Source organism: Gambusia affinis, linkage group LG13 (genome assembly GCF_019740435.1).
Source record: "Gambusia affinis linkage group LG13, SWU_Gaff_1.0, whole genome shotgun sequence".
Classification (NCBI taxonomy): domain Eukaryota; kingdom Metazoa; phylum Chordata; class Actinopteri; order Cyprinodontiformes; family Poeciliidae; genus Gambusia; species Gambusia affinis.
This window is the reverse complement of record NC_057880.1, coordinates 4,723,989-4,825,683: the sequence shown is the minus strand read 5'-3', so window position 1 is coordinate 4,825,683 and position 101,695 is coordinate 4,723,989. Positions and strand designations below refer to the sequence as shown.

At 40.3% G+C, this 101,695-nt stretch overlaps 3 protein-coding genes across 5 annotated transcripts; 2 read left to right on the top strand and 1 right to left on the bottom strand.

Moving 5' to 3' along the window:
- The first annotated feature begins 6,933 nt into the window (after positions 1-6,933).
- On the top strand, positions 6,934-10,445 carry ciao2b (cytosolic iron-sulfur assembly component 2B). Of its 2 annotated transcripts, none has more exons than XM_044136689.1 (5): positions 6,934-7,185; positions 7,403-7,482; positions 9,573-9,698; positions 9,785-9,870; positions 10,087-10,445. In XM_044136689.1, exons 1-5 carry the CDS (start codon positions 7,059-7,061, stop codon positions 10,403-10,405), a joined length of 738 nt encoding a protein of 245 aa, XP_043992624.1. In that variant the 5' UTR covers positions 6,934-7,058; the 3' UTR covers positions 10,406-10,445. The 2 variants fall into 2 exon arrangements, with proteins under 2 accessions (XP_043992624.1, XP_043992625.1); XM_044136690.1 differs by having other exon boundaries at positions 6,938-7,185; positions 9,785-9,830.
- Positions 10,446-10,598: 153 nt separating this feature from the next.
- LOC122842635 (coiled-coil domain-containing protein 85A-like) lies at positions 10,599-27,894 on the bottom strand. Its single transcript, XM_044136688.1, has 4 exons — positions 26,707-27,894; positions 23,773-24,832; positions 17,418-17,475; positions 10,599-15,945 (listed from the first exon to the last, which is right to left on the bottom strand). The coding sequence occupies exons 1-4, from the start codon at positions 26,971-26,973 to the stop codon at positions 15,930-15,932; spliced, it is 1,401 nt and encodes a 466-aa protein (XP_043992623.1). The 5' UTR covers positions 26,974-27,894; the 3' UTR covers positions 10,599-15,929.
- A 7,083-nt stretch (positions 27,895-34,977) lies between these two features.
- On the top strand, positions 34,978-100,520 carry LOC122842485 (sodium/potassium/calcium exchanger 3-like). Of its 2 annotated transcripts, XM_044136413.1 has the most exons (18): positions 34,978-35,008; positions 39,594-39,948; positions 50,565-50,684; positions 83,841-83,917; positions 85,502-85,576; positions 85,699-85,783; positions 85,888-85,991; positions 86,283-86,357; positions 86,523-86,548; positions 86,654-86,707; positions 87,774-87,901; positions 88,727-88,887; positions 89,874-90,114; positions 90,342-90,508; positions 90,646-90,760; positions 92,330-92,442; positions 93,938-94,003; positions 94,097-100,520. In XM_044136413.1, the coding sequence occupies exons 2-18, from the start codon at positions 39,777-39,779 to the stop codon at positions 94,244-94,246; spliced, it is 1,929 nt and encodes a 642-aa protein (XP_043992348.1). In that variant the 5' UTR covers positions 34,978-35,008; positions 39,594-39,776; the 3' UTR covers positions 94,247-100,520. The 2 variants fall into 2 exon arrangements, with proteins under 2 accessions (XP_043992348.1, XP_043992349.1); XM_044136414.1 differs by lacking the exons at positions 34,978-35,008; positions 39,594-39,948; positions 50,565-50,684 and adding an exon at positions 78,893-79,381.
- Positions 100,521-101,695: the final 1,175 nt, after the last annotated feature.

The following is a 101,695-nucleotide window of genomic DNA, read 5'->3' as shown; positions in this document are numbered from 1 at the left end:
AGTTTACAAATTTGAAATGAACACACTGTTGCTTTGACCGACAGTCAGAAAAAAATGGGCTGCTTAGGTCTGTTTCTATGAAGAAAACTGAAAACCAAATACTGAGATAATTCCAGAAATAATTGTTGCAATGCAGCTTGCCTAACATTTAAGGAAGACGATTATGTGTCGTCAGATTATTTTATTTTACTCAATTTTTAAAATAATCCATCTCCCTTGCTAAGTTTTATCTGTTCAAATAAGAACAGGCTAACGAAGAACATGAACAGACTTAAAGTTCAAGAATAGGTCACAAGTTCTATTTAAGATTTAAGTCAGTCAGGTACGACCAAACACACCATGATTTGAGATTCCTTTTGTTTCGCTGCTCAGTGAAATGCCAAAAACGACTTCTGGAGTTCTGACCGCCTACTGTGTTCACATCCACTTACACATTTTATTTAAACGCATCTCAGATTAAAGATAAGATCACAAAGTGTTCTGTAGAGAACACAGAAAAGCTGCTTTGGTTTGTTTAGATTTATGTTGAAAACTGACAGCATTGCTAAAAAGAAAACATTTTGAAGAAAGTTAATTGACAGATTTTAGTGGCAATTTTTGAAAAATTACCACTAAATTACTTATTTCGTGATAAATCTTCCCTTGTCAACTGTTGGTGGTTTTATGTCAATATGGGAGGATGACACTGTCCTCGAGGACAAAAGGAAGTTCTGCTAATCCGCCTCATTTGCTTTTGTTGCTCCACTTCAAAGCCTCCTTTTGCAACTCCTCTGGGATTTGGGGTTGTAGTTTCTGTATTTTTTGAGCTTTTGAGATGCTCTGCTCCCAGCTGTAAAAACAATTCCTTGATACCATGGTTAAGTATCATAACAACTGCATTAAATTAAAAAAGGTAAGAGGAAAGATTTTTCTATCCAAAACCAGACAGAATAAAAGCCCAAATCTGCAAAATCTCAAAAAAGAAAAAAAAAAAAATTATGACCCAAAGTAAAGAACAAATCAGAACTAATGTAACAGAACTCCTCCAACATGTTGCCGCCACATAAAAGCAGAACAGCAAATGCTTTTGGAAACATCCACTCTGACCTGATGCTTCTTGGTAGAAAATAGGAACATTTTCAACAAGGCCAGAAGAAGAACATGTTTTCTCCTTACCTAACCTTCCAAAAGAGTGCAATCATTTTATTTTTATGCCACCATTTATATTTGAGACATTTTGCTATCAATACTAAGATCAGTTGTGCTACTAGATATGGGACGATTTCTGGGAGTGTTTCTGGTATTGACCAGATTTTGGACAGTCAGATCTTGGCAAAAATAGATCAATAACGTCCGTCTCTGTGGACACCTCTCGCTATGATTGCCTTTAAGCACCGTGTTGCGTTCAGGGATCGATGCACAGGTGTCGGGCATCAAGGTTGTGAAAAATGTGAGTTGGCAGCTTCTTCTATGGAGTGGAAAGCTTCTGGGTCTGACTGTTTGCGGTGAAGCCAATGGAGTAAAAACACTTTTTGTTCTCTCTGCTATTATGTTCAGACTTAAGACTGAGCTTGTTGATTAAGACCTCTTTGTCATGTAAATTAATGGAGAAAATTTGTTCATTTATGAGAATATTTGAATTTAAATTTCTTCAGTCATGTAATTTAAAAAATAAAATAAAATAAAAATAAAACAACAAGAAAACTAGTTTTCTCCACTAATAAATAGGTTAATAACAGTTTTGTGTGTTTCTCTGCACAGATGTTAGGAATAATTGACAAGTGAACGTTGATCTCAACCACAAACAGTACCTTTTATGCTGCTTCAGGGCGTCTGAACCCTCGGCTATTAAAAACAAAACAAAAACAAAAAAACAAGGTCACAAGATAAAAAATGTGAGAAAACAGGTCAAATGTTAACTTTAATAATGCACCAATATGAGAATTTGGGCCGATATTGACATCCGATATTAGTATCGCTTTTATGGATGAATACTGAAAGATTGTTCAACGTTTTCCACTTGTCACAGTTGGTCACGTCAGAAAAGCTGCTGTTGGGGTAAAATGTGGATGCAGAAGGAAAACCTAAACACATTTTTGCAGATTGCTATCAAGGAGTATTAAGGCCACACTAAAGAAAAAAAAAAATTATGAGAAGTTGTCCGCTAGGCTAAAGTTTTTATAGAGCAAACGGCGACGTGAAAATGCAGACCCCACAAACGGTGACCTTGTTAAATATGTTGAGCTGCAACTTTCTGTAGCCTTAAGTCCCATAAAAACAGCATTGATTATTTTTACTTGTCAAGCTTGTTTTGAACAGGAACACAGAAAACCATCCATTTTCAAAGCCAGATGGTTTCTGCCTCATATCTGAACTCAAGAATCAATCTGAGGAGATCACAGGGGAACAGAGAAAGTGTCAGCGCTCAGAACCTTTCTTCAACTTTTCAATTGTTTCAATAGGAAAAAGAAATAAAGTCATGTGGTCTTGTGGCTCTACTTTTGAATCTCCTTCCAGCAAATGTCTAAAAGTTACTGACGCTACGTTTTGTGAAGCACAACTTTTATTTTATTCATTTATTTATTTTTGCTGTCATACCATACAGGCATTTTCTTGTCATTTAATGCAAACACAGGGTTCCCACCTACCAGTTACACTAAAACTCCTTCTCCCACCTTCAGTAAAAAGTTAAAGCTCAGTAAATATCTACACTAAATAAAGTGGCCGGGGAGTGTGTATAATGCAGTCTGATTCCAGAATTTTATTAAATATCTCACATTTTTTTGTGGGCTACCATTCAAATGATGATGAGCATAAAACTTGTTTAGTTAAAACAGTGTTAAAAATGCACCTCTGCCTTTTCTCGGCGCTGTCAATGAAGTGTTGTAATCGCCCTCATTCCAGTGTTACTGCTGCTGTGAAAGAGAAGATATGAGTTCATCTCTAATGAGATCAACCACAAACATCCCAGCCCAATTTGATCCGCTGCACTTCATTATCTCTCTGTCATTCATCAAACACCTGTTTTCTTTTTCTCTTTCTTTCCTTCTTTCTCTCACTCACTCTCTTTCTTTCTTCACAAACTTTCTTTTCGTCAAGAACTTTGGAGGTTTTGAAGAGTCCCAAGCCCTTTGAAGGGCTAAGATGCTTTATGAGGGGGAAAAAAAAACAAAAAAATGTTGAGCTTTTCCAGGGTTTCTACTTTAAACCCAAAAGGAAAATTCTTTGAAAACATCATGATCCTGAGACTAGAAACAGAACTTTGATATGGTGAGAAGAACTCTTTGTGCTCTTTAAGCTTTTGAGGTTGTGCTCATTAAATCATAAAAGTAGCTACAGATAGAAGTTCAGTTATGAAATTATTGACAAATGGTGACAAAGGTGTGATATTCATTCAGGAAAACACATCATCGACTTCTTCGAGTCAGTAGGTCATTTGTCATCAGAGCGGACAGAAGTCACATTTGGGGTGACATTGAACCCAGGATGGACCCGAGGTCCCATCCTGGGTTCCTTCCTATTTAATATCTGTGTGCTCCCGCTAATTCAGGTTAGAACAAGAAATAAGATGAGCTACCACAGCTGAGCAGATGATGCACAGCTGTACGTTACAATGTCACCAGGTGATTCTCTTGGAGTTGAGACGCTTAGGACGAATCAATTTATGACAGGTCGATTTTCTTCATCTGAACAGAAGCAAAACTGAACTTATTGTCTTTGGACCTGAGAAGGAAGGATCTGGAGTCAGCTCAGACTATCTCAATCATCAGAGACACAGAGACAGTTACTATATGTCAGCCTTCTATAACCTGAAAACAATGTTTAGGATTAAAGGACTAATGTCTCATCAAGAAACAGAGAAACTCACATTCTCACTAAAACCAGAAAGACAGAAGACATCACCCTGGTTATGAAAGTCATTACACTGAGCCCCTGTAACTCAAAGAATAGACTTTAAAATAGTTTATAGATCACTACACGACTTGGCACCAAAATCCATTAAAGATCTGCTGTTGTATCAACCTTCCAGACCTCTCAGGTCTTGTGGTTTAAATCTACTCTGCTTCCCCAGAGTCTTAATCGAATACTTTCAGTTTTTATGCTTCACTAATCTTGAACAAACCTCAAGGCTAAGAGACCATTTCCTTTAGAGATGCTTTTGATAAATAACAACAGGAACATCACTAGTTTTATTTTGGCTGTCAACCTTTTATTACTTTTTCATTTTGTCATTTTAGACTGTAGAAGGACGAAATCTCAGCAAGTTCAGGAGATTTGAAAACTTTAGTGAGACACTTTAACAAAGAAATGTGTTTTTGTCACAGCACAAACTGGACAAAGATCTGCTACAAAGTGGCCAGCGAAGTTGTCTGTTTAAATTACCAAGTTTGTCAAACTTTACATCTCTCCAGGCCACGATCTTTTTGAGTAAATGCTAAAACGTCACAGGCGGTGAAACATTCTTCCCAGAAGGCTGTATATTTATGACCACTGTTGTTTTTTATATCTGAGGTGGTGCACCGGCTGTCACCAGCTTTGTGGTCTCATTAAAAGCACATCAGGTGTGTTGCTCTGGGCTCAACTCCAGAAACAGTGTCTGACTAACATTATATTATACAGGAACTGTGTTGATCTCTGTGCTCTCAGAAATAAAGAATAAACACAAAGTAATGGTCTAAGATAAGCAGTGAGCACACAGTCCCTCATGTTTGACAGCATTGCTGAGGCGGTACAGGAGGATACATTGGTGTACATGTGTTGGTTTTAGCCAAAACTTTGTCTTTAACAGTTCACAGTTTTCTCTCACTTATCATTCTGCATTACAGTATGCTGTTATGTTTTGTCTTTATAAGCTGTGCTCAAAGTGTAATGTTTCATGGTCCGAATAATCACGGATCAGCAGTACAGTCAAATTAAACATGGCTTCTGACGAGGCCGGGTTGTCAGATTAAAAGTATTTTTTAACAACCAGTGGGATCTGTCACAATAGAAAAGTTTGTCGGATGATAAATTGTCCCAGACGTTGTTGCGATAAATGATCAGATTGTTGCTTTCAGACCATTTTCAAGTAATACAATGGTAATGACAGAGGAATGCAAGAACACGTTCTCAAAAATCGATCGTTTAAATTTTAATAAATATTTTGACATAGAGAGACTGTAATAATATTTTTTTAATTATTAATAATAATAATAATAATAATAATAATAATAATAATAATAATAATAATAATAATAATAATAATAATAATAATAATAATAATAATAATAATAATAATAACTATTAATATAAATATGTACAATATAATATCTGTGACAGACTGGCTACCTGTCCAGGGTGACCGTGCCTCTCGCCCAAAACGTTCACTGGAGATTGACACCAGCACCTCACCTGACCCCACTAGGGACAAGGGTGTTAGAAAATGGATGGATGGACAATATCATATAAATATATATAATAAAATATTAAATAAATAGGAGTTTTGTAATCTTATGGCAGGAGGGATAACACTGGAACTGGAAGACTTTTTAAATATCCAAAATAAATATAAAAAACAACAGAAACAACAAATAGAATGAATTATGAAGTCTCTGTAAGCAAAATTGTCCTTCAAAAGAAAAGCACAATTTTGCACCAGACTGATGACTTTTATCATCCAGTTTTTGGTAGAAAAAGAGAGAGAGAGAGAGAGAGAGAGAGAGAGACAGAGAGAGAGAGAGAGAGAGAGAGAGAGAGAGAGAGAGAGAGAGAGAGAAAGCTCATATTTTTATATTTAGAATGTTTGTTTATAGGCCTATATGGTATTCTAATCTTAAATCATAATTAAGAGAAATAAAGGCTTGAAACCTAACCTCTGTGCATAAATAATCTATGGAATGTGTTTCACTTACTGAATTGAGTTAAGTGGACTTTTCAACAATATTCAAATTAATGGAATATAACTCTACAGAATTACACTGTCCATGTTTCCCCTTCCTGTTTCCCAGTCATTGCTGTTGACAGGAAACTGTACCCTAATGACACTGCACGGATAAGCAAGTATAGACAATGGGTTTATGTTTTACAAACATGCCATGGTGTGTCAGGCTAGAATAGAAAGACTCTGCCATCTACAGGACAAATGGAAAAATTACACCATGTCGTTCAGGCCAGAAATACACCGTCACCATTATGTTTAATCTAGAATAGAGATTAACATCTCTAAAACATTTATGAGTGTAGAACAGAGAGACAAGTTTACTTTTACAAAATCATTCATTTGCAAGATAAGTGCAGTTGCTTGACAGTAAAACAATAAAGGAAAAGCTGAGGCATGATCAAAATGCCTTGCGACTTTGATGTAGACTTGACGTAGACAGTTTTGGTTCTGATTTAATAAGAGTCACGCGTTTCTGCGAATTATTTTCTGAGCTCAGGAGCAGAGACTAAGCCTTCCAAGGTTTTTCTTTCTGGGACACCGTAGTTTTGTTTTTTTGTTTTTTTTCCCATACCGCCGGGCCTGGTACGTCTGTTGATAACTTATCTTTACAGGTAATATTGCCAAAAATGTTAGGTAAATGTGGTTCTATAATAATAATAATAATGATAATAATAATAATAATAATAATAATAATAATAATAATAATAATAATAATAATAATAATAATAATAATAATAATAATAATAATAATAATATAATAATAATAATAATAATAATAATAATAATAATAATAATAATAATAATAATAATAATAATAATAATAATAATAATGATGATAGTACATCAGATGTTTATAATGCTTATTGAGGCTTTTTATTTAATTAAATAAAAATGACTATTTTACATTATTTGTGTGTGGTTAATACTGTAAACATATGCTGTTTGTGGTCGAAATTAGCTAAAATCAGAAACAGCGGCAGTAACTTTGAAGCGCGTCTTCTTTCATTAAGCAACTGTTCCTTTAAGACGTTCACGTTGACGTGGTGTTTCCGTTCAACCCGGAAGTACTCGGTCAGATCGCTCTTTCCAGCGCAACGGCTTAGCTAGATATATATCTATATATATTTTCCGTTTCAAGGCGTATAAAATATAGGTGAAAATGTCCGGAGGGGTCCAACTGGAGAATGCGAACCCGGTGATCTTCCAGCGCTCCGGGGACAGGATGCTAACAGCGTCCGAAGAGGACGAAGACGTTCACGACCCCATCGACGACAGGGAAATATTTGATATCCTTTAAAAAAGTGATGAAAATGTTCTGCAATTCAGGTTGTATTTAATGTAATAAAACAAAATTGAGAACGTTCCTAAAGTAGATACAATTTATAGAAAACAATAAACCACTATACTTGTGCCTGTATTTATATTATCTGATGCATAAAAGTAAAAAAAAAAAAAGTTTCAGTCATGCAGAATAAAGGTTTTATGTTCTTTAACTTGTGCTACATCTGATCCGATCCATCAATGACCCGGAGCATCCGCTGTCTCTGGAGGAGCTCAACGTGGTCGAGCAGGTCCGAGTTAAGGTTCGTGTTTAAATTCTTATTAACCTTCACTACTAACGGGTTCTGAAAAGATTCACCCGCAAACTTCAATGTATTTTATGTGACAGACCAACGAAGAGTTCTGTCTAAGTGTGAAATGAAAGAAATATCATACTTGTTGTTTATTTTGCTTTTACAAACCAAAAATCTGAAAAGTGTGGCGTGCATTTGTGCTTAGCTCCTTTTACGCTAAAAGAGTAAATGAAGCCAAAACAACCAATTACTTTCAGAAGTAATTTTGTATTTATTCTAGGGTACTTTTGTTAATTGTTTCAGCAAGATTGTTGCAAAAAGCAATTATCAATCAATCGCATTATAAAATAAAATGAGCTCAATTTCCATTCTGATTGTTAATATTTTTTGAAGGGAACAATTGTGCAAATTGAAATTACTAAAAGAAATTTTCTTAATGGAAACATGGCAACTTAAAAAAAAACAACAACATGTCTCTCTACAAAATTTTCCGCGCTGGGATGTAGTGGTTTTTCTGTCATTTAGAAATGAGACATAAATCGCCAAACTCCATTGGAAACACACAAGTCACGTTATCAGCTGCCGCATGTTACGTCTGGTGAAAACGATGAAGAAGACGGCAGGAAGTGGTAGAAGGATGTTGTTGTTTTTTTTGGGGGGGGGTTTCAGACATTGTGCAGCTGCCTCCACCAGAGCTCTCAGAATTACACAGTCCAGAAAAAGTTGCCATTTGTACATGTTGTATCCGTAGCTCTTCTGTAAAGTTTGAGACAATTTCAATAAAACAATTATTCGTTCCAAGTATAAGGCCTGAATAAGACGCCGGTGTATCCTATGATGAGCGTTAGCCTCAAGGCTGAATTATAACTGTTTACATCCGTCACTGCCATGGTTTGTAGTGACTCATCGTGCTTCCACATTATTTATGTACAATTTTCATTTAGTTTCTTATTTAATCACACCAAATGTAAACATAAAATTATGTTTTTTCAGCATTATTGAAATACTGACGATGATTTACACACATGAAAACGCAGCTAATGATTGCATAGCGTAGCACTGCTACACCTTTTGCCTGATTCCGTTAAAATTCTCACCTTCGTCGATGATGCTTCCTTACCAGTGGATGTGTGAAGTAAAAATTGTTTATTATGTCTCTTAAGAATTTTATTTAATTCTTTCACTTATTTAACCATATTAGTTTTGTTCAACCTCTTAGAGTATAAAGGCTAGAGAGTCTCTGCAGAACCACTTAGATAAGGTTTCCTGTTGACCTCTCCCTGCAGCAATTGCAGCAGGCTGATAGCGACAATGCTTCACCATCCGTACTACAACAAGGGTCAGTATTTGTTAACAGAATAGAACAGATAGTTTAGATAGATGTAGTGTGATGGAATAAGCCTTGAGTCTTAAGAAGTTTCTCTATGGAAAATCACCAGCTCAGAGTTTCAAGAAATTGATGTACCTTCTGGATATTCTGGTTTGACAATGTTCTTGTTATGCAAAATTGTTCCATTAGTAAACCTGATTTTTGGAAACTCACATATTTGAACAAGAAGATGTTTATCATCCAAGGAGTTAACTGACCCTCCAGTGTGGTTACGTGGCTTGTTTATTGTCCAACTGAAACTGGAATGACCACATTGTGTAACATGACTTCTATATATTGTGAGGGCTTGCAGCTCCAAATCTGAACCCAGTGCAGCTCGCTGCTGTGTTTGTTCTCCGTCTGCAGGCGAAATAAAGATTTGCTCTTTGCCGTTTGCCAGAGTCCCAGCCTGATCTGTTATCATACAGATTTTTGTCCACAGATGTTTGATCTCCCAAAATGTGAAGAAACATATTTTTTGCCAGTGACAAAATCTAAACAAAATGACAGACTCCTTCCTTTGCCTTCTGATTGGCCAGGAAGTTGACAAGAGATCCTTAGGCTCCTTTAGTTTCCAGATTGGCATTTTGTCATCAGGGTTGGTTTGATCCACAAATTAAATTATGGAGGTAAGCTGGCAGAGGAATCTTCAACTTCAACAAAGTAGTTTCCTCTGCTGCTCTGAGTGAATTTACGGATACAAGTTGAATTTTGGTGTGTTTATTTTCAGGTCGATGATACGGAGAGTACTGTCGGTGTCGAGTTCACTCCCACAATCCCCCACTGCAGTATGGCGACACTCATTGGTCTGTCCATCAAGGTCAAGCTTTTGCGCTCCTTGCCGGACAGGTTCAAAGTAAGTTTGCTTGTATATAGAAGATGAATGTCCTGCCGTATTATCATTGTAATTGTTTTGACTAGACTTTTTCTTTTACTACTCAGATTGATGTTCACATCACTCCTGGAACTCATGCCTCGGAAGAAGCAGGTAGAAACATGCAAAGCACGTCAAATGTTTGGACGTGCAGGTGCATATCAAATTGTTGAGAGAGAAAACCCAAAATAAAATGTAAATTTTACCCAGGACAAATACAAATGATTTTTAATGCTTAAATGGGTGCCTATTGAAAGGATTGGCTTTGTTCTGTACAGTGTTTTCCACTCAAAACTTCATAAATGCTCCTTTTGTCACATTAAGCAGACCGAACAGTACAGAAATATTTTTTTATTTTTCCCATCTGCAGTGAACAAACAGCTGGCGGACAAAGAGAGAGTGGCAGCAGCTTTGGAGAACTCGTCTCTGTTGGAAGTCGTCAACCAGTGCTTGTCCAACAGGACCATCTAAACATCTTGGACTGTACGATACTTTTCCTTCGTTTCCCATCAGATCGTGTCTGTCTGTCTGTGGTTGCACATAAGCAACCAGAAAGGCTACCGATTAGAAGCTTGTCTCCAAGTTGGCAAACATTTACCTCTGATGTTTCTTCAGTAGCACATTTTAAGATTTACTTTCTTTTTAATCCAAAGTTTTTATGTACATCATTTGTTGTTGTCTGTATATAATGTGCATATAGTTTTAGTAAAATATATCACTCAGAAAACAGGTTGTACTTCCAGCATCTATTCGTTCAGTATGTCTCCGCCCCCACAACCACCGATACGCGTCTCAAAATGAAGTGCAGTCAGCGGCTGCAACATATCACCTCGCATCAAGTCTGAAATGACGTGTCTTTGTTAGCTGTAGATATATAATCATAACAGGAAAAAAAAATTGGTTGAAACCACTAATCCACTTGGAGAAAAAAAAAAATCTACCTATATAATGTCTTGAGTTTTGCAGTAACATTCTAATTTAATTCATGTTAATTATCTTTTAATTAATGTTAATTATCTAGTGTGAGTTGAATGTAAAGCAGCCTGATGAGCACCGCAGTAGAGAAATACCTCAGGGTGACCAACAGGCCACACTGCTTGACGTGAGGCATTTTCAGCATATTTCAGTGTCCATGGATGTGCTAATATTTTCCTAATAACACCCATACATCCACACCAACACACAAGAACTAGGAAATAACGAGTCATTTTCTACATAAAGATAGTTTATTAGCATGTATTATACATAGATCTCTGGATATATAATTGTGATTATATAATACCAACAAGTCAAAAATAATGGCTGTAAGTAAATATTTATAGAAAAGCAGATTTACTACTATTAAACTTTAAAAACATGTCTTTCAATATATATTGTAATTCCTGCTTGTTTCACCAAATCTACAAAAACAACATTTCACAGAGTCAGGAGGTTATACTGTGTTGCCTCAGGATTATATGTCTGTCTACGGGTCTCTGCACATACATTATTGTCAATGATTGTATATGGTCCAACAAAAACGTTGCATCCTTCTCAAAACTACGTATCGTTCTGGCACTGAAAGAATTAAGTCTTTTGGGGTAAAATGCCTCAAAACTTTCCGCTTAAAAACAAATGAAGGATCTGCCTTTTCTCCAGGAGATGGAAAACTAGGCGCTTTAGAAACTACTTCCTGTCATATAACACTTCCAAGACTTAAGGCCAATTATTCTTAGCTTTAATAACACGTAGCTGTGCTTTATCTGTCAAATAAATCACAAGCTCAGACTTTTGAAGCGTTTCTTTGTGGGACGCTTCATCCATTCGACATGGATCCCAGTGAGGAAAAAATGAAATGCGGTCCTGTTACAAAGTGAGATGAAGAATTTTATGGGAACAAAAGAGTATGGGAGAGACTGTAGATAAATATTTAAGATATTTCACAGAAGCCCGTTTGCAACAACGTCTTCCTGTAAATGACAGCCTGAAGTTGATTTAATAATAGGCATGCTACATTTTGAGTTACTGTTTCGACTTATTAAAGCGGGGTTCTGTTAAGAGTTTTTGACCAGTAAATCCCTCACCTAGCAGTCTATGGGCACTGGAGGCAAAGTGACAGAGACACCTACTTTTTGTTTTCTTCAAAACAGTAAAACTCCTCCTTTTCTGTTGCCAGAAAAAGCTTCACACACTCACATGTTGACACACATTTAAGAACAATGAAAAAGCGTTTTATCTATGGTAGAAAGGATCTTTCATTTCTACCAGTAAACACTTGGCTATACAGCATATATTTTTTATTTAAAAAATAAACTACATTCTCAGCCATCCAGGCGGTTTACTCTAAGTGTTAGGCCCATAACGATAATATCTCTATAGGTTCTGGAGAGTTCATAAAACAGGAACAGTTCTGTCCAGCGATATGAACTGAGAATGCCTCGGTATTTTTCAGCAGATCAATATACGTTCCAAGAATGTTGTTGTAAATAAAAACAGACATTTATGTAATCAGACATGATGCCTGTTTAAATGCTTTGGCAAACTTGATCACATCAGGGCTGAGTATGGATTCTTACTAGCTAAATTTGATGAAAAAGCTATTAGCTTATCTATTGCAGGTACCATATTTACTGTTCATGACCTCTTAGTAGAACCCCACTTTGCGAAAACATCTCTCCACAAGGTGGATTTCAAACCTTCATTAAAGAAATTTACTGAAGAAAAATCTGATTTTTTTTTTTTTTACTCTTACAGAGTTATAAATATATTGGCACAGTGTTCTTTTTTTGGAGCCAACATCTGGGCAAAGCTCTTGTGGCACAGAGAACTTTTGTACAATCTAGTTTTTTCGAAAGAAAGAGCTTCGCTCTTATGTCCAATAAGCAGGAGAGTTATGAGAAAAATAAATAAATGTAGAAGATAGTATAACTCAAAAGATGAACTGTAAACATGTTAAATTACATGTTGAATTAAACTACATGTAATTGCTGTCCAATTACATGTTGTCTTGCTTGCTATTTATAAAAATGTTGCTAACGGTACATTGTCACTGACCTAGGGTTGCACAAAATGGCGCGCACAAAAGCACAGCACCACACAATATGAGAGCTGACATAAAGTTTATAATACTGCAGCACTGTTGACATAGGAGCAGATCTTGACCAAAAAAAATATAAATATATATATATTTCCAAACAAATTTATAACCCTGTGGAAAACAGCAGAGTAAGGTGCTCCTAACTAAATGCTACATTTGTAGAAGTTGTACACACACCTTCCAATCTCACATCCATTGAGAACTGAAGGTAATGTGTTCTGGTAACATTTCTTATACTTTGCCATTTGGAGCAGTTCTGCGTTGGTAATTTCAGACTAACTGTGACTTTATCAGAAAGTCTAATTGGATAGTGTGATTTCGACCCTCATTTTTAATCCGCAAGAATAACTGTACATACCCTTTGCTACTTGTGCTATACAAAACTACATATAGTTTGAATTTGACATCCAGGAAGTATGAAGTTAGGCTTAGGGAATAAATAAAGCAGTAACAATTATGGATGATAGTTTTAAAAGAGTTGAAAAGAGATCAGATTATGCATGTCATAAACTGAGGAGGTATGTATTCCTTCCACACTACAATTCCCATAGTACGAACGGTCATTGCTCATGAGCTCCACAAAATTAATTAAAGCTGCACTATGTAACTTTAAAAAAAAAGATTTTTACATATTTGTAACTATCACCATGTCATGGCAGTATAATATGAGGCAGATACTCTGTGAAAAGATTGTGCTGCTATTTCTGTCTGAAGAGATGCTCCACTCCCAGTCAAAAACAACCAATCAAAGGCAGGAGGAGTGTCTTAGCACTGCCAATCATTCTCACGAAAGCACTGCTAAATGTGCTAATGGCGGAGAAATAATTTTCCTGTATAGGAAAACCGTTTTTCTGCGGTCACCAGTGGCCATGCTAAATGTCCTTAGCATTCACAACAGGCTCTGAAGCTGTAAGCTGTAAGGAGGGGAGGGATGATTGACAGCGCTAAGCTAAGACTCTCCTCCTGGCTCTGACTAGTTGTTTCTAGTTCACACTGGAAGCACTGAGAGAAGTGAGAGGAGCTCAATTTTTTTGGACCAATTATTTGTCCCAAATATGTTACAAATGTGTGAGAGTATAGTTTTTATATATATATATATATAATAGCTACATACTGCAGCTTTAATTCTCACGTTGTCCATAAACCTCCAAAAGTGTGAATGGAAAAAGTAATTAGTTACAGAAAAATGTTGTTGACATCTTTCTTCTCCTCTCTAGTCTGAAGAATGTCTAAAAACAATAAAGTTTTCTTACTAGCTATCCTCATGCCTGCTCCTCTCCCAGTAGCACACGCTGACTGGTCCTTCTCTAGATTTGTTTACCAAAAATGTTTTTGTTTTTATTGTAAGCAAATCTATAATCTGTCTATTTTCCTGTAAAGATGAGTGAGGCCGTGGCCACAGAACATCCTCGTACGCTCTACGGCATTTAGTAACTTTAAAAATAAGATCCTCTGAATATCCAATCAGATTCTTAGGCCAAAGTCAGGAACGACCAGGATGTTAAATAACCTGGGTCAGAAATAACAGCTGCCGGTCTCAGAGGGACCTTGTGGCCAACAACAGCAAGGCATGTGGCATATAAGTTCCTTAAGTGAAAGTAAACTACTCAACTTTGGACTACAGTCAGGAACTTAGATCTTTGTTCAATGGTGGTTCTGGTGGTGGAAGTTAATGGGTCCAAGTGATTGTAAGACTTTGAATTCCTTCCCTATTTCAGATTAAGAGGATTAGTCCCAAAATTGTAAACTTTTGAATTATATTTTGAACATTCGATTCCTTTATTATGACCTTCCATTTTATTTGTAGTTACACTATAGAATCGACATTACAATATGTGCTGCACAAATATTATATTGAAGTCATCATGTATGCAATACTGCAATTGAACAGGACAGCTCACATTCATTAATTGGTAGATTTGTATACATTAGATGCTTTATTCACTCACGCTCTGCATATTGATCATATATTTGGCCATACTGCCCGTCAATGACCAAACCTGAAAATGTGGGTACACTGTAATCAATACCTTCACCAAATACTGCCAACCTGTCCAGGTTGTACCCGCCTCTCGCCCATTAGCTGTTGGAGATTGGCTCTTGTAGCCCTGCAACATTAAGTGTTTTAAATAATGTGTGGATGGATCTTCAAATTTACATACATTTTTTGGGTTGTAATAAATGTCTAATAATGGCTAGGAAAATAATGACTTCTTAAAATTGATATTAACATTATTAGATTGGTTTATGAACAATAAAATAGTTAATAGAATATTGCATATTAATAAGACTTTATTAAAATGTTTATGGAGTATCGTGAGCTATGGGCTGTATCTAAGGATCTCCTTACAAGCTACAAATGGGTTGATTGATTACAGTAGCTAGATGGTCTTGCTGAATAATATGTTATGATTTTAAAATAAGAGCTTCGCACTAATCCACACTTCCACTTCCTCTGTCCTTACACAGCCAGTTTTTTCGGAACCTCCTGCACCAACATCTCCATTGCCTATTGTTAAGAGGACAAAACTGTTGAAACTGCCTGATGATGACGGCCAGTATAGCAAGAGAAAACATCCTTTGAATTAGAGTTTGTGCTTTAAAAGTGTGTTTTGTTCCAAAGCAGGAGCTATATTTATTACCTTGGTGTTTGCAGTGTTTCGAATGCCAGCTGTTGTTACTGTTGAGGGGGTTTTTAACCTTCAGTGTGAGTATCAGACGTTGCTTCTCGTATCGAGCATCTTCTATGAGGATCTGTCTTTCAAAAGAGGTAGAACCATATTGTTGGCAACAAGGATTCTGAGCAGCTTTAGTCATTTCTTTCTGTTTCTTTTGGCAAAGGAGGGATAAGTCCTCACCTATCCAACACGACGAACAACATCTAGTGTTACCTAGTAGAGATGCATAGTAGCATTAGCAGCAACAGGAGAAAGGGCAGAATGTGTGTTTCCAGAGTTTCACCTCTCAGTGCCAGTGTTTCATTCTTCAGCGTCTTTGTTTTACGCCGATTCCTTTTCAACCATTTATCCACCCAGTTAAACATTGGTCCATTCTCCCCTCCCTCGTTCCTCTCTCTGTCTCGGTGGTGTGTGTGGGCGTGTTGTCAGAGCAGCATCAGATCAAGAGGCGTGTCCTGGTCAGGAGGCGTCAAAGCTGAAAGACAAGAAGGTAACGAACAACTGTTTTCAACGCATTCGTGGACTCAACTGAAAGCAGGGATGTGTCTTTCTAGCATGCTGATATATTCTCCCCAAAAGATCTACTGCATATTAAATATTCATTTCTTCTCTTTTCCACTGCCAACTAAAGAAACTTCAAACTTGTGAAGTTTAAATAAATTTTCCTCAAACCTGAGACTCATCACTAAAACACAGTTTTAGTATAATGTTAGATGTCTGGCTGGCTCAAATTGTACATGGGGATTTGGCTCCATCATAAGGCTACTACACTAGGGAAGGAAAATGATTCTCACCTGTTCAAAAATGTCATTTCTTTTATTTGTAGATACAGTCAGGCAAGATTTAACTATACTGACAATAAAGCTTGTCAAAAGTTGTTCAACAAGAATCATATTAATAATGTCTTTTAATCCTAAAGAACTAAGAAACGTACTTGTATTGCTACTCAAAGGAATAGAAAGGAGTGGATGGCCTTTGATTTGGAGAAAAGCAACACAATTTGTTTCCCGTATTGGGAAAAAAAAAGACTTCCTGGTGGAGTTCTTCCTTTTTCTCGTTTCAACTGAAGAAACTGCAAAGCTGCACCCCCAACTGACCTGGAGGAGCAGGACTTGATTATTTTAAGATATCTTTTTTTTTTTTTTTTTTTTTTAAAAGGAGACTTAATTGTGAAGGTGTGGCAATGAGTCACAATCAAGATGAAACAATTTAAAGTTGATAAAAATTAGATTCAACACAGAGAAGTCACATTAAGCACAATTTGAGTGGCCAAGATAGATGGTGATTTGGCTCCACCATGTGGCCAGAGAGATTCACTACATGATCGAGTTGTAATAATCCTCACGGGAAGGGACCGGATGCGCACAAAGCATCTGGTTTTACAAAGCAGTAAGGGAAGAATGAAGGTGGTTAATATTTCGTAGGTGGAAGTAGACAGATCTGGTGATGTTATTAATGTAGGGTATAATGTGATATCAAGGACGACACCCAACCTGGGTGGAGGACGAGAAGGAGGAATTATCAAGAGTGAAAGAAAAGGGGGGGATTTGGTACCAATGAGGAGAACCTCAGTGCTGTGGCCTCCATGTACTCCATCAGACCTGCTGACTGGATCCCAGTGATGAAGCTTTGAAGTAAACATTGTTGCACTGTTCCAAATCTTCCTCGCCATCCATGCCACAGTGAAGATTGCTGAGAGAAACACATGGCTCCTCATGAGCCATTGCAGACTGTTCTCTGGAACGCCACCTGATAACAGTGGCGTCCCAATCCTGCATCCACTTAACTGAATCTCTTATTAGGGCAGAATACTCCCTTGAGGTCTCAGTCCATTAGATAAAGGGAAAGTCTATTCTTTATCAAACCATGAACCAGATGGTGTAAGCAGTTTTATATAACTTCTTTTGCATGGTATTTCTTCAGTGTTTCAGTGTGGAGAAGGCTTACCTGTCCCAAAGCTTTACAGTCCGACAGGAATTGGTGCAGCAGCCAGCAGATATCAGTGCTGTAAAAATCACCACAAGCAACAATGAGAATGTGTCATGGCTCTGACTTAGATGTTTGAAGACAGTAAATAATGTAGCCTCTCTGGATGAACCTGTGTTACTCCACCACCCAATCCATCTGTCACACACTCAGATGGACAGATGGATTGTCTGAGTGTCACACACTCAGCCTGCTCTTATTCATTTGGTGACCTGCTTACGCCTGTGGTTGTGTCCCAAAGGTCTAGCCTGTCAGAGAGACACACTCTACTATCTCTCTCTCTCTCTCTTATACAGGGCAGGACTCTGGTCTGGTTCACAGCTGTGTATTCTGTTTTGCTCCAGTGCACCTTACTGTTTTTGTCAAGCCCATTGATGGATGGAGAAACAGGGATGAACTTAGGAAGAGGACGCTTAGATGACGTTCGGTGAATGCTGTCTGAAAGTCGAATATCGAAAGTTGGGACCTGATGTCCAGCAAACATCTGAATGTTCAATCTAAACATTCACTCACTATAAAAAAAAATTGTTTTGCTGTATTTATTTTTTACTTAATCACTAAACATCTTTTCTACTAATATTCTGCAATCTCCAGGAATGCCTTTTGTTTTCGTTTTTTTTTAACTCAAAAGACAGACTATCGCCAATATCATCTTCCAGGTAAACAAAGGCAACACAGCAGACAGTATGCACGCATAAGAGGACTGAACGGTAAATTCATACAGCACTATACTAGTTTTACCGACCACTCAAAGAGCTTCACAGTAGACTCACCCAATCTTGCAGCTGTTAGGAATTATTGCAGGATGTATGAATCACATCACTGCATACAGGCCAGATAAAAGTGTTCAGCAGATCTCATCAAACAGCAGCAAGACAAAGAAGAAATGGTTTACGTCTTTAAAAAGGGATTAAGCACCCAGTCCACCATCAAAGGACACATTCACACTAGTAAGAGGTCGAAGAGTCCAATTCTTATTCTTCACAAACACACACTTTCATACAAAGTGCATATACAGTACGACATTAATTTGAATACATAACAGAGGAACATGCTTGGGGCTGACACCTGGACTCTATTGTTTCCCATCTGTTCGTTTTTAGATATTTTCATTAGGAGCATTTGCATGTGTGTATGACTGGAGTGTGTGCATGTGTGTGCGGGTGCGTGGGTGTGTGTGTGTGAGGTGGTCACCGCAGGTCTGGCGTTGGCATAATTGAAGATAAAAAGGGACTTCAAAGCTGACAGGAGATAAAATGGCAGGGAAGCAGCTGCTGGCCTAGTTAGCATGTCTGTCTTTAATACAGGACGTCCAATCATAAATTACACGGAAATAGAAACACACACACACACACACACACACACACACACACACGCAGTCACTCATATTACATAAGATACAACACTGTAATTTTTAGGCATATTATAAGCATTAGATGAGCCGGTTGACTTTCTTATTGAACTGTGTATTATTTTTGATTACTTAAAAAATAAGACGGATGAGCGGAAGTAACTATTTTATGAACAGCATATAGAATCACTGAAAAAAAGAAAGTGTGTGACTGCTAATAAAATCTCATGCACCATGACGCAACAGTTTGTCGACCCACTTTTACCACTGTATTCCTGATTGAGCATTTCTGACCGGGTTCTTTGAGGACCTGCTAAAGCATCTCAGTCATGTTTAGGTCTAGATTTATTTTATAGCTTTTGTGTCCACAAAAGAGACTGAATATTTGTCATCTTGTCACACACAGAAACAACATGCACATGCCATGGTGCACTCTGCCACCCATTTGCTGAGACCAGAAATGTATTTTCCGTTTTGTCCATAAACTAAACTTGCTCAGCTACAGAACTGGAGTGCAGCCTTCTATGTTCCTTGCATGTGTCTGTGCCTCACCAGTATGCATACACCCACTGCGCACTTTGCTGCCGTTTGAGCCAAACTTACCACTGGGCAGCACAAATTACTCCAATAGGAAATTAACGGAGAGGAACATGTCTAAATTAACATTTAAAACAAATTAAATTCCTTTAAATCATTAACAACTTATTTAACTTCCCTTTGGGATCAAAAATGTATTTTTGGTTTTGAAATAATCTAAACATACTGTGGAACAGTGTTTGTGTCTTGTGGAGCTGTGGAGTGGAGCATCATTCATTGTTCTGTTAGTCCAGAACTGACCTCGGTGTCTGAACTTCCTTTGTTGATTATTATGTGCAGTGGTTTCCAAGCAGCATAAAAACACATCTATCACAGCGCTTCATTCATGTCTTTTCTCCATCCGACAGACTATTGAGCCTGCAAGCCTCTAAAACCAGAGTGCATTGGCCACTGCAGGACAACGTTAGCCAGGTAGTGAGATGGGTGGGGGCTGGGTGGAAAGATATAGGTGGAGGTTGGGGTAGCTTAGCACCACCACTATTTCGATCTGACCTATGTGCTGCAGGCTAATAGTCTTGTCTTTCCTCATCTCAAGGTCAATTGTTTAGTAAAAACATGAACTGTTATAATCAGAAAAAGCAGAATGGAAAGTTACTTGGTGCCCATTGATTTATTTAGCATACCGACTGCAGTGGAGACAGACCTTCAAAGCTAAAGACCCTTCATTTGTAAAGGTACTGGTCTGTGATGGAGGCTCCCTGATTAGGATTTACACTGCTTTACACTACAATTACACTGATTTAGCTGCATGCAAGGCAGCACCAAGAGGAGGGGAGCTGCTCTCAAAGGTGGGGCTGCTAAGAAAGAGAGCCATGTGATGTTGGGAAAAAAAACGAAAGTAGGAAGGATAGATGAAGATCAGAAGACGGGTGTCTACTTGTGCTGGAGCAATAGACGTATTGAAAGGCAATAGAAAACCATAAACACCTATAGATTAAATGCAAGTTATGTTGTTCAACGATTGATTTTGTGAATACAATGATTCACATCTATGGTTTCACTCTTTGCTGATAGAAACTATTTCATAAGATATTTCTGCAGCATTTTATTTTGTTTTTACTTGTCCTGTCTGTCAGAATGGTTGTCTTGGTGACAAGTTGAGGCCCAACACATTTACTTCCACAAGCAGAGCTGGAGGAGCCATTTATCTTGTTTTCCTGTGTTTATGCCATGTATTTCATTTTGTGTACTAAGTATTGGAAGGGGATGTAAAGGTAAAGGTAAAGGTCATTTTATTTATGTAGCACATTTTCAGCAACAAGGCAATACAAAGTGCTTTTCAGCAGTGGTCTCCAGACCCCAGGGGGGCAAATGGTTTTCTGCTGCGCTTAGTTTAGAGTTATGGCGGATTTATTTGGTTCTAAATGGAAATGACAATGTAAAGGGACATTGTGAAGGAAATAAATGAGTATGATTATAAGTCAAAATGAATATTTGCATAGTTCATTTTTATTTGGGCATTTTTGATGGCAGGGAAAACTTATCGTCAACACACCAGTCCAAAAGTTACTTCACTGCATTTTTAATAAACTATTTTATTGCTCATTTTGCTGTGGCCTACCTGTTATGAACTACTCCTTGCTTAGAAGGCAAGGCCCGGTAATTTTACCTATCTTCACCGAGAAATGGCCCAGCACTTCTTGTTAAGAGATTTTGTAATAAAGCAGACCAACAACTCCTGCCCCCTGTTCCACAGGAGGGACCGCACGTTCCGAACTGTAATCTTCCTCTGAATGCTTCACATTGTGCTGCAAGAACTCTAATATGAACAACCGATGCTCAGACACACACGCACAGCACTCATACCCAATCTATGGCGGTGGTGATGGTGCTCTGAGACTGAGGGAGACGTGCGAGCATCGTTGGGAATTTACTTAGCAGCACGGCACAGAGCTCTGATGTAATTCTCAAGGGTCTATAGGTTATAAACCGATATCTGTCTGGCTCTGTGCTTCACGCTGTTCCAAACAGATTACTGTGAAACAAGAGGTGACAGCAGTGAGAAAGGGAGATACGAAAAGACAGAATGAAATGTAAATGTGAAGCATGCCAGAGCAACTGCGAGCTGTCTGGAAGCTGACTGAAGCCCAGCTGATTTTATTCTGAAGATGCACACGACTGACAGACTCATGCTGTGCCTTTAGACAGCACATCCAAAGGCACATTGTGCTCCTGTGTTTGCACTAACTGTTCCTCCCTGGATGCAATGTTCTCAGAACTCCTTCTGAGTGGAAGGACATTTCTAGAAGCTTAAGTAACCAGTTGTCAACAAACTTACAGTAACGATGCACCCAACAGAAACTCAGATTCAAACGTTTTGACTAACGCGTTTGGTGTGAACGCACCATCAGGGCAGCAGATCTATAGCCATTGTTGACTGCAGGGTGAGTTTTCTGCGGTATCTTTTAGTGACTACTTTCAGTTTTCCTTTATGTTATTTTCTTTTTATAGCTTTGAACTTTTAGTACTGATCCTGACCAAATCAACCTTCTCTTTTAGAATAAAATGATAAATTTAATAACGTTAAATGGTAAAAGGCATGCATTTATATGGTGATCTAACACGTCAGGGAACTCCAAAGTGCTTCACACTTCAATCAGTCATTCAGCCTTTCGCCCACCAATGATGGTAAGCAACATTGAAGCCACAGCTGCTCTGAGGCAGACCACCTAACCCTCTGACCACCAGCAGCAGGCAAAGTGGGTGAGAGGTCTTGTCCAAGGACAGGAAGGCTTGCAGCCCGAATGAACAGGAGATTTGTCTCAAAGGTTAGCAAATACTGTTAGCTTTAAACATTTTAAAGAAACTGACCAACTCTGAAGAAACTTAACTTTAACTTCATGATTTTTTTCCACTAAGTAACAACAGACACACAACAGATTGTGACTGTCAGTGCAAACTGGTAGCTCCAGTTTACCACATAGTAAGTTTATTGAGAGATTTTTTTATGTATTTGGTCAGTCAGATATAACATGTCTGATTCCAGTCAAAAACTAGTTCCAGAATGTATCTTTACTTGTAACTATAATAGCAAACATAACAGATTAGTATTCACTCCGGTTTTTATATAGACAAATTGATATTAAAGTCATAAGATGATCGATATCATTTCCACATATTTTAGTATTTTGTTTTAGATGTTTGGCTCAATCGACTGAAGTTAATAAGGAGATGAGTTCAAACGAGCAGGACGATCTAAATGCACCACAGCACCATGTTTTGCTCCCATTCTTTCACAATAACGAATTGCAAGGCAGCTATCGAGACATTTCTATGGCTCTGCTTTGATAAACTGCCATCAACTGCTGGCCTGTCAGACCAAATCATGATCAACATGATCTGTGCTTCAAAATTTAAAAAAGGACTCCTCAGAAGGCCGATATGTTTCTTGTTCTGTTTTTGTTTTTGTTTTTTGCACAGTCCAGAACGTATAAGATAACAAGGCACAAGGGCAATAATGTGCATGTGTAAGCAGCTCCTGGCTGCTGCTGCTGTTTCTCTCTGCTCCTGACTGAGCAAAGACAAAGCTGAGAAAAGTATTCCTGTAGGAGAGCAACTTGATCATCAGCATATACGTGAATACACACACACACCCGCATGCACATCCCCACACATACTTATATATATAAGTATGTTAGCATATTAAGATTGCTGCAATACGTGTATCTGTATTGAACTGTTCAATAAAGTGCTCTCTGTTCGATATGCACTATGTATCGAACAATTCATTTACAATTCATTTACTCCACCCAGGCTTCATTATCGACCCCAGATCCACTGAGTGCCTCCCACGTGCATTCAAGCTAGTGAGACAAGCTATGTGAAATTAGCTCATTGCAAAATGATTACTGCCTCAATTCTATCTGAAACAGCAGCTTCTCCACCATCATTCAGATCTGGCGTTTTAGAACTGCTTTGGTTTTCATGTTAACTATGACCCTGACGGCGAGCGCATATCACCGAACATGTTAGCGGTGCTATCTGCTATGACATCAGACCGATAAGAATTATGTCACCATTTCCTATTATCAAGCAGATAATTATGGGACAGACAATTATTGTGAACCCCTAGTTTTATGATTTCTCATCCGTTCCAAAGTCTTCTGTTTTATACATAGTTTTGTTGTATTTATCTTGTCATTCAGAATTAATGACCATCATGGCAGAAAAGACAAAAACTGTCTTCTCATATCTTCCTTTACATCTGGACCAAACAAAATTAGTATTGGCAGGTCAAAGCTTTGCAAAACCTGAGAAAACTGTATTTAAAATTCTGATTATTGCATCTCTTCTAATGATAAATATAGCAATCTGGGCTAATAATTTAGCGGTAATAGTAATATTTGAATTAAGAATGAATGTGCCTACCATTGTACAGACTCTGATGATGGGGGCTCATCTCTTCTCCAACAGCCCTCCTCTGAGCCCTCTCCCTGCCCGGGGACCCGCCGCTGTGCCTTCCCTTGCTGTTCTCCCCTCCAGGGCTGTGATGGTAATTATGGTGGTGCCGCATAGACTCTGGACTCCCAACAATCACCCGGCCTTTCCTCAGGTACTCCAGGGTCCCTGATGTGGGCTGCTTGGCTTCAGGACCTTTGCAGCCGGCCCCCAGATTGTCTCCCTGGAACCTCCTCTGACTCAGCTCCGGGCTGGACTTAGCCGACCCCTTCCTGCAGGCTGGTGACGCGTGCCCTGACATCAGAGACGGTTTTTGAGCTAGTAGCTCAGAGGTGGAGGGTTTGGAGTTGGAGTCACAAGGTAGCCTGGTGGGAGATTTGCTGTTTTTCTCAGGCCAAGGTCCTCCAAGCCCATATGGTGCTAGGTTTAAAAGGGACCCACCACGGGGGCGGCAAGACTGAGGGAAGGTTTGGTACTCAGGGGTTGACCTGTTTCTCCTATTTGGAGATTCACACATATCTCTATGTTTCTCCAAGGAGTGCCTTGGCCCTGATCCTGGGCTCGCACTGGAGCTCAGGGCAGGTGACTTGTGGTGGGGTTTATCGGGGCTATCCGTGCTTCCTGCGCTGGAGGTACTACTCCCATCGCCAACATCCCGCAGCAAGCCAGGTGTAGGCCCACCCCCTGCGAGCTGAGACAGGCTGTTCTGGCTGTCTATTGAGCTCCTGCAGCTGGGATCTCCCAGGGTGTGGACCCCTCCTCCATCTGTGGCAGCGGCTCGCTCCTCCTCCAGCAGTAAGCACACCTCCTTCAGCTCCAGATTCTCCTGGACAACCTCCATCTGCCGCTGCTCCAGTTCCTTTAACTTCTGCAGGTAGACGGCCACCTCCTTCCTCATCAGCCCCGCGCTGAAGCGGCCCAGGCGCTGCCACTCCCGCGACACCCGCTTCCCCTTCTGCCGGTCGTCGTCCAGGAAGCAGCACAGGTCCCGCAGCTCCTGGTTGTCCTCCTGCAGTTTCTGGTTCACGTCCTGGTTTACATAAATCCAGCATACACACACACACACACACACACACACACACAAATAGAGAGCAGATAAGCAGGGAATGACATGCACATTTCTGTTGTGACTGATCATTTGCTGACAGACAAGCCTCTCCGCTTAATATTTTTAGCTACTTTCTCAAACCCAAATGACAATTTTTATTTATTTTTTTTAAACCTTTTGAACTGTAAGGATAAAATGATCAAGGACAAACGTCGGTTTTTGCTGTTAACGTGAAACTGAAGCTGCAGCTAATATCTGATCCAACTATTAAATATCTGCGTTGACGTTTTTTTCAAGACAAGTCTGGATGGAGAATCAATAGCAACCCACAGAAAAACATCAGAAAGAAAGCAGCCAAAAGCAGACGTTTTGCCTCTTTGTCTTGACACTGGCCTATTCCAACTCCAGTTCCAAAGAAGTTGGAACACGGTGTAAAACATAAATAAAAATGCAATACAATGATATGCAAATTCTTGTCAACTTACATTCAATTGAATTCACTACAACGGCAAGATATTTAATGTTCAAATGAATCAACTTTATTGTGTTTTTGCAAATCTTCACTTATTTGGATTGACCTGTTGTTGTGTTGGTTTTGTATAAACAAGGTTTCCCCCATGAAACTTGGTAAGCCCAGATGTTGGGCGCTAGGACAGTCATTCATCCAGCAGCCTGTCATGTTTTTGAGTTCAATAGTGTTTAAAGTTGACAGGAAATTTGAAAATATCACTTGATAATTATGTGTTATTGAAAGATTGGAAGATTAACACCTGAACGCCAACTATAAAGTCTTAAAAAATGCGAACATAAAAAAAAAAGAATAAATAAGCAATTCTTAACCTGATGGAGCACAAGTAAAGCCTGGTGGCCCGCCATGCTTATAAAACACTGGAGGGAAACCCTGATTCACACGTCACAATACTGAAATCCATCGTTCCTTTATGAGTTCAAAGTTTATTTGGGCAAACAACAGGCATGATTGTGACATGCACAGGATTAAGCACAGGATGGATCACCTCTAGAAGGAAAACAGGAAGTTACTGGCAGCAGTGGCTCAGCCGATGCCCCTTCCAGGAAGTTGTGACCCATCGATACAACCCAATATATCTGAGATTTTATGTTACAGATTTACACAAAATAGTGCATATTTGTGAAGTGGACAGTAAGTGATGAGTTTACATTTCCTTTTTTTTTTTAAGTATAGAGAAAATCTTAAAACATGTCATCCATCTACAGTCCCCCAGAGCCAACACTTAGAACCAGCTCTGGCTACAGGTCCGGAAATATTGGTGGGGATTGTCCCCGTCAGGCCAAAGTTGGTGGGGACATGTCCACACCACTCCTTCGGGAAGTTACGCCTATGCTTTGATCCAAACAGGCTGGGTGTCCTGCTGGAAGGTGAACCTCCACCCTCGTCTCCAAGGGAGACGGAAGATGTTCCGTTATTGTTCTGCGTTGAGCTCCATCCACCTTCCAGTCAACTCTGAGCAACATCTCTCTGCTTCTGAAGTTTGCTTACACTGGCTTTTATTCAAATGGGGCTGAAACCAAATGCACGCCAACTCTTATTATTTCATTAGTTGAAGAATTTGAACAATCACGAAGTGCTACTTTCAGCCTGTCATATAAAATCGAGTTCAATTTGTGGTTGGAACTTGGAGGGGGGGGGGGATGTGACAAAAGTTGAAGAGGTGTGAATACTTCTGCGGGATACATTTGGAGTGTTTCATTTTGACATTCCACACAGATGTTCACCCTGGCAGCGTGCTCGCTCCTCCTGTAACTAAACGAGGTGAAATCCTGAGGGGGGTCATGCTGCTCCTCTGCGCCCGAGGCCCCTCCCCACTCCTTCTCACCTTCAGACTCCGGATCTCCGTGAGGTGCTGCTGAAGCCTCCGGTTCACCTCACGCATCAGATTGCCGTGCTCCACGATGACGGCCCTCTTCTCCGTCTCCGTCTGGCGCAGCCGCCGCACCAACTCCGGTTTGCTCCACTTCAGCAGCTCCTCGTCGGGGATTTTGGCGACGTCCTCCACCGGACGCTCCGCGCTCTTGGACGGAGGCTGATGCTGCTGATGCTGCTGCTGATGCTGCTGGCGCTGCAACGCGCCCTTCTCCATCATTCCGGCCAGGGACGGGGAAAGTGCTGCGTGTGGTGAATCCGAGCGAACCCGAGCTCAGATCACAACTCGGATCGTTTTGCACGGTCCTCCTTTTTGCCGTATTATGTCCGCGAAATCACATCCCGCTCGTTTCGACCCACGCCCATGTTGCAGCTCCAGCTTCAGCACCCGCCCCGTTATATTCATGCTGTTAGAGCATCATCCTGCAATCCGCCTGAAACTCCGAACAGAGTCTGGAACCGGCTTTACAGGGCGGGTTCCCCTCCAGGTGCATGCCGGCCCTTTTGCGCACTGCCGTTGCTCAGTGCGCACTACAGCTGTTCAGCAACTGAGGAGGAGGAGGAGGAAGAGGAGGAGGAAGGGGGGCTGCAAGGGGAGCAGGCTGCAGGTTCATATCCAGAGAGCCAGGATGAGAAGGTGTGTTCGTGATGACAATAACCCGCTTCTGTCCCCGGATGCTGCTTCAGTCCCGCCCTCTATGCTAATGCCGCTTGGTCTTTTGGCGCCATCTAGTGGACACCAACATTCAAAAGTGCGGGGCTTGAACTACAGCATGTAGCTCAGTCATCGTTTTTTTGTGTTTGTTTGTTTTTGCTTAAAAATATACATAATGATGTCAATTATTAATTATTGTCCAAGTTATTATTAATTATTGGCACTGTTTTTCTGCTCATTCTTTTTATTCTTTTTTTTTGTTTTAGTTGCAAAAATAAAACCCTTCTTTGGTTTACAAAAGATGGTAAATGTCCAGCACAACGCCAGATTGTCTTTCACCGAGATCATTTCGAACTCACACACAGCTGTGTGTGACTACCCATTTGTGATGAAAAAGCTCTGATTTGCTTTTCTTTTTATTCATTTACCACAACATGCGTGTACAATAAACATTACAAACATTACGAACTGACAATAACAATAAAACAAACAAACAAGCGAGGGGGTGTTCACTCTTCATCTCTGATTAATGCTCTTCGTGCCTCACTCCCAAATAGTACTTTTCTGTCGCTGGTCACCTGGATTGGCAGAAATAATTAAGTCTTCTCCTGTTAATATGATTTTCTCCATTCAGAGTGATTTTCTGGACTTCTATAAGCTTTTTAAATGTGGAAAAAAAACTTATTTATACACACTTTATTTTACAAACCATTTTAATGAATCTTTAGTTCAGCTGAATTTATTTGTACAGCACCAATGTCCTACATACGTCTCCTCAAGGCACTTTACAAACCAAACATTCAATGTAACAATACAGGTAGAATCAAAATCAATTACTTTACTCTGACCTGGAATGTCATCCATCCATCCATCCATCCATCCATCCATCCATCTTCTGTTCACTCTTGTCCCTAATGGGGTCAGCAGGGTAGCTGATGTCCACCTCCAGCTACGTTCCTGGCGAGAGGCGGGGTCACCCTGGACAGGTCGCCAGTCTGTCGTATTTTCGGTGAACAATAAGGTTAAAATTCATTAGTTGCTGACAACAACACGTAGGACGTCCGCCCTGGAGGTTTGGAACTCAGGTAAATTTTTGTGATTTGGGGCATAGAGAGCACAGAAGTGCGGCAGCCCCTACTGTATTAAATGAAGACAGCACGACTGGAAAATTGGCCATGCTGCAGCTTTAATAATGAGATAGGATGATGGGGAATTTTTTTTTTTTTTTACATTTGCAGAAATACTACCAGAAATATTACAATGCATTGGTTGCAAGATTTAATCCTACATGGAAAAGAATCCTATTAAAAAAAAAAATCCCAAAAAAACAAATAAATACTGACCAGTGGACATGGCCACCCTGGAAGTGGGCGAAAATATGAATTGCTCCAAGACAACTAGTATAAATTTAAGATTTTATTACGTTTATCTAAATTATCTCAAATAGACAACCACTTTCCTGACAACAAGAAGTCAAATTTCAAGAAAAGCTGATAAAATACATAACACACACAAAGAACATGTACTAACTTTTAACTTTAGCCCATAGTTTGCAGATTTATTTACATCTGCCACTACTAGACTGATTAGCTAATTCCTGGTGGCTGGTTTAAATCTCACTGAACCACTTTAACAGGCATTTGCATAATGCATATAGTCTTCCATCCATTGCTTTCAAAATAGATGCAAGCGATAGGAAAGTTAACTTTGAATTGTAAAGCATACCTAAGTGAACACCTGTCTTCCCGGCAGGGCCGCAGAAATATGTGGGAGGGGCTGTTTGACTAGATTATCTGGATTTTTTAAGAGGATGAGTTCCATACATAAGAACAGATGACAGCAGTCTGTCTGCAGAGTCTGCCAGGAGAAGATGGAGAAGCTGCTGCTCACACTCGTAACTCTTGTCTTGGTGTCGTCCTGCAGCGGTCAGTCTCCGTCCTGCACTAACTATCCATGTCCGAAGTACGAAGTCGTAGAGAAGAACAAGGTAGGAATGATGGCAGTTACCTCAAAAGCAAATGTTTCTCTATGTCAGTAGAAAAAGGATTTCTCTTTGCTTGCTGTGTACCAGGATTTTGAGGTGCGGCGCTATGTTGACACCGACTGGATAACCACGAAGCTGAACAGCAGAGACAGTTTTTCATTCATGGCTGCATCGAGGACACTGAGAGCTTTCTGCGACCAACAAAAGGCAGCGGGTAAATCAGGAGCTTAAACTCCATCTTTTTGCTTAAACAGTGATATGGTTTTGGTTTACTTTTGGGAAGTAATTTGGGAAGGAAGTAAAGACCAGAAGCACAAAGCAGAACAATAAAGTCAAAGTACCAAAGGTCAGTGTTACCCTCAGTGTATTACAAGCCTGGCGGGCCACCAGGCTTTACTTGTGCCGTCACCAAGCTAAGCATTGTTAATATACTTTTGTGTTTTTTTTTATGATTGCCTTTTTAAAAAAACAAAAAACTTTAAAGTTGGTGTTTAGGTATTAATCTTCCAGTCTTCCAATAACGCATAACTATCAAGTGATATTTTAAAATCACTGTTTAATGATGAGCATAGAGAGGCGACAGACATCAAAACAGCCCAAGTCGCTTCCTCGTTCCTTTGCCGCATGTCTTTCCATCCGTTCCTGCTAGATTACGGTGGCCACTAGTGCCAGAAAATTCTTAAAAAACAAAAAAGACTGGCGTTGGATGTGACAGGGACAGGGGGGAAAAGTACAGGCAAAATAAATGTCTTATGCAAAACCAACAAACTGGAAAGAAATGACACCTTACCCACTGATAACCACATCAACTCACACACTGAACTGCATATTTTGGGACTTGATTTTCTTTAGACAATGAAAATGTTCTCATATTTTATCGCCAATGTTCTGTCATGTGAGAGAAAGAGAAACCCCAATAATATCCACTGGAGCCAAACTGCAGTTGAGGTGACAACAGATGATATCAAACCTGCATTTCCACTTTAAGAGGCTTTATCTGCACATCGTTCTTCTCTTTGACGGTTTTGTCTTCTTTTCCAGGTAATGTGATCTTCGATGGCTGGCCCGTACTGATAACCTCAAGAGAGGGTCAGACTCCTTCTACTACCTTGTCATGGTTTCTTGCACCTGACTCGAATCCTGAGGTCACCAGTACATCGGTCACAGTGGAGCACAAACCTGCCACCACCATCTATGTCCGGTGAGCATTGTTGCCTTGTTGGAACTCAACCCAGTGAGAAAAGATTCTTGTAAAAAGATGTTTCAAGGTTTGCTATGTGTGATCAGGTGGAGAAGGCAATACAGAAACCAAGACAAATAGACATAAGTCAAAATTAAGGCTAATCACTTTAGGCTTTAAAGTATTTTAAATGCATAAAAGTCCAAAATACGTCATCCACCTTAGAGGGAGGTCTTCCTCTGCGAGGATTCGGCCATTACTGCACCTTTTCTCTCAAATCTGAAAGAAAATGCCCAGCAACTGGTTCGAGGACCCTGAAAGGGTCATCACACAACGGCCGTAGTAGTGTTCTGTGTGCATTGTCTTGAACCAAAACAAATTTACGGGGTTCAATGCTCTTTGGGACAAATGACTGGGGCAAGCAATTGTGTACAGGGCCAGGAATAGATTATTGCACAGGTGGACTAAACTGTGGTGAGGAGACTTCAGGTAAAAACTCCCCAGGGGCACCCAAAGGCTGACCAAAAACCAGCTTTTCTTATTTATTGGATTGCACTGCAAGCACCCAGTGGAAAGGAAGGTGGACCAAAGGTCGTCTAGAAAAAAACCTTAAAAATCCTTCTCAAAAAGAAAAGAATAGTATGCATTTTTGTTTGACTGCAACCTTAATGTTTCATTTGGTGGCTGTGCTCAGTCCATTGTCTGTAGTCAGTTTGTCCTGACTGGCTAAGTGGAACAGCCAATCAGACGTTTGGGTCTGTGGACGAGCCTAACAAGGCCCGCCCACTCAGTCTGAAGGTTTGACAGCTTAAATCAGGGGTCCCCAATCTGGGTCCTCGAGGGCCGGCCTCCTGCATGTTTTAGTTCTCTCCTTGGTTTAACGCACCTGAATCAGATGATGGCTCGTTAGAAGGCCTAAGAAGAACACTGACATGCTGAAAAGGTTGTTGGTGCCACCAGGGAGAAAACTAAAATGTGCTGGATGCCGGCCCTCGAGGACCGAGATTGGTGACCCCTGGCTTAAATTGTTTCATGACAACAGCTCATACACAGGAGCCACGAACATAAACGAAAGCACAGTGAAATAATTAAATATTTTTTCAAGTAGAAAGTTTCTTTAAGTTGTATTTTAGTATTTAATTTCAATATTTAAAAAGGTAGATTTAATTATTTCATGGAAATTTAGTTATTTGAATAATTCATCATTTCACAATTAATTATTTATTGATGTATTTAATAACTAAATGACATATTTAATTATTTAGAGCTAAATGTAAATATTTAATGAGGATTTTAATAATTTTAGCATGTGATTTATTAAAGCTGAATTATGTAACATTTATATATATATATATATATTTGTTAAAACTGTCAGCATGTCCTGAGAGTATAATATAAGACAGATAACCTGTGAAAAGATTGATGTCCTCCACCTCCTCCCTGAGCTGCTGTTGCCATCTGAAGAAATGCACAGCTCCCAACCAAAAACAGCCAATCAGAACCAGGAGGAGGATCTTAGTGCTGACTATCATCCTCCTATACTTGCTGCTCAATGTGCTAATGGCGCAAAAACAACTTAGAGGAAAACTGTTTATCCGCTGTCATCCGTGGCCATGCTAACTAGCCTGGGGATTCATAACAGGCTATACTAGCTGTAGCTTAACAGAGAGAAAATGAGGAGGGTAGAAGGGGTGACAAAAGGGGGATCAGCGGTGCTACACAAGGTTTGAACTTTCCTGTTCTCTCTCCTCAGGTCTTACGGTGGATTCCCAAGCCGCGGTAGTGCTGAGAATAACATAAAAATCCTCAGGGAAGCCTTGACTAAAGCAGGAAAAAAGTTCATTTCTGACATCTATATGGGGGCTCACTATAACGCATTCTTTTCTTTTACTCACCAAAATGAAGTCTGGATGTATAGCGACTGAAGAAGCTGACAGGATGTGATGGTCCCCGTGCGTCATGTCATCATTCTGGCTTAGTTATACTTACTCTCTTGTTTCTACCCTGTGTTAGTACTCTAGGTTAGTTAAGCAGTACTCCAATCACCCATGCAGGGTCATGTCAGGGTTTTTTAATGTACCCTCACCCCTGCTCCCCCATCCTTTTATGTACTGTTCAAGCTGTAAGACATGAAAATTGATGAGAAGAAGTAGAAAGAAATGTCTTTTTTTGTTGTTTCTATCTTTTTTGGTGACACAACAGGCAATTTGAAGTCTTCTTTATAGGAAGTTTTCCTGATTCAGGAAAATATGGTTTCAGTTAAACCAACTTGAAGGCAAGTTTTGACCTATTGTCTCTACAGTAATGAAACTCATTCTTTATATAGCTTCCTATGCTAATTGTGTCTGACTACACATTTTGACTTAAATAAAGAGCACGTACTATGTAATGAAAGTGTTGTGTTGATTTTAGGTTTCAGTCTAAACGTCCATGGCAGCACAAAAACAATGATAGGTGTGTCTGCTTTGCAATGAAATGTAACTAGCATACCATTGAAGAGACAATTAGCAAAGAAAACTGCCTAGCTTGAATAGTAATGTCGGGTGTAGGCTTATAAAAAAAAAAAAACCAAGAGTTTCAGGAAACAGCACTCACTATTGACCAATAGTCCAGGGTCTTTATGCAATCATTGAAACATTTTGCAATAAATAGTAATACTATATAAATCATTAACCCCTAAAATCCTGACGCACCTCTCTGTGTCTCTAACATAGACGTGCTCTACACTGTTTTAACCATGTTCTACTCAGAGATATACAGTTTTTCCTGCAGCCTCTTGGAGGCGCCGATGTTACGCGCTCTCTGCTCAAAGGAGGAGAAGCGACCATCTGTATGTAGAGTTTGTTTCTCTTGACTGTGACAGACCACCAGCCTTGGCTCACAGTTGCTGTGTGAGATCACTACGAGGTTAAAAGGCTGTCAGATGGAAGAAGGAGTGCAACTACATACTTTCTGAGGTGTATGCGAACACATCATCTCCCCCACCCCAACACCCCAGCCGCCCACCATCCCTTCTCCGGCTCGGGTTTAACATGTCCATACATCTCTCCCTTATTCATGTGCTTATGAAATACAGTAATTCTATTATGGACTTTTATTTAATGTTACATATTACAGCCGGTGATCATCTCAATTACAAACAAACAAAGAAGACGTTTCATAAGGTAAAAACATATAACAGTAGTGGCCCTCAGTGCTCAACAAATTTTCTGCAGTGGAAATATGAAATCTGAACAACAGCCAGGACTCTATGCCAGAGTGTTAACTCTAAATTGTTACATTTCATGCCTTTGCACTTGCCCACTTGCTCAAGAATGGCAACAAATTAAACAGACCGTGCTAATAGTCCGTACCCATGTTCTAGTAGATTAAGTTTTAGATATGCTGCACTAAATGATCCTCTTTTCCAAGCTTTCCTTATTTTATCTTATTATAAGGAGATAGTATCTCAAAATATAATGAGATGATTGTCTCATTGTAATGAGAAATAATAAGATTATGGAGTTTTTACTATTTTTTATGTCTTAGAAATTGGAATCGTTAACATACTATATGTAAGCAGTGATATCTGTCTGTAATCTGCGGATAATAACACAACCTTGAGCAGGAAGAGAAAAAGAGAAGGTGCATGACTTTAGATATCTGTCACATTAAAGGCAGAATTATTCTCAAAAATCTGGTATTTTAAGAAGTATGTGTTGATTTCTTACAACCATTCTGACCATGTTAAAACAACTCCAATCTCAAAAATATTATGCAGGTTCATAAAAGTGCCATTTTATACATCTTTAAACGGTTGCCATATTTTTATTAGGTGGACATTTTTTTCAGGTCACTTACAACTGAATTTTCAGATGCATAAAGTTTTTGTTCCAAAAGTACAGCAGCTATAAAGCGATGCTATTATAGAGCTTCAAAGAAACACTGGTTTATAAATATTTTCCACTGTCGTGTAAAAGACAGGTACAGTCCTTCTGGTATCAGCCCGCTAGATAAACAACTATTGGCATTGTAGTTGGTTTTCTTTATGTGGAAGATTACATTTTGCATCCACAACATACCTAAATCTTCTTTGAGTCCCACGCCAGAACTTATATCATTAACAGCATGACCTATTCTATTTTCACTGATTTCATCAAAGATTTTGTGAGGAATCATTATTTTTAAGACTCTCTGAGAAGGCCTTCTGTGGTCAATTTTAACCTAAATAACAAGGCTCTCTCTCTTCCAACGCACAAACACACTCACTATTGGAGTCTGATAAGAGGAGTCAGTGTCAGCCCTGAAGGGAGGTGCTTGCTAATAGAGTTTGCTTTGTGGAGGAGATGGCTCTGAGAACGCAGGACTGATGTATTCGCCTTTGTGTAGGGACGGAGAGAAGGCCTTTACTTGCAAACAGCTCACAATAGCCCATCAAACGGGCTACAAACTCTGAGGTTTGGTGAATTTTTTTTTATTTGAAAGTTGGTGAGAGATTTTTAATTATGGCACCACTCATAGTTGAGGAGATCCATTTTGGTGGCCTCAAGATCCGGTCTCTGCTTTTGCAGGTGATGTGATTCTATTGCCTTCATCAGACTGTGACTTACAGATTTTGCAGGAGCGGTTGACAGCTAAATGGAAGTCTGGACCTCTCTGTTGCCCCAATGACCCAATCCCAGATTAAGCAAAACATTAGGCATGGAAGTATCTTCCTTCTCTTTGACCTTAGTAGGGTAAAAAAAACATTTTGTAAGTAGAGAATTGTAGAAAAATGTAGTAAAGTGTGAATAATATTTATAGTGAGGAACAGGAATGGGCTAAAAGGCCAGAATAACAAAGTCATGGGTGATACAGCAGTTGACGGTGCATGGCTGCAAGGTCATTCGCTGATCACTGGAAGATGATCAGCACCCACATGATCTTGTCACCCACACATTCTTGTACTTTATAGAAAATGGCGACATCTGTCCAGTAGGTTCATGTTGGGGAATCAACTTTAATGATGGAAAAAAAAAAGGCAGAATTTTTCACCAGAAATTATTAGAACATTTTTAGATTTTCACAGGTAAGGGTATGGGAGCATCAAGGAATCCTCCGAGATGCCAGGAAATCTGAGATTATCAATGAGTCCCCTAATGGTAGGCACTTAGTTACGCTGGCCCCAATAGTCTAGTGGCTACTTAGGAAACTAAAACTGTGCCTGCTACACCTACAGTCCCTGCGATATTGAATTATGCTGGGCAACAGTATTTCATTCTTGAGTTCAACGACTTGGAAACGGAAAAGCGATGGGGAGACATTGGAGAGGACTGGCAAATTTGGAGTGTCCGGCTCTAAATTTTACCATCAAGAGGCAAAAAATTGCCAACTTTGAAAAATCCTGGGGGTCTAACCATAGGTCACAGGGTCATGATGCCTGGGTACTCTGAAAAAGCTATTCCTTGTTACCCATATGCCAAGGGTCCTCGATTTTTAACACCCACAGTGACGCCGTGACAAACCCCAAAAGAGGAGAAAGTTCAACTACAAATTACCTAAAATGATCCTTCGTGGCCCAGGTAAGGTGAAGTTCCATTTAGAAACACCAGGTGACATCGGGACATTTGGGAGGATTTAACATGGGAAATTTGTGTGGACGTACTATGGGGAATATGGGTGGACAAATCGTCACATTAATGTGGATTCAGTGCTACTCACTACTTGTGGTGCATACCGTGATGCCAAGCTCTCCGGCAGGCTGGTTTGCTTTAAATGGGCTGATTGGCTAATGCAAAGCTTTAAGGAACTTGTGCTAACGTAAGAATTATTGATCTCTTTAGCGGTACCAACAGCTCTGCCCATTGTACATCTTTGAAAAACAAACAGATAATTTGTTCCACTATTGTGCTGATGTACAGGACTAAAAAGACTGATTTATTTATTCAGGTAACTTCCCCAGTACGCAGACTATGCAAAGACAGCATTGTCTGGTGTGTGAGACCGTCTACTGGGTTTTGCACGTTGAATTTCAAACACGTCTGATCAATCTTTGCATAACAGAAAAACCCTTTTAACTGTTGCAACCAAATGCCTGATGATCAAAAGGGGAGGATCCACTTCAATGGTCGGTGCAGAAAGGAATAAACATGGAATCATTTACAGGACAATGCCTGAGCAAACACATCAAAGGAAGGTGTACCAACACTACGGCTGAGGTGTAGTGATGGAGGAGAAGGCATGGTTGAATGAAAACATTCAACGTGGTCACCGTTCTTTCCCCCGAACAGAGTTCTGTTTGAACTTTTCTGTCACGGTTAAATATTTCAGATGAAATCTTCTGCTTCTGATGTGTTATGTTTAATCAAGGACTCGTAAGCATCAACTGTCTCAGACACTGAGAAAAACTTTAACAAGTTTATTTCAAGAACATGCAAACAAGGCAGATTGTCACTTCTGGAAAATAAGGTAAGTTGTAAATGCGATGTTCTGGATGGACGACTGGATCGGGGGCCTTACTTTTCCTTACCAGTGATCCAAGGAGGAGGTAACTGTGATCAGAAGGAGTGGTTGCTGAGCTGAGCAGGAGGACTGAGGGGACGACAACAAGGAAAACACAGAATGAATGCAGAGGGACCTGCAAAGAAGTCAAACGAGCTTCAAAGACAAAGGGACAAAGTCCAATGTGAATATGAGTCAAAGCCAAAAAGAGTCAGGAAACGGAAAGCAAGAAACAATTATGAACCTATAAGGCAAAACCCCAGGAATGACCAGAGAGGGGGTGACACTAGGTATTAGTGGATGTCCTAACTTTTTTTTCAAAATCCACATTTATGCATTTTTCATATTGTCTTTGACCAAAGCAATGTGAATTTTCCACATTTACGTGGGATTTTGTTTTTCTCCAGAAACAAAAAGAAACAAGATTTGACCTCTGTATGGGAATATTTCTTTAAAAAAAAAAAAAAGAACATTTTGCGGGTTGTAATTTTTTTTTTTACTGCTGTACTCTTATCAGCCTTTTACTCTCTGCCATGAAAATGACACCAAAGAGTTTGACAAAAAGGCACAACTATGGACAAAATGTCCTTCCTAGTTGTGAAAACGACTGTGAATGTGCCAGGCCTGCTGAAGCAATCAGGTAAAGATGTAGGTGGTCCTGTGATTGTATCTAAGTGAAAATTTAAACACATTTACATGAACCATTTTGAAAATGAACAAAAGAAAGAGAAAGAGAAACATCATTCACTGTTTCCTAATCCATCCTAATGCTGTTGCTGTTGTGTCGAATCATGGCTGTCGGTATCTGTGGGTGAGGATTATACCAAAGCCATCACCAAAGTGTGTGTGTGTGAGCAGTGTGTGTGAGCATAGGTCAAGAGTCTGTAAGTGTGATCATGCAGCTTATTCACTAATGCTATGCAGTCTACTGTCTCTTTTGCATGGTGTTATGAATCTCCAGCTTCTTTCCACACTGTTGTGATGTCATTTGAATATCTAGATGTGGATTTCAGGAGTTGGACTGTATGTGTCAGTTTAAATTTTTACCCGCTAACATTTTCCTGTGATGTTTGATGCTATGACACTTCCTGGAAATTGCCTTTGCTGTAAACAGCCATCCTCCTCTGTGCAGTGGGAAGTGCTGATCCGAGCAAATTGTTAAATTGTTAATTTAATGTTTGGAAGCGTGACCGACATGGACTGAACGACTTCCTTTACTTCCTCTGCTAAAACTACAGGCAGACTGCTGTTCTAAGATAGAAAGTCAATGTTATTGTTCAACAAAAACACTGTATCTGCACAAAGTTTAGAGAATTTAAAGCTGCAATATGGAACTCTTATGAAAAATGCTTTTTTAAAATTTTTATTTACACATCTCTTAAAACTCTGACAGTATGAGATAGATGGTCTCTGAAAAGAAGGATCTATTCCACCTAGCAACTACTGGAGTCTGAAGAAATGCACCGCACCCGACCTAAAACAACCAATCAGAGCAAGGAGGAGGGCCTTAGTGGCTGTCAATCAACCTCGTATACTCGCTGCTCAATGTGTGGATGGCAGAGAAACAATTTACCCTTACAGAAAAACCGTTAATCCACCATCATGCTAACTAGCCCTGAGCATTCTCAACTGGATTAAGCTGCAGGTCTGCAGAGAGCAAAGGAGAGGGCTTGAGCAGCGCCACACGAGACTGTGATTAACAGCACTAAGACCTGGGTCTTGGTTCTGATTGGGGTTTTTTTCTAGTTAGAACTGGGAGCACTGGGAGAAAGCAGAGGAGCTCAATTTTTCCACAGATTATCTGCCTCATACAATACTGTCACGGCATAGTGACAGTTTAATCAAATATGTAAGAATATATTTCTAAAACCTACATACTGCAGCTGAGGTTCTACTAAAGACTCACTTTTACTATCACACTCACAGACCACAATGTCACTATTATTATTATTATTATTATTATTATTATTATTATTATTATTATTATTATTATTATTATTGATTGTTTTGCTGTTTTTCTTGCACCGCACTAAGGGTCTCTTCCTGGTATTACAAATGTATTGACATTGACAGTAACAGAACCCGTCTGGTGACATGGGAGAAAAAAAACACACTTTTGGTCAAAACTGAATTACTCCTGGCCACATGGGCATGAGTTATTAAGTCATGACAATGGCCATAATATTTTTTAACCAGAAAGGCTCCATACCATATAGTTTTCACATTGTGTCAGTTTTTCTTTTGCTGGGGTGGCAGATATATTTCCGGTGTTACACCTCTTTGCACATTTCCAAATGTTGAATTATTATTATTATTATTATTATTATTATTATTATTATTATTATTATTATTATTATTATTATTATTATTATTATTATTATTATTATTATTATTATTTACACTTTACATTCTAAGTACCTGGGTTCAGATTCTAGCCAACATCCATCTGTTATCTTTCGTGGGTCCGTTTTAGAAACATTCTTCGCGACGATTCTTTCTCATAACAAACCACAACAGCAGAAAACGTGATAGCAACTTTGATGTTTTATTTTGAAATTCCAGACCGGACACGTAACTTTCCCGTAGCCTCCTGAGCTTCACCAAACCAGCGACACCAAGTCAAATGTTCGCCTATTGAGAACTTACCTTCCCACGCAGCCCCAGCTCTCCGCCTCCGCCTCACGCTCTCCCACCTTTTGGACCGCCACCGGAACGCCGGAGCGCTCGCCGAAGGAAGTGGCCCGCATGGTGGTTGAAGGGATGCCCGAGACGGCCGAGGGAGGAGGAGTGATGCTGAGCCGGCGAAGGGGCAAAGCCAGGCGGAGAAAACGAAAGGAGTTGTTCGCCATCCAGATGTGCTTTGCGGCTGTGCTGCTGGGGCTGGTCGTGGGGCTGCAGACGGTGGCACAGAAAGCAGGTGAGGAGCAGTCTGGAGGTTTCCTTTCTCACTCTGTTCCTCAGAAGAACACAACGTTCAAGTTGTGTTTGCAGTCAGCTAGACCAACAGGCTGATGGCAGGCTGAGGAACAGCCTCTCATAGGGACATTTAGATGCATTTTTGGGGGTGTTTTATGAACGACGTTTATTGAAATGGCCATAAAGGAAGAACTATCTGTAGAAAACAGGCGATGCGTGTTGTATGTGCACAGGGTGAAAGAACTGTGGACGCACATGGTTTTTTATTTTTTATTTTTTTATATTAGTCAAAGTGTAGAGTGCATTTGTTCCCTGGTGTTGCTGCTTACATTAACAACCACTGCTGAGAGCAAAACAACAACATGATGCAACATCTGCAAGCAATCACCCTCTGGAAATGGTCGCAGTGACCGTGGTGCTGTGTTCACCCCAACTCATGCTTTCATTTCTCTGAGCTTGCTCAAGCAGCACCAGGCATCACATATGAACTGGACCTCCAGTACCAGGCAGTACTGGACCCCATCAGAAGCTCCAGAGCTTCACGATCACGCACACACACACACAACACACACACACATTCTGCTTGGCGTGCGTACCTAAAGGAGATTTGCTCTGGTTATATGGCTGCTTCTTCTGAGTTTATGGATTATATTTGCATGGAATTAGACTTTTAAACAAATATATATGTAGCCAGCACTCCCTATAAAAGAATAAGTTTTAGATCATCACATTTTATTTGCCTGCTTTCCAGACACGACTAAAGTATTTTATTGTGAATCATTTGTTTGTCAGGGTAAAGTAAGGGCTACTTTCTTTAGAAGGTGCAGGGTATGTGAAGAGAAAAAGTTAGGCATGGGTGATCTTCACTGTGGTACAACCTCTATGAAAATAGAACACCAAAGTTCAATTATTATTTAAGGCCGAGACTTAAATGCATTAATTCTGATCAATTAATTCAGGGGTGTCAAACTGATTTTCGTTTTGGGCCAGATCAAGATCATGAATGCTCTTAAAGGGCCGGTTGTGCAGAATGCATTGATAAAACCTGCTCAAAAACTGTTAAAACTATCAATGAATTCTTAAAATTAAATATTATTATTGAACATCTTAAGGCTGAGGCAGCTGTTTAGTACAAGTAAGAAAGTTTTTGACAATTTTTGAGAAAATTCTGCAATAAACTCCTAATTATATATTAGCTCAAAAAAGCGTGGGGATTTGTTGATTTTGCATGAATTTCCACAATAATTCTCAAGATGGAGGGACTGATTGATATAATTTGGCAGTAAACAGATAAAAGCGACATTGATTTGATTGATAACATGATATTTAAACACCTAGTGTTCAATCTAGAATCTAGAGGGCCACATAAAAAGCTACGGCGGGTCGGATGTGGCCCACGGGCCTTCAGTTGACACATGTAAATTAATTTCTAGATTTATAAATTAAAAATCTGTACACAATTAATTGCATTTTTATTTTTAACATAGAGAGCTGGAGCCTTTGTGTTGTGTTTCTGGTTCGCCTGTAAGTCGGACACACAACATCCAGAGGCAACAGCAACGGATGACACAGTGGATAATATTTGCTCCAAAAAACCCCCAATTTGATTGGACTCAAGAAAAGAACATTCTTGGGTGCAAGTCGTGCAAAAATTGTCACCGCTACTGAAACCTAAAATATCATCTGAAATTCTAAAAATGCAGCAGCAGCAGCACAGACATCCTTGACGAAATGTCAGCGTCCGCAGTCCACGTTTCTAAACACGTATTTCTTCAGAGAAGTTACATGAATGATCGGGGATGACTGAAACACTATAATAGCACTTTGCAACCATCTGATGGTTGAATAGCATAAATAATAAATTAAAACCAAGAAATATCTTTGTTGTTAAGGTCATGTCTATTTATAAATAAAAAAAAAAGAAGTAGCGGTAAAAGGAGTTTTTGAATTGAAAATGTTGCTTATTTTGTCGATGTATGGTTTGCTGTTGAAATGAGACTAATTGTAATTGATTCATTAGAGACCCTGCCAGCATTTCCCTGATTATTAACTGATCCCTCGAGATTCTACCTGCAAGGTTATATGCATCTTTAAATGTGCCGAATTTAATTTTGATGGCAGTACTTACTCTGCTCCTGGTACTTATGGCAAAGGCACAAGTAGCTTTAGCCCACGTGCTTAATGTCCTTCCCAGGACATGCAGCAGAAATCCAGTCATAACCAAATAAAAGGTGTTGACCTGGTTTGGCTGTAAGAGGGGAAATATTCCAGCCTGGCTGAATAACACTTGAGATTTGTAAGCTAATATATGCATGATACAGTTAGAGAGAGAGTGAGAGGGACACAGGTAGATGGAGTACATAAATCTAGATTTATTTAAGTGATATAAATGCATGGGTGGTGAATAGAGAACATTTTCCAGATATTTTTTCCTCTGCATGTTGTGTCGAATATCACAAGACATTTTCTGGTATTTCTTTAATACCTGTTAAGTAGGTGTTGTTTGCATTAATGGTCAATACTGAATTGTTCTACAGACTGATTGCTATCATTTACATAAAGTAGGGTGCACTGATTGCAGTTTTCTAGCTGATCGCTGATATTTAAAAAGCCTCATTGATTTTGGCCTAAATGTCGAGTTGTTTTTGCACTAAATATGGAAAAACGTTGCAAAGTTGGCAACAGTAGGCTGACTATTGTCGAATGCACCCCTATCTCAGATATACGGAAAAGATCTGTGGATAAGATCAGTTTCATATGCAACTAGTAGTTAAATGTCGATTGACCCAGAATTAAAGAAATTGGGACCAATCAATCTGCGTACAACTTAAAAATAATCCCCCTTTGTCTTATTGATGGATTTATTTGACAGGGACGATGCACACAAACATGGAACAGGACAATTGTAACTGATGCTTTGCACCAAGAGTATACCTACATCAAATTTTTAACTCCAGTCCCTGGTTGGGCATTTCTATGTATTAAAGTTAGGGGTGGACCGAGTGCAGTTTTCTGACTAACCACTGATCTTTAAAAAGCCTGACATGCTGATTCCAGTTTTGCCCAATACCAATTATTTGTCTGAATTGTCACAAAATAAAGCAAGACAGTTGCTGAGCTGGCAACAGTGGGGTGACTGTTGTTAACTTTAAACGTGCAGACATGATGTGGTAGTCCAGTCTATTGGTCAAATTTTTCTCATGGGACAACAGAAAAGGACAGTGGTTGATTTTTAGACCTTTACTGAGGTAGATAAGCTCATCTTCGATCACCGATCTCCCAAAATTAAGGAAAGCTAAGGGATGCACCCCTACTTACAGACGATTTATAATCAGAACACAGCAAGAACTCATACGTTCTCCCGCCTGCATTTTTATGTAAACTACTTTCCAAGGATGGCTTCAGGTTGCAGTGGTTGTAGGATTTGTCTTTTGCAAAAGACCATGAGGTGCTTCTTTTTCGAGCGCTAGACTTATGCAGTTGCTTTGGCTGTATTTAACCCTCGGCGTTGGGCCGCTTCCTGCTTTTGGACCGATCTTCAGTCTGCTTGCTGTCTGGAATTCCCTTCAACCGAACCAAGACCAAGGTTTGTAGGCGGATCGGAGTTCCCATTTTTGAGTTCGTTTGACTTGTCACACCTCCCTAAACAAACTGGACTTTCAAGGCAAACAAACTAGAGTTCAGTTCACAGGGCTTGTGTGAATGCACCCTAATACTGTCATCAGCATATTTACAGAGGTAATCGTAAATCCAGAAATATTACAGTCAAATATTTAGGACCCTCTGGTAATTTAACGGTGGCTTCATTGAGTTCATGACTACAGACCTCAATGTTCAGCACTCCTTACTTTGGAGTGTTGAACTAATCAGTCATTATAGGTTCATTGTGACCTTCACTGGAGGAGCTCTGAGTTAGGAGTAGGTGCTAATTGAAGGGAGTTTTCACACAAGAAACCAGGAGGTCATCACACGACCATGATAATAGAACTGTCAGCATTTCTGAAACTTGACTTTTGTGCCTGCATGCATCACATGCGACTGCATGAAGCCATGTTTTTATTCACATCCCTGTCCAAGCATTCAATCTTCTTCCATGTATGGTCACGGACACTTATGGTGCAAGGTACGAAGCAAATCTCCGGTTTGGTCAGGAATCGAACCAGTGATGTTGAGGAATGATAGGAGCAAACGCTGTTCTTCTACACCATATGTGGCCACAAATTCAGTTGCAACACGAGCGTCTGCTGTAATCTGTAGAGTAAATATGCTGCTCGTCAATCTCTCCGACCTTCCCTTCATCATCTGTCCACCAGAAACCTGCCAGACAAATGGTCATTCCATAACTAAGCCTCTTGTTATATCTGCTATACAGTAATGATCTCTACATAATCTCATTACATAACTTAAAGCTCTTGTCTGTTGGTCCTTCTTTGTTAGCGAGGGATTGGATGGGAGAGTGGAGGAGCACAGATGGAGCACTTTGCTCTGACAAAGCCTCGGGACTCGGAGCCGACTTAGACATAAAGGAAAAGAGACAAGAGAGAAGAGAACGAAGGAGAGACGGGGACTGTGTTTGTTTGCGTGAGTGTGTGTGTGCGCAGACGAAAGTGGGATGTGAAGAGGAAAAGTGGGAGCAAAAGAGGAGGAGGGAAGGGAGATGAACAGGTTTTGGTTGAAAAGAGTCGCAGTGGGGGAGGTAAAGGATGACTTAGAGACTGAAATATAGTTGCACTTTAAAATGAGAACACAGATCACTTGTATAAGAATACGCCGCATGTTGAATTCAAGTAATTTCCCTTCCCTGAGCCTTTAATGCTAGAGACCATGACCACTTTCACCAGGTTTTCTTGCAGGGCAATTCTGCAAGAAAACCAGGTAGAGGCTGACGGTGGAGATGATGAAGAGCCAAAATGCAAACCCTGGCTGGCATCATGATTTATTTCAGCTTAGGATATTTACCATAGGGTTCACCAAAAACACACAAGAATCCTGCACAAGACAAAAGAATGACAAGAACTGAAGTACTGTGTGAGACAGGTGAGGAGGACCACTGATCATTGAACTGGTGAAAAACAAGAGCTAAATTAGCAGGGATAAGGCTGGGCTGAGGACCTGAGCTCAGCAAACAAGAAATAAAACCTTGCATCTAAAGGATAACAGAACCTGCTCTCACCCCAAATGAAACTAAGCGAAACCCCAAAACATGGATACTGGAACATAACAGGACTGAAGCATAGCGACGATAATATCAAGGCTAGAAAAGAACCAAGACAAGGGAGAGACGACACCAGGCATGAGAAGTTGGGGGGAAAAAAAGTAATTTAGATGAAAACATAAAGGAAAATAACTTAGAAAAACAAAACTTGACACCAAACTGGAGTTGCTGTTTTGTGCCGAGAGTGTGAAACACTGGAACTCCATAATATTAGTTTGTGATGTGAATCTTATTTTTTCCTTGGATAAAAAAAAAAAAAAAAAATGTTTATGCATGGCTATTGGTTTACATCTTTTGGACATGTTACCTAAATCCAAAAGGTTGCATATTTAAAAAGAGAGAGAGAAAAAAGCATCCGAATATATTTGTATTTATATGCATAGCGAAATAAACAGCTGATCATCTCCGAGTCTTTATCATTGTGTTTGGGCCAGCAATGAATTTCTAGAAGACAAATTGACATATCTGGGTTCATTTGAGTCCATCAGAACCACAACCTTGAAGTTCTCTGTTGCTGAGTGTTGCTGCAGACATCAGTGGACCACAGCTGGTGGAGAAGCTCACAGGTGGAACCGAACCGCACTTTAAACGGTTAATGTGAGACTTAAGTCAGATCTGACACTGTTTATCTCTGCAAACTGTTTTCTGTTCTCTAAATAACTGGAGAGTCTTTCATGTGCATGACCTCTAACACCATACTTATTAAAGCTTTTTTTAAGTCTACAAATATATTTTTCAAACAACTTCTGGAAACTGAGAAAGGAATGTCATATGTCATATGTCGATTGGCTAATCAATTATTGATTTCAGTAATCTCATATCTAAATTATCAGTTTATCTTATATTTGTAAAGGCTTTAACAGTGTAAATTAATTATTTTTTCTTTCTATATGAAACGATTCTGCTAATATTTTTGGGACGCCAGCTCCAAGACTTTTACAAAGAATTGATTGAATTCTTCTTTAACAAAATAATTCAAACATGTTTATGTTTTATCATTTTTAATCACATTATTTACTATACGCCACTGAGCTTTCATGTTATTTCAATTTTTACTTAACAGCAGTGCGTACGTCTCTTTTTAAAAATGTTTTCTTGTTTTTATATTGCTCATATTTCTCTTCAGCCTCTTTTCTTCGTAATTTTAAAAAACATTTATGTGAATAACTTTTTTTTTTTCTCCAGGTGTTTCTTAATACTTTTGTCATTCTTGGTTTGTCGATAACCTTCTTTGGTGAAGAACAGCTCAGATTGTAATTTTTATCATAAAGTCTTTGCAGTGTCATATGCTTTGTTTACATCATGCACATTTACTCCATCTCCATTTTATTTTCTTAACGAGCTGCTCTTTCAACATTGAATCAATTTTCTGCTTCACAGAGGATTTGAGCTTTTAATCGACTGCAGCAATTTTTTTTTTATTATTTTATCAACATCTTTCATTGTTTTACCATCAATAATTCCTTGTTTTTATCTGTTGGTTTCATTTTTCTTGCCATTTAATTATTTTATTGTGTTGTTTCACATATCTATAAAGCACTGTATATTACACCTGACTGTATGAAAAGGGCCCTATAAAGAAAGTTTGATTATCTTAGTCAAGTGGCAGCTCTGTGAGAGATCTGAGCCAATATTCCTCCACCGGTAATCACAGAGGGAAAAGGATCATTACTGAGAGTTAATGTTGTTTCTGAAAGCTAATAATTCCTGGTATGGACTGTATATAGGCTTGACAACATCAGTATTTGACATGTTGCAAGGTTTCCCCGGTGATTGGGGCCGAGGTCAGTCATACATCCAGCGGACCGTTGTGGTTTTGAGTTAAAAAATGTTGAAAGATGACAGGAAATTTGAAAATATCACTTGATAATTACGTGTTATTGAAAGATTGGAAGACACCTGAACACCAACTATAAGGTATTTAAAAATGTAATAAATAAGCAATGTTTAGCCTGGTGGCGGGGCTGCACAGTGGCGCAGTTGGTAGAGCTGTTGCCTTGCAGCAAGAAGGTCCTGGGTTCGATTCCCGGCCGGGATCTTTCTGCATGGAGTTTGTATGTTCTCCCTGTGCATGCGTGGGTTCTCTCCGGGTTCTCCGGCTTCCTCCCACAGTCCAAAAACATGACTGTCAGGTTAATTGGGCTCTCTAAAATTCTCCCTAGGTGTGTGTGTGTGTGCGCATGGTTGTTTGTCTTGTATGTCTTTGTGTTGCCCTGCGACAGACTGGCGACCTGTCCAGGGTGAACCCCGCCTCTCGCCCAGAACGCAGCTGGAGATAGGCACCAGCAACCCTCCCGACCCCATTAGGGAAGAAGAGTGTAAGAAAATGGATGGATGGATGGATAGCCTGGTTGCCCTCCAGGCTTATAATCCACTGGGGGAAACATTGTGTCGTATTTAATCTCTGGTCTTATTTACATTATTTTAATGTCTGTGAAAGGAGTTGAATTTGTTTGACACTGAAGTAATTTGAAATTGTGAAAGAGAATATATTCCCTTATTCATTGTGACTACGTTTTGGAGAATCTACTAACAGGTAAAACTTTCTGTGATTGTTCTGTAGCATCTGCAGGGTCTTTCTTGCATAACTGTTCTCAGTGCTCCTCTGTGGATTTTCCCAGTTAAGTACAACTTTGGAACCTGAAGCAAGAAATTATTACAATAACATGAACCTTTAGTTATAGAGTAATGAAGCATCTACAGTTTCTTTCTTGCACAAATGCTTTTTGTTCCTATGGCTCACGGAGCCACTAAAAGCCATACTCAGAACATGATTCTCAGAGTGCTTTGTCAGGCACATGGACCACAAGGCACAGCTCTCTGGTTTACCTATATATACAAGTACAAATGCAGAACTTCAAAATGATGCCATGTACAACATCCGAATGAAAAAGTTTAAATCTTGAAGTTTGTCCTTCACTTAATGAGAGTTTTTAAAGTTCTAGGAACCAGCAGTAAAACGTGCCGTCTGAAAGCAAAGTGTTCCTTTAGGAACATATTGAACAATCATCTCAGATGTTTGATGGAGTTTGACTATGAAGTGCTTTATGTGTGAGGAGGAGAATCTTAAATATATAACATTACACCAAGTAGACGTCCCCAATAATTTTAGATTAAAATGTGATCGATCCCAATTAATTACAGACTCTGCAATTAATCTGACTAAAAATTTTGATCAGGTGACTCCCCTAGTTAACCCTTTAATCAACAAACTCATTAAACCTTTACTTAACTATTAAGTAAAAGATGAATAAAAGACTAAAAAGCAAAACATTAAAGATTTAATGTAATTGTTTATGTGTATGTCACAAGCAACTGTGCCTTTATTGCATAGTGATGTTTTTGGACTCCTGGTAGCCTGAGAACCTGGAGAGAACCCACCATGCACAGGGAGAACATGCAAACTCCATGCAGAAAGACCCCGGGCCGGGAATCGAACCCTTCTTGCTTCAAGGCAACAGTGCTAGCAACTGCACCACTGTGCAGCCCGAGCTGTTTTATACAGTTCTAAAATGGCAAATAATACAGAGTTGCTGTATTATCATTGATCAAATGATTTATTAGAATGAAGCTAGAGTGATAGTATCAGCTCTAAGACCTCCTCTGCATGGAACAGTTTTAAGCATTGCAATACATTGAAGTACTCTAAGTTACTTAATACCTGTACTTACTTTTCGGGGACTGATGGCGGCCACAGGGGCGTTGCTGTCGTCCTGTCCGTGGCCAAGACAATTCACTTCTGTCAAGGCAGCTGTGGCTACAATCCAGTAGCTCGCCATCGTCGGCGTGCGAATGTGAGCATGAATGGGAATGACTGATTTGGTTCAATGCTGGCATCACGATGCACAAAAAAAACCATGATGGCTATCGCTTAGCTTAGCAAAAATTGTAAGGAATAAAATTGGGTCCAATATTTTGAAACATCTGCCGGATCGCTAGATTTGAAGAAAGGAGTAATCTGAGCAGACCTCCAGGCAAATGAGCTGCATAAGATAAGCAAGTGATGGAATAATGGTACGTAAACTTCTAGTGTCACAGAGGAAAACATGAGTACAAGGTCTACAAAATACATCAAAGAGGACAAAACTAATGAAGGAGCTGAGTACAGTGTGTTCTTCAACGTAGTTTAATCAGCTATTGAGAACAAGAGTTTTACCAATGATCATACTCAATCATCAAGACAACAAACATGATGTTTCCTGGTCCTTTTGGCATCAGACGCCCTCTTCTAAATGTGAATGAATATCAGAATTCCTGTGTGACTGACGGCGGCACAGTGGGCTCCGAGGCCGAGTTTCTCTGAAGCCGTTAGTCTGCCGAGGTCCTTTGTACCCATGAACAGTGACAACACAATCACAACGTAATTCACCTGCACTTGGCGGAGCCAGAGGAACCCATTATGCTTTTAATTACCCTGATCAGATAAATGATGCTCTCAGACGTCTCCCAGTGAAACACGATTGTCTGAGTGTGTTTGTACGTTCTCGCAACTTCTGAATGTCTGACAGGCCTTCAGAAAGAAGCTTATTACGCTGAAGATGAGAAAAGCCGTCGCCTTTAAAAAGACAAACATGCCGTGGCTTATCTGCTAACTGGATAAGAATGAGGATAATGAGGGAAGTTGTCTCCTTATCTGCAGTCTGGTGTTCACAGAGAAAAACCAGTTTATACAACTCAGAGAGTCGATTCTTGTCATTTCTAGTGGCAAAGACATTGACATTCAATTACTGCTTGTCAAAAAAAAACAACTATATTTTTGACTCATTTCAGAAAGGGATAGTTATATATATATCCATTACAAATATTGGGAAATATTTAAATCCTTGTGATGTAGAGTGATGTAAACAATTAGTTTGGTAATCGAGCAATCTATCGATTTTTCTGATGATTAACTGAGTAATCGGGGAAAAAATAAAATAAAAAGTCAATAAATATAGTTCATACAAGATGAAAATGGCTGTATTTCCATTTGCTAATTTTCTTTATTATTCATGTTGTATGTTTAATTGGGTTTTGATAACTGCAAGCTTTCATTTGCAATTGTTTGTGTGTTGTTGGCAGTCTCGGCCAGGTCTCTGTTGAAAAAGAGATTTTTAATCTCAGTGAGGCATATCTGGCTAAACGAAGGTTACATACATGCATGATTGAGCTTTGTGGTCCACAGAATGATGCTGAACTGATGCTTCCACAAAAGAAAAAAGTCAGAACAAAAAACACGTCTCATGCTTTGTGTGGAAGTGGGATCTTGTGGAAGATGCAGACTATCATGAACTTATTTTTTGTAACAAAATACTTTAGTAACCTTGTAGTACTGGTGCTTATTTTGCAGTTGTCTTGTTTGACCTTAAATATTAGTGGAACCGTCCTAATATTTCTGTTTTACAACTTCTTCTGCCTCCCAGGATATCAGACTTCTATCTCTTTGGTTGTGGAGGAGGCAAAGTGGGAGAGTCGTCACCTTCTGCAAGAAGACAACAAGTCTAAGCTCTACCTAGAGCCGGACAAAAACTGCACTGAACCAGGTAAGTCTTAATATGGTACTGTGGGCCAGTTGCTGCTATATTTATTATGATACTGTGGGCTAATTGCTGTCATTTTTACCTAAATGTATATTGAGCATTCAACTCAATATGCTTTATGTATAGTGCAAATACATTTTTCATGTTGCTTTAATTCAAAAGGGTTTTTAAACTCTGAATTTGCCATTTCAAAAATACTGAATTAAATGTAAAATAATGATAAATGAAGTTTTGAGATCCATCTTTTCTGGGAGACATCAGTGGCTGTTGGATGCCCCCTGCTGCCCTGGAGGACCTACACAGCAGCTTAGTTTACTTATGGCCGAGGCGAACAGTTAAGAATGGAAATCACCCTTCCTGGTGTTGATACGGAGATGATCGCTAAGAAGAAAATTTAAAAAACCTCACTGAGAAAGAAATGATCTGCCCTCCCCTGAAGTCGCCAGCATTAACGCCTGTGTGTGAGGATTTGCCTGATCCTCTGACGGCTCTAGTCGAAATCGCTGAAGTCTTTCCAGATTTCTAAAACAATCTGGCTGCAGGCTGCTCGGTCTAGCCAGGCCAGTTAGCAGTTAGAGGCTGATGTATTCTCTTCGATGCCAGTTCAAACAGACCCTTTGTTGACCTGCCTCTGACTGGCTCATCAGGCTCCGGAGGTTCAGACCCTTTGAACGGAGAGCTGGTTCGGACTTACCCCGCTGCTTTACGGCAGGGGAGTAAGTCTGATGACGACAGACACTCTTCAGCCTCATGTTTGCTTCAGAGTTGACTCGTCAGAGGAAGTGTTTGTGTTTCCCTGTGGTATGCACTGTGTGAGTGTTTTCCACGTGGAATCCTGGGGCTTTATGAGGCTGATGCCTTGCCATGCACTTGGTTGATCTTATGTTAAACACACAGCCTCCTACTAATGCACACACGCCCACACTCCTGATCGGTCCCGCAGCTGGAACGCAGGCACCACGTGTTGTATGACTGCATGCATCCTGACCAGTTCTGCACGTAGTTTGTGTTTATTGTCACTTCGTCTCCTGAAACACTAATTACCTTAACAAGGATTACTTCTGCTCTTTTGTGCTGAAAGGAGCCTTCACAGTGTGCTCATCAACTGTTAATCTTCTTCACCCCCAGAGCGTTTGCTCTCTCTGACTTCTACTGTGTGTTTCTCTCTTTTATCTCTCATCTGTTTTTTTTTCCCCCCTCAGATAACAGCATTGTTTCAGCTGGAGAGCATCACTGTTGGGCTCTGCAGCAACATACAAGCGTTGACAAGCACATGCATCTAAATATTTATCTAAAGCAAGTTTCCATCTTGTGGAGCATTTTCATGTATGGCAGATTTCTGTTCAAGTACTTGCAGTATTAGTCTCAAACGTACAGAAACAAGGTTTCCCCCAGAAAACTTAAGCCCGGTGGTGTGGGCGCCGAGGCGCTCCACCGGCAGTCCTCCATGTTCTTGTATTAAAATATGTGAAGTTGACAGGAAATATAAAAATGTGACTGGAAGACATTGCCGACAGTACTTACACTATGACTATAAAATCTTAAAATAACAAATAAAAAAAATGCAATTAAAATAAATATCAATTATTTGTACTTCTCTTAAGGCCCCTCAGGTATTTCAGGAGCCCCATAAATGCTAATATTTTAACACAGGCCACAGATACATAAAGGTAATATTTGTTTATTGAGATGATCATTGCTGTTAAATTTGATTGAATGGTTTCAGCATACATAAATTAGAAGATTTTAAATTGTTTAATATTTAAATTTTGGATTTTAACGAGCTGGCTAATTTACTTTGTAAAAGTTCAAAGAGCACTCTTCATAGTTAGATTGTTTTGTTACCATAGCTACAATCTGATGCTCTGAGTTTAATCTTTGAGTTTGAGCTCTGTTTGTTCACACATAAACATGGCCAATTAAACTAGGCCCCGTCTCCTCGATTTCACTAAGTCCATGGTGAAATGCTGTTAGTGGTGCTGAAGGGGCCCCTAAATCATATTCTGCTCAAGGCCTCACACAACTTTGGACTGGCCCTGCATGATGAGCTAAATCCCCTGCACTGCACATCTCTCTGCTGGACACCGAGGGACAAACGGAGAGATTTAAATTATGCGGATTTACTAGCTCTTCCACTTTGTGCCAATTGAGTTTTTATTAACCGCCACAGAGACACAGAGTTTCAGTTGCCCGACAATGAGTTTTTCTGATCTCCACGTACGCAACAACTCTGCCTGACTGAAAAGTAAGGCATTTTATGTGGCGCAGTTTGAAGCATTGAATAAAAAAATTTTAAACTAATATTAATACTTAGCACAAATAAGTGAACATTAAAGTGGCTAAAATAGAGTACTTCTTAAATAAAGTATGACAAGCTGACTGATGCTGGAGCTCTGAGCTGTAGAACCGAATAAAATCACAGGAGAGGAAAACCTCTTGTGCTGTTCAGTGGAAATGAGCCAGACGCAGTAAGTACCTCAGTGACCCCCGAACCAAAGGTCGGGGGTCACCTTTGGTTCGGGGAGAAAGCGCTTAACCTGTCACCTGTTGATTTTCCACTCATTTTCAGAGCAACAAGTCAGTTTACACTCGTCCAGTGATCCCCTGCTCCACCAATCCCACTCCACCCCCAGCGCAGATCCCTGTGCAAACACCAGGTCACAAAGAGTCACATCCAGTGACTTCCTGCAGGTTCATGCAGGTGTTTGCATGAACGTAGCTCTGTCTTGCTGGGGAATTAAGCAGGAGACTTTCATACATATTAGGTGTGATTATACAGGAGAGAGTGTTTGATTAACAGTAATCCTGTCTACAGTGGCTAACTTTGTCCAAGGTGCCTCTGGTTTATCAGCATGAAACATGTGGAGAGCTGCTAATAGTGAGATCCTTGATTTTTGTCTCTATCCCCCAGGACTCACACTCCCCCTCTTGTTCTTCCCATTATGCACAGGTACAGACATACATGTGTGCTTTATGAAGTAGATAGACATATATGCTTGATTTGCATTGTGCACCTCTTATAATTCTGTGTCTAAAACGTTTTAATATGCCCTCGCAAGATGGAATACATGCTTTTTAATTTATTTGACTCATAAAACTGAAAAGCGTTGTGTTCGTTTGTGCTCAGCCCTCTCATTAACATGTAATACCTCGTTTCTCCGTTGGCCTGTAGGAGTGTGGCTACCAGCTTTTCACATCTACAGACTGACATCAGTCTTTCCACGGCTTCCCTGGTGCATTTAGGCCTGGACTTTGACTTGGTCATTCTAACACAGTAATTTAACATAAACCACCTCATAGCAGCTCTGGTTGTATGTTTAGGGTGGGTCGTCCCGCTGGAAGTTGAACCTCCATGACAGTCTCTGGTTGTCCATAGCTTCTAACAGGTTTTCTTACAAGATTGTTCTGGATTTAGCTCCAAACACATTCCCATAATCTCTGATCAACCTCACTGTCCGTACTAAAATGTGGTCACCACCATGTTTTATGGATGTTTGTAGGTCTCGTAGTTAGTCCATCCTCTCCATGTTCAGATGGTGGAATGAACTTAAAACTGTGAGGTGTTCAAAGCTGGAATGTTGTTTCAGAAGCTCCTCCAGCTTTAAACGTCTCCACTGAGCTGTTGGATGGGTTCCTTGGTGTTCATGGTGCTGGTTGTTTTCTAATTATATGTGACAAACCTCTGAGAACTTCACAAAACATCTGCATTTAGTCTCAGATTGCATTGCACACAGCTGGACTCCAATTATTAATTTGGGGACTTTTAAAGGTAAATGACTTGACTTTTTTTTTATTATTATTAAAAATTAGATTTTTATAAATGTACACACTACTTTCACGTTTTACATTATAGAATCAAGTATCTTTTTCTATTTAAGTCGCAATTATTTGCTATTACAGCAAGGTGTAAAATGTACTGGAGCAAAGTTCAAATTTATCTCTGTATGGAAACATAATCCTGTAAAATAAAGCCACGTGCTAAAGTGTAGAAAATATAGCAAATAACTCGTCAGCTGTTACCTTTGAAACCATTCACTGTCATATTTAGTAAACTACAATATGCTATGCTTGTTTGTCAGATTAAGAATACTTTTTTACAAATAACCTTTAAGAAAGGCATAAGCATATTTCATCTAGACTATGTTTCTGGGTTTTTTATTCGCCTAATGTAATATTCTACACTTAAAGATCCTGGTTTTATTAGCTGCAAGTGGAAAAAAACCCATCACCACTGAAATAAAGGCTTGTAAATATCAGTCTGCTGAACGTTTCAACAACATGTTCATAACTTGAATATGACTGCATATGAAAAAAAAGAATCCCGATTTGATGTTGTTTTTGTTCACGAGCCGTAAAAACACTGATTTCCTTTAAAAACACACGGAAAGACAGTGGACCCCTCTAAAATGTTTGAATGCATAATAATAAATTATACATTTAAAAAATTCATACAGTTTCCCCTAAACTGAGTGATTCAAAGTGACAGCGTTCTTAATAATTAACTGCGTTTTCTTTATCTGCCCCCGTTCTGCTCCGAACACAGACTCAGGAAAGAAATGAAGCCAAAAAAATCATCTGAAAATAGAACACAGCTTAGAATAACAGTAAAATGAATGACAATGTTAATGGCTGAGAGTCTGGGGTAATGGTGTCGTCCTTTCCCATAATTGTTCATCTTGATGATTTTGCATTTTCTTGCATCGTACAAAGAAGAAATCAAACTTTTGTCACCTGCTAAACGTGCAGAAGATACTTGATGTAAAACACCCTGAATGGCCTTGTTGCTGAAAATGTGCTTTCCAAATAAAACTAGCCTTCAAAGAATCACATCCTTACGGTTCGACAGGCAAGGCACAGAGTGAGTTTTTACAGCAACGTTTGACTGAGTATAAATACGAGGCTGCTTATGTTTATTAGCTGTTAGGGTCTCGACGGACCTGCAGCCTGCAGCCGAATGCTTCCAAACGATCCTCTACAAGCTGCAGGAGAAATGGCCTTCCTGAGTCACAACAGCACGGCAGTCTAACCAGCATGTGTGCTGCAGCTTTCCCCGAACACAAAGCTAATAATTTACTTAATGGGACTATTTTCTCTTTTTTTTTTTCCGTTGCTGCACATGGACGCAAAACAAAGCTTCAAGGCAGAGTCTATTTTACAGAGAATTCAGCAGGAAGAGAGGCAGATAAAACCTGGAATTTAAGAGCATTGGGAGCCTGTTGGGAGGGAATTTGTCATCACAGTTATGGCGAGAATGAGAATCAGCTTTCTGGCCAAGATTGCGCACATAAACAAGGAATTTGACTTTGCTTTAATGTGCTTACAGTGTATATATGAGCATAAGAGGAAATAAAATCGAGGATTTTATGTGTATGTGCAATTGTTTTGTTTTTTTTTCTGCAAAGAGAAAAAGAGGCAGGTTTTGGTAGTGCAATTACTCTCATTTTGTTTCACAGCAGAGTAGCTGACTACTCTGGCTGTAAGGTGTTTGTTGTGTTCATTGGGCAGACAGCATGGGGGGAAGAAACTGTCTCTGTGGCAGCTGGTTTTTGCAAATACCGCTCTGTATCACCGACCTGACAGTAAAAGTTTAAACAGTTTGTGTCCTGGATGTGTCAGCTGTCCTTTTTATGACCCTGTGACCTGTACAAGTTCTGGATGGAGGAAAGGTCAATCCTGATGGGCATCTGGACGGTCCTGTTTTATGCATGAGCAACACCGCGCAGTGACTGACAAAACACAGGGCAGACTGAATAATGACCGTGTAGAAGATGACTGGGAGCTTCTTTTTGTGCTGCAGAAGAAAGTCCAGTCTCCTGAGCAGCGCCTATGTGTCCGGAGAAAGGGGTGGAATCAGGAAGTGATCCACAGCAAACAGTGCTGTTGAGGATGACGAGCTGTTGGGGGTGTTCTCTGGAGGTCCGCCGTCATCTTCACAGTCTTGAACGGTTCTGACCACACCAGTGGACCAGCTGGTCCACCTCCTGTCTGTGTGCAGGCTTATCAATGTCCTGGATCAGACCTGTCACTGTGGTGTCATCTACAAACTTCAGGAGTTTCAAAGATGAGTCCACTGAGACAGACCCAGACTCTTAATTACATGATAAGTCAAGTTATTGTTACTAATTTTTTCATTATTTTGCAAAAGGTCTAACTATTACCAAATAAAATGTGAATTGTAAACATGTACTTGCTGTACTATTGGCTCTGAGCTGAAACGCTTCTCATTTCCATGTTTTTACTGATTTTGGGAGGAGCTTTTCAGTGAACAACTGGCCAGTAGGTGGCAGTAATGCAACTTTGAGTTGTTTGCCAACACGTAGAAGAAGACTGGCGAGCCCAACCAATGTTTCATCTGACTGCTACCTGCATGCGTTGCCTTCTGAATGCATTGATGTGACGAAGTGAGTAGGGTGACCAGACGTCCTCTTTTTCCCGGACATGTCCTACTTTTCAGACCTAAAAAAATGTCCGGGGGGGATTTCAAAATCGTCCGGGATTTTGGTCAACTGCCTCAAAACACAGCGGACACATGACAGACATGCCCGTTGGCGCATGTTTGTCCGCCGATTCTATCCCCCGTCAACAAAAAAAGAAGTGTCCTACTTTTCAGAAACCCAAATCTGGTCAGTCTAGAAGTGAGTCAGTCAGTCTGGTTGATGTAACAGTTTGGTAAACTGGATTCTGTTGTCATAGTTGCTGTACTTGCTGGGTAAAATACCATTTTTGTTATGCTCACGTTAACGTTAGCTATAATATTTGATTAAACTGAGAAAGAAAACCGACACATCGATGCTTGAACAGCTTAGAGCAGTGGTTCCCCAAGTGTGGGCTGGGGAACCACCATTCCAGTGCCATTGCAAGGGGGCACGGAAAGCGGTAAGGATGAATGAAAGTCAAAAACAGTTACACAAAAGTGTTTCACTGTAAAGATGGTTTGTAGTTTTGTTGCAACCGGAAGTGTGAAATAAACTTCAGTGGAGTTTGAAAACGAAATATGTGTGTAGATTTATGTCTGGTAGAGCTGTTGCCTTGCAGCAAGAAGGTCCTGGGTTCGATTCCCGGCCCGGGGTCTTTCTGCATGGAGTTTGCATGTTCTCCCTGTGCATGGTGGGTTCTCTCCGGGTTCTCCGGCTTCCTCCCACAGTCCAAAAACATGACTGTCAGGTTAATTGGTCTCTCTAAATTCTCCCTAGGTGTGAGTGTGTGTGTGTGAATGGTTGTGTGTCCTGTATGTTTCTGTGTTGCCCTGCGACAGACTGACAACCTGTCCAGGGTGACCCCGCCTCTCGCCCGGGACGCAGCTGGAGATGAACCAGCAACCCTCCTGACCCCATTAGGGACAAAGGATGAACAGAAAATGGATGGTTTATGTCTGGTTGAATGATTTGTGTGCCCAGTTGATTTTTTTTTTCTTTTTTTGTGGGGGATTTTATTGTAATCCATAGGGGGACCCAGAAAATCTTTGGGAACCACTGGGGGTGCCCAGAAGAAACCACTGGTTTAGAGAATCTGCCTGACGTGGGCTGACCCGTCGCTGCGAATACGTCTGCTAACCCACCAAATTAGAAGTGGCCTTAAGATTCAACGGAACCAGTTTTTGTCCTTTCATAAAACATGTTTCAATTTATTTTTTTTTAACTAACTTTATGGCCCCAATTTAGCTCTATAAAATGTCAGCATAAATCCTGCAGAGTTGTAGTCCAGAGGAATGTGCAACTGAGTTGGTTAGTTTAACTATGTAGAAATTGTGTGTATCTTTTTGAGCATTGAAATACATGCTGTATGCCTGTACTAACAATAAATGACATAAAACTGAGGTTGAAATAACGGAATAATATTAAATACGGTGGCACTTCATGTTAAACAGACACTCAAAGTAGCACATCTACTCAGCATCTTGTGGGCTTAAAAAAAAAATTTAAAAAATCAAATCCAAACATTCCTGCATCGTGACATGCAGCCGCTATCTCTGGTCCCCAGCATGTAGGTGAATTTCAGGTGTGACAGGATTCAGGATTAAGCATGAAAACATTCAGAAATGGCTGCTGCAGCAGTCTAATCCCATTCTGCACTGTTCATGCTGAGCTGGGGAACTGCTGCTTAGCCTGTGAGGAATAAACATTCACTGAGGTGGAAAAGCTTAACAATTTTAGATCGTTATTATGTCACCGTTACCATCAGAAATTAAGGCAACGGTAGAAACTTACTGCATGCATGTATTCTCTTGGTGTGCTACTACTGAATCAAAATGCCAGATTTTCATTATATAGTCAACACAATAATTTGAAATTAACGTAATATCAACATTATCTATTAATGACCTCAGCTGTCCTGGTAACTTTAGTGAGACTTTAGCGGGGAGATTACAATTTGTCATTGTTTTTTGGGGGTTTTTTTGCCCTTTCGGTCTATGCCTAAGAAAATTCAAGCCAACAAGATGGAACAAGATGGAACAGGACATGAAAGCTGCTCATACATTTAGCCTCGATTCCTCAGATGCCACAGAGACAATGGTGGGTGAGCAGCAGATGATTTTCAAGGACTTTCAATCAACGAACCAAGAAATACTTGAGAAAATAGACGAGAAGGCTGCAGAAACTCAAACGGAGCACCACTGAGGAGCTTAATAACAGGTTGGATTAAAATCGAAAGGCACTCATCAGTCAGAAAACGGACCCGGATCCAGAGGAATTTAGCCAGGGTGGCGGTGGCTCGTTTTCAGGGCCAACACCGACTGAACAGCTTCATTCACTTCCTCCACTACGTTACTAAAACGATAAGCGGAAAAATCAACATCATCTTTCACAACTTCTTCTGTTCCCTGATTGGACCGTTCAATAATCGACTGGAGAAAACCGGAGTGAGGAACGGTGTGCCCAGACTGCAGACTGCGCTGGGAGATTTTCTTCAAGCGAAATTGCAAACGAAGGCAATGGCCAGGCTACCGGGACCCGACCAATAAACCCCTTATTGCCTTGAGAAATAATGAGATTTGGATAAGTGTACAGATCATCCTTTTAAAACCTTAATTTTCACATATACATCTTTCTCTTATGGTCTACATAAAGTAGAACTGCAATGCTTAGGTCTGAGTTCCTCGGCCTTTTTAAGAGACAGACATTTCACGCTGCGCCCCCTCCTGGTGGCAGAGCGTACTACTCCACCCTGTTCAGCCATTTTCATCGTTTGATGGCAGATACTATTATCTACCAGCAGAGAAACGTTTTAATCCAAAATTTATTAAAAATGTCAACAACCATTAGATTCCTATTAAAAAATTAATGCTACCACTGTATGAATGAAGTAAACAAGGCATCAGCATAGTTACTTAGTGTCAAGAACATCTCTGAATGCATTTAATGTTTTACCCAAGACAAAAACAAAGCCAAATAGTCATATTGAAAACATACAGTATAGTTAAATCGTCAAGGAGGAAGCTTAAAATTAGCGCACAGCGCTAACTGAAGCACAAGGTTGTGCACCATGTTTTAGTAGAGAGACCGAACCGACGCCTCAATCAGACGAAGACTTTTGGAAAATCTGTCTTGATACTGGCATAGGTTGCTGAAGCACACTTAAGTGCTCTGCAAACTGACTTTCCCCACTGATATGAGTACATTCCTGAGAAAAATCAAATTTAACCATTTATTTGTGCAACAGTTTTCAGGCCAAGAAGTAACAAGTGGCTCATCTGCAATTTAGATATGCTTGTGAGTTTTTTCAACCTAGCATACCAAACAGTCCAGTCTATAAGGATATTTTAGAAACCCAACAATCACCTACTATGTGGTACTTGGACCTTCTGACCGGTGATGAGGTCATTATTTTGTCTAGTAGACCTGGCTCGCGTATTGTACTCTCTGTGTCTGTGGATAAGTCCAAGGAAAATTCCTGCTGAAACAGTTTTCCAGTTAAACATTCCTATATTACAAAAGGTGCAAACATTTACCAAAAGTGAGAACATGGTCCGCATTGATTTGAACTAACGTCTCTTTGTAGCATGGACTACTTTTCACCCTTAGCACAGAAATTCAACGAGGAAAAACAAAACTCTTTTTTTCAACGTACCATCTTTTCTTCATTTGCACTGCCATTTTCACAACCTTTCCCTGTTAGGAGCATTTTACTTTCACAAATGTGTTTGCAATTAAGCAACAGGCGCACACTCACATGCTGTTAGAGCGTCTGATTATACCTCAAATGTAAAACAGTCGGTCTTCTCACGTTGCTTCATGTTCCCTCTAACTGATCTCCAGGTTTTATTGCCTGTTGTGTCAGTCGGATACAAGCCATGTGGAAAGCAGTAAGAAACGAGTCACAGTTATCACATAACGTGATTTCATGTAACAGTCGAATATCATAGCTCAAAAAATGAAATCGCATTGTTTGGATTTTTGACACGAAATCAGTGACAGGAGAAATGTATGAAATACTTTGAAACCCCAAAATCATAAACCAGAACTCAAAAATCATTGTAAGTCCTTTATGATCGTATTCTCAGTCACGAACTTCACTTATGAAAACCAATATTCTTTAACACAGACAAAAAAGAACGTTTTCTGAAAATATTGTGTAAGCTACAAGATTTTAGTCTTGTAGATTATACAATATTTGTTCCCTAAATTTGCAAAAATATCAAACAGCAAAACAAAAAAATAAACTAATGCAACTCTTTGAGTACGTGGCCACAAACTGTATTATGCTGGTGACAAAATGGCAACATGTGAGTACAAATGCAGTCCTAGCTGTTATGATCTTCTCCGTAAGCTTAATGTTCTCTTCCGCTTTGCCCCTACTGTCCTTTTGTCTACTAATTGCTGATTGATACCACCTGAGCCACTTCCTATATCAACTCTTGTCCTCCAGCAGCTCAGTGTGAGATCTGAGGGGTTTCTCAGCAGAACCTCAGGTACATTGTGTTGGAAAACTCCAAAAAGTAACTTTCTGAGGAATAGAAAGTTGGCAGGCCTCCACAGGTAGAAGCATCAATAGACTTTCATGTCTCTACGGTAATGCGGAAAACACAAAATATGCGGACCGCTTTTCTATAATGTCTCTAGTGATCTCTTCGAAGGTTTTTAAAAATCCTCTTCCTGGCCAGCAAGTTTGAAGAAAATTGTTCTGAGCTCTTGTGTCTCTATTGGGGCTTGCCTCCAAAGGCAAGTCTTTAGTTTTCAGGTCTTGCCTTTGTTGTGGGGATCAGTTGCTCTCCGATCAGCTCTGAGTTTTATTGCAGTCGGGGATAGTTTGGCAGCGATGTCTTCAGCACAAGAAAGGCTAAGGAATTAGATCCATTCAGTTCATGAATAAACGATCCAGACTCAGACCTGCCCACCACTTTAGGGGCATCAAACAAACCCTGTGCCCTGTTTGACCACTGATCAAACAATTATGGACAAAGAAAAAAAATCCTCTTTTCCATGGTGATAAAGACCATTTTATTGGTGAATGTAAGCAGGCGTACCTGGCTACCAGAGATCCTACTCTTTGAAGGTTTCATCACTCTCAGCTTCCATCGTATAGAGTTCCCTTCTCTGTACAGTCCTGCAGGTGAATCTCGGTTAAAAAAAAACACTTTCCCCTCTCTCTGTCTGTCAAACTCTCCTATAGCCCAGCCAACTAAGGTTCGAGTCTCCCTAAAGGGAAAGTTTAATTTAATTTCAATACAGTTTATTTGAATAGCGCCAATTCACAACTGATGATGTAACAATAATGTTGTCTGGAGGCACTTTGCCAAAAATTAGTCCTTTCAGTTTGTTGTGGAAAAAAAAGTTTGGTGAAAATCACTCAATCAGTCTTATTTAATACCATGCGCACAATATAATAAAAATGTCCTCCACAAATTCAGTCATATATATGTTTCAAATGGTCTTAGTTATCAAACAGTGCCTTAAATTCTGTTTAATATTCAGGACTGCTTAAAAAGTTTTCTATCTAAAGTAAACCCAGTGGATTATGTCAAGTCATTGACTTGCAGCATTCACTCCCCCTGGATAAGCATGTTTGACAATAGACAGTCGTTTGATGATCATGCTGAGTGACTGCCACAGTAGAGAGAAATTTTAAAAAGTAGAATAGGAGCCAGATCCTTTACTTCTTAGACTCCTCTCCCACTTTTAGTCCATGAGACAGACAAACTGTCTACTTTTAACAAAACTCATTTAACCATTTAACTAATTTAATGAGTTAAACTCATAACATTTTTAAGACTAGGCTGTCTCTGTAGTTATGCTGGTTATGCTACCATCGGCTTAGGCTTCTTTTTAATTACTTTTGTCTTCTACCTCCCTCCAGTTTTCATTATTTGCTGTTATTTCATCTGTTAACTGTTTTTCTCTCTCCATAGAGGCTACATTATAGTCTTGAATTCTGTTTGGCTGTGATTCCTTCCTGAAGGAGGGCATAGGGCTGAAATAATGCTACCATCAGCTAATCATTCTCCCCCTCCTGCTGTTAGCTTTTCACTTTCATGAATATCAAAAATAATCGTACATCAGTTTATTTGTTTCTTCTTATGCATTCTACGCTGTCATATTAGATCCCCTGTTGGTCTTGGCAGATTGATGCTACTGAGTCAGGTTCTGGTTCTGATGGCTGTTTCTTCCTGTTAAAGGGCAGTTTTTCTCTTTACTGTCGCTACATGCATGCTCGGTATGAGGGATTGCTATAAAGTCAAGGACACAACACAAGCAATCGTCATAATAGTCCAGGAGGAGTGAAGGCTGCACGCTAAATGAATGTCTTGGGAACCCAAGCAGGTCTTTATTTTATCAGTCTTGGGAACGTTGATAACATAAAGTTCTTGCTGAAAATGTGCTATATAAATAAAATCACCTTTACGTTTATAGATTAAGTTATCAGTGCTACATTAATTATAATATTGGGTGTCATTGTAATACCATTGTCAGATATTGATAGTTTTAGTATTTTGGCCAATCATGTTCAACAACACCCTATGATTCATACGTGAGACAGAAACGACAGGATGAACTGAATTTGAACTTGTAAAATTTGAGTGGTTTTTAGACACACATTGTGATAAGATTTGTTGCTTTCTGTTTGCTGAGACATCGATTAAATGCCAGTATTACCATGCAGCCTTTAGCATGAGCCTGAGACACACTCACACACAGTAGGTTTCATTTCCCTGTCTGTCATAAACTTGCTCTTTGGGCTCATTTATATTCCTCAAGTTTCCACCTACTTATCTGAAAACACCTCATTCCCTCATATTTGATCTTTTGTTCACATAATTTGACTGACTTGTGTTACCACTCTCTTTTCCCTTCAGTCATGTTATCACAAAGACGTGACGACATCACTGCGTTGTAAATACTGTTTCCCTTGTTGGTGTCGGAGAGCTGCAGATTGTAAAAAATATAGCCAAGTTAGGAAACAGTGACTGTTATTTTATGCAAGTCATGTCTTAACCTTTTATGTTTTTGAGTATTTTGCTGCTTTCCGGGAAAATAACTAAAGGAATTGGGGTGCAGCAGGATGGATGAATATACAATCGCAAAACTTAAAAAATAATAATAAGGTCGCCAAGGTGACGACCTATGGCCAGTTTATCAGTGATTAGAAAATAATGCCATAACTCCTAACTTTATTGTTTTTATGTGTTGAATCTCAGTGTGTCTCAGTTTAGTGGTTGTCATGGACACAGATGTTGACTGTCAAGTTTTTCATAGTTTGGATGCTATCCGACCAATAGGCAGAATTTGGACCCTTAAGACACGGCCCCTCCTCATTTGCTCTCTCCTGTGAATTGCATAGTAAGGCATTGTTGTTGTTTTTTGCTAACTTGTGTAAATATGAAAATGTTTCCTTTTATGCAAATTCCTGCATGTTTACACTGCCATGAATTGTGCTAATGGTGATTCACGTGTACTTGTGTTATCAAATAGATAGGTTAAATTGATTTGATAGCTCTGCAAAGAAAAATAAAATCAAGCAAAAAAGATAAATGGTCAGAAAAGAAAGCATCAATCTCCAGATTGTGGAATAACCAAGTGCGATGAGTTCGCTGGCACTGAACAAAGTTAAATGAGTCTATTGGGTTCAGCAGTCCTTGAACAGCACTTATTGGAACAGTAGACATGGATGTTAAAATTTATCATCATTAATCTGCTCATGTCTTGCACAAAATAATTCTAAATATTTTATTTTTTTTAAAAAGGGGGTAGCTGCTTCCCCCAGAAAACTTTCTAAGTCCGGTGACTAAGGCAGTCATTCAGCCAGCGGCAGTCGTGTTTTTGAGTTGAAAAATGTTTAAAATGACTGGAAAAATGAAAATATCACTTAATAACTATGTGTTATTGAAAGACTGGGAAATTAATATCTAAAAATCATCAATTAAGTCTATAGTTCTTTTTTCTGATCACGGGTTTTCAGAATTCAATTAGTGACTTTGGCCTTCTTAGCCTATTGTCTTTTCAATAAGATTATGGGAAAAGTAAGTGTAAAAAAAAAATTCTATTATATTGTTTTGTATCAGTACTGCACATCCACTCAGATGTAATCTGAACCTTCTTGCCATGATTATTTTGCTCAGTTGAGGCAAGTTGTCTGAAAACTGTTAAGCAGAAGTGATAAATATGCAGATATTTATAACTGCATGTCTCACATGCAACCACGCTTTTCAAATAAAAACAATAGATGATAAACGATATGGTATTTTTAATGTAAGTCTCTAACAATACCCTTATTTAACCCAACAAACCTGTAGCAACTGTGACGCGTGGCAAAAGAACTGATTACTGCGGTTCTTTCAGTTCTTTGGTTCTTTTTTGAGGTTTAATGTGTTGTTAATGAACACAGGGCAGTATTTATTCAGCCCCGACGTTACTTGTTGTCTAAGATGAACCCGGGGTAAGCCTTTCGTCATACTTTTGCTTTCTTCTCCTGTTTCCTGCTGACGCTGGCTGACGTGTTAGGTAATACCACCCACACACTTGTAAGCACTTGTGGCAGAATATAAATACAACCATGTGCTGGAGTACGTGTATAGCGAGTGTAGCCGCATGCCTTTTTATACACTGAACCTTTAATGACTAGCAGGCGTAAGGCTACAGGATGAAGAATCTCAAACTTGCATCATGTTTCTCCCTCCGACTAGCTGCTGTTTACATGTACATGTGGTGCACCCACTGTTTCAGTCTTCGTCTGCTCAGTTCAGAAGTACGAAAGAGCGTAGTGTGTGCATTAAATAATGTTTTAATCTGTCAGAGATTAAGCATCAACATCTACAGGCCGTGGAGGGCATTAAAGAATATCTATGGGAATAAATAAGTCACTGATGGCATTGGTGCTGAAAAAGTGGGATTATAGTAACATAATTCAACAGTAACGTTGCTCTTAAGCACTTTGTACGTGTGCACTTAAAATAATGTGGCAGTAGTTGGCTTTTATTTTTACTTTAGCTGTGACTGCTAATGTGTTAATCATTAACATAAAATGAGTACTTACACCACAAAATGTATCAACACTTGCATTGACAGAGCCATCATCATAATGATATAATACTGAGCGCAACTGACTGTCTCTGCAATAGATTAAAGATATCTCAGCATGTGTGGGTTGTGCAGGGATGTTGCAATTTTTTTTAAACCCCAGACCAGCGGTGCCCAAAGTGGGTCTTGGAGGGCCGGCGTCCTGCATGTTTTAGTTCTCTCCCTGGTGGTAGTAACAACCTCTTCAGCTTTTCAATGTCCTTTTTAGGGCTTCTAATAAGCCATCATTGATCCAGGTGCGTTAAACCAGGGAGAGAACTAAAACATGCAGGATTCCGGACCTCCAGGACCAACTTTACACACCACTGCACTAGACCTGTAATAGTCCTGGATGGAGGGAAGGTCAGCCCCCCAGCTCTGCAGACCTGATTGCTCATTGCAGTTGGATTTGTGGATCAAATCAACCTGCCACACAGTGATGGACGAACACAGGACAGACGTGTGATGTCCTTCAGATTCTTCAACTAATTAAGGCACTATTGCAGGGGTGTCAAGCTCCAGTCCTCAAGGGTCGCTGTCCTGCAGTTTTTAGATGTGCCACAGGTACAAAACACTGGAATGAAATGGCTTAATTACCTCCTCCTTGTGTAGACCAGTTCTCCAAAGCCTTGCTAATGACCTAATTATTCTATTCAGGTGTGGTGCAGCGGAGGCACATCTAAAAGTTGCAGGACAGCGGCCCTCGAGGACTGCAGTTTGACACCCCTGCACTATTGGTTCTCCACGATTCTTCTGGAATGGAGTGTGTTGTAGGTAACAGCAGCAACTCCAGTTGCTCCTCAGCACTTCTCACTTTATTTTTATTTATTTTACTTACTTTTGTTTTAACTATGTATGGGTGCAGCAGGTTGATAGATCTCAGTTACTTTCTTTCTCATTTGATTCTGAATTTCTTTGGATCTCATCATAATGTCTAGCTTTTGAGGATCTTTTGGTGTACGTCAGTCAGGTAGCTGCTATATAAGAGATGTCTTGATTGAGATCAGGTGTGGCGACAGACAGTGAGCTCAGGTGAGATAAACCACAGTGTGTGTGTGTGTGTGCGTGTGTGTGTGTGTGTGTGATATTTAAATCACTCTCTGATGTTCTGAAACACTCAAGTGTTTTTACAAATGTAAAAATAACAGGAAGGGGTTAAACTCTTTTCACACCACTTTAGTAACTGAATCCATCATTATCGTTTTTTGCCATTTATGCAAAACCTTTAGCTTTTTTGCCCCATCTCTTTCTTTCATATTATGTGGTTAATGAGTTTTTTTATGGCCTGATGATTGTTTGGATCAAATATTTTTTGCTTTTCAATCTCATAACATGTTTGTGGAGGAACTGCTGCCTCATACTCGTCCACAAACATTGCGAAATATCAACTTTTGACGAATCGATCACATAAATTTCCTTCAACATCCCACTGACCTTTAATACAAGAATAGCACAGGTCAAAACAGAGAAAATTAAATAAGAATACACAGTACAGAGACTCCAGGAAATGAAAGACGAGACCTGTGAGCATCACAAGGAAGAAAGTTGGTGATAGCTGTGTGCATCTCACCAAAACAAAAGATGCCTTGTCATTTCTGGAGAAAAAGGCCATGTGTCATGTTTCCAGCAGCACAGCAATGTGCTCAGATCCCGTTAATGATGCATAGGATTTTGAGGATTTTTTCTCCTTTCGTGAACCTCTGCCTCTGTTAGGAGCACACTATGATTATGTAATGCTGGGGGTATTATATAAGCACCAGGGGTGGTAGCAGTGTAGATTTGAGGTGGGGCTGACTGTGGAGTAACGAGAGGCTCCACGCGGGTCTGTCCTACAGGCTCAGCACAGGGATTTTAGAACTGACTGTGTTAATTGCTAAATCATCTCCTCTCACTGATACTGTTATCACATAGAAACTAAACGAAGGCAGCGATTTACAGCACTGACTTTGTTACAGAATGCCCTGAAGAGAACTACAGGATGTTTTAAGATGAAGATGCCTTGGGGATTGAATGCATATCGTCACTTCCTGTTCTGATGTTGCGCTTTGAATCTATAAATAGATTCAAAGCGCAACAGGTGCTTTGAATCAATAGATAGATTCAAAGCACCTGTTGTCTTTAAAAACAGTTCCTAACCCAACACAGTCTCTTTTACAAGCAGCTCCAATAGTTATATGTGAAGAGGAAGATGTCTGAAATTCAAACTATTGTTCTGTATGTCTGATGCTGACGTATTCACATTCATTCAGCTTATATCTTACCTTGCTAAAGGATTGTAAATATTCAGATTACTTTGGCTGTTGAGACAACTTTAGAGTTTCTCCCAGTGTATTATGCTTTTTGGGTGCCAGTCGTTAACTCCTACCATTCCCCCCAAGCTAAATATTGCTTGTTTTTAATTTAAGTGGGCTTTTTATGCACCTGTAACCAATAACTGTATGCGTTTTTGCTGTGCTTTGCTCTGCGGCGCACTTCACTAGCGGACATTCTTGAAAGACAGTTTTATAGTTGATGCACTGAACAGGCCACGAAACTGGTGGCGTGCACCAATCACACCGTTGGTGCCTCGGCACATTAGGTGCCAGAGATGCATCAGTTTACCACTTTTTAGGAGAGTAATGTAATAACTTTGCTCCCACAATGTGATTTACTTAACCTGAACCAGATTGCTAGATCAGCTTTCTGCATCTATGCGTATCACTTCTCAAAAGTAGGCACTCGGATGTGTGTGGTCATTGTGAAGGGCGGGAGGCAAAAATACTATGGCATGTCATTGCTTGTCAAATATTGGACACATTTAAGAATAAAAAAAATATAATTCAAGAAAGATTAGGAGTATCCTCCAGCAATGCCAATCTTGAGCTGCAGGATTAGCGAATAATTCCAGTGCACCTTCACTTTATGGCAGCAAGTCATTTTGTTTTCATGCTCTGCAGGAGAGCGTCTGTAGAGCCCAGAAACGGTGATGCATGTAATATATTTTATCTGTTGCGTGTTCCTCAAGTTGTGTGGGGAAAAAGATGTCTGCTTGGAACAGATTACTGCCGCTGGACTGTTGTGCAACTAAACCAAAAATAAATAAATGATTAAAACTTAAATATTGGGCCACATTGAACCTTAAGCAAACGTGAACACTAACAACCACCAAACACAGAAAACCCCATACCAGAGTCAAAGGGATATTGGAAATAAAACAAATAAAAATAAATGTCCCCTGCAGATAGGAGTTTGGTTTTTTTGACACAGTGCAGTGTGAAAGCGAACCGCACCAGCTGACAATGTAACAAATGCAGCAGTTTTGGTCCAAAATAGAACCGAGTCTGCTGGACTGTCAGGTGTGAAGACGCCGCTAATGTCCTCCATCATTTCTGGTGTGGCTTAAATACCAATAAGTGTGTCTCACTTTGTATGAATGCAGCTGAAAGAAGTTCAAATGATATAAACAGAAGAAGCTAAGGAGTTTAGCTGATGTTTGTATATTGTTGTTAAAGCTATCAATAAATTAATTTAATAATTTTTTTCAATACATGTACTTTGTGTATAAAACCTCCAAACTTCTCCTTCCAACCTAGCATTGTAAAAAAAACCTGATTCCGTTCAGAGATGATGCACAAGGAGTTGAACGTGGACACAAAAGGATCTGCAAATCATAGAAGGAAAAAAGTCTAACCCAAACAAAAGAGAACAAACTAAAATACACAGGGACAAAACATGAAAAATAGGAAAGAAACAAAGGAATGAACCTACATGTCAACTAGTAATGATAACCATAGTGAATTAAATAAAAATGATAGCACCTAAATGGCAGTGATAAACCCAGAAAACTAAAACAGTTGTTGACCGGTGTGAAAGGAACTGTAGTAAATATTCCCATCAGCAGCATGGGATTGAATAACAGCACTGACTGTCTTACTGTTTGCACGTATTGGCCGAGTAAAAGATCACATCACTGCTTTAAATGCAGCGCTTGAGCACCGTAAAAAAAAAAAAAGAAAAAAAAAGATGAGTATATCAAGCCGAGTCCTGACTCAGTGAATAAAAGAAATAAATGCATGCCAAAGGTCTTCCTTTCCTTTCACATTTCTTTTCTTTCCTTCCTTTCATCACTTGTTCCTTGGCAGCACTACATCATGTCAGGCTGCAAACCTTCCCGCTTTCTGCCTCTCTCTCTCTTTCTCTCTCTCTCTCGGTGCTCCTGTCACTTTGGATGAGCAGACGGCCTCGTGTTGTGTTCGGGCCACACAGGGCAAGCTGAGGCTCCAGCCGCCTGACTCACGAGCTCTCGGCTACAGGGAAGGGAGAATGTCACTGCGCATTGAGTTGCCTTCACGTTACACAAGGGCACACGCTCAGCTCACAGACACACACAGTGGAGGAAGAGCACACAGAGCCTCCTGGTGCAGAGCAAATCCCAAACACACACACACACACACGCACACGCAGAGTGACAGTGGGCTGATGCTATTTTTAACTGCCTACTCCGATGCACGCTCATATTCAACAGGAAAACACACATGATGACATGGAGATGCAGCACATTTCTGCTTGTTCTGATTGGCTGCTGATACCAGGGGGGAATGGACGTAATAAAAATGTTTGTTGAAAAAGTGTCTGCAATTGGGAGCATCTCGGAAGCAAACACCCCCAACACGTCCTTGGAGTTCGGTGTTACAACCTGATGACATGGGATAAATGAAGCTCTTGTCCTGATCCAGTTCAAGGTTTCCCCCAGAAAACCTGCCAAGCCCGGTGGTTGCGCGCTACGGCAGTCATTCATTCAGTGGCCCGCCATTATTTGGAGTTAAAAAATGTTGACAGAAAATTTGAAAAGATCACTTGATAATTATGTGTTATTTGAAGATTAATGCTTAAATACTGTGTTATAAAATGCAAACATAAAAAATAATTAATAAAATAAAATAAATGAGCAATGCTTAACCTGGTTGGGGGGTATCTCTTGGTATCTCACCAAGAGATAGGAGTGGATTTTAAGTCAGTAATTCCTAAACATAAAAAAGTACTATCTCCACTGGCAGATTATTCTACTTAAAACATGGGAAAATCTGTTATCTTAAGTGAAATGATCTGCCACTGGAACTGCTACTTTTGCGTTACCTAGCAACCCCAGCCAAGCCTAGCCCGTTACCTGTTGTCGCTGACGTCACATAGAGCCGCCATCTTTGAGCGGCTCTCTCCACTCGGTGCTATGTTAGGGAAGTATCAGCGCATTTAATTTATCATAAATCGCTCAACGCCTTTTTGCTGGAAACCTTATCCAGACAGCTATCATAGCTATCGTAGCTATTAATTTTTTTAAGCAATAAAAAAACACACTGACTCCAAACAACTTTAAAAACTATTCGTCGCTCTGTTCAATACTCCCGTCCCTCACTTCCAACGTCAGTCATGGCGTCTGGAATGATTGAGTGATGCAGTTGCAAAGGATCAACTTTTTGGGTCATGTGGAACTGATCTGATCGTTTCCATAGAAACAAGACATTGCCTCAGAAGTACAGTGAGGTCATTGTAGCTATGACCTCATCTGTGATGTAATCAGAAGATCAAATAACTTCTGAGGTTAAGAGAGAGTATTTCAAAACATCAGTTCATACTTGGTCAAGTCTTCGAATCTCAACGGTGTCTTTCAAGGATTTTAATTATGAGTAAGATATTAGCTGGCGTGTTTTTCCCCCTTGGATTCGGTGTTGGATATTTGGTTAGCACCAGAATGCAGAAGTTTTTTGACAAACTACTGCCAGGTAACGATTCAGACAAAAGTGTCTCCAAGAAAGCAAGCACTGAGTCTGCCTACGATCCTTTTGATGCTTTCCCTGTTGAACCTTCCTCGACGGGGAAGGTTCTTTGCAATCCTTCTCCGGCTGGGGAAGCTTGCTTGTCTGAATATGATCCGTTCAATGCTTTTCTATATGAACCTTCCCCGGTTTTAGAGGAGGCTTCCTCGGTGGAGAACCAAGTTTCCCCAGCTGGGGAATTTTGCGATTTTGAGTATGATGCATTCAACGCTTTTCTATATGAACCTTCCCCGGTTGGGGAAGTTTTAGAGGAGGCTTCCTCTGTGGAGAAGCAAGTTTCCACGGGTGGGGAATTTTGCGATTTTGAATATGATCCGTTCAACGCTTTTCTATTTGGACCTTCCCCAGCTGGGGAAGTTTTAGAGGAGGCTTCCTTGGTGGAGAAGCAAGTTTCCCCGGCTGGGGAAGCTCGGATCTCTGAGTGTGATGGTTCAACGTCTGATTTGACAAAGACTGTCTCAGGGAATGATTCTGCCAATCTTCCCAGTGAGGAGACAGTTAAGCCTGAAAACACAGGAGTTGCCTTGACGAAGGCAGCACTAGAAGATTGGTCCCAAGCGACAATTGATGCCTGGATCCAACAAGACCTCGCTTACCAGGCCAGTCTCCGAGAGAAGGAGTTGTCCAATCTTCCCTCGGAGTAGTAGACGGTTGAGTCCGAAAACTCAAGCTTTGCTCTGATGAAGGCAGCACTAGAAGCCTGGACCCATTAAGAGAGCATTTTCCAGACTCTATGGGTACAACTTTTGTTATTGTGGTTTGCCTTTACTTTAGTGTTTTTTTTCTGGATCCTCCGCCTTCCCAAGACAATCTGATGAAGAGGATGGTCAGGATTGTCCCTAATATTCTTGATCCTATGAAGAATCCTTCTCTGCAGGGCCGATTCAAGGATCTGACTTTTAGGGGGTCTTAGCCCCCTGCAGGGTTTTTTGTTGACTCTTTACATCCAAGTTGCATTGCGCTTTTTTTTCGTTAAAATATGAAGTTCAGGGACTTAACAAGGCGCTGTAAAATCCAAGCAATTACGTGTCTTACTAATTACGTGTCTGTTGTTACCCATCGCCTCCTGCTTTCACTCGCACGCGGAGCTCCAAGACATTCGCAATGGTTTCCTCCAAGCGGGAGATGATTCTGTCTAATCGTCAGTAATAGAATTTCGCTACATAAATAATAAGATTTGGCGACATGTAAACTCAGCAGCGTTTCACTTACACAGACGGTGGAAACTTCGTCCAACTTTTAGTGTCACTTGGAAAGGAAGCTTAAAGAAAGGTAAGCTATGTGGATGTGATGTTAGCAAAGCTAGCTGTACAGAGACACATATGCTGCATCTGCGATGAAAAATAGTTGCCAGTCATGCGCTTAATTATTGTGTGGAAGTGTTGATAGAGGATATATGGGACAACGCTGTGACCAAAGTCTGCTATATAGTGAAATGAAATTCACGAACAATCCAATTCTTATGGATGGATCTTTACTAAGTCCTGTAGGACTGAAGCCTCACTGATAGCAGTTCTTTGTTCTTGTGATGCTCTGCATAAACTGCAGAGCTGACATGGGTGATATGGGCAAACATCCAGGGTGGTATCTTTTAGGGATGGTAGGAAACCATTGCGGATTGTGGCACAGAGATGGAAAAAAAGCAGAATGAAGAAGAGTTTGAATTGATAATGATAGTGGTTAAAGTTATTTCAACTCTAAGTATTTAATATCTAGGTGTTTTATGGGAATGTGGATTTTTCAAATCAATTTGAGAAGCAATTTTGATAGGTACACTTAATTTTATTGTGTCATGTAGCGTGGGGCGCTGGTCTTGACTACAACACTGCTACGTGGTTCCTTGGTTGCATGTTCTCCCCCTCCCACAGTCTTTCCATCCCCTTTCTGTTGGATTTCTTTCAAAATAAATGCCACTAGTAGCAAAAAAAGTGAAGTTCATGCTATGTTCAGGAGACAATAAATTTCCATCCCTGAAATTATGGCGCAAAGAATCACATATCGAAGTCTAAACTATGTTAAACACAATGTAAACACAATTAAGACATGCTTTATCTGTTGCATTGTTCATTAAAATGGCACATATCTGATGCATTAAAATTAAATACTATAGGTGCACTTAATCACATAGTGCACTTAATGATATTGTAATTAAAGATTAAGTAATGGGCTGCACAGTGGCGCAGTTGGTAGAGCTGTTGCCTTGCAGCAAGAAGGTCCTGGGTTCGATTCCCGGCCCGTGGTCTTTCTGCATGGAGTTTGCATGTTCTCCCTGTGCATGGTGGGTTCTCTCCGGGTTCTCCGGCTTCCTCCCACAGTCCAAAAACATGACTGTCAGGTTAATTGGTCTCTCTAAATTCTCCCTAGATGTGAGTGTGTGTGTGAATGGTTGTTTGTCCTGTCTGTTTTCAGACTGGCGACCTGACCAGGGTGAACCCCGCCTCTCGCCCGGAACAGCAACCCTCCTGACCCCATCAGGGACAAAGGGTGTATAGAAAATGGATGGATGGATGGATGGATGTGTGTGTATATATATATATATATATATATATGTGTGTATACATATATATATATATATATATATATATATATGTATATATATGCTATGTATGAAGTTAGTGAGATTATTTTTAGTTTTTTGAGGGAGGAAATTGGAAATTTTTTAGCAGTGGGACGGGAATTGTGGCTCAATGGCTGCTAATTGTTTTCTTCTTTAAAGTGCAAATAGAAAACCTTTTAAATAAGTTTTCACGTTACGCTTCAAGCAAATTTATTTTGGGGGAGCACAAACAAAAACATGAATTGGAAATTATAAAAACAAATTCTCCAGAAACAATGATATTATATTATTAACGTCAGACAGATTTTCATGACCTGAGACGAACATTATGTGGGAACATTTCCAGAAAATTCTTTAAAGGATAAAACAGGGCCACCAAATGATTATAATCCAGTGAGACACACTAAAGAAATACAAAATCTAAGTATTTTTTGCTTAGTTTCTAGTGAAAATATCTTGGTAAATTTGACATAAGACAAAAGTAACTTTCCACCAAGAGATAGGAGTGGATTTTAAGTCAGTAATTCCTAAACATAAAAAAGTACTATCTCCACTGGCAGATTATTCTACTTAAAACATGGGAAAATCTGTTATCTTAAGTGAAATGATCTGCCACTGGAACTGCTACTTTTGCGTTACCTAGCAACCCCAGCCAAGCCTAGCCCGTTACCTGTTGTCGCTGACGTCACATAGAGCCGCCATCTTTGAGCGGCTCTCTCCACTCGGTGCTATGTTAGGGAAGTATCAGCGCATTTAATTTATCATAAATCGCTAAACGCCTTTGTTACGGCCCTGGGCCTTATGGGCTGAGTTGCAGGTGCCTTGTTGTCTGTCTTTGTGCTCCTCCCCTTTACAGATGCTGCTGATTAAGTCATTTGGAGCACAGATCATTTAAACCTGGCCGTCTCCACCTTCTGGGTCGCCTTCGGCGTCCGCTGTGCTGCTTGACGCTTGTTGTGTTTTGGTGCCAGGCCTCAGCTCCCCTCCTTCTGCACATTTGAGTTTGTCTTTGTTTTTGCACTTCAACACTTCCATATGCACTCATACACCACATCCAAGCATTTGCATTACACCACTGATACCGACATTCACAATCCATTGTTGTTTTTGTTAATAAATATTCTTGGTTAAGCACTTTAACCACTGCATGGTCTCCCGTTTTTGTTATGACCTTGAGCCAGTCGTAACAATTGGGGGCTCGTTCAAACTGTTGTGAGTTGTGTTTGGTTCGGTAAGTTTGACTTTTGTCTTGTCCTTTGACTGAATTGTGTTGGTTGAGTGCTTGTTTTGCGTTGGCTTTCTAGCTCGTTAGCGTTGCGCTGAGACGCTATTTCTGTGCGTTTACTTGGCGATGGTGGAAGCCCGTGACGTAATTGTCCTTATTTGGACTTGTGCGCTCTTGGGGGATATGCAGGTGGTTCGTTTAGCATGCAGTGCTTTGTTTGTGATTTTTGGAGCGGGATGCTTGTTCCGTGGCTTTGATTTTTAGCGATATAGGTAAGTGTCAAGTTTTTAATGTGCACTAGTAAAACGTTTTTGAGCAGGTGTCCCCTTGCAGGTTTTGGCGGCGTGTCCCAACAGGGGTTTCACCGCATTGTTTCCTAGTGTGGAGGTACGGCGGGTAGAGCTTCCCTATCCCCTTTCCCTTCATCGGCTCGGGAGCATGGACCTTACCAGAGGGGCCGCTTTTCATTGGCTGATGCTCATTCTACGTGGTCACGTGGTTGGCGGTCTCACAAACACACGCTTCCCGTTAACTAAGTACAGCATAATAGCAGTACTGATACAACTTCTGCACAGTCTTACGTTAGCTAAACAGCTCAATATGCAATGTATACTGTATGTGACATACACTAAAGATTTTATTTTAGCAGAAAAGGCTTTGGACTAAACTGTTACTCGTGTTAGCCACAATAGCACCAAGTGCAGCTAGTCAATCAACCATCGCTGTGTTCAGGGAAGCGCTGATTAATAATCGAGAAATAAATATCAAGCCTGGAAACTTGATATCATAATGGACTGAATATTAACGTAATCTTTGCTCGTCTTGCGGGGCGCAGGCGGTTGCCACGGTAACAGGTGTGCTTAAACTACAAAGAGAGAGAGAGTAAAAAGGTACGAGTGGTTTTGAGTTGATCACCTGTTCGGGTTATTTTACCTTTGTTTACCTTTGCTGTGGCTCATTACAGCCGCTGTAGTTTTTAAACGTTGGACTACGTTGGACTCATTTGTGACTATACGTCATTCACAACAAATATTAAATAGAACAAATATATTTCATAAAATTTTAACAAACAAATGGCTTCTACCGCGATAATTATGTGAAATTAAATTAATTATATCCCAGCTTGAGAAGATTTGCCTTTACCTTAACAGAACTCTTTGGATCCTTCTATCAGTCTGTAGCTTCTCATATTGAAGTCATCAAACCAAAGTTCAGATCATCCATAACTGACTGACACCTGCTAGCCTCAGGTTTGCAACCAGCTTGTGACTGAGAAACCAGTAACTTCCTCCCAGATGATGATATGAACTTGTTACCTCCTCTGTCCATTGTAGTAGCTGATATATTGTGAAAATCCGGTAGAAATGATGCACTAATGGAGTCATTTTTACATAGAAACAATGCGCTACGAGGCTTTGCTTGTGAGACTTGTGGTCACGTGGGTCGGTTGTGGGCGGAGCTTGGTAAGGTCCATTCCGTGGTTTCGAGGGGGTGACAGCCTGCTGGTTGCCCTTATCGTTCCACTGGTTTTTAAATGCATAAAAACCCATCGCTACGCCTCCCGAAGACTAGGGAAGAGTTTGGAAGTTTCTTCGCTAGGCAGTTAGCGGGGACACACTGCGGGTCGTCGTTTTGAGTTTTTTTGTGCATTAAATTGTCACTTGTCCGTCGTTATAAACTTGAGGCTTTTAATTGTTAAATAATGTCTTGGAGATGTGTTAAGAACTGTTATAATGATGGCAGAGCATTATGATGTTCACTTGCGTGTCACATAGGAATGTGATCAGCACTTTTCGAAATTTTAAATCTGTTTGAGGTTGGTGTGTGTAAGCTTTGTCAAAACTCGTCTCCGTCTCTAATGGCGAATGTCACTGGTTTGTCTGGTGGGCAGCAAACTGACTAGTTCAGTGTAAGGAAAAAGTGTGCTTTGAGTCTGGTTGTGAAATGACTGTTCTGGTGGAGGAGTTGTCCCACGTTTTGTTAGAATCCTTTAAGAGTGTGGCAGTGGACCATGCTGGGATTGTTGTGGGTGTGGCTCTCGTTTTGTTTGGTCATTTGTGATGAGGAGAATCCTGAACACTTGGTTAAGCAGTGACGTGACCTTTTGGTGTTGTGGAGATGTCTGCTCACTTTGGTTTGACACTCTTTTGGTGTTGCTGGCTGTGAGACAGCAGTAACTTTGAGTATGGTGCTGGACCATGCTAAGGGTGATCATGTTGTGGGTATCGATCTCCATATTGTCGGTCACGTTTGCTTACCTGACTTGTGTAGCAACGTTTTGTGGTAGTGGACCACTTGTTGCTGTGACCTTTTGTGTTGGGTAATACCAGTTCAGATCTGGTTGGATTGCTGGTTATTGCTTTGGCGAGTGGTAACTGGGTGAATCCTTTTTGATTTGGCTGTGAACCTGTGGTAGGTCACTTGTGTGTCAGGTTTGTGTTCAGTAGTGATTTTTTTCCTCTTGAGGGTGTTGAAGCAGTAAGAACATGTCCTGTTTCAGCTGTTGTACTATTCTTTACCAGTTTTCATAACCGGTGACCAACATGATGGGCACAGCGACTTATGGCTGTGGGAGATGGAGGCTGACGATGTGACGGCTGTCATCCTGAACACAAAATTTTGGTAATGTACTACCAGCCCAAATATTTGTTTTGAGTTATTAAATGTTCCCCTTTGGGGCCCTTTTCTTAAGGGTGGGGGTGTTACGGCCCTGGGCCTTATGGGCTGAGTTGAAGGTGCCTTGTTGTCTGTCTTTGTGCTCCTCCCCTTTACAGATGCTGCTGATTAAGTCATTTGGAGCACAGATCATTTAAACCTGGCCGTCTCCACCTTCTGGGTCGCCTTCGGCGTCCGCTGTGCTGCTTGACGCTTGTTGTGTTTTGGTGCCAGGCCTCAGCTCCCCTCCTTCTGCACATTTGAGTTTGTCTTTGTTTTTGCACTTCAACACTTCCATATGCACTCATACACCACATCCAAGCATTTGCATTACACCACTGATACCGACATTCACAATCCATTGTTGTTTTTGTTAATAAATATTCTTGGTTAAGCACTTTAACCACTGCATGGTCTCCCGTTTTTGTTATGACCTTGAGCCAGTCCTAACAGCCTTTTTGCTGGAAACCTTATCCAGACAGCTATCATAGCTATCGTAGCTATTAATTTTTTTAAACAATAAAAAAACACACTGACTCCAAACAACTTTTAAAAACTATTCGTCGCTCTGTTCAATACTCCCGTCCCTCACTTCCAACGTCAGTCATGGCGTCTGGAATGATTGAGTGATGCAGTTGCAAAGGATCAACTTTTTGGGTCATGTGGAACTGATCTGATCGTTTCCATAGAAACAAGACATTGCCTCAGAAGTACAGTGAGGTCATTGTAGCTATGACCTCATCTGTGATGTAATCAGAAGATCAAAGAACTTCTGAGGTTAAGAGAGAGTATTTCAAAACATCAGTTCATACTTGGTCAAGTCTTGGAATCTCAACGGTGTCTTTCAAGGATTTTAATTATGAGTAAGATATTAGCTGGCGTGTTTTTCCCCCTTGGATTCGGTGTTGGATATTTGGTTAGCACCAGAATGCAGAAGTTTTTTGACAAACTACTGCCAGGTAACGATTCAGACAAAAGTGTCTCCAAGAAAGCAAGCACTGAGTCTGCCTACGATCCTTTTGATGCTTTCCCTGTTGAACCTTCCTCGACGGGGAAGGTTCTTTGCAATCCTTCTCCGGCTGGGGAAGCTTGCTTGTCTGAATATGATCCGTTCAATGCTTTTCTATTTGAACCTTCCCCGGTTTTAGAGGAGGCTTCCTCGGTGGAGAACCAAGTTTCCCCAGCTGGGGAATTTTGCGATTTTGAGTATGATGCATTCAACGCTTTTCTATTTGGACCTTCCCCGGCTGGGGAAGTTTTAGAGGAGGCTTCCTCTGTGGAGAAGCAAGTTTCCACGGGTGGGGAATTTTGCGATTTTGAATATGATCCGTTCAACGCTTTTCTATTTGGACCTTCCCCAGCTGGGGAAGTTTTAGAGGAGGCTTCCTTGGTGGAGAAGCAAGTTTCCCCGGCTGGGGAAGCTCGGATCTCTGAGTGTGATGGTTCAACGTCTGATTTGACAAAGACTGTCTCAGGGAATGATTCTGCCAATCTTCCCAGTGAGGAGACAGTTAAGCCTGAAAACACAGGAGTTGCCTTGACGAAGGCAGCACTAGAAGATTGGTCCCAAGCGACAATTGATGCCTGGATCCAACAAGACCTCGCTTACCAGGCCAGTCTCCGAGAGAAGGAGTTGTCCAATCTTCCCTCGGAGTAGTAGACGGTTGAGTCCGAAAAGTCAAGCTTTGCTCTGATGAAGGCAGCACTAGAAGCCTGGACCCATTAAGAGAGCATTTTCCAGACTCTATGGGTACAACTTTTGTTATTGTGGTTTGCCTTTATTTTAGTGTTTTTTTTCTGGATCCTCCGCCTTCCCAAGACAATCTGATGAAGAGGATAGTCAGGATTGTCCCTAATATTCTTGATCCTATGAAGAATCCTTCTCTGCAGGGCCGATTCAAGGATCTGACTTTTAGGGGGTCTTAGCCCCCTGCAGGGTTTTTTGTTGACTCTTTACATCCAAGTTGCATTGCGCTTTTTTTTTCGTTAAAATATGAAGTTCAGGGACTTAACAAGGCGCTGTAAAATCCAATGCATCTGCGATGAAAAATAGTTGCCAGTCATGCGCTTAATTATTGTGTGGAAGTGTTGATAGAGGATATATGGGACAACGCTGTGACCAAAGTCTGCTATATAGTGAAATGAAATTCACGAACAATCCAATTCTTATGGATGGATCTTTACTAAGTCCTGTAGGACTGAAGCCTCACTGATAGCAGTTCTTTGTTCTTGTGATGCTCTGCATAAACTGCAGAGCTGACATGGGTGATATGGGCAAACATCCAGGGTGGTATCTTTTAGGGATGGTAGGAAACCATTGCGGATTGTGGCACAGAGATGGAAAAAAAGCAGAATGAAGAAGAGTTTGAATTGATAATGATAGTGGTTAAAGTTATTTCAACTCTAAGTATTTAATATCTAGGTGTTTTATGGGAATGTGGATTTTTCAAATCAATTTGAGAAGCAATTTTGATAGGTACACTTAATTTTATTGTGTCATGTAGCGTGGGGCGCTGGTCTTGACTACAACACTGCTACGTGGTTCCTTGGTTGCATGTTCTCCCCCTCCCACAGTCTTTCCATCCCCTTTCTGTTGGATTTCTTTCAAAATAAATGCCACTAGTAGCAGAAAAAAGTGAAGTTCATGCTATGTTCAGGAGACAAGAAATTTCCATCCCTGAAATTATGGCGCAAAGAATCACATATCGAAGTCTAAACTATGTTAAACACAATGTAAACACAATTAAGACATGCTTTATTTGTTGCATTGTTCATTAAAATGGCACATATCTGATGTTTTAAAATTAAATACTATAGGTGCACTTAATGATATTGTAATTAAAGATTAAGTAATGGGCTGCACAGTGGCACAGTTGGTAGAGCTGTGGCCTTGCAGCAAGAAGGTCCTGGGTTCGATTCCCGGCCCGGGGTCTTTCTGCATGGAGTTTGCATGTTCTCCCTGTGCATGGTGGGTTCTCTCCGGGTTCTCCGGCTTCCTCCCACAGTCCAAAAACATGACTGTCAGGTTAATTGGTCTCTCTAAATTCTCCCTAGATGTGAGTGTGTGTGTGAATGGTTGTTTGTCCTGTCTGTTTTCAGACTGGCGACCTGTCCAGGGTGAACCCCGCCTCTCGCCCGGAACAGCAACCCTCCTGACCCCATCAGGGACAAAGGGTGTATAGAGGATGGATGGATGTGTATATAAGTGTATATATATATATATGTATATGTATGTATATGTATATATATATATGTATGTATATATATATATATATACTGGCCTGGTGTATATATATATATATATATATATATATATATATATATATATATATATATATATATATATATATATATATATATATATATATATATATATATACATACCAGGCTTTACTGGTGACCCACCGGGGGAAACCCTGCAGTGTTCATGTTCCTGGAGCTTTCTGCAACAGCATGCAGATGGTCCAGAAGTGTGAATGTCGTCACATGAAAAGTCAACATTTACTGTTGCACAGAGACTCTGTACACCAATCTGCATAGGGACTCTGATATTTTACATGAAGTTGTGAAAGTTGTCTGAATCCAGCTGTTATTCTTCCACTCCTTCCATCGATCTAAATTCTTGTATTTCTCAAACTACTGGGCGAGGAGGAGGATCAATTCATCTTTCAGTCAGATTTATTGATTAATCCTTGGCCAGTTAATGGCTGCAGTTCTTTTTGAACCATATCAAAACCTTGCTTTTCCCCCCCACACAAAATTTCTATGGTTGCTAAATTGTGTCCATAAAGTTTGTTCAGAAGAAAAATAATATTGAAACTAAATAAATAGTTTTGAAAGTGGAAAAATAACACTCTTCACTGATGTAACCTGCTTATGTCAACATACCACACAAATATCAGGGGGAAAAAAAAATAGATTGACAAATTAGCGCTGCATTTTCAGTTCGTGTTTCCCATTTCCCACGCTCTCAGAGGAACATAGAGGAGCCGCTAGGCCACAGTTTCTACCATCCTACAGCTCTGCTGAGCACTGCCTCCTCTGATATGAGCACTGGTGAAAACATAAAGGCTGGTTGTCATTTTATCACACAGGGAAACAGAGAAAGAAAACAGACACATTCAATATGTAAACCCAAGTGATTGTGTTTCTGTTGGAAATGTACTACATAAATAAACTTGACATTGACCTCCAGGAGAAGTTTGTTTCCTTAACATTTTTCTTGCTATGCCCTGATTTCTACTATTAAATAACCTTTTTCTCTGATTTGCCAGTAGTATTCTTTTTTTTTTCTTCATGCTGTAGGCCAGGAATACTGATTAACCAGTGAATGGACCTTTTATCTTTATACTACAATCACTGGAGACACACTTACTTCACGCTGCTGATCTCATTTCCACTTATTGTGAGACTAGTGGCACCAATTGACCGGACCGCTGTTGAATTAGTTCAGTCACTTTGAAGGGGGGGTTGAATATTTACGTAATCTCTTAAGGTAAATGTGTTATGTAATTGTCATTATTTTGTTGAACTCTTTTTCTCTTTGACATTGAAGAGTTTTTGCCATTTATTTTTTCAAAAAAGCCAAAAATTGATGGTCAGAATTGATTTGTAAAGGTAATACAAAGGGTAAAACATACCAACCTTCAAGGTGGTGAATATTTTTATAGGCATTGTGTTTAACAGAAGCAGTGTGAACGTTGTCATAGGTGGCTGAATGGAAGTTTTTATTGTTATTATTATTATTATTACTATTATTTAAGCACAACCTATCAGGTTAAATTGATCAATACAGTCATCTTGAACTCCTGTAGTTTACATACGATCTGTGTCTGGTTATTCTGATGTTTTTCAAACACTTAATTTATTTTAACTTGTGATTTAATGCTGATGCCGTGTGTATGGTAGCTGAACAGACTCTGTTACGAATACACAGCGCTTGTCACGGAAACTAAGCTAATTTGTTTGATATGGAATGCGGTAACAAGTCAGACTTGTTAAATTACTGAAGGTCATCAGCATAAATTGTTATTTATCGTCAGAGAGGTCATTCTGTGAGCGAGGCTTACCCAGCTGCTTAGGACTCTTACCACCAAAGACCAACAACAGATATGAAGCAGAAGTCAGAATTGTCTTCTCTGTCTCTGTTTAAAATTACAGTCTACAAGTAAAATGATCGAATCAGTGCTAACCTTTCCTTCACCTTTTCTTTTCTCATGAAAGTGAAAGTGCCTCCACACATTTTCCTGTTGTAATCTTTCCTCTGAAAATCACTGTGGTGTTTCTGTTCCCTGAAATGTTCCCAACCAGTTGACTGTTTATCCCTTTTCCCTGACGTGTACAGTAACTTTTTACTGTAAAACCCCTGAACACTTCAGCTGTATTCAGGCTCTTTCTTTTGTTTTTGTGTCATTGCAGCGATCCATGAGTTCCCCAGAGATTATTTCACCAACCAGGAGCGCACAGAGGGAGCAGTGGGCCTCCATGTCCTGTGTGTAAGTTGTCATCTGCAGCATTCTGCTTTAACACCAAGTGTGTTTCCTTTACTACAGTCCTGGCATTTCCAAAGAAGTTCCCGTATTTAATTGAACAACACGGTGAAGAAGCGTCTGCTTTTTAAGAGCCCAGGGCCTCCAGAGGTTTAGAAAACACCAGACAGATTCAGTTTTACATGACATGTTGACTGGGAGCAGAATGTGGACAAGGTGCTAATGTGGTGGAAGAAGCTCACCTCGTATTTACAGTGGCTACAATATTCATACACCTGGAACCTTTTGTCCTCTCACAGCTTCGAACTTCAACAGATTGTATTGGGATTTTATGCCACAGAGCGACATGAAGCACAGTGTGAAAACCGACGCGTGACATTCTGGGTATCTTATTAATAACAATTCTGCAAAAGTGTCATGTTCCACATTCAGATTCAGATTTATTCACATCCCAAATGGGCAATTGATGTTACAGCAGGTATAAAAACTGAAAGTCAAGGTATAAAAGTAAAGAAATAAAAAACAAGAGAGCATACCAAGGAAGACATCAAATATAAATCAATACATAATGTTAAGTGTACAGCAGTGCATATCATTGTGGACCAACAATCGGATGCGACGCCCCCGACCTCGTCCCGCAGTAATAAGAGAAATTGCTGTAGGAACAACAGACTGCAGGTTTACATCACAAGTCTGTCAGTTTGTCACATCAGATAAATAGTGCAACGCTGAAAGTGAAGGTATTACACTGAGCAAGACCCCCTCCCTCTTCTGTTCATCCCGAGACAGGAGTGAGCCCAAGTTCTCACCTGAAGGAATGTAAATATTACCTCCAAAACATCTTACACAGATTACGTTCAAGGCATCAACTAAACTGCTACCTGAGCTCATACAGGAAGTGGTTTTTGAAAGAGAAGGTGGATAAAACTCAAGGGGTTATTCGAACTTAAGGATTCATAGTTTATGCAGAACAAGAAGGAGCTTTTGTATTTCAACTCGTGGGGTAAAATTATGGAAGTTAAATGAGGAGTTGAAAGAAAGTCAAAATTGAATACAACTTAAAAAGAAATGTAAGACATCACAGAAATATGGGTGAGAGTTAGCACTAACGTGTAAATTGAGGCTAACGCATATGTTATGGGTATGGATGTATGGATGCATATATTTCAACATGTAAACCCAGATAAAATGGAAAATTAATTAACCTATGTCTTTTTTTATTTATTATTTAATAATGGAGGGTCCATCTGAACATATGTTATGAGTTTCTGAGGTCGGAGTTCATAAGTTTCTTACTTCTTCCTTTTTCCGTTTCGAGCCTGTTAAGATTAATGTGGTGCAAAAATATGTGTCTTTTGCATTCCTTGTTCATGTGTGTGATTTTAAACTTTTATCATATCTGTCTAAATAAATAAATAATAAAAACAAGTAAACAAAAGCAAATGATAAAAGATATGCATGCCTGGTTTGCAGTAGTGCACCGTTAGCAAACCGCTGACCACTTTAATCAGACGAAGTTGAGCACAGATTGTCTTTCTGCAGGTGCTTCGGTGGAGTGAGTGTATTCATTGTGTATCCTGCTCTCTGTAGGCAGTCTACATGTTTTATGCCCTGGCATTGGTCTGTGATGACTACTTTGTCCCCTCACTAGAGAAGATTTGTGAGGTAAGAAGTCAATGCCGGTCACTCTTGCGCCTCTGCTGAGGATCTCTAGTGGACACTGTTTCCTGGGTCTCGGGTTCCTGTAGAGAAAATCCTCTCTCTCTCTTCTTCCCCCGTCCAAACAGCGTCTTCAGCTGAGTGAGGACGTGGCAGGAGCCACCTTCATGGCAGCTGGCAGCTCAGCTCCTGAACTCTTCACTTCAGTCATTGGTGCGTAGCTTTTTGAACTTTAAACTGACCCTAAATGTCTTCGTTCGTACGGTGGCCTCTGTAGTCTCTCTGACACATTCGCAGCCGTTTGTTCTGTCGTGCAGGAGTGTTCATCACCAAAGGCGACGTTGGCGTGGGCACAATTGTGGGCTCTGCTGTCTTCAACATTCTCTGCATTATTGGAGTGTGTGGCATATTTGCTTTGCAGGTACAAGACAAAACACACACACACACAGAGAGAGAGAGGGAGCTATCCATGGCTTTCTTGCATTGTTGTTGCTGCGAAGTTCTTCATAAAATAATAAAGTTTATTAGGGGACAGAAAGAAATGTCTTAGCTGCGTGATGATCTGGGTTGGATTATTTATCTGTTTTAACTCCTGAAATTAATTTGTCCTCTAGTTGAAGTCGTTCACTGAGGAAAAAAAATAACCTTCTGTATGTGGACCTTTCCTGTCACCACATCATTTAATCATAATCCTCCTGTCACTGTGTCTCAGACCATCCGTCTGTCCCGCTGGCCTCTGCTCAGAGACTCGCTCTACTACACACTGTCTATCTCTGCCCTTATAGTGGTAAGTGCTGATGGTATTCTCTGCCAAAGTACCAGTTTGTTGGATGGGAAAATATTACTCTCAAATATCATAAATCACATCAGCGATAGCTTTCCTTTAAGATCAGAAAACCCGAGTTCACATCACGTGTAATGCTTTGCTTCTCGTCTCTCTTTCATGCAAAAGTTCATATATGATGAAAAGGTGGTTTGGTAAGTCATGGAGTTTTGATATTTACCACAAATTTGGTTGAATTCCAATTTTTTTGTTTTGCTAACCAGCGTGAAACACGGTTGACTGATATTTTTAATCTTTAGGTGGGAAGCTCTGACACTGATTCTGATGTATTTCGTCTACATTTTGATTATGAAGTAAGTTTAAGACTCACCCACTCATTTTAAGAAGCTTTATTTTTTGTGTACTCTTTTGTGTAAGGTTTTTAGTCTAATATTGTTATGAATGGTTGTGTATGGATGTGGCATAATTTGGATTAATAAACCTAACCTAACATATAAAGGAACTGTGTAAGTCTGACAAAGTATAGTAGACCAAAAGATTTCAGAACTAGACTGTGGACGACGAAAACTGAAATCACTAACAATAAAAGCAGAAATAAATGTATCAAAACACCTAAAAGCCACCAATTAATTTTTAAAAAAGAGAACTTTTTGTTTTTATTTCTTCAGCTTTGTTCCAACAAAATACATTTTTAACCACAACTTTTACTGTTTTCAGCTTTTCTTTGTTTGTTTTTATTCTTACTTATACATGTTTTAACTTCTTTTTTTCTTTTTTTTACAACTCCTTTCACCTCCATTTGTTCTTTTTACTTTTTTTCCTCCTCTTTTTACTTTAATGTATGCATTTCTGCATTGTTATGCAAATGAAGAGGGGTGATGTCTTCTTCTGCCAATTGGGTTGTTAGCATTACACCACTTAGCTCTATGGTGAGCTGTAGCTTAGCAACCTCATTAGAAACTAATGCTCTAACTCCTGACTGTTTTTTTTTTTGTGTGGACAGAGCAGAACATGTAGGGTTTGCAGAAGTTGAGGATTGGTTTGTATTCAATGTGGGATGAAATTGTCGCAGAACCTGGTGGTCCAGCCAACTGAAGAGTCAATTTGGTGTATAAAATAAAGTAAAAATCATTTTCTCTGCTGCTCTCACCGTTTTTTGTAAAGCTTTCCATTCTGACACTTTGCCTCTAGCAGGATTTGTTCAGTTTGCGTTGTAATTAGTGTGATGATCTGGAACCCTAAAGCTTTGACCAACACAGAAAGCAAACTGTATTTCTCAACACTTTGTACAGTATAACCAAAGTAAATAACTGAAAGCTAAAACACACAACGCATCCAGCTAATCTGATCGCAGAGATAAACAGGAGACATGTTGCAGGTCCACAGAGTACATGACAGTGATCTGACTTCCTGTTGCAGGTTGAACTGCTACATCGTTCGTTTCCTTGAGAGACAGAAGAAGAATCCATCTGGGTTAAGTAATGGAGCTGCTGCTAACGCTGAACTAGATGATGGCTATGACGCTACAGCTGTCCTGCTGAAGAAAGGTACAACTTTTATTTGACTATCACTTCACTGCAAGTTGTTCAGAATGATTGCTGTTCACCTCTGGTCAATGTTCTGTACAGAGACGGTCTCCTTTAAACTCTGGACAGACTTCTTGTTGCTTAGCTGACTTGTGTCTGTAGAGGAGGCTGGTTCTTCTGACCAGATGGGTCCACTAACGGACTCTAACTCTGTGTCTGATTGGGTTGGATCCTGAATAGGGCATGAACACCCTATCAGAAGGAAAATATTTCATTTTTGTAATTCATTTTCAAATTTTTATTTTCTATTTTTGCAAGCTCGAATTGATGTATAGTCTTGCTACAACACAAACTTGCTTATGGTTGTTATGGGAGCATGTATCTAACTCCGGCCCACAGCAGAGGTGGACTGTGGCCCGCAGCTCTCACATGTCTGTCCCATCCAAACGTTCAGAATGTTCAAAGTTTATTTCCTCTTTGGTTCTGGATTAAGGTGTAGCACCTGTCTTCTGAAGCCATAGAGTAACTGTTGTTTACACACTGAGAGGACAGATACTTGCTTTTCCAGACTATGAGCAACTCCAGGAGGTCAAATATAAATCTAGCTGAATTAACCAGAAAGCAGTTAAGGCCGATGGAGCCACTCCAAGTATGTGGCATCCTGAAATAAGCGACTCTTCATCAGTAGAGCGTGCATGAGAGTAAGTGTAGTCTAAGAGTAAGCGGTTGCCCACGTTGCCCATCCTCTGTTGTTTATGTGAGAGTTTTAGCACAAACAGCTGAATGGTGTCGACATATTCTCTGTTAGTCATGCTGCCGCTGTTGTATGTGTGTGGCTCTTAACAGCAAACCACCACAGAAAGCCATCTGTGCTGATGGTGGATGAGCTGCTCTCTGCGTACCCCCACCAGCTGACCTTTTCCGAGGCTGGCATGAGGATCATGATCACCAGTCACTTCTCTCCGAGAACCCGACTCACCATGGCCTCGCGGATGCTCATCACTGAGGTGAGGTCAAAGACACAGAAACTCAAATTGCTTTCATCCGGGGTGTGAAGTCTCGCCTCCACAGGTTTGTAGCTGTGGTAGACGTGTGCAGGGGCAGGACAGAGCTGGGGCCAGTTGGGCAGGGGATCCACACCACTGTCTTAGTGCCCATTTCTTGCTGCCTAATCTTTACAACAGCAGTAGGGTCCAGAAGTGTGGGATGATGGACCGTACTGGCATGAGAGGAGTACCAGGCAGTGCTCTGCCCTGCTTTGCTTTGTCCCAATTTGCATATGAACTACGGGGGCTTGGGCTATGCTATGGCATTGCTTGTTCCTGGCTGCTGATCTGTAGCTCTCAGGAATCTTCCATGCCAGCTGTGGGCTTTGAGGATTGAGAATCAGAGAGTAAATGTAGCTGTTCTGCAGTTCAGTGAGGTATTTTTTTAGAGAACAGTCAGTGTCATGAAGACCGAGGAACACAGCAGACAGTTCAGATCAGCAGATAGGGTTAAATTTTAATTTAAAAAAATGAGTTTGGTGTAATATGGCTGCCTCTGCTTAAATTGATAGAAGGAGGGTGTTAATAAAGGAAGGAGCTAAGAGACCCAAGGTGACTAGATGTGCTGCAGAGAACCACAGCTCAGAAAGGGGGAATGTGTTCACAGGACAAATAGTCATGGAACCATCTGACCATATGGATGACCGGCTAGAAGTCATTGTTGAAAGAGATGAGAAACGGTAAATGACCTGCTCTTGTATTATGCCATACCAAGTTCAGAGAACCCCAATGCGCTTCACACTAGATTCATTTGTCCTGAACTCACTTGGCCCTCTGACCACCACCAGCTTGCTCAAGGACACAACGGAGATGGTCATTCATTGTCACCACATACAGTAGGGGTCATGGTTGAAGAGTTGTAGTCGCAGGTTTTACCAATCAGAATAAAACTCATTAAAAATCCGTCTCTATCAGGACTGATCTTCTCCTTACTTCGTGTTGCACAGAGACAGAGACTAATCAACACACGGACTCTGACCAACGGCGAATCAGACGTCTCTGTCAAAGGAGGCGGCAGACGGGGCATCGAAAATGGGCTGTCCAGGGCAGAGAGGCGCCTCAGCATTCGCCGTGACGATCGAGAGGCGGGCAACGAGACGGAGAACGAAGACAACGAAAATAATGAGAACGATGAAGAGGAAGAGGAAGATGAGGGAGATGGACCTTTTGTGCCCTTCCAGTGCCCAGGTGAGCTCTTGAAGGCAGTTCTCCACCTCTGTTGTTCCAAAAGCCAATTTAGCAAATCGTTTTTCAGCTGGTAACCACTTTTGATTAAACTGCTGTTATGGATGATGAATGTTAGTATTTATGTTCTTCCACCGATTTTCTCTGACTAATCGCTGTGTGCTTGCCTGTGCAACGTGTCCTTCTAATCTCTGAACCATCTCGTTCTGTGTCGTCCTGTGTGTCTGCAGCTGGTGTGTTTAACAAGCTGAAGTGGCTGCTGGCCTGGCCTCTGTGCCTGGTGCTGTTCTTTACCGTCCCCAACTGCTCCAAACCGCGCTGGGAGAACTGGTTTATGCTCTCCTTTATTTTCTCCACCCTTTGGATTGCCTCCTTCTCCTACATCATGGTCTGGATGGTGAGTTGTGTCCTTACTTTGTGTTGAGGGTTAAATGCATGACCCCCCCCAACACAGTCAGGTTTAGAAGCCGTCTGCACCTGGAGCTCTTTTACGACTACCGAGGCGTAAGGCGCAACCTTCTGTCTCTGTGTCAGGTGACGGTGATCGGCTTCACACTCGGAATTCCCGATGTGATCATGGGCATCACCTTCCTGGCAGCTGGCACCAGCGTTCCCGACTGCATGGCGAGTCTGATAGTGGCGCGGCAAGGTAACACATCTGCGAGGCGGCCGACGTGCAGAGGCACCAAAAGTCTTGACTGGACTCCCCTTCTGCCCCTCCCATTTTGTGTCCTTTTCAATGCATCCAGTACAAACCCTCTTTCAGGAATGAGGGCGCTGTGCCGGTGAAGTGTGCTGCAGCAAAGACCATGCTCTTCACCGTTACTGGTGTATTAAAAAAACCTATTTAAAATTGAAACAAGAATCGCTTAGCCTGGCACGAAGGCATTAATCCAGTAGGGGGAAACCCTGTATAGCTGACATATCTGGTTCTGATGTTGAACTTCCTTCTTTTTTCCAAGTTTAGCTAATTTTCCCCCATTAATGGACTGATAACACCTAGAAAATAGAAAAATGTTCCTACTTTTAAATCTGCCGTACATTCCTCTGCCTCGACCAGTATAGGGTTGGTTGGACTCCTTAAACCTATAGAACTACCTTCATTCTTCATGGTATATCTTCATTAAGGTGCTCATTAGGATGCAGTGAAGCAGCTGACCAATCTACAGTAACTTGTGATGCTTTCTTGTTAACATGCTGTCATCAGTTCATCTGCTCATATTTTGCAGCGTTTTTGATAACGAGGTGCTGTGGATTTTTTTCATTTTTATTTTTCACTTTTCTCCTGGCTGATCACTTGGCATGTCAACATCCTTTTGACTAATTTATTAATTTATTAAAAGGCTAATGCCAACTCTGGATTTGATTTTAGGTTTACACCATGAAGCTCTCCACCTTTTGTTTGTGGCCCATGCAGAAAAATCGGCACCATCTGGGGAAGAATTCTACCTCTGTGCCCAGATTTGGTCTCGATTCCTGCGGTGGAAACACTCCTTACATAGCATTTTATTACACTTTTCTATTATTAATTATTGTAGAATCATTTATTTCTTGCCTGATCAGAGAATGTCATTAGCTTTAGGTTGTGTTCAGACATTTTGCATTATTTTATTTATTTATTTTTTTTCCCTCCATGTACAAGAAGTCCTACTTCTGATTGAAAAGTTAGCTACTCGTCATCAAGTGTCGGAGTGTAAATAGAGACTTCTTTATTCTCCCAGCGTGACAGAATGACGGCCAAACAGCAGAGTCTAAGAGAAGCCTCCGTCTAACAGGTTTGGAGGGGAGCAGATGAATCGCATAGAAACAAGCGACCAAGGCGTTTCCTGTCATCTTGGTCCAGGAAGCCAAAAGGAAGATGGAGGGAAAACAAGCTGGCAGGAGTCCCATCCTCCCTGCTTTCATCTGTGTTTATTCTCACTCTTGCCATTAAATATTGAAGCGGCTGTGTATCCGTGTGTAGGTGTGTGTGGGTTTAGGTGTCTGAAAGCGGGTTATGTCAGGCAGGGTGACACACAAGCACATGGGGGCTTCCCGTGGCTACAAAGAGATTTTTTTTTTTTATTTGAAGTACAGACTTCAGTACCACAGTCAGCATCACTAATCTTATATATACCCAGCCACCTTTAACTCTTCTGTCTCTCCCCGTCCCCGTCCTACCTGCCTTTATTTCTGCCCTTCTTTCATTCTGTCTATTCTGTTCTGTTGCTGTCTCCAGGTATGGGAGACATGGCCGTGTCCAACTCCATCGGCAGTAATGTGTTTGACATCCTGATAGGGCTTGGCCTCCCCTGGGCCCTGAAGACACTGGCCATTAATTATGGCTCTGTTGTAAGTCCAGCTATAGACCTCCTAATGATAATGTTTCTAATATTTACACCACTGTGACTGCCTTAATGTCAACCTTTTGGCCAACTGTCTTTCTTTGAATGGATCCAAATCGTCTGAGAAACATCATGTATGTTAAAAACGGATCTGTGTAAAAGTACTGGGAAAAAAAGACAAATGACTGAATCTGAATTCAGTGTTTGTACTTCTAGGATCTCAGGTCCTTTTTAGTGTCTTCTTTTGGTTCCCATTTCAGCATTCTAATATTTGATGCAGTTGTGATATAGAAAAAAAAAAAAGAGAAAAAATTTCGAAAAAAAAATATTTCACATGCCTACGGTCTTTCACAGGCGTGCCCTACTCACTGTTGAAAACTCACTTTAATACATTGGATTACTGATATTGCATGCTTTATCATTTTTAGTGTTTTTTATTTATTTCATTTTAAGGCACACGTATCAAACACGAGGCCTGGGGCTTAATCTGGTCCACCAAAACTTTATGTGACCATCTAGCAGCGTCACACAAGATTGTGATTGACAAGCACTAGGACCCGCCTCCTGCCTCTGATTGGTTATTTGTTAGCACTGGGAGAAAGCAGAGGCGCTCAGTTTATTCACAGATTGTTTCTGTTTCATACCATATTGTCATGATGTAGTGACACTTCAAATAAATATGTAAAAAACAGTTTTAATAAAAGTTGCATGCTGCAGCTTTCCCTGCTGTACTGTGCTTTGGTCAGCCATGGGTTGCTAAAGTGCTGTATGAATAAAGCATGGTATGGTTGCTCAGTCTCCATGATGAGTAGTCGCCATCAAAATTCCCATCATTAATGTAAAACCACCCGAAGCAACATATTGTGCTTTTCAATCGAGTTCAAAATTACTTTATTTATCCCAAAGGGAAACTAACGTTTTCGTAACTCGTACCATTCAAGGATCAAGAACGGCAGTGTGGACGGTAATGACACGGGCAGGAAGGATCTCCTGTAGTAGTCAGTCTTGCAACACACGTCAGTGGGCCTCTGACTGAAGACCTTTGCAGTATGACGGTCTCATGACATTTGAAGAGGTCAGCATCCAGGCAGCATCCAGGCAGCAGAGACAGCGTTCCACAGTAACATGTCCTGGTCGACGTTCTCATTTGCTTTTGCCGCTCCTCTTTAACCGTCTGTCTGGACGTGTGGTTAGAAAGCCGGGCAGAGCTCGTGACGTTCAGGGATACGAGCTACGCTGTTTATGATCGATGGAGGAGATGGTTTGAACTTCCTCCTTCTCTCTCTGCGTCCAGGAAGCCTCCTGTTCAGTTCCTCTGGGATTTGAGGCTGTAGTTCAGGTATCTTTATGCACATAAAAATAGGGTGTGCTTTGTTTTTTTTGTTTTTTGTTTTTTGTTTCATTCCCACAAACTCTGGAACAGTGACAATACCGAAATGAAATTTGTGCAGGAGGATCTCCAGATCGTGTCTGATAACGTGCCTCGTCTCTTTATTCCACAGATTAAGCTGAACAGCAAAGGGCTCATCTTCTCTGTGGGACTCCTGCTGGCGTCCGTCTTCATTACGGTGAGTTTGTGTGTCACACGGACTCCTGGCTCTTCTTACGTCCAGCATCTGTTCTCGTGAGCCTCATGTCCCTCTGCTTTCTGCGATGTCCAGGTGCTGGGAGTCCACCTGAACAAGTGGACGCTGGACAAACGTCTGGGACTCACATGTCTCTTGCTCTACTCCATCTTCCTGTGCTTCTCCTGTCTCATCGAATACAACATCTTCATTTTTGTCAACCTGCCAACGTGTCGGGAAGACTGAGACGCACCAGCCTTGCCACACACACACACACACACACATACATACATACACAAAGTCCGATCCACAGGTAGTGTTACGGAGGCGATAGGTGGAGTTCGACAGAGGCTCTAAGTCAGAATAGACTTGTTTCTGAGTCTCTTTTTTGTTTTTTTTTGGAGAGGTCCCATTCTGCTTTTTTTTGGGTGCTTGTTTTCCTGCTTGGTGCAATACGGAGCTGCTCTGGTGTTTACTCCCAATCAGACCAGAGTGTGGGACTTTTTCCAGGGGCAGTTATGGTTAATAACAAGCCCTCACTGTTCTCAACACACACACACACACACAGAGACACACGCGCGCGTACAAACTCACACCTTCGTATTACTGCATGCTTCTCACATAAACATGTTTTATTTTGAAGCTCTTGTGTTTAGGTGTGAGGTTTTCCTAGCTGCTAACTCTCCCTCACAGGCTACGCGAGGCCTTGTTGAGGAGAGTAAAAACGATCAAAGCAATGACGAAACTGCAGAGGAGTTGTTTGGGTTGTTGGAAGTCTCTTGGTAGCAAACAGACCCAGTTATGCACATGTGCACATTACGTCCAGTCAGAGTCACTTTGTTGAAGCTCCAAGTGTGTATAGACGTGTGTAGAGACAGTCTTCCTCTTCTGCTTTTAGACGTGAAACAACAGGCAACCAGGGCATTACCTTTTTATGAAGTGACTCACAGTTGTAGTGTTGTTGTTGTTTTTTACTCCTTCTTGTATATACCCTTCTCCTGTATATACCCCCCAGATGATTTATTTATTATTTATTCATGCCACACACACACGCACACACACTTCTCACATTTCTCTCGAGGTCACAGAAACAAACAGAAGAATACCACTTAAACACAAAACAAGCACAACGTTTTCTGAGGGATTGATCTGGAATTCTGCGTGTGGATGTCAGAAATGTCCAGTTTGCACTGACCAGCTCCATGAGGAACATCCTTATAAAAAGAAGAGGATCTTGATTTTATTTTATTTTTTTATTATTATTATTATTATTATTATGACTGCTGCTCTTGTCCTCTTAAAGACTCCGAGTTAACAGACTCGATAGAGCTGGGTTCAAAGTACTTCCTCTGTGGCAGAATGAGATTGGACCAGGGCTGACCGTTCTTTCTCTGGACATGTCTTATTTTGGGGGTTCTTCGTATTTTGTTCTGACAAATATCTGGATTTGTCCACTTAAGTTTTGTGATAAGTCAAAAACGTCCTGCTAGAATTAGAGCATGTACTGTTGTGATTTAATGTAAGCCGTGAAGGGCAACAACATCCTTCGAGGCTGATTGTGAGACCAAACATGACTTTCTTACAGATGAGCTTTGGCAACTCCTGCAGTCCAGACGGCTAATCCAACTAAACAAAGACTGTTTCAGAGTCTAGTTTACCCATCAGTGGTATCCCGTTTCAAATCAACTGGTGTTCTAATGTACAAATCACATGTTTCTGTCTGTACATCAGTCAGCGATATGTGTCTGATAGGATCTTGTCTGTTTATTTAGGTTTTTTTGTAAATATTCATTGCTCTGACAGGGGAAACTGGGTTTGAAACTTATGAAATGCAATAACTATAAGCTTACTCCCTTGTCAGGTTGCAGCTTTAAAGACAATGAGAGGTCTAACAATACAAGCTGAGACAAGACAATACATGATTTTGAGTTCACGAGAATGAGACAAGATGTTAGCAATATCTTTGGGAAATTTGAATCAGATTTTCTTTGTTTTCACAAACACAGTAAAAGTTGTTTTTTTTTGCCTTGTGCTTCCTGAAGCTCACCCTCAGTTTTAACGTTAAAGCCAGTCCTTAAACTGAAGACGATACAATGCAGTCCAGACTCATTAGGAACATAAAATTACATTTTAGTTTTACCCCAATAGGAATGTAGGTGCAGATGCTAACTTTAACTTTGTTAATTGTCCAGTGGACAATTAAAACTGTTGACGTCCTCTTCAGCGTTTTCTGTAACTGTGTGTTGTCAGCTAGTCTAATGACCAGATTCTGTTAATACCACTGAACAACTTCTTCCTGTCTGACTTCAAAATAAGAGTCTCAAGGGTGGTTGCAATAGGATTGTCAGTATTGAAGACGCAGTTGTCAACGTCTTAGGCAAACTTCATCAAGCAAAAATCACAGATCACTTGTACAAATTCAGCTTCCATCGTGGAATGCTCTCATTATGTGGAATTCTGTAGAAATCAGGTCAACATTTGATATTTATTGATTCAGGGCTGCTCTCACTCCTCTGGAGTGAGACTCAAGCTTTCTCACTCTGCCCGGATAGGTCTCCTTTAGAACAAGAGCTCTTCCTGTAACCACAGCGCTACTTGGCCCTGATCACTCTGCAGATGGTTTTCGGTGTTTGTTGGTGCTAAGCTCCAGGTGAATCCAGTTAGGATGTTCTTGTTTCAGGTCAAACTTTCCTCCATAACTTTTAAAACAGGTGGTTAATATGAAGCCCCCTAGGGGACATGGAGGATTTTATTCTTCTTTTTCGTTCTCTCGCAATAATCTACTCATCAGTTCATGAGGCATAAATGAATACTGTAAGTCTTTCTTACAGTGGCCATCGAACTTTCTGCTCTAAGGTTTTCGTGAGGTTTTTCCATGTATGTTAATATCTGGTTGTGAAATATCTGAAGTTTTATATCTTTTTCTTTAGGACAGAAATGCACCACAGACCTGATGTAAACAGAAACTTTCCATAAGAAGGAAAGAAATAAAAACTAGATCCAAACTATTTGGACTGTTTCTGAGTTATTATCACGGGGTAATAAAGTCATCAGACAGTTTGGTTGTGTCTCTCTGTGTTGGTCTGAATGGTTTAAAGAGCCGTTTTCATGTGCAGATCCATCTCAGCCTCATACAAACGGACATAAACATGCAGGCAATCGATCGATTTTCGATCAGTTTTGTGCATCAAAGAGTTAATAATAAACACGTTTTCACTGAGGTTCTTTAAATGTGTATAGATTCACATTTTAAATTGACATTTGTGACTGTATACAAAATACACCGGTAAATATTCCAGTAAGAATATTGCGAGGGAACGCAAAATATTTTCCTCATGTCCCCTAGGTGTCCCTCAGGGGGCTCCGTAGGTCCACCAGTCCAAAATAATCTCCTTGGTGTTTCCCGTGTTAAACAGAGAAACATTGTTACTTGTTTAACTGTCTGCCCACTTCTGTTTGGTCACATCAACAATTATAATGAGTATTTTAGGAAAATGTTGTCAATCTGCGGGGCAGCTCCGTAACTTATCAAAGTGTTCATGTTGAGAGGAAACTCTTACACCTTGAGGTATAACGGTAGCACACAATATCGATTGCACCAAACCTTAACTACTTGTATCCCAAAGCAATCCAAGATGCATTTACTATGCAGCTTGTGCAGTTGTACTCATGACAAAATATTATTTATCTTCTTGCTATGATCTGTCTCTTGATAGCTTTAGAGCAGCGTAAACTGTGTGGTCAAAAAGTGGACCAGCGCTGCATTCCAGTTACCTCTGAACCCAGTTAACGTAGAGAAGTCAGGATTTCAATGTTGCCAAACACATAGACGTTCGCAGTACCTCTGAGCATCATTTTAAGCTTTACTTTCCATAAGCAAACACCACTTTTAATTTGTTTAGCTTAGAGTTGCAAGTGCTACCTGTAAACATTCCCAGTCTTGTAAAATACAATTGTCGACGCGAGGATCGGGCATATTGAAATGCAAATGGGCCTTACAAGTCAAACTGGGGGTAGTCAGAGTTTGTCCCTCTTTATCAGTAGGAAGGCCTGGTAGAAAGTAAAAAATAACAGAGTTCCAAATACAAATCGTCTCCTTCATTAAATAATGGCCTAAGTTATTTTTGTAAAAAAGGAACAAAAAAAAACAACAAAAAACGCCACCTCTCCATTGCCAAAAGATGATTTAAGACTTCCTTAGTCAAGGACGGCTTTGTTCATTAAAACCTAGAGAAAATCTCATTGACTCACATCTTAACGGTCCATAAATAACTTTGAGTTTTATTTTTACTCAATTGACGGTGAGACTCAATCTCTCTAACGTTTTTGTATATATAATAGAATATTTAATATTGTCATGTCTTTGTGCTTCCTCTGATTTCTTTGTCAAACACCTTGCTGATAGGGAAAAGTGCTGACTTTGAGTTTTCATCCGTCACTGACAGTACGTACACTGAAGCATGTTGTTTATCTCCACCTGGAACAGGTGGGAGTTTGGTCAGTCAGGACTGATCAAATTGAAAAATACATCCAGTACCAGTTGATATCTATTTGTGTGACTCTTAAGGATCGTGGTGGTCTGGGTCAAATTTAGAAAACTATCAGTGATGCCTTCACTTTCTTTTAATGGCCACCCTGGATTTCCCCTGCTGTTCTCCATCATCCCATTCCTCGACCTCCACCTTACTCTTCTGTTTCAGAACCGTAGCTATTCCACAAAGTATGCCAAACCGCCCTGACTCTTGTTGCATCGGGATGCCCTCACCATGGTTAGCACAACCCTGATGCCATGTTAAGGGGTTCTCGCAGGGCCCTCAGGACCAAGCCTCACTGGTGTGTGTAGCTTTGGCGCACCACTGATAATCTGCAAATTCTTCCATAACTCCTCTGGAATCCACCCGAAACGCTGATACGCTACATTGCCGTTATGGTACGTTCTACCATCCTGTGTGAAACTGCCCCGAAAAGCTTGTATGTGCAATCAAATGATTCCCTTTTTTAATTTATTTTATTTGATATATTTAACTTCTGACAACTTCTAGTGCTTTGACAGTGAACACTGCTCGTAGTTAATGGAGCAATCTGTCTCTGTGCTACACAGTATTTTCTCAGTGTCAGGAGATATCTCGAACAGCAAACGCATTACAGTGATTACCATGTTTTTCTTTATCATATGTATCTAAGATCAGCTGCAGCATGCACTTTACCAATCCTTCTCTGTTCTGGGTGTGTGTAGTTTGTTGTGTTTGCTAGTCACTGCGTACACCTACTCCTGATGAAGGCGTAGAAAAGTCTGGAGCAGTGACACTGTGGCTGCGTTCACACTTCAACCTGAAGTGACCCAATTCCAATATTTATTTTTTATTTTTATTTTTGAGATAATGCAATCCGAATCTGATCTTTTCATGACAGTCTGAACAACACAGGTCAAATATTTTTCGAATGCGACCCGGATATCCGATACCTATCCGATTCAAATGTGACCTAACGTCATCCGACCTGAACGTCACTGATACTCGACAGACGTCACTATTCTGCGTCCTGATACGCAGCAACAACCATGATGGACTTTAATGAGGATTGGAAGTTGTTAATATTCTGGCTCCCGTTGCAGAACAACTTTAAATGGGTAAGCTATGCTCCACCGTTAGCATCCATGTTTACTTCGTCTTCTTTATGGGGGTTGGCAAAACACTGAGCACCTATGTGTGACGTTACTGCGCCCTCTACTGCGCATGCGGGACACTTTCAGGTCGTTTGCCCGTTCACACTGGAGTACAAGTTGTGTGATTTGTAAGTGAACGACCATGGCAAAAAAAAAGAAGAAAAATCCGGTTTGACAAAAAATGGGAATCGGTGTGAACGCAGCCTTAGTATGGAGGCCGTCACTGTTCTGCACCTTTGTGTATCTGAAATCAACCAAATCACCTAGGATGTTCCCATCGTGATACCAGGTACCTTTTTAAGATTTTTATATAGTTTGTGATATTCACATTGGTGATACACTGATTATGTAAATATGTGTAAATATATGTGTAAATGTATTTATATATATGCATATATTTTTGTCTGAATGTGTATATGTGTGGGAATATATTTTCATAGATTCTAGGTATCCCCTGTATTCCCGCCTTGTTTTTAAGGGCGCTGGTAGGTTTTTTTGTTTTATTTTTTGGTTTTTGTTTTCTTTCTCTTTTTTGGGAATTACATGCATGGAGATATTTCGCTATGTTAAATTATCTATGGAAAATCTTACTGTTTTTTGAAATGAGAGTCAAATGGTTTTAGAGAGAGCACTGGATGTAGTTTGAATTCCTGACGGTTGCTTGCTCTTTTTCAGCCCCAGGTTGTGATGAACGACTGTGAGTGTGTGCTGAAGACATGGTCCTTCGCATATCGGAGCTAGTACCTCTTACCACATACATGGATTTAGCAAAACTGAATATTTTGTGTTTAAATGTTTCAAATCTAATTTCAGAAACCGTTTTGCATCAATAAAGTTGTCTTTGATTAAAGAGTACATTCTGTTTGCTGCAATGGTTTGTCCAACAAAGTTTCATAAATAAAGCTGCGTTTAACATGTTTTACTATATAAGTATATACAGTTATGTACATGTATGTATATGTACAAATACGATACAAAAATAGCATATTTCTTATGCTACACTTCCCTTACTTTGCACAACGCAATGCATCGTTACACTAACTTGAGTCTGGCCAGCGATACAATCTGGACACTTTGCACTGTCAAACTTATACAACAGATTTACCAATATCTCCATTATTTAATGTTCTCTTTTCTCCTGCTCTGAGCAGACATGACTAATCAATTTTTACTGTACTTGACAGTTTGAAGTACTGACATCTTCACTAATACAAATATTTCATTTTGAGAGATGAACTAAAGATTTTCAGAAAGAAATTGGGTTCTCTTGGTAAGTCATACTGTTTCGCTACTTGCACGAATTGTTTTTAGAAACACATTTACTGTTTGGCAGATGTCAAAACAGATTCGAGAAATGCACCAAAGCAATTAGGGAAAAACTGAGATTCACCACACACACAGACGGATCCAGGATAACGGACTACAATTGTCTCCGTGTGACTCCTGAACCAGATACAGTTCAAGATGAAAGCAAAGTTTATATTTCACTTGCAAATTGAGGTTCCAGAGTCTGGAGAAAGAGTGGAGAGTCCACAGTGAAACTTCAGAAGATTTGGGGGACTGTATCATCTGGCAGGAGATTTTAGATCACTTCATGTTTCCTGCTGACAAACTCCATGGTTATGCTGACTTTATACTTTCCTTTGGTTTATTATTTTTTGCATTTCCTTTTTAATTCACGTAAAGTATTTTTGAATTGCCTTGTTGCTAAAAAATGTGCCTTATAAATAAAATTGCCTCACCTCACCTTTATTTTCCAGCAGAACTTTTTATCAGCCAACATTGACAACAATAGTAACATATACTTTAGTAACCATGGTAACACTAGTAAACTCGTCCAACCTGAACCCCATAGAGAACCTATGGAATATTGTCGAATGGAAGAAGAGAGACAACAGAACCGACACTGCAGATGAGTTGAAGACTGGACTTCCACTGCACCTCAGCAGAACCACATCCTGATTAGCTGCACTGATGCAGTAATTCATCGAAAATGGAGAAGAAAGCCTGAGAACCGATGATATGCAGCA

Excerpts from the sequence above, each read along its gene's own strand:
- ciao2b (XM_044136689.1), top strand. The coding sequence starts at position 7,059 with ATGTCCGGAGGGGTCCAACTGGAGAATGCGAACCCGGTGATCTTCCAG. Across the intron at positions 7,186-7,402 it reads CGACGACAGGGAAATATTTG|ATCTGATCCGATCCATCAAT; the intron begins ATATCCTTTAAA and ends AACTTGTGCTAC. Across the intron at positions 9,699-9,784 it reads CCTTGCCGGACAGGTTCAAA|ATTGATGTTCACATCACTCC; the intron begins GTAAGTTTGCTT and ends TTTACTACTCAG.
- LOC122842635 (XM_044136688.1), bottom strand. The coding sequence starts at position 26,973 with ATGATGGAGAAGGGCGCGTTGCAGCGCCAGCAGCATCAGCAGCAGCAT. Across the intron at positions 24,833-26,706 it reads CGGAGATCCGGAGTCTGAAG|GACGTGAACCAGAAACTGCA; the intron begins GTGAGAAGGAGT and ends TATGTAAACCAG. Across the intron at positions 17,476-23,772 it reads TCATCAGAGTCTGTACAATG|CACTGATATCTGCTGGCTGC; the intron begins GTAGGCACATTC and ends TGATTTTTACAG.
- LOC122842485 (XM_044136413.1), top strand. The coding sequence starts at position 39,777 with ATGGTGGTTGAAGGGATGCCCGAGACGGCCGAGGGAGGAGGAGTGATG. Across the intron at positions 90,115-90,341 it reads TGTGCCCTTCCAGTGCCCAG|CTGGTGTGTTTAACAAGCTG; the intron begins GTGAGCTCTTGA and ends GTGTGTCTGCAG. Across the intron at positions 94,004-94,096 it reads TGGCGTCCGTCTTCATTACG|GTGCTGGGAGTCCACCTGAA; the intron begins GTGAGTTTGTGT and ends TGCGATGTCCAG.